General features: G+C 45.4%; 3 protein-coding genes across 8 annotated transcripts; 1 reads left to right on the top strand and 2 right to left on the bottom strand.

Moving 5' to 3' along the window:
* Positions 1-246: 246 nt before the first annotated feature.
* Positions 247-65,184, bottom strand: FZD3 (frizzled class receptor 3). Of its 2 annotated transcripts, none has more exons than XM_037526526.1 (7): positions 65,141-65,184; positions 56,410-56,962; positions 44,324-44,520; positions 39,661-40,678; positions 11,160-11,308; positions 6,366-6,599; positions 247-460 (listed from the first exon to the last, which is right to left on the bottom strand). In XM_037526526.1, exons 2-7 carry the CDS (start codon positions 56,596-56,598, stop codon positions 247-249), a joined length of 2,001 nt encoding a protein of 666 aa, XP_037382423.1. In that variant the 5' UTR covers positions 56,599-56,962; positions 65,141-65,184. The 2 variants fall into 2 exon arrangements, with proteins under 2 accessions (XP_037382423.1, XP_037382424.1); XM_037526527.1 differs by lacking the exon at positions 65,141-65,184 and adding an exon at positions 63,872-64,134.
* A 3,434-nt stretch (positions 65,185-68,618) lies between these two features.
* On the top strand, positions 68,619-105,822 carry FBXO16 (F-box protein 16). 5 transcript variants are annotated; one of them, XM_037526521.2, is made up of 9 exons: positions 68,619-68,694; positions 69,002-69,041; positions 71,640-71,757; positions 78,620-78,655; positions 84,051-84,257; positions 87,496-87,660; positions 92,328-92,557; positions 94,827-94,920; positions 104,357-105,822. In XM_037526521.2, the coding sequence occupies exons 3-9, from the start codon at positions 71,662-71,664 to the stop codon at positions 104,537-104,539; spliced, it is 1,011 nt and encodes a 336-aa protein (XP_037382418.1). In that variant the 5' UTR covers positions 68,619-68,694; positions 69,002-69,041; positions 71,640-71,661; the 3' UTR covers positions 104,540-105,822. The 5 variants fall into 5 exon arrangements, with proteins under 5 accessions (XP_037382418.1, XP_037382417.1, XP_037382416.1 ...); XM_037526520.2 differs by lacking the exon at positions 69,002-69,041 and having other exon boundaries at positions 71,643-71,757; XM_037526519.2 differs by lacking the exon at positions 69,002-69,041.
* LOC119258025 (40S ribosomal protein S3a-like) lies at positions 81,527-82,372 on the bottom strand. The gene has a single exon (XM_037526524.2). It carries the CDS (start codon positions 82,334-82,336, stop codon positions 81,542-81,544), a length of 795 nt encoding a protein of 264 aa, XP_037382421.1. The 5' UTR covers positions 82,337-82,372; the 3' UTR covers positions 81,527-81,541.
* Positions 105,823-118,747: the final 12,925 nt, after the last annotated feature.

Here is a 118,747-nt window from a genome sequence, read left to right as displayed (position 1 = left end):
CGCACTCTGAGGAGCTCTCTAGATACAAAATAAGTATTGAATAGATTTATAAAAATGCTTACCAGACAAATAATTATCTCTTCGTAGCCTAGAAATAAGGATTATTTACGTGATGACACAATTCGCAGCACTGTGGACGCCTGGACGCTGGAGTCTGACGGGCAGCCTGACCGGGCCGCGGCCTGCTGGCCCCCCCGGCCCCTCGGCCCCCTTGTCCCCCGGCCCCCCTGGCCCGGTCCCGCCCGCCTAGGCGCTGGTGCCGTCCTCCTCGATGACCCGGTTCATGCTGGTGCCGTGCGTGATGTGGGTCAGCGGGTTGCCGCTCAGGTCGCGCGCGCTGCTGTGCCGGGACTGCTCGTTGAGCCGGTGCGAGCTGCTGTGGCGCGAGTGGTCGGTGAGCCGGGACATGCTGCCGTGAGGTAGTCGCTCCTCCACGCCGCGGTAGCTGCAGGGGGTGTACCTGCGGGCGCAACAGGCGAGAGACGGTGATGGCTCTGGCGCCAGGGCGCCAGCGAGGGGCTTGGTCTCGGCGCTATCAAGCTCAGCGGATCCGCCTGTTCTGCTCCCCACTCTGTCTTGGTGAATCCTCTCACCCCGCACCTCTGGCCTGCACCCCAGCTCTTGTGTGCATGAATAAATAAATCTTTAAAAAAGAAAAGAAAGTAAGAAAGGGAAGAGCCGGCTGGTGATGCGCGGGGGCCTCGCCATGCGCAAGGGCGCATTGGATGCGGCGGCAGAACTGGCTGCCCAAAAGGGGGCGAGACCACCCCACCCAGGTGCAGAGTGAGGGCCCCTCCTCGCAGCAGGCCCCTCGCAGGTGAGGGGATGGGGCTGGCTGGAGGGAGCCACGCTAAGTGTGGACACGTGCCTTGTTCAGGTGCGTCCGGACCAGGGGCGGGTTCAGGGGGGAGAGGAAGGAATGGAGACGGGCTATAATCGCAGCCATCTGCTTCCTCAAGGGCTGGGAAGAGAAGAGGCCTGTGAAATTAGTGGAGAAATTGGTGTAACCTACAAAAGAAAAAGGTGAATGAACTGGCAGGGGTGATGACGGGGTATGCCAACAGCTTCCTTCCAGACGGCCCAGTTAACAGCTGAGTTAACTACCTGTAAATGGTCTTAATTACTTTTCACTAGGGCTGGAGGCTGTGAAGATCCCATTTCAAAGAAGCTGCATCTATTTGAGCAGACTGGCAAACACGCTCTAATACTTTGTAACCTATATTCCTGCTAAAGCAAATTCTCTGTATTCCTGGCCCAAGACCCAGCCTTCCAGTCAGTCAGTTCCCGGCTCTGATCCGCAGGCAATCTTCCTGCATCACTGTACTTCACCTTGCAAGACAGCTGTGCAGTTTCCTTCTGTTGGAATCCTGACTCACTGCGTCCCCATCAAGGGTAAGAAAACCCACACTCACATACACTCCTTTTATGTGCATGTGTGAATAGATGCATGCATATACATATACAATATGTACATACACATACATAGATGTGGTATTTAATTTAACATTACAAAGCTCAAAGAAAACTGAATATAATCTATCACTTTAATATACTGTTAAGTGACATTTCTAAAAATAAAAAGGATGTAGCAGAACTCTCCTTTTAAAAATAGTCATCAAAAGAATGAATCATAAGCAGCTGAAGACCTACTTACTGTCAAAAAGCATTCATTTGTCATAAAAACAAATTTCATGACTCAATGTGAGTCATTTGTAAAAGTTAAGGACTTTAAAGGTGGTTCATTCACTTAGCAAGGTAACTAATCTTATAACGGAGCTTAAAAATTGAGTAGTCCTTTAACAATTTGTAGGGTAAGGAAAAATGTCAGGTTTTTCTGCCCTCCCGCCATCAGGATAGATGATGGATCCCTGCGGTCCTGAATGCATGCCTGATGGCGGTACCTGGAGTAGGGTGTGGGCTTAGGTAGATGGGATTCAGCTGGGCTGAGACTGCTTTTTAAGGGCGGCGTCACGGGGACGCCAATAGAAGCCGAGGAGAAGCCGAAAGAGAAGCCAAGAAGCCGAAAACGAACAGAAGCCGAGAGAGAAGCAGAAAACGCCGGAGAGCCCAGATAGAGTGAAGACTTGCTGGGGGCCGGGAGGCCTGCCAGCCTCCTGGCCCCCCAGCACTCCTGCCTGCCATGTACCTGGTAATCCCAATAAAAGACCTGCAAAAAACCACTGAGGACTCTGACTCCTCCTTTACCCGGTCTGCTGGATCCTAGAAAACCTGCACTGTGTCCATTCCTGCCTCTACACAATTACAAATGAAAGCATATCTTTTGTTTTCAATTTGAATAAAGTAGAAAAGAAAATTTAAGAATGAAAAGATACTTTTTAAATACTTAACAAATGTCTCATGATAATGGGTAAGAAGTATTTAATTCTAATTTATTAAAAGGCAGTCCATGTTCAGGACCTAAACAGTTTTAATTTGGTTTACATATTTTGGTAAAATAATGACAATATTTTCAAATAAAAATATTTCAGAATGTGCTTGTTCTAGTTGGTAATCATTATTTTACATAACAACTACTGCCCTAAACAAAGATTTTCCTCTCGATGACTTCACGTTTCTAGTTCAAAAAAATATGGCAAATGAAAAAAAGCAAAATAGACTCAGTGTCCTAAGATATCAAATCAAGAACAGACCGTACTTTACAATTTAAATTGGGTATTTTCTTAAATGAAACCTAAATCTTTAAGTTAAAAATAAGATTAAAAAAAATTTACAGGAAAAATCACCATATTGAGTACTTATTTAAGTGAAATGTATGACTAGCCACAAAATTCTAGCATATGAACAAGGTACTCATGGATAATTAGAAATCAACTACGTAGAAAAACTAAATTATAGTACTTAACTCAATTGCATATGAGGTAATTATCAAATTTACTTATCTTTTGATAACCATTTAAACCACTGTGACCACATACTTTAATATACACTATGAAAAGGCACAGTGATTTTAATCTAAGTTTAAGCGAAACAACCATGAGAATGGCTAATTTGCTGGAAAGATGATATGGTACATTCCAAAGGCAAAGTGAAAGAATTTTGAAGATGATGTGTGTTTTTTTTTTTTTTTTTTTTGCTTCTCTACACTATGGCGTTCACTGTAGCTACACCAGGGACTCAGTATTCATTCCCTAGCTTTTCCTCGTCATGTCATTTCCTTACTAACGTAATCAACCACTCCAAGCCGCTGTCCACGGACTCGCCCAATTCCTGTCCTGCCACCCTCTCTCTCTGGAGTTGACACACGTGTGTAGGTGCCTTTACCTCAGCCTGTGTTATTCTGCATGGCGCTGAGATCAAGTTACCTCTCGAGGAGTCTAGAGGGAGACTTGAGAAGCAGGTGTGTGTGCAAGTGCAACCTCGGGGCCAGGAGATAGTGCTGATTTGCAAACCAAAAATCGACTGATGCTCTTGGAATCATGAAAACCCTTGTTTAGGCGCCATGTGGTTTGGGCAACTTTCAGACCTGCCCCTACGTCCTGCGGTGGCAAAGGGCCTACAGCGAGGAGAGCTCCTATCTGGCGTCTCGGAACACCCTAACCAGACAGACCCCGAGTTTCTGGGAAATGCCCACATTTCCAAAGTCATTAGTCAGACTCATCTACAAAGTAGATGTATTTGTCCCCTAACCCATTCACGCCTGACACTGCCAGATACCGCAGGGGGACAGCGGGACCTGCCACCCTGTTCCCATTCTGGCAGCCGCAAAACTACGTGAGGAAAGATAGTGGTAGTAAAAATAGACCACACCAAAAAACTATAAAAAGTAATTAACTGCCATAGATAGGGGAATTAAGCAGGCCTTAAAGGATGGGCTTGACTTTGATTAAACAGAGGAGAGGCCATCACAGGAAGCCAGCAGGCAGCATCCACCCCGGGGTCCCTACGGCTCCACCTCCGAGTCCTGGGGGCCCACAGCCCAGGCTCTGATCAAAGGCTGCTGCCCGCTGCCTGTATTATTTTTACTGTAAGTATTTACCAGGTGTTGTTCTTGATCTTTTTTTTTTTTTAATGATTCGAGGAATTCTCACAATTTGATTGTCCAAATACCTTATACTAATGATTCAAACTTTCTTCTCTGAGCTCCATTTCCATTCAAGATATCAGAGGCTGAAAAGCCCTGCATTTAACAGGCTCTTCTGTAAATGTTTCCTCTTTCCTACAAGGCTGCCCATGCCTACAATGCACAAATCATGCTTACCTTTCTTCTATATGTCTCTTCATACACAGAACGCCACAAGCATAGGATGTGTACTAAGATATTTGTTCATTCTGCGTGGAAAAGAATGAGGCTAACTCTTAAATAAGGCTGAGAGCTAGCTCACAGAGAGCAGTGTTGAGAAAACCTATTTTTAAAAACTCTCTGGCTCCCTCTTTATGGGGAGTTTAAGTTAGGAACCCTCATATTCTGTAGAAACATCTCAAATGGGCTTTTTGTACAATCTTCTTCTCCCTCATGCTGTTGCTAAGTGATCTTTTTAAAACACAAATCTGACTTTATCAGTGCCCAAGGGCCTTTGATGGTTTCTCATTGCTGTCGGGGAACCCATGCTCCTCAGCAAGTCTCAGCTCTTGTAATGACCCAAAGACAGGGGACTCTGCGCCAGGCACACCGGGGCTCTCCCGCCTGCCCCCCTCGCCTCTGCATGCGTTACCTCCTTGTCTTTAATTCCCAGCTCCGCCTCTGAATCTTATTCACACAAAAATGTGCTATTCGTTGGCGAGGTTTTCTCTGCCTTCCTGTGATGAGTTACGTGGTTTTCTGCCCCAGGACCTAGTGTCTCATCTCATTAAAGCCATGCTGTGCACTGTGCTGTTTTCTCTCTTCCACCCCACGTCCCCAGCGCTGAGAATAACGCTTCGCACAGGCCGCCGGGTGAAAGAAAGGCTCTTTGAATGGAACCATAATATAGATCACCGGCGAAGGTGCAGTCCAGGTGGCAAAGGGGAAAAAAGGGAGCTAGGCAAGAAATGAAGAATGGAGTGGGAAGAAAGGAAATCTTCAAGAGTCATTTCAAAAGTCTAGTAAGGAGAAAGAAATGAATAAAAGATAGAAAATGTCTCATAGTCAAAGAGACTGCTGCTTTTTAAAACACAGAGTAGCTGACCAAGTGAGAAGGCAAAAGACAGCGAGTGGGGAGGTCTGAGAAGAGAGCTCAGCACCACCGGGGGCCCCACCTGCCCTGGGAGGCAGAGAGGAGCGAGAGGCAGGCAGGATGGGGCTGGAAGGCACAATACAGTTGTAGAGACACACGTTTTAAACGAGGAGAAAAGGCTTTCCTTTTTAGGCATCAGATTTTTCATTCCTCCAGTTTCCCAGAAATATGGGAAAAAAATCTTTGGCGCATGCCTTCCTCTAGTTGCCACTATTAACCCATAACCCACCCGACTCCTCATTTCTCTTTCTGAGTATCTGCTGGAGAGCGCCTCCTCTCCTCCACGCCCTTGCTCGTCCACGAGCCCTCACCGTCTCTCAAGCTCCTAGAGAAGTTTCTAATTCTTTCACATTTACCTCAAACATTCTCCCTGTGGAACTTTCTCTGATCCCGCACCCCAGCCAGAATTAGGCCCCCCTCCTCTCCGCGCAGGGGGGACACCTGCCCACTTAGCAGGGCGAGACACCTGAGTGGCTCCTCCTGCTGTGAACCAGCAGGACCTGAGCATAGCAGGGGGCTCAGACCAGCATCCTCTGGGGCTGCAGAGATGAACAGCTGTGCCAGAGACCCCGTCCCTCAAAGCCTCAAAGATGTGACCTTTTATGGGAAAAGTTGCCAGCCTCTGGACTACCCTATCATGCTTACTACTTTAATTGCTCACTTACAATGATAATAGAAGGCATTTATTGAGCCTGATGCTGGGCCCAAAAATATATTATCTAACTTTGACACTGTTCTTGCAGGGGAAGATATTATTACTATTTCTACTTTATAGATAAGGAAACAGACTTATCATGACAAATGCCATTTTTTTCATCTTTAGCAGATTATGCAAAAAGTTTATGAAGAACAAAGATCATACTTAAATCATCTTTGGGTTCCCAGAGGCCAGCACAGTGCTGGACACAGTAGGTTTTCCATAGATGCCGTAAGTTAATCTCACCAGAAGCACTGCTGTCACCCTGCCTCTCCTTGCCAGTGCCCCTCATGACCCCACCTCACTGCATCTCCTCTAACCACTGAACGCTCCTGACCGCCTTTGAATCTGACCGTGACCTGGTCAGCTGTACCTAGCCAAGTTGAAAAAGCTTAGTAACATTCACCTTCTATCTCAGAACTGACTGCTGCTCCTCCTCAGGGGCGCAGCCACAGCCTGGCACGCGCAGTGGGCCTGGCTGCCAGGACTCGTACCTGCCATCCCGTGACCTGTGGAGGCTGCCATGGTAGCTGCTCACTTTGCTGTGGACACTCCCAGCTTTGCTCCTCTGATCATCCACCATGGCCAGCTGAGTGGAAGAGGCATGCGTCGATGTTCCTTGGGTGGAAGTTCCTCTTGATTTTCTTATAATAGGAGTATTGGGATCCCGCAGGAGGGACTGAGCAAAATCCGGTTCCTGGAGCACCTGTCGACTCTCATTCACTATCCTGGACAACAGAACAATAAGTTCAGTGTACAGGCTGACATCCCCACAGGCCAATAAATAATGTTTTTGCGACACACTGGCATCATTCTTGAAATTAACTGCTCTCCAAATAATGCCTTTAGGACAGACATATGGTAGCATTGTTGGCCAAGAAAAGAATACAACAAAATCCATGCCAACCTGTCCCCTACAGTGGTGTGGTGGAAAGAGGCCTGTAGTGAAATAAGGAAATTGTGATTTTAGTTCCAACTCTATAAATAAACACGGGCTCTTAGGCCTAAGACTACAAGTCACTTCACTCACCTTCCTCACCTATAACTTGGGCATCTATAAAATGTGTCTTTCGGGTAGAGACATTTATGATTCTTAAGGACACAGACATTACAAAGATATTAGTATATTTTCTCGCATGGTTTCTGGAAGTAGTGGTGGCCTTGGTGTAGCACAGATACATTTTTTGAACTTGTAAGAGCAGTTATTTTAAACTATAAGTTGAGCTTTATGGCAGAAGTAGTTGTCCAGCGCTGGAGTAAACATGCATAGTCATAGTTAGAATGAAACATGAAAACTTAATTTAAGCAAACATACAATTAAGTCCCAGACATATTAGAGACATATTAAGGGGGATGAAAATTAAGAGGATGATACTGTCGAGCAAAAGTTTTTAACTACTGTGAATGGGAAAAGCAGACAGCCATTTATCATGATGAACAAAGCAGTCATTAAATTAATAAAAGAGCCATTTAAGTAGTGGCAAAGCCCACGCCTCAGTTCAGGTAAGTGACAACTCTGGGAACCAAAGTCAAAGTGAAGTTAGGTGAGCAATGTTACTGAAAAACAAAACTCCAGAATAAAAATGGATCCTACGTTGAGAAAGAGCATGTCCTGTTTTCAGACCACAGACGGGTCTGGTGTGGCTGGATTAGTGCTGGGTGGAGGGAGGGTCATGTGCCCGCATTGAGCGAGCTGTTTACATACATTCTCCTTGATCCTCTTAGTTTCATTATGGAGATCAATGTCCTAAGGGGAAACTTCTAAGAAGATATTAGATATATGCACTAATAACAAGAAGTGCGGTCCCCATTTTATAGACAAAGAAGCGAAGGTCCTAAGGTTAAAAAGCTTTCCTAGTCACTCAACAAAGCCGACAGTTGGGTATCAAACTTTAGTTTAAATGGCTTAAAAGTCAATCACAAAGTAGTGATGAATCATAATTTTATGTAGATCCTGAAAACAAAGTGTCAAAAACCAGCTAGAATAAAGAACAGTCCAAAATCATTTAAAAAACCCAGTTTTTGTTCCTCTGTCCTCAGTGACCCTATTCACATATAGGGTCGTGGTTACTAACGTTGTTTTCTAAACTTGGTTCAAACTGACTTCTAGTCTTTTCAAAAATTTAATCTACCTTCAGATGGTGAAGGCTTGTCCCCTCATTTTACAGAACAAAGGTTCGGAGACATTAAGTGAGGTGACCCAGATAATTCCAAAAGAGGACTTCTAAAAATATTTCAGGGTCAGAATTATTAGCATAAACATAGTCTTAAACGTGGCTTCACAGAGGGGGAGAATTTTAAATTTGATTAGCACAATTCTAGAAGCCAGTCTCTTTATAGCACAGTAGATAGAGTGGTTAGGAGCAAAGCTCAAGTCTTGAGTCAGGCTGCTGGGGCTTGAGTTCTAGCATTCACGAGTGATGAAAACCTTGGTCTTGTGCCTCAGTTTCCTTATCCATAAACTGATGATCTTCCCTCCTTCCCTCACAAGGTTGTTTAGAGGATTAAATCATTTAATAACACATAAAATACTTAGAACAGTGCTTGGCATATTAAATACGCTTACCTATTTGGTAACTGTTCTTAGGATTACTTTATAATCCTATCTCAAAGGTAAAACCAGACAAATGCTGGAAATAGTTTTAGGATGCTCACAATCTGTTAGTCTAGATTTTTGTCTATATTTTGCTAAGTGACAGATTCGAAAAATCTGGATTCAAAATCTAGGTTCTAGGGCCTCCCCGGTGGCGCAGTGGTTGAGCGCTGGGTTGCAAACCTCTGCAGCGCCGGTTCGATTCCCGGCTGCTCCCCGGCCACCGGAGGAGGGTCCCACATGGCGCACAGACCTCTCCTGCCGCCCGCTGCTCCCCTCAGCAGTGTACTTCGGTCCTTTTGCTTGCTCTGCTTCCCGCTCTGGCTCTGGTGAATTCTCTCACCCTCCTGTGCTTCTGACTGTACCCAGTGTTTGTATAAATAAATAAATATATATTAAAAAAAAAAACAAACAAACAAAATCTAGGTTCTATCTAGAATAAGGGGCTGCCAGCCCACACCACAGTCCTGGCCTGGCGGATCAAAATGACTGTTGGATGGGGATCCATGACTACAGAAAACCCCAAATTGGAGGGTCCTTGGGAGTCCTAACCAATTCCAAAAGAATTCTGGCTTCCAAGCAAGATCCCCCAAATAACCAGGATGATTCTCCATAAGGGTATTTTGGGTTTAACTCTATTAGGCATTTTTAATACAACCCTACTACAAAAATTGTTCACGTATGGTCTAGAGGGGGCCAGGGATGCTTAATTCAAACCCTTTCCCCAACACCCTATCATAATGTGATTAAAATATATTAAAAAAATTTCCAAGAGTACACAGATAAATCACAGTGTATCCCACCAGAAAGGAAGGTCTATGACAACTGGGAGTTGGCCTGTTTTGTTTGCTATTGAATCCTTGGTACCCAGACAGTTCAAACCCCATAGGAAGCCTTCAGTTAATTTCTTAAAGGATGAATAAATGACTAGGAAGTACATTTTCGTAGACATTAATTGAATCTCTTTCCTTCTCTGACATTTAAACTGTATTTAAAGAAGAAACACAGTCCCTGATCTTACTAGCAGCAGTCTCAGATAGGATAATAAATATATATTTTAAAACTGGTTATTTTTATCTTAGTCTAATCTTACTAACAGAAACTGCTAATTAATGGCATTTCAGAAAATACAAATTCTGTTGAAGAGGTACTTTAAGCTGTATCAGAGAAGGCAGAACATTTAAAACAAAATCTTAAGGGCTTTTCAAAGCACATATTCATGATCATCAAGTAAAATCTGAAGAATATGGACTCTACCAACTTAGAATTTTTTTTTAAGATTTATTTATTGATTAATTGATACAAGCACTGGGTACAGTCAGAAGCGCGGGAGGGTGAGAGAATTCACCAGAGCCAGAGCGGGGAGCAGAGCAGGCAGAAGGACCGAAGTACACTGCTGAGGGGAGCAGCGGGCGGCAGGAGAGGTCTGCGCGCCATGTGGGACCCTCCTCAGGTGGCCGGGGAGCAGCCGGGAATGGAACAGGCGCCGCAGAGGCTGCAGGCAGCTTCGCAACCCAGAGCTCAAACGCTGCGCCACCGGAGGGGGCCCAACTTAGAATCTGTGGTAGTTCATATATAGCACACACATAAGACATGAGATAAGTAAAAGGTTTGAAATCATTTGCCTTTTTGTGACTTCTGCGGGTGATGTTTTGTCTTATTTTATAAACTAAGTATCAAGATTCCTTAAATAGGCCCTCAAAATTGGCTTTAGCTTGTGTCATGACCATATAATACACAGTGTGGTCAGCTAGGAATTAAAATAATTTCTTTAACATATTTCACTTTATGTACAAATGTTTGTCTATTTTGGCTTTTTTTTTTTTTTTTCTTTCATTTGGCTTTAACACATACGGCATCAGAATGGAATAACATTTGTCATTTATGGTACACTTTGGGGAATGACAGCAAGTGGAAATGGAAATCTAACCTTAACACCTCTGTGCCTCTGGCCAGGACACTAAAGCTCTCTGTGTGCAGTTTCTCATCTGCAACACAGAGGTGATAACATACACCCACATGCACAGGAACAACAAGAGGGTCAAATATGGATGCATATGAAAAGTGTTAGTTTGATTTTAATTTTAAGAAAACATGGCCTCCCTGGTGACACAGGGGTTAAAGTCTCAGCGCTATCAAGCTGTGTATCAGCATTATCAAGCTATGGCCAGCCACTGTGGCCTGAGTTCGATCCCCGGCCAGGGAGTTGACCCACATGGTGCAGCAGACCTCTCCTGTCTCCCCGCTGCCCCCCTCAGCAGTGTATTTCAGTAGATCTGCTTATTCTGCTCCCCACTCTGTGAATCCTCTCACACCCCTCCCCCTATACCTCTGGCCTATACCCTAGTTCTGGTATGCATAAACAAATAAAAATAAATCTTTAAAAAAAAAAGAAAAGTATCATTCAGAATTTTAAAAATAAAGATTGGCCTTCCCCCAGGTAATGTGAATTTGTAAGGAATACCCCTTCAGCCTGGTTCCGCTTGCCTACCTTTTCAGAATTAGTTTGCAGTTTTTAATTAAGATGAGCTACTATACTAATCGTAACTAACACAGCGGAGGTTGCAGTTTTACTGGAAGATTTCTACCATACCCAAATTGTTTTTTTTTTTTCCCAAATTGTTTTAATATAAACAACACACAAAAAATTACATGAATATGAGATTTGTGAACATCACGATTTATTTCAACTTACTCTTTTTTCCTACGACCATGGAAAAAACTGGCCCATTCAAAGCATGTCTTTTTGCTTCCAACCCAAAATATGGATGGAATCCCGACGATGAGAGCCATCAGGTACTTCATCAGAAAGAGAATCAGGTCTGGACGGCTCATCTGAGTGACCTATAAGAAGGAAGGAAGAGTGTCTTAGACATACCGACATACCGAGGGAACTTCCTATTAAAGACCATTTAAATAAACAATAATAAAATAACTACAAATTTGATGTTTTCACTTATACAGTTTTGAGGTTTTCTTGTTATATGGAAGAGGTACTCCTGAAAATGACAACAAATTTATACTCTACATTTTGAGTCCTATGTTCTTATTAGCTTGCTTTGGATATCTTCTAAAGAAAAAGATTATTAATGTAGAAAATAAATTATAAATAGGAATAGAGATGCAAACAATAGCTGCATTCTTCTCGGTCAGTTTTGCTGCTTCTACCATTCGCCCTAACAGTATTAGGAAAGTATTAACCCCCCCCATCTTATTGTTTCTTTTCCTACCTTTTATCCACCCTCCCTTTCCTTCTACCGACTTCATGTTTATGCTGCTGGCTGTTTTCAAGCTTCCTCTTTAGCCTATGAATTATTTATAAATGCATTTTCTAGTCTGTAATCAGATGAGTTTTTTTTTTTCTTTTTCATTGCTGGCTTCCAGTTTAATTACTATGGTCAGGGAACGTGGTCTATATGATTCTGGTTAGCTTAAATTGTGGAGACCTGGTGACTTAAGTCAGTCAAATTTTTAAAATAATCCTTACGGGCTCGAAAAATAGTGCCTATTCTCCATTTGTTGGGTAAAAAAATCTTCTATAGGTATTAGATCAACTTTTTATTAAAAGTGCTGTTCAAAACTTCTACATTCTTGACTAATTTTCTGATTGCCCCTGTGCGTTTCAGCAGAGTTACAGGAACACCTCTCATGTAACTGGACCCATCAGTTTCCTTCCAGCCCTGTCATTTTTCATATTCCAGCCTGTTAGATGTGCGCAAGTTCAATAACGCCCCAGCAGCTCGATGTACTTTACTAATGCCCTTCCTCTAGACTGCACTTCACCTGACACCAACATTCACACATCCGCTCTCCACCCCAGCATACTTTCCAGGGATATTTTTTCCAATTACCAATATATTTCTTTCAAATCTGTCTGTCTGGGTTACACAAGTTTCTTTTAAGCAGTGTATAGTTTACTCCTACTAAAGTGTAAACGCCACGAAAAAGTCTCCTCTCCTCCCCTCTCCCCCCACTGTTTCATTTCCAGAACCTGGGCCAGTACCTGGCACATATTAAGTGCTCAGTAAATACAAGCACTTAAATATATATGTGGATACTTGATTTTTAATAGAAAGAACTTGCAGCTAAAAATTATTCAGTACTTCCTTCTTGAACAAGCCAGTGCTCATTCTAGCTACATTTCTTGTTATTTTCCAGCGACTCATAACAAGTTTTACAAAATAATTGCTTTTGTTTTATCATTGCTAATTAACTTTGCAAAAAAGCACACCCACGCCTACCTTTGCATTCCCTCCTCTTCTTTCTAAAGATGCCTTTTAGACACTCCTACAGATAGGTATGCCAAATAGAGACCACTCGAGCCTTTGCCTGAAATTGCCCTTATTTTGCCCTCAGTGGTGAATGGTGGTTTAGATGGATAAAGTTATCATTTCCCAGCTACTCCAAGACATTACTTCATTGTCTCCTAAATCTTACTGTCACTGTTGAGAAGTCTATTTAATTGGCATTCTTTCATTTTTTTCTGGTAGCTTTCAAGTTTCTCTTTGTCCTTTTGTTTATGTTTCTCATTGTGCTAATTTTTATCTTGCTTAGTATGCAGAGTACACTTTTAACCTGAGGACTCAAGTTTCAGCGCTGGAAAATTATCAGACATTAGCTCTTTGTCTATTGCTTCTTATTCATTCTCCTACTCTATTGTTCTAGAACTCCTATTAGATGTATATTGAAGTCTCTTGATCTATTTTTTAGGTCTCCTAACTGAAAAATTACAATTTTGAGCATTTATATCTTTCTATATTCTATATTCTCAGTGAACTCTTCAGAATAATCTTTAGTTTCGCTATTTTAGAGTTTATTCTATCTACTGATTTATTTCTATAAATTCATTTCTAAGCTGTTCTTATACTTTATTCTTATATCATTCCTGCTAGTTTACCATAAATTTTTATTCTGTTAATTTCTTTTTAATTTACCTTTTGGGTCATCCTAAACATCCTTATTTTTAAATAAGTCATAAAAAATTAGTTTACTACTTTTATTTCACCTGGAAGTGAATCCATCTTCCGATTGTTGATCTTGTTGCATGCCTTTCTAGGGTTTAGCTTTTTGCTTTTAATTGTGCTTTGAAATTTCACTTTGCAGATCTTAAATTAAAGTTCTCCCTCTCTCTCTCTCTTTCCCTCCCTCCTTCCTTACACTTTCTCAACCTGTCTCATATTTGTGGTTGGGGCTGCAGACATGCTTGGCTGTCACTGATTCAGCTCTTGTCACTGCAGTTTGGCTTTGGTATTGGTCCCAAAGCTGCATTAGGACCTCCTGGCTATCTCCATAAGTATTTTTATGTTAACTACAGCTTCAGGAAACAGCAGGTAGCATTTTTATATAAACTTCCTTTCAGGAGCCAGGGAGTTCCCATTTCCAGTTCCCAATTAACAGTGAGTCTCAGCCCTCCCTGGTGAAACAAGGGGTTAAGTCTCAGCACCATGAAGCTATCCACAGCAACTGCAGCACAAGTTTCATCTCCAGCCAGGAAGCTGACCCACATGGCGCAGCACACCTCTCCTGTCTCCCCGCTGCTCCCCTCAGCAGTGTATTTCAGTCAGTCTGCCTGTTCTGCTCCCCACTCTGTCTCTGATGGATCCTCTCACCCCCCAACCTCTGGCCTGTACCCCAGTTCTTCTATGCATAAGTAAATAAATTTTAATGAAACAACAAAAAACAATGAGTCTAGTCCTGGTCCTGCCTTGCATGTGACACTTTTACTTCTTAATACCTGTAGAAACCAAATGCCCAGCTGCCTCCAGCCACTTCAGACATGAAGTTCAACAGGTCCATGTGTTGCTCTCTGCTCATCTTCTTGCATTTCTAATCTACTAAGTAGTTTATCTTGCCTTTTAGATTTACTGTGCTTAGAATTTTTCTTATGGTATTTTATAACTGGCACATGATTGGTCAGTTTCAAAAGCTTAAAACATGGAATTGAAATTACATCGTACCCTGAAATGAAGGTGTAATTCCTCTAGAATGTACATCAAAGTCAACCAATAAGTATTCATGGATCATCTATTACTCTAAAATTAATACTGTTGAGACCCAAGCGAGACTTATTAACAGAAGTAAGGTTTGATTAGTGTTCCCATCCAGCTGATAATCTAGATGAAGATACAAATGAAAGAAACCACATAATAGTTAAGAACTATAATTAAGAAGCAGATAAAGAGGAACTAAGACAGATCATAAATAAGCTCCATATTAACAATTACAATAGCTTCTTGGTGGCTAGCTTTTTTTTTTTTAATCTACTTAGCATCAGCAGTCATTCTGATGACCATCTTATATTTCATGAATTTTTCATCTCCCCTGTCTTCTAAACTACTGCATTGCTCTGCTTATTCTCCCGATTAGGCATGACATTTTCTTCTTCAGTTCTTACTCTTGCTCTTTCTTCTACCCTGTCCCACCCCCAGTACCATCAATATATTTCTTAAAGTCACTCCTTATTTTCTCTCATTATAACCTCAACAAATCATTTAAGCTTATAAGCAATCTATTCTTACTCTTTATCTATCAAATTAATTTTCTTTCAGTTTATTGTTCTACCAAATATAATTGGTACAGAGGTACTGATAAAATGCAAAGTTGTCTCTTCCATGTTCAAATATCTCTAGCTGTTTTCCCATCCATCTAGTTCTATCCTCTGAGGCTATAAAGAATATGGTCACCACTTCAGAAGTTCTTGTAGATTCAATAAAAGATTGAGACAAAAAAGAATAAACTCCAAAGTTAGTTATGGGCAGGGGGAAGCACCTTCTCACCCGATCAAAGAATAAAGGGAAGAAAACAGCAACAAAGAGAAGATTAAAAATAAGCTTTGCAGATTACTTTGCTCAATTCCATGCAAATAAAATTGAGAATTAGTGAAAACAAATGATAGGAAAATATAAACAAAATTGACTCCAGAAGCAAGCATAAAATTGTTCCTAACTCAACAGCCTCCATAAAACAAAAAGATACATTCTCACTAATTTTTATGGAAAGAGAACTCAAAAGCAAATTCAAAGAATATTCCACAACAAAAATAGAAATGCAAGGATGGTTCAATATTAAGACACTGATTTATAAAGCTAACATATTATTGGATCAAAGGAAAAATAATCATTTTCATGTATGTTAAAAGGCATTTGATAAGATTAAATATCTATCCCAGCTTTTGAAATACTGTAATAAAACCTAAGTAGATGATACTAAGCCCTTAAAGGGACAGGATAAATCTTTCTCAATCCAAAATCCAGTAACATGCTTAATGGAAACACAAGAAGCCACTTAAATATCCTCATTAGTCATGAATATGAGAAGAGTATCTATTACCATCACTCTTAATCAACCTTTTTCAACAGTTCTAACAGATCACAATGAGACAAAAGAAACAAATGAAGGCTATAAAGATGATAAAAAATGAGATAAAATGATTACTTACAAAAATACTATTTTTACCTGATACTAAGAGAATAAAGTAAAAAAAAAAACATATAAATCATAAACAAGGCAGCTAAATACAAAATAAAATACAGAAATCACTTTCATGTATATAAATTACCATCCATAGATAAAAGTCATCATTTGCCATTGTTATGGGCTGAACTGTGTCCACCTTTTAAAATTCATGTTGAAGCCCAACTCCCTTCACCTCAGATTGTGACTTAATTGGAAGCAGATTCTTTGAAGAGGTAATTAAAGTTAAATGAGGTCATATGAGTGGGTCTTAAACCAGTCTGACTGGTGTCATTATAGGAAGAGGAAATCTGGACACATAGACAAGAGGGTTGAGTGTCTACAGAGAAAAGACCACATAAGTAAAGAGCAAGTAGCCATCTGCAAGCCAAGGAGAGGAGCCTCAGAGGGAATCAACCCTATCAGAATCTTGATCTTGGACACCCAGACTCCATGACTGTGAGAAAATAAATTTCTGTTGTTTCAGCCACTGGCCTGTGGTGTTTTGATATGGCAGCTCTAGCACACAAATATAGCCATAGTAACATAAAACACCTAGAACTAAATTTATTAAGAAAAGTTACTGACGTGTTTGAAAAAGCTTTAAAACATACCCTCCTTAAAACATGGCTAGGAAGAATTGCTGTCATAAAAATACCAATTCTCCTTGATTTAGTCATTAAATTTCACACAATTCTGGCAGAAATCCAACAGAGTTACCAGGAATTAAAAAAGGTTCTAAAATTCATATAGAAAAGCAAATAAGGGCCTCCCTGTTGGCACAGGTGGTTGAGCGCAGTGCTGTGAAGCTGTCCTCAGCCTCTGCAGTGCCAGTTCGATCCCCGCCAGCCTTGGAGCAACCCACATGGCACAGCAGACCTCTCCTGTTTCGCCCGCTGCTCCCCTCAGCAGTGTATTTTGCCAGTCTGCCTGTTCTGTTCCCCACTCTGTCTATGGTGAATCCTCTCACCCTCCCACGCATCTGGCCTGTGACCCGGTTCTTGTATAAATAAATAAATCTTAAAAAAAAAAAAAGAAAAGAAAACAAGCAAAGACTAAGTGGAAAAAAGCTGAATGGGAAGAGAACTATAACATAAGGCTGTAATAAAATTGTTGAATACTGAGGTGTAGACAGATTTGGAATATACATAATATTTCAAACCATTCAGAAAAATATGAATTATTCAATAAATGGATTCTAAATGGCATCTAGAAATAGTGCTGAAGTCATGGCAGATTTTGTACCAAGATGAATTCCTAGATAAGACTTTCAAATGTAAAAAACAAAATTTAAGAATAACGAAAAAGACAAAGTTCAAGATGAAAATTTTTATACCCTCAGGGTAGAGAACGGATTTCTCGCTATTACAAGAACTCTAGAAGCCAAAGACGACGGATAAATCTGACTACATTAAACCCTGACACTCTGCATTGCCAGAACTTCCACAATGACCAAAAGATGATATAAAAGTTGGCATAAAATAGATGCAAATGTAGCATATAAAATGGGTCATTTTGTTAATTAAAAAAAAAAACACAACTACAAATAAATGGCTATTGCCTAAGGAAACACATGCAAAAGAATGGATAGTTTACAGAAAATGAAATACAAACATAAAAGCTCAGACTCGTTCACAGTCAAAAACAATTCTCAATGACATGCTGATTCTATTTTCTAACCTACTGGGTAAGAGCCAAAGTCTGACAGTGCATTCGTATTAGCAAATATGAGGATAAATGGATACTTCACATATTGGAGATGGAAATTCGTACAACCCTTATAAGAGAAAATTTGGCAATATTTGTCAAAATTATACCCTTTTGCTACAAATATTTTCACATATGTGTAAGACGGTAGCAGAACAGGGGCTGTTGGCCATAGTGAAAATATTACAATCAATGTGGTTTATCCAATCAATGAAAGACTAGGAAGATAAAAATACTGAGGAAGCATTTGTGTTTTAGGTATTGATTTCCAAAATATATTGCTAAATGACAAAAGCAAGGTGGAAAGTTTGGTGTAAACAAGAGAGAAAAGTAATGCGCCTGCCTGTACATGCGTCCACACCTCTGAAAGGACTTGCACAGTCCTTGAAACATTCAAGCTACCCTCAGAGAGAGAGCAGTGGGAGCTGGGAAACCTGGGAAACACAGGCCAGTGGGAGGGAGACCTTTTCCTACATACTTTTGTAGCTTGGGGTTTTGAGATATGTGAATATACTATCTTTTCTAAAATATTAAGAATAAAACAGAGAACTTACATCTTTAAAGTATGACTATTCCAATAAATTAAGAGCAGGAAGACTGTCCTCGTTGTTGAAGAGAAACATAAACTGGTATAATCAGGTAGGTGACCTATTCATACTTACCAAAAATGTAAATATGTATGCTACTTGATCCAGTAATTCTTTTTCAAGGAATATATCTTACAACCAACATTTAGGTAAAACCTGAAACCATGACATATAGGGGAAAACACCAGTGATGCCCACCTTGATGCTGGCCTTACAGATGTCTTTGGTAACTCAATTCCAAAACAAAAGCACAAATAAACAAATGGGACTATCTCAAAATAAAAAGCTGCTGCATAGCAAGAAAAACTATCACCAAAATGAAAACACATCCTACTAAGTGGGAGAAGATATTTGCACATCATACAACTGACAAGATAAATATAAAGAATTCATAAAATTCGCCAACAAAATCAAAAATCCCAATTGAAAAATGGGCTGGGGTTCCAAATAGACACTTCTCAAAGAAGACACAGAGATGGCCAACAGGCCCATGAAAAAGTATGCACCGTCTTTGATCAGGGAATCACAAATCCAAACAGTAAGATACTGTGAGAATGGCTGTCATCCAAAAGACAAGGAGCCATAGGCATCGGCGACTACATGGAAAGAAGGGAGTCTTGTGCACTGTGGACGGTACCTTGGTGTAGCCATTCTAGAAAGCAGTCTGGAGATTCCTCCAAAAATTAAAACTAGAAATTCCTAAAGATCCAATTATCCCCTTTCTGGGTATTTATCCAAAGAATAAAAAAATACTAGTTCACAGAGAGCTATATTGATTGTTGTATTATTTACAAAAGCCAGGAGTTGGAAACAACTTAAGCGCCCCTTGGCAGATGGCTGGATAAAGATGATGTGGTGTAGACACACAAGGAATACTACTCAGCTGTCTCGAAAAAGAAATTCTGCCATTCGCAACAACATGGGTGGACTTAGAGAGTATTATGTTTAGTGAAATAAGTCATATAGATAAACACAATGATTTTTCTCATATGTGGGAGATAAAGAAACAAAACAGGGCCTCTCCTGGTGGCGCAGCGGTTGAGCGCTGGGCTGAGAGGCTGCCCAGAGCCTCTGCAGCACCGGTTCGTTCCCCAGCCGCCGGCGAGGGTCCAACAAAAAACAAACAAACAAAGATAAAAAACAAAAAACAAAAAGCAAAAAAACAAAAACAAAAAAAGGGCAACAAAACAAATGAATTAAATGAAACAAAAACAAAACATTAGCCCACACTGGTGGTTATAGGAGGGAGGGGGGATGGGGGCGGACGACCAGGTATGAAGGACAGAAGGGACTTCAGAGGGGAACTCAGCGCAGTCCACACGGACGCCGCTTGTAACGATGCACACCGGAAACATGTTATGATGCAACGTGACTTCAATAATTGTTTAAAGAAATATAATGACTTTAAACAAGAATTTACGATCACCTCTGACAGTCCTGTGAGATGACTGGGTTCGGCGGGTGACGGCCGCTTGTGCTGTCACATGCAGCGCAATTAGAAGACCCCAGGCTGGAATCATCTGAATGTGAGACTGAGCTGGACACTCCTAAGGGGGCTCCACTCAAGCACCTGCCGTCTCAGGGCTGCTGGAGAAGGTGGGAGCTGGCTGGCAGCCTCTCTCCCTCTCCCGCCCTTCATGCAGCCTCCCCACATCCCGAGGACTAGCATGGTTTTCCATACATCTGGTGGCCGCAGCGCAGAGGGACTTCTGACTGCAGCCTGGCTTCTCCCAGAGTCATTCCAAGGGGCCTTGGCAAAAGCTGCAGACTTCTGATGCCTTAGCCCGGGGGCGAGCGGAGTCACACCTGCTGCATTCTACCCACGCAAAGGGAGTCACAAGAAAGAATCACAGAGAGCAAGAACCCGTCTCACTGGCTGGAGGCGGGTAGGGGCACATCTCTAAAGGGGAATTACCAAAATGTTAGGAAAATACAGAGAACAATGTAAACAGGGGTTATCTTGATATGGAGGTGGAATTTCCCTCAGAACACATTTTACAGTAATTTTTTTCTATTTTGAATTTTTTTTTAAGTGGACTAAACTATATCAACTCCACATTACAAATATGAGTCAGGAGGGCCTCCCTGGTGGCGCAAGGTGTTAAGCACCACACTATGAAGCAATCTGCACCCTCTGCAGCATGAGTTCGATCCCCGGCTGGCCAGGGAACTACCCACATGGCGAGGCAGACCTCTCCTGTCTCGCCTGCTGCTCCCCTCAGCAGTGTATTTCAGTCATTCTGCCTGCTCTGCTCCCCACTCTGTCTCTGGTAAATCCTCTCACCCCCTGCATCTCTGGCCTGTACCCCAGCTCTTGTATGCATAAATAAGTCTTTAAAAAAATTATTAAAAAAAAAAATTAAAAAAACAAATGTGGGTCAGGAAACATTTGCCATATTAACGGAATGCCAAAAGCTCATGAAGGACCATGTATGGTAGATATCTCTAAATGTTCTACAAATGAATTGCTCTAAGAAATTATCAAAAATTATAATGTACTCAATATAGAATACATGAATATCCATAAATACTTAATCTATGTAAAAGATCAGAGATTACTAGAAAGAAAACAAGAATTATAACTGAATCAGTACCCAGGATTTATATTCTGAACTTGTATGTGAGTGTGCGCACACACACACAACCTTCTTGTGACTTCCTTGCATTCACTGACACAACACTTCTCAAAGATAGGCGTTCACATAACATTAAGAATGAATGAATAGGGCCTCCCCGGTGGCGCAGTGGTTCAGCGCTGGGTTGCGAAGCTGCCCGCAGCCTCTGCAGCACCGGTTTGATCCCCGGCTGCTCCCCGGCCACCGAAGGAGGGTCCCACATGGCGCGCAGACCTCTCCTGCCGCCCGCTGCTCCCCTCAGCAGTGTCCTTCGGTCCTTCTGCCTGCTCTGCTCCCCGCTCTGACTCTGGTGAATTCTCTCACCCTCCCGCGCTTCTGACTGTACCCAGTGCTTGTATAAATAAATAAAAATAAATCTTTAAAAAAAAAAAAAAAGAATGAATGAATAATTGTAGTATACAAAATGAATGGAAACGTAATGTACTTAGAACTGCGTCTGATACCTAATAAATGCTAAAATGGGGTACCTGGAACAATACCACCCTAGAAAATACTAACGGTGATCCATGACAGAGGTTCCGTGATGGAATGAAACCCGGCCGTCACCATGCCTCCCTGGAGGTCGACATGCATATTCATCACGTTAAGGAGGCGGAGAAGTCCTTTCCCTTGTTTATCTGTGTTTCTATGCTGCTTTCTATCTGGTTAATCGTTGGTCTGTTTATGAATTTCCCCATCTAAAAATTAAGGATTTGAACAGGTAAATTCCAAGGCTTATCCTAGTAGTTTATGACTCTGGTAATCTTGACAATTTTTCTAGTGGAATCAGAGATAAGTTATTAGGTTTAACTTTGTTCCAAAAGTTATTTTCCTCTTCCATGACTTAAAAACCTATCATCCTAGTTGACAAGCACATGGTAAAAATGACTGCAAACCTTCTCCGGGTTCACGTAACAAAGTCTCGGTGACAGTGGGGGTTTGGGGGATGCAGGGGGCCAATGTGGCAGATGAGAAGCATGCTCCAAATCACATGGTGAGAAGACATGGAAGAAAAGCAATTATTTGTAAGGATGTGGCTACATAAAGACTATCATGAAGGGAAAGCAGGCCAAGAACCTAAGAGTTAAAACTAGTAAAACCATAATCAAAGAAATATAGAGGGAGATGCAATCCCAGCTGAGCGGATGAGAGCTGCTGGGCCGAGAGAGAAGGGCGGCCCTGTGCAGTGTGACCCAGGTCAAGTTGCTTGTAAAGCAGGGGCTTGGGTTTAATGACCTTGAGGCTGCCTTCCAGCCACAGGCTGTTCATCTGTAGCCTACAATTCTCTTCTTCAAAGATCTTACAGATGCCGTCTAATCCCTTTCCATAGTTGTGTAATTAAGGTCTAGGGAGGTGAACCGATCTGCTCAAGGTCACATAGCTAATTAATTCGGTCACTTAAACACCGAGTGTCTACTGTGTGCTGATACAAAAGATACAGCAGTGTGTGCGTCAGAACATTCCCTGTCCTCTTGCGCTTACATTCCAGGGAGGGAGGGGGGCCAGGGAAGGGTGACCTACTGCCAGTAAGCAAGGAAATGAAAAGAGGCTATCATTTCTGGTAGTCACAAGCTCCGAATGAGAGCACTTGGGATGTGATGTGTTGGAGGGGAGGTGCAGGATGCAACATTAAGCAGGGATTGGAATATATTCTGCAGTAAGAGTAATTCAAGCAGAAAGAACAGTGATAAGAATGTTGAGAGAATAAATGTGCCGTGTCTGAAGGACGACATTGAAGACATCAGTGTGGCTAGAGCTGAGCATACCAGGAGGAGGGCAGGAAGGAAGTGACAGCAGCAGGCAGGGGCCGAGTGACTTAGGGCTCTGCAGGCAGTGGTAAGACTTAGGGATCATACTGCAAGAGCAACAGGACCTCACTGCAGGGTTCTGTTTGAATGTGCAACATGATCTCATTAATATTTTTAAAAGATCCCGATGGCTACCATGTTGGAACTAAACTGTAAAGGAATAAGAATAAAAGCAAGAAGAGAAATTAGAAGATCTTTGCATTAGTGTGAGATAGCTTGGATCAAGGTAGAAGAGGTGGGTTGGATGTGATGAGGTATGTGAAAAGGAGGGGCTCAAAGGTAGCCCCTAACTGGAGTGCGAGCACCTTGTGAATGAAGATCCCACTTACCCGATGGGGAAGAGCAGGGGAGGGGATGCAGAAAGCAGGTTTACGGAGAAAAATTAAGAGTTCTATTTTAGACATGTCAAGTTGACATTTCCAGGTGGAAATGTCATATAGATAGACATATGTCCAGACCTCAGGAGTAAAAACCTATACAGTTCTGGGTAAGATCCCTTAGGAAAGAGGGGAATAAGAGTCTAGGCAGGGGACCCAGCCTTCTAAGCTGCACTGCAGTCTTTCATGAATTGTAAACACTGCCCACATAATAGAAACCCTGGAATTTAGGGGGAAGGATTGTGAGGAACAAAATGAGTAATAACAGCAACAGCCCAATCCTCCCATTAGGCAACAGCAGAGGAGACCCGGGGGACGGAAGGGAAGCAGCATGGGATGCTGTGAATTCCAGGGAGAGCCAGTGAGCACCTGCCGCTGGGGAGCCAGCAGCGAGAAGGCGTGTCCAGCTACACCTGCTTGTGACCTCACCACAGGCAAACAGCAGTGCAGCCAGGGGCCAGGCACTGGAGAAGAATGTCCAGGCGCCTGCTTATAAATGAGGGAGAAGTGAAGGAGAACGTGCTGTCACCTGGTGACAGATCACACCGGGGACAGAAAAATAATTCAGGCAGTTAGTATGCAAAACAGGACCTATGCTGGCTAGAGAGGTGAAGTCCACTAAAGAAAAATGTTTAAATAAAGAAAAGGAGCACAATGTGCAGTTTTTCTTTCAAAATAGTCCTGCAATGAACTGAAAGCCTCTAAAAATTTTTGAGCAAAAAACCCACAAAATTCTCTCAGGTTCTTGTATAATTAAAAAGGGCAAATTAGATACTTCATTCTTTTATAATTGCCCTTTGAAAACACATTCCGAGTTTTGAGAAAACATTACGTTCCTGATGATGCCAGAATCCATCACCTTCACAGCCGAAGCAGCGCACCTGAGGTATCATCGGTCTGTTTCCTGGTAATAGAACAAGAATGGCGGCCGAGAGGGAGGTGTCGGCGCTGCCGAAGGCCTCTCTCTTAGGTCTTTTTTCTCACCAGCCAGGCTGGCTACGAACAGCCCGTGTTCACTATCTCCTGAACAACTGATCTCCATTAACATCACTCCAATTTTAATCAATAAAATTTTGCAATATGACTTTATCCAACCGTCATATGGAAAATATGTTCCCATATTTTGTTTTTCCTATTTAAATCTATAATCCACCAAAGACCCTGAGGCTTAAATTCTTTTTAATTAAATAGAACAAATTATCATGGAGGGGGGCAGCTAAAGCCGAGCAAAAGAAGAAAAGCACTGAGGGCTGTTTATGGTAATTGTGGCGGCTAACTTGAACTCTTGCTTCTAAGACATTGGCTCTGGATCGGGCTGGCAGAATTCTTGGCCTCTTTCCCTATCGATGGAATCTATACTTTACTAATGGAGTCATATATTGCATTAGGTTTGCTTTCATTAAAGAAAAAATAGACTCATTATAAAATGTTGGCTTGTATTCAGCCTGTGGTCAGCCAGAGCCCACATAAAAACCAACTACTGCTCGGCGGGGCAGAGTCTGTTGTAGTTGATGACAGTTCCAGAAAGGAGCGAGGCCTTTTGTGTCCAAATTTTGTGCACTTATTACACCAAACTTCTTTATCTACCTTCACTTTTATTCTACTTTGAAAGTCACCTACTTCTCGTATCAGATAGAAAGACCTGCTGGAATGCTCTAGTAATTAAGAGAGGAATAGAAGATTAAGGCTGGGGCAGGGACAGCCGTGGGATAGAAGAGCAAAATAAGTCTCACGTATGGAAACATGCTAACGACACAGGCAGCATTTCAGATCAGCGGAAAGAGGAAGGGCTGGTCAGAAATTGATGCTAACTGGATACCTAAGTATTTAAAAGATGCTACCTACCCCTCATATCACACGTAAAAACAAACCCTATAGATTAAAAATCCAAATCTGAAAAGCAAAACTTGAAAACTGTTAGAAGAAAACACAGAAGAATATGTTTTATGACCTTGGGATACAGATTTCTTAAATGAGATACAGAGGGAGGAAGGCAAGCAGGAAGGGAGAAAACATACAACAAACTTTTAAACCTCTGCTCATCAACGGATAGCATGACAAAATGAAAAGTCAAGCCAGGTTATATCTGGAATGCATACACTGACAAAGAATCATAACCCAGAATATATGTGTGTATCTTTGTGCGTATAAACAAGCAATTCGCAGAAGAGGAAACCTAAATAGCTAATTAACATAGAAAAGCAGCTCAATCTTACTAACAATTAGGTAAATACAAACTAAAATAGCAATGAGGGTTACCAGTAAGACTGGTAAAAGTTTCAAAGTCTGAAGATACCAAACCAGGCTATAAAACAACAGAACTCTCCCCAACTTCCCACGGGTTTCTCCATGGGTACAATCACTTTGGAGAGAAGTTTGGCAACATCGTGTCAAGTTGAAGATTCACAAACCTTATGAACCAGCAATTCCATGCTAAGTATGTATATGCTAGAGAAACTCACACGGATGTACAGGCAGCATTATGTGTAAGAAAGAAAAAAATAAGAAATAGCCTATAAATATCCATTAAGAGTCAAACAGATAAATACAAGAGGATGTTGAACAGCAGAGGAAACAAATTAGCGCATACATATCACCACTGACAACTCTAACTTGACAAAAATGCAAAAAATACCTACAGTTTTGACACTATGAAATTTTAAAATGTTTAAACTAATACTAAATATTGTTTCAGGAAAAAAAATATATATGTAAGAATATAATAAACAAATACCGGGCCTCCCCTGGTGGCGCAGCAGTTGAGCGCTGGGTTGCAAAGCCTCTGCAGCATGAGTTTGATCCCCAGCCGCCGGGCGAGGATCCCACATGGCACGCAGACCTCTCCTGCCGCCCGCTGCTCCCCTCAGCAGTGTATTGCGTCAGTCTGCCTGTTCTGTTCCCAGCTCTGGCTCTGGTGAATTTTCTCACCCTCCCGCACTTCTGACTGTACCCAGTGCTTGTATAAATAAATAAATAAATCTTTTAAAAAAAAAAAAAAAAAAAGAATCCTTTTAAAAAACAAACAAATACCAAATATACAAAACACATGTGCGCACACACAGTACATACTCCAGGTGATGACCATTAGAACTGGGACTTCATCAGTGAGGGCAACTGGTGCTTTTGTTAGTGGTTATTAAGAGGCTCCACTGGTGTTCACTATATTATTTTTTATACAAAAACATTTGTTAATACCTTTTTTAAAAGGATAAAAAAAAATCAGGCTCCAATAATTACAATATTCTCTGTTCCTATCAGGAAGACAATGGTTTCAAATTGAAGCTGCAGTGAGCAAAGCAAAGAAAACAGTGAGCAAGCTGAGTGATCCACCCCTGTAACTATGTCCCTACGTATCTTCTTGCCTTTACTCTCTGAATTCATCTTCTGCCCAGCAAGCTCTTTGTAACCCTGTGAAAAATAAGAATAGTAAGCTGGGATGCAATTCCCAAGTTTTCCTTCCATCATTACAGGAAATCATAAAATACAAATATTTCAAATATTTTGCAAATTTTTTTTCTTTTCCAAACACAAAGACTACCTTCTTAAAAGAATTCTTTCTTCTAAGTTCAAGAACGGCTATTGGCAATGGGGAAAACTAAGCAAATGAGCGAGTGCTGTAAAACTCAGGGGGATGGCCACTTCCAGGTAAATAAAAAAAGGTAAAGATTAAGAAACAGATGTCTGTGCCACTATTGAAGGGACACGCAACTTCCCAAGCAAAGGTTGGCTAGACAGGCAGAGAGATGAGAAAATGACTTGATGAGCAGACAGACAGGAAATCTAGCAGAACTCGCTAGAGGAGGAAGGAGCTGACGGGCATCCAGCATCAAGTGCTCAGAGAGAAAAGCATTATCTCAAAGACTTATCATGACATCTGGATGTACTGTGCCCATTATTCAATTAACCTCATCGAAAACTCACAAATGAGGTAAGGAATGGCTGAAAGCCAAAATTCACTCATGAACTTGGAACAAAAACAGAAACGACAGCTATCTCAATTCTATTCTGTTCCTTTGCTTTGATGGCATTATGGAATAGAAGTTCTCACTCCTTCAGAAGTTTCATTTGATGAATCAAAGGAGAACCTTGAACCTTCCTCCAAATTATACCTGGGGGGTGGGGTGGGGGGAAGCCATCTGTCTGATGTCACTTTAGTCTTAGGAACTAGAAATGGGAAGACACCCCTCACATGCCCTTCCACCAAGAGGTGCAGTCACACGCTGGAGACGCGAGGTTAGAACCTGTAGAGCTCATGCTCAGCCTCGATGACATCACGACTCTAGCCTTCATCCACAGGATGATGAGGCTCACTCATCACGGGAAAAGCGCAATTTTCCTTTTTGGACTAAAACAATAAACTACTGAGTTTTTCACCAAAGCGAATCAAATGAAAGGTAAATCACTTTGAAAAGTTCTATTCTCTAAGTATGAACTGAAGAACAGTCCAAAAAAAAAAAAAAATAAGTGAGTTTGTTATGAAGTATTAACGCATGAGACAGAAAACATGGTCTGGGTCTGGCCCTGGCGAGGCATCACCAGAGCACACCGGCTTCCCCTGCTCTGTGAAGCTCCTTAGGACACAGGCCACGATTCAGAAATATTTCTGAACTCCTCAAAACTGTTCTGTGATCTCATTATTTACAAGTTAAAATTAAAAAACTGAGCTTCCATTTTTATAAAACTTGAAATGGTAAGGCCTTTTATTCTGAAAAAGACAGGTACGGCCAAGCTCTGATTTCACGAATATCACATTCTGAAACACCAACACCACTCAGTATTTCCAAGACATCCTGTGTTCTGGGTTCATGGTTGTGGAGAACCCTCCTGCCATTCCACTTGTCTTTTGAGGCGATCTGCCCTTGTTTTGAGACAGCTTCAAGACTTTTGCCTTTGGTGTTCGCAGTTTCAAAGTGTGAAATAATCTTATTTATCTGCCTTCGTGAGCAAATTCACATTTAGCAGTTCTGGAAAAATTATGCCCATTCTTTCTCTGAATATTGTGTTTCTATATTCCCTCCTCCTGGGGGCTGACAAGCTCCTCACCTTCCCACCCTCTCTTTCTCTCAACATGTCTTCCGTATTTCCTTTGTCTCTTTTACTGCGTTCCGGGAAATTTTAATTTCACTTACAAGTACTGGTTCACTAAATTTCTCTTCAAACAGCAACCCACACTGCTACTGTACATTTCAAAATTTCATCAAGATTCTATTTCAAAAATTGTTTTCAGAAGTCTATTTTTTTTTTGTCTACATTTTATTCTCTCTCACTCAAAAGAACAGAATTTTTGCAATTCAAAGTCAGGATGAGGGCCTCCCTGGTGGCACAAGGGGTTAAGACAAAACCTATGAAGCTGTCTGCAGCCATTACAGCACGAGTTTGATCCCCAGGCTGGCTGGGAGTAACCCACGTGGTGCTGCAGACCTCTCCTGTCTCCCCTGCTGCTCCCCTCAGCAGTGTACTTCGGTCAGTCTGCCTGTTCTTTTCCCCACTCCGTCTCTGGTGAATTCTCTCACCCCCCACACCTCTGGCCTGTACCCCCAGTTCTTGTATGCATAAATAAATAAATCATAAAATAAAAAGTCAGGATGAGGTGGCATCACCTGGGGAGGGGCCTGGCCCAGGTGCAGAAACAGAAGAGGGGACAGGCCTGACCCTGCTCTGCCCCCACACATATGGGACCCTCCCTGGGTTCTCCTCAATAGCTCAGAAACATGCAGCTAGCCCTCGCCAGGCCCAGAACCATGGCCAGGTGTCATCCTGGCATAGAGGCAGGGCTGCTGCAGCACAGCTTCTCTTGACCATGGGCCAGGCCTGAGGGTTCTGCAGCCTGTGCCCGGTGGGCAAGATAGGGGCTGCTGCCCCTGGGTCCCAGGTCACTTCCTGTAATGACCGGGGCTCCTGTGAAGGTGAACTTCAGGAGATAGGTGAGCAGCAGGCCACAACTTCATCACTCGGGCGGCCGTGGCAGATCCTAGAGGAAAGCAGTAGCTCCTGAAAAATCTTTTCTTCTTGAATCTAATTTCCCAAAAACCCATTATTCATTCCAAGAAATCTATTGCAGATTGTCGCTGCATCTGTCAGCTCCTTACAGATCACACACTTCACGCTGTTATCCGTGTCTGCAGTCTCAGTGACTGCAGCTCCGATCTGCTGCTGGGTGTCATCCCACCCCGTGACTCTGTCACAGGAACTTGCTTTCTCGCGTGCTTGCTGGCATCGTCGCGTAAGCCATTTGGTTCATCCCTCAGTGGGAATCCCGCGGAAAGGATCTGCTTCTGCTGAGTGCCAGGAGTACAACTGGCACTGCACACACTTCGGCCTCTGACCTGGCGGCACAGGCTCAGGGACTTCCAGGCTCCCTCCCCCACTTCCCCTCTCAGCCAAGGCTCCATTTCTGCCAATAACAGCCAGAGGGCCTTCTTGTGCTGGCCCCGAGTCACTATTTCTGAAATGGGGAACATTATGGAGCTTTCCCTGATGTCACGTAAGATCCGTGATCTCTCAAATGGTGTGTTCTTTCCAGATTTTATTGGCTCAGACTTTGCTGAAGCTCCACTTCAGATAAATTGTCAGAAGTCAAATGTCAGAAGGAACTTGAGTATATTCTCTGACTTTCCTAACATTCTATTTTGAGAGAAGTAGTAGCTCTTTCTTTCTTTCTTTTTTTTTTTTTTAATAACTGATGGGGAGGTCACCATGATTGGTGAGATCTTTTTGCAGATAGTAGCTCTTTCTTAAGCTAACTTACAAAATATTAGTGAAGTCACTGAACTTAACAGTCTATAAAGCCACTGACAGAATGTCTGTGATTCACCAAAGGAAATGCAAGATGTCATATTTGACATGATCAGCACATGGCTAGCATTTTTTTTTAAGTCAGGTAAAGCGAAAAAACAAAACCAAAAACACAGAACACTGATTCATTTTAACTTAGAATAGTTAATCATCTGATGTGAAGCTGAGGCCTTTCCTCTGACTACTGATCTGTAATTAGTATTCCAGTTTTTCTTACATGCTAAAACTTTACTCATCATTATTTCCGGTGTCTATTTCTTTAAAATGAACAGAGAACTCAAATATTTATAAAGCAATCAAAGTGCAAAATCCAAGATTTTTTCAATCTCCTCAACCCAATCATTGGCAGTTCATCTTACTCATACTAACTGAAACCATTTTGTAAAAGCAAAACAACTTGCCTTTACCAAGTCCTTCTGGAGTAGTTTTCCTGCAAACAATACTTTCTTTTTCAATCCATACATCACTGGTTTGCCTAATATTTAATTCAATTGTATACTGAAAGTAACAGTCACAAACAAGCTTTAAAATGAACATAATACATTTAGAGTAGACACAACATCATTAACATCTAACTCTATTGGTAAGAAAGAAATATGCAGATTCCAGAAAAACGCCTTAGCAGCCAGGCATGGGTACCGTTCACCTTACAGCAGCTCTGCGAGGCATCTATGGTCTAGCAAGTCAGCTAAGGTGAAAAGTCAGTGATTTCAGGTATCTGTTTATGACTCTCGAATCTTGAAACCAACTCTCCTGGTTCTACCCAACAGGTGTTTTCACGTGGGCTGGGAACAAAATGAGTCTGCTGAGAGGCCCAATAAGCCCCTGCACGAGAGTTGGCCATTTTGTAGGAGGATGAGGAGAAAGGAATGGGACTTGGAGACCCGACCCCCGCTCCCTCTCTTCCCAGGAGGACACATGCCTTCCACTAGGGCACTCTCAGAATCAGAGACGGACCTGGAGGAGGCCGGCATGGGGCACCTGGGCCATGTGGCTCAGCGTCAGGCCAGGTGAGAAGAGATGTTTCCAGACTTGGCTGGCTGCCTCCCATTAGGGCAGGTGGCGCATCTTTGAGGGTCAAGACCAGGAGCAGACCCAAGACAAAGACCCACAAAGCAGAAAGTTGGCCTTTCTTTTGTGAAAGCGAGCAAAGGAAGTCCACTAGACAGACATACAGACTCATACACGAATTCCTGTCAAAGACCAACATAAGCCATCAGACAAGGATTCAGACATCAAAATGACAGTCGCCATTCTCTTTCCATGGAGCAGCAAAACACACCCTGATGTTCACGCAGGAATATAGTTTTGTACACATAGCGCTGTATTGGCGGCATTCTTAAGACATCACTTCCTGTTTCTTTTTTCATAGTTACCCTTTGGAATTAAAGTACAATATTTTATTTGAGAATAAAAACATGGATCTGAGAAACTATAAAAGTGATCACGTGGTCACTTTTAAAATAGTTAACTCAGGGAAGTTTTTCTTAATTTCAAGATGTGTATTTTAACATGGCTATGAAGAACTCTCACTGGGAGTGCTAAAAATAAATGGCCTCTTCCAGGTTAATCTTGGTAAACTTACCAAATGACTTTACTAAAATGACTTACTAAAACTGTTTTATGGAAGAATAGTTTCGAGAGTCATTTAATGTTAGACTGTGATGAACCTCAGCAGTTATTCAAGGCAATCCCCTAATTTTTAGAAGGGAAGAAATTATACCTTAAGTGACTGGTCTAAAGTCACACGGGGTTTTAGACAGGTGGCGGGAAGGGGCCTGTAGGGAAGGAAATAGGTCCATGTGAAAGTCAGTGTTTAGAAGGAAAAACTGATGAGTCAAGGGCTCGGAAATCCTTTCTCCAACCTCAAGAATTATGTGCTTGTGCCAACACAAGTGAGTACTGAAATTTTTCTTGGTAAAAGAAATTTATCTCGTGATCTTCATAGTCACCAATGAGGCAGCTATTACATCTTTAACATTACTTCCTGCAGCTTACATGAGAAAACTGAGACTCAGAATGGCAGAGGCGGGACATAAACCAGCTTGTTTGACTTTAAAGTCCATGCTTTTAACCAGTAAGTTATATTCCTACACTTTTCTAGAAATACAACAACCTTTAAGACTTGTAACTCCTAAGATGCTGAAGCCTCTTAGAAGGCGCTAAATAAACTGGAGATACTTTTAAGGAAAAAACCCCAAGCACATGGAAAATTATTAATATGTTATTTGAATAAAACATAAGATGGAAACATATTATAGGAATAAATTTTACTGACTTTAAACTGTAAAATAAACATCATTCTGACAGACAATTCAGGCTCTATTTCATAATTAATTCTAGATTCAGGCATTAAATATTACTTTCTCAAGCATTGCTTAACACATTGCTAAAGACAGTATAAAGTATTTTAAAATCTACGCAGTACATTTGTGGTTTTGGCAAGCACACTCATTTAAAATACTTTAAACAGACCTATTTTGTTCAAATTATGAACTTAAATACATCAATTTGCATTAAATATAATTGGCACTTTGACACAAATCAATTTCACAACGTATTTTTCAAATGTTTGAAAGATTCAATAATATGAGAAATGACAATAAAACCACCTCACTGCTTATTAAGAAAATATGCAAGTATCAAGTTTTCTTTTCTAACCTGAAGAGACTATTCCAAGGATATCATTGCTTAATACATTTAAAAACTTCTCATTTATGAATTATCATCCTAGTCTTCTAAGTGTTCTTTTAGGTATGCTCAGGATTGCAAATCATGTTCAATTATATTTGGATATTACTTTAAATAGGAATTTAACATCCCTGGTGCGCAATTCACAGACCTATAGAAGATTCCGCTAAAGCAAAATTCAGAATGTAAACTATATTAAAATCCTAATATTTAAATAATAAAAAATATTTAAAATAGGACATAAAATAGGACAAGTAGTGTATGACTTCACTGTGTGAGGCATGGAGAAGTCAAATTCAGAGACAAGTAGGACAAGCAGGTGGTTGCAGGGGCTGGGGACAGTGAGGAACAGGGGTCAGTCACAGAGGCAGTTTCCGTTCGGGAAGATGAAGGTTCTGGAGGTGGGTAGTGGTGATGGCTGCACACTGATGAGATGTACCAAATGGCAAAGAACTGGACAATTAAAAAGGTTAAAATGGGGGCTTCCCTGGTGGCACAGGGGTCAAAGACACAACGCTATCAAGCTATTGCCAGTCACTGCAGCATGAGTTCCATCCCCGGCCAGGAAGTTGACCCACATAGTGCAGCAGACCTCTCCTGTCTCGCCCGCTGCTCCCCTCAGCAGTGCATTTCAGTGGATCTGCCTGTTCTGCTCCCCACTCTGTCTCTGGTGAATCCTCTCACCCCCGACACCTCTGGCCTGCTCCCAGTTCTTGTATGCATAAACAAATAAATCTTTAAAAAAAAAAAAACAGTTAAAATGGTAAACCTTGTGTTACCATTTATTTTATCACAATTTTAAAAGCCTGCTAACTTGTCAGTGGCTGTAGTTCGGGAGGCTGTGGTGTGCCGGCGCCTGAGCTACAGTGGCCATGCAGCCAATTCATTTCCTCGTGTTCCACTGTCCTCCCTTTGAAACGGCAGGAGTGAAGTCATCCTGCCTACTCCGTAAGGCTGCTGTGGATATCAAATAAGATCAAAGATTTTACCCACAATGAAGTTCATACAAACATAAGAGTTCTTAACAAGCCAGGTTCAGTTCAGTATCTATTACATAAGCTTGAATTACATAAGGTTGAAAAGCAAAAGAGTCAGAAAGGAATCCATGGGATCGACACACAGAATGAAGTTTTAATCACCCCTGCACTTACAGAAAAGTCACTGGGGTATTATGCAGAAGAAAAGGGTAAATGCTAATTCTGGGGGAAGCTCACACTGCAGGGAATGAAGATGCCTGTATGTGAGTGCTGTTAATTTAAGAGGTGTTGCTGTGAAAAAGGTCTCCTCCTATGAGGCTGGTGAAACTTTTATATGAAGAAAAAAGGTCAAAGATTCCCCAATGGGAACTAATAAAAAAAAAAAAACCTCTCCCCAGAGCCTCCCTCGTGGCGCAAGGGGTTAAGATGCAACCTATGAAGCTACCCACAGCCACTGCAGCTCGAGTTCGATCCACGGCCAGCTAGGGAACAACCCACATGGCGCAGCAGACCTCTCCTGACTTGCCCGCTGCTCCCCTCAGCAGTGTATTTCAGTCAATCTGCCTGTTCTGCTCCCCACTCTGTCTCTGGTGAATCCTCTCACCCCCCCCCACATCTCTGGCCTGTACCCCAGTTCTTGTATGCATATATAAATAAATCTTAAAAAAAAAATCCTCTCCCCTAACATCATAGTGTGAATCATGTATGAGAAGCAGAATGAATGGCCAATCCGGTTAATAATAGTAATTTGGGTTAAATTTTAAATTACTCTTAAAGGCATTTAAAAAAATTAAAATATATTAATAATACATTCATTAAGTCTTCAAGTCAAGATTCTAAAAAATTAAGTAATTCTAAAGAAATGCAGTAGGAAGATAAGGTGAGAAATAACTGAATTAAAAAATATAATCCTCTGACAAAATTAAGACTGGTTAAAGGGAAATAAGAACATACACTGAGAAGTATAAAAGAAAACAGTAATAATTTTTCAAATAAAAAAATATGAAAGACCTACCTCAATGTACTTTAAAAGTTACATGGCATAATTTTCTAGAAAAACATAAATTACCAGAAACACCTCCAGGAGAAAATAGAATAGGATAAAACAATAAATACTAAAGAAAGTAAAATGATAATTTAAAAAAACCTGGTGTCTGACACAACTTCTCTCTCCTTATGTCAACGATACAAGGACAGAATTTTTACGGAACGATACACACCAGCCTTTTCCAAGAGTAGACAGTCCTAATTTATTATAAAAACTGTTTCAGAGAATAGGAAAAAAAAACTGTATAAAGCTATTGTAGCCTTGACTACCAAACAGAACAAAGACAGTACAAGAAAAGAAAAAATTATCGTACTCTATCTCACTCATGAAAATGGGGTAAAAATTTTAAATTAAACATAAGAAAGCAAGAGACAATTTGGCCTTATTCACAGACAACAGGATTTCCACAATCTCTAAGGATCTCTAAGACAATCTACACATAATCAGAACTAGTAAGAGTTCAGCAGGGATGTTCAATATAAGACTAATTAAAAAAATGTTCTTATAAAAAAATCACAAAGAAAAAAGATCCTGCTCACCACTGTAAGAAAAATTTTAAGAACAAATGAACTAAGAACAAAAGGAACAAAAGAATGGTAAAACACATACATAAACACAAAGATATGAAAATTCTGCACTACAAAGATGGCCATTTCTCCAGCTTCATTTAAAATAAAAACCAATTTCAGTAAAAACCCAACAGTGTTTTTTATGGGCAAATTGATTTTAAAATTCACATAGAAAAGTATCATGAATAACTAAATTATTTTGAAGGACAAGAAAAGGGAAATGTGGAATTAACCTTGGGTTGTACAAATAGAACAAAAGCAAGAGCCTAAAAGCAGGACTTGCATATGACAGAGTCTGCATTACAACTTAGATGGGCTACCAGAGAAATGATGCAGAAAGCATACTGCTTATTCATATGAAACAATAAAATTATGTTCCTCACAAAATAGACAAAAATTAATTTTAAAGGATTAGCGATAAGAATCAAAAAATCAAATTTTTAAAAACTACTAGAAAACACATTCTATGCCTTTCTAGGCAGGGGAAGATTTCTTAAAATACACAAAGCAAAGAAACACAAGAAGTCTGCAATGCAAATAACCGTTAGAGAATTAATACCCAAGAATATATAAACAACAACAATGGAAGGCAAATAACCTAACAGAGAATGAACAAAGGTAACAAACAAGGCAAATCACAGAAGAGAATGCCAGTCAATAAACATGTTCAACCTTACAAGTAATAGAAATAAAGAAATAAATAGAAATAAAATAAAAATCACTGTCTCGAAAGTTGGCAGACACCTGTAAGCCTGAGGACATCAAGGTGGGGAGAATCAGCAAATGCACCCTCCACTGTGAGTGCAAAGTAACCGCTGGCGTTGAAGATGCCTTGTTGTGGCATAATTTCATTATCCATGGAGACCCCCGGACATGTGCAAGACAAGAATGTTCACTGCAAATGGTGTATAACAGCATAAAAGACAACGCTGACAGCTACACAGCCATCACCAGAGCGGGAGGAAGGGCAGGTGCCGACCTAGCACCAACTCCTGTGGCCGCACGAGCACACTGGTGCCGTCCCTGGCACCACTTATATATTTTCTCGAGAACATGAAAGAAAAGTGAGGGGGAAAAGTAAGCTATGACATGATGTCACTTACATGGACTTTTAAAATTTAGAATACAGAAATTTTATAGAGACATCAATATTCACCCATAGTATAGAAACACTGGGAAGAATGAGAAATAGCATATTTTCAAGAAGGGCTACCTCCAGGGAGGAGGGAAAGGGAATGAGAACATGGGAGGGAACAGCGGGGCATCAACTGTGTGTTCAGTGACAGCCAGACAGACAGCCAGACAGCCAGCCGGACAGATAAGAAGATAGGCAGGTAGACAGCAGATAGACGCACAGGTAGACGTGACATAACGTTAGGATTTCAAGACAGTTGCGTTGTGCCACATGAGTGCTTGTTAATGTTATTCTTTTCCTGTGAAAGGAAGACATTTTTTAAAATGAACTAGAGCTAAAGCATTAAGACAAATACACCTCAAAAGCTAAATGCTAAATTTAAAACATAGGTCATTTACATATTACATAAAACAAATTTTTTCACAGCTACATACAAATTGCTAACTTCGTGGGAATGACAGTTCCACATGCAGGTGATATGCCTTTGGGGTAGGGGACCATACGTAGGGAGCTTCAGACGAATCTGGAACGTGAATTTTTTTTACAGGTCTGAAGCAAACATGGCATTTGCTACAGTTTAGTTAGTATTGGGCAGTTAAAAAAAAACACATTACGTGCATGTGTATAAAACACCAGCAGCCACAGCAACAAATCATAGAGCCAACCCTGGAGAACTTTCTATGTAGAACACACTCTTCTTTTTTTTTTTTTTTTATTAATATTTTCTAGCACCATCTATTTTTTTTTTAAGATTTATTTATTTATTTATACAAGCACTGGGTACAGTCAGAAGCATGGGAGCGTGAGAGAATTCACCAGAGCCAGAGCGGGGAGCAGAGCAGGCAGAAGGACCGAAGGACACTGCTGAGGGAAGCAGCGGGCGGCAGGAGAGGTCTGCGTGCCATGTGGGACCCTCCTTCGATGGCCGGGGAGCAGCCGGGGATCGAACCAGCGCTGCAGAGGCTGTGGGCAGCTTCGCAACCCAGCACTCAACTGCTGCGCCATCGGGGAGGCCCTGTAGAACACACTCTTCTAAGTGTGTGTGTTTGTGTGTATAATCCTACACCCTAGGAGGTCAATTCTAATACGATCTGTATCTGACACTATCTAACACTATTCCCATTCTGTTGCAATTAGATTTTATTACTCATTTTACAAAAGAGGAACTGAAGTAGGATAGAGAGCTGTGAAGTGGTCCAAGATTATAAAAGTAGTAAATAATTAAAGTAAGAGATAAGTCCAGGATTCCTACTGCCTAGTTTACAGCCTAGTAACTAGTATTGTTATATCACTCCCTAGTCTTCTCAGTATGTCGGAAATATTTCACAAATATTTCATTTCCAACATGATTTCTGAATGTTGGACATAAAAATCACTTTCAATCTATGGGTACAAAGAGATGCACGCACACACACACACACGCACGCACACACTTGTGCATACCTCACAATGGTTCTGAAGATGCTGGGAGAATTCCATTGATGTGTTTAAACACAGCGCTGCAACCACCCTCACTGGCTCGCCTGCATGAGCGCTGGCATTCTTAGGTCATTATTTCATAGCTGGACATTAATTTTTCAATAGCCCTAAGATAATACATACAGTAAGCCTTCATGTAACACTGCAGCGCTTCTTGGACAGTGGCTTTAAGCAAAATGATATGGAATGAAAGCAGTTCCTTGAATAATTAATTCCATGAGGGTTGGGACTGTTTTTTCTCCACTACTTTATAATGAAAGAACACTGAGCAAACGGTGTTATTTGAGGACTCACCCCTGTGTTATTTGGAATCCAAGATAATTTATATAGGGAAGCATATGATGTAACTCAATCACTTCCTTCCTCACTAGAGGCAAAATTTGATTACTTAGCTTCAGGTCTGAAAACTCATTATGAAGAGTTTTTAATAAGTAACTCTGTTGAGAGATTTAAATCAATTTCAATTATTCATTTTTCTGGTCTGTTAATCATGAGCTGATTCATTTTTTAGAAGTCAGTAGCTAATATTTATGTAATAAAATATCACCTTGTATAGGACTATTTATACCACAAAATAAAAGGGGGCTTTGCATTCTTAGTCATCAAATATTTATGAGCACTGAGTATGTGGTGATCCCCACATTCCTTGTCCCCAGTGACACTGTCACTATTTCTCAAAAACGTCTTTTCAATCTACTGCTCACACTCTCAATGCTATTACTTATGAGTCAACATAATATACCTCAGAAATTAAGAAAAGGAAATCCCTGCTTCCAAAGAGTTGACTTTTGGAGAGAGGAGACAAGTATACAAGTTATCTATAATACACAAGTACTTTAATAAAGGTGTATGAAAGGCACAGAGGAACACAGGTTGGGGGAGCCGAAAGGGCAGCTGGAAACCGCGAACAGGACACACGTCAGACGCCAGGTAGAAACAGCTCTTCCAGGGCCTCCCTGGTGGCACAGCAGGTTGAGCGCCATGCTGTGAAGCTGTCCTCAGTCTCTGCAGTGCCGGTTCGATTCCCGGCCAGGCAGGGAGATACCCACATGGTGCGGCAACCTCTCCTGCCTCGCCCACTGCTCCCCTCAGCAGTGTCTTCAGTCCATCTGCCTGTTCTGCTCCCCGCTCTGTCTCTGGTGAATTCTCTCACCCTCCCACGCCTCTGACTGTACCCCAGCTCTTGTATAAATAAATAAATCTTTAAAAAAAAGAGAAAGGAACAGCTCTTCCAATGACCGCATCTTAGGAAGAGACAGTCAGAGCGGGATGCCCCATAGAGAGGGCTCTATGGTAACAAAGAGTTAGCACCAGCTCCTCTCAACTGCTTTCCTGGTCCCCTCCTCTCCGAGGACTAAATCCTGGCTGAGGGAGAGCCAGCGACTTAACATTTCTGAGCCTCAAGTGAAGTAGATGTTTAAGAATTCCAAGTAACAGAGGGAATCTCAATACATGATCTCTAAAGTTCTTTCTAGATCCAAAATTCTCTTCAAACTCAAAGGTAAATCACAAAAGTCAGTAAGCCAAAAAGAAAAAAACACCACCAATTAAGAAATGCACCAGTCTGTACAAATGCATTTTATCATTTTTGCAATTCCTGTTCTGACCACCAATAAAATTTCCACAAAGACAATGTCTTTTCACCAGAGTTGGTAGAGTGCTCCCCACCCCCAAACCTGCAGACTTTTAAAGACTCACCAAGTGACCGTTTTGTGATAACAGACGTAGACTGCTTACAAGTCTGCCATTTAGACTTGTAAAAGTCATCTCCTTTAAGGAAAGCATTTGTGTATGACGAATACAACATAGTCATCATTATTTTTGCTCTAAAATTTTCATGTACAGTTGCAGGTTCATGAAGTTTCTTTAAAAACCCAGCCATGACGGGGTCTTTCCCGTAACATGCTCTCTTTTCACGGTTACACATTGTGAACTGTAAAACAAGCTTTTCCTTACCTGATATGGACACGGAATGTGATACTCCCGGCAGCGTTCTTGTATCCACGTGGTCTCCCAGATGCCCCGGTAAGCTTGCTCATAAAAGTAGCATCCAATTACAACCAAGAGCGGCACGAGATACAGAATGCTGAAAACACCGATTCGGATCATAAACTTCACCAGTTTATCTTGGTTCTCCTTTTCTAATGGAATCTCAATGCGAACTCTGTTTAGGGATATAATGCCCGCTAAGAGGAGAGAAACCCCAACTACCACATACAGGCAGAGGGGTGCGAGAACAAAATATCTCAATGCATCAACGTCGTAGAGGCCAACAAAACACACGCCACTGATATTGTCACCTTCAATTTTATTCATCGCTAAAAGGATGATAGTTAGTGTTCCGGGGATGCCCCATGCACTGGCGTGAAATAGCAATGCCTTCTTCTCAATGGCTTCACTACCCCACTTTGGCACAGCCGCCAAGAACCACGTGATGGTAAGAATCACCCACCAAACGCTGCCAGCCATAGTAAAAAAATAGAGTACCATGAAAAGCATGGTGCAGGCTTTATTGTGAGATCCTTGCGTCACCGTGGAAGCCTTATATTGCGCGGGGCTAGATGCATTGCAGGCCACTCGGTCCTCAAGCAAAAACCCAATGAAGAAGATCAACGAAACCATCATGTAGCAGACTGCGTAAAATATAATGGGTCTTTCCGGATAACGGAATCTTGTCACATCGATCAGAAAAGTTAAAAAAGTAAACAAGGTGGCAGAAAGGCAAATGATTGAAATCAATCCTATGAAATATCGAGCAAATGAAAGTTCTTCTCTCCTAAAGTACATGTTTGGACAAGGAGGCGAACAATCACGCACGTGCAAAAAGGAATAACCAAGGTCAGGATCAATTTTCAGCTCTCGGGGACACCAAAAACCATAGTCCCTTTGCACTGCCACTGGGGCGCCTTCGGTAGGATCTCCAGCTAGGTCCAGATCCACGAGGCGAGGGTACGGCTCATCACAATCTGGGAACCTACAAAATACAAGACGAGGCGGCTTTTACTTAGTGGGAAATCTACTGGCCATGACCATATTTACTCGAATGTCCTTGGAGCACAATTATAGTAAGTAGAGTAAATGGTGCGATTGCGTTTGGAAACTACACAACTAGATTTTCCACAGCTGAGCAAAAGAATAATATGGTTTTATGCCCAATTCTGTTTGGCTTCAAAAACAGTCGTCTTTATAAAAATATTGAAGCACAGTCATCAATAAATAACAGTGTACATTTAAGACTATTTATTCAAGACACACAGTTTAGAATATATATAACAAAACAAATACATAAATGCATATAGACCCAACAGAGCTAGAGTTCAAAGTAACGTTTTTTCTACCCTTTAAATACAGAATAGTTCTCAATTTACTCTAAGCACCAACAGAACTTACGTATGAGTTCAAAACACCCTTCATCCATGGCCCAGCAAGTCAAGTTAGAGTAGCATTAAAAATTCTTACAAGTGGCTTAGTTTTCAGATGTTTTCTTCTCTTCTAACTTACATTCATTCTGTTTATCATATTGTTTTTCCCCCAAAATAAAATTATGTTTACTGAAGTAAAGCTGGCTTACATCACTGTACCTGCTCCGGGGTTATAGGTTTCAACCTCTACACATGTACATTTTCATGCCCACCACCAGCCCCAACAGCTCTCCAGCAGCTGCACTGGGCCCCTCCCTCTGCACTTCTACCCCACTCCACTCTGGTGCCCCAGTTTTGCGGTCAGTCATCCAGGGTTTGTTACTGGTTTGGTTCCAACTGCTGCTTTGTTTGTTTCTCCATATTCCACATATTAACAAGAACTATGTTATGTAAACTAGGCTATGTAAAGGCCTTCAAAGGCGTCTGGTGTCACCGAGTTCTTCCCTACCATCCTGAATTTCTAGCCAATCCATGGCATTCTCTTATCTGGTTATGCTCAGGCTTTGGAATGTGCAAGCAAAAGTCAGGACCTTTTTTGATTTTTTTTTTTGTGTGGGACCCTCGCCAGTGGCAGGGGAATGAACCAGCGCTGCAGAGAGGCTGCAGGCAGCCTCGCAGCCCAGTGCTCAACTGCTGCACCACCAGGGGAGGCCCCGCAGGACCATTTTAAGAATGCAAATTCTTGGTCCCCACCCCCTCAAATCCTATTTCAGTCTGCCTGTGTTAGGGCCCAGAAATCTTCATCTTAGCAGTTTCCAGAGGGATGTGACCTACAGAACTAGAGAGTGTTAGACCCCCAGGACAAAGAAAACGGGGCATTTTGTAGGCACACTCACATGACCAAAGGCACAATTTCATGAACTTCCTGTGTCTTCAATTTCTCAATGTATCGGTTCCTAAGCCTTCAGACTCCACTAACTAAATATTTACTAGTTTATAGACATCAAATAGTTTCCAAGAACTATCACTGATACTAAGCTTGCCAAACACATGCATACCCTTATGCTACATCTGATTAATCTTTTATTTTCCAACAATCCATTTTCTTCAAAGGGCTTGGAATTATAAAGGCAAATGACACAAATATATTGCGCTCAACGATTTATTGGAATCCTCATTATGCAAGGGTTAAACAAAGTACCCCCCAAAAAAGCAAAAACAAAAATGGATCTCTATTCTTCAATCTAAAAAGAGAAACTTGGAAACACAAAATTCTGTAGTGTGATACCAAGGCCATCAAAATTTATGTAAAATATAAAAATGATAGAGAAGGATTAGTTACTTCAGGGGAAGAGGTTATGAAAGACTTCACAGTGTAAGCCCTCGGTACGACACAGGATTTTGAATCAGAATTTGGCAGTATTGTCATTATGTCAATCATTATTTTAGCAAGAAATGCAAGCAAAGGCATAGAGCTGTGAACAGGTGAGTATGTTATCACTTCACCTTACCCTGTCTTCCTCATCAGCATTCATTACTACCTGACATTGTCTATTTTTATCTCCTACCAACACAAGTCACTAGAACTTCAGCTCTGTAAGAAGCTGACTCGTTTCATTCACCTTCAGCATCTAGCCTGGTGCCTGGCACACAGGACACATGCAATTAGTATTTGCTGAATTAATGACTGTTGAATAAATATAAATCACATAGCCCTAAACCAACTAATTAGAAAGATGACTTGTGTAGAAGACAGACTTGAAATGGGGTCAGAGATATCAGCTAAGCCAGAACTCACACCGGATAAGGCAATGAGAATGACAAAGACAGGAAATTAAACAAAAACAATAGGAATTGTAACTGATTGGATATGGAATCTACTGTCAAAGAAGGAGCAATAGTCGATGACTTCCAGGAGGGGAGAATGAGCAACAGAATAAAATTAATCAGATGACAAACAAAACTAATTCTAAACATGAATGAAAAAAGAATGTTTTTAAGTATTACTTACGAGCAAGAACTTGGAAATAACCTAAATGGCCATCAGTATGAAACAGCTAAATAACTTCAGAATAATAACACATTTATTCTACATTTACATTATATAGTTCTTAAGAGGAATTAACCAGAACTAAAGATATAAATACATGTGTGAAGAAAAACATAATGCTGTTGGGTGGGGATACATGTAGTAAGAAAATAAAAACAAAAAACAGGAATGATTAACAACAAAGTCAACACGATTACTTGATCTTTGCGGAGGAAAGCAGGAAGGGAAATCACGATGAACCAAGAAGGAACCTTCAACTCTGTCTCAATTATTAAAAAAAAAAAAAAAACCCTGCAAATTGTTAGGATTAGATAAAGCTAGATAATAGGTTATGCATCTATTCACCGTACTTTGTGCCCTTGACATATTTCAGAATACAAAAAGGCACACTATTAAAGAAGAAATAGAGTCCTGCTGCATGTTATTACTCAGGATAATGCTCTCTCTTAAAAACCTAAGACAATTTCTAATAAAATCCTCAAGCCCTTAGGAAACGCTCCCATCGGAAGCAGCCGGCATTTCCTGGGTCTGCTGTGTTAGTACAGAACAGAAAGCAGTGACCAAACCATTTTATTAATGAACACATTTAAATCATAAAGATATTTAAATCCCACGACATCATCATTAGAGCTATCTAGCAATGAAGGAACACATGATTATTTTCTTTTCTGTATTTTCTAATTTTTCATAAATGCCATAAACTTTATAACCAAAACCAAAAACTTTCAGGGGGCTAAAACCAACGAAACATCTTGATTATGTTTTCCTATACTTAAAAAAAAATTTTTTCTTCCTAGAAATATGTTTCTTTTTTGGGCCTCCCCGGTGGCGCAGCGGGTTGAGTGCTGCGCTGTGAAGCTGTCCGCAGCCTCTGCAGCGCGGGTTCCATTCCCGGCAGGCCAGGGAGCTACCCACATGGCGCGGCAGACCTCTCCTGTCTCCCCGCTGCTCCCCTCAGCAGTGTTTCAGTAGATCCGCCTGTTCTGTTCCCCGCTCTGTCTCTGGGGAGTCCTCTCACCCTCCCGCGTCTCTGCCCTGTACCCCAGCTCTTGTATAAATAAATAAATCTTTAAAAAAAAAAGGGTTTCTTTTTTAGTGTTTCCAACCCCTAAGGAAACGCGCAACGTGAGCTGACACTGCGGCTTCCGCGCATTTCCAAGCACGCGCTAGTTTTAACCCAAAGCCCCGGGAGCGCACGCGCGGGCACCTGCTGCACTCCATGTCCTCGGGCCAGGGCACCCCGAACATCTCCATGAGCTTGGCGCACTCGCTGTGGGCGCGCTGGCACAGGCGGCGGCAGGGCAGCGTCACGCGGCCGTACTCCATGCAGATGGGCGCGTAGAGCGCGCAGAGGAATGGCCGGAAGTCGCGCGAGCAGTCCAGGTTGACCATGGGGTGGAACGGCTGCGGAGAGGCAGAAGGCACGTCAGACACGGGCGCGTCACACACAAGGCGCGTCACACACGGGCGCGTCACACACGGGCACGTCACACACAAGGCGCATCACACACAAGGCGCATCACACACGGGCGCGTCACACACGAGGCACGTCACACACGGGCGCGTCACACACAAGGCGCGTCACACACAGGGCGCGTCACACACAAGGCGCGTCACACACGGGCGCGTCACACACGGGCGCGTCACACACAAGACGCGTCACACACGGGCGCGTCACACACGGGCGCGACACACACAAGGCGCGTCACACACAAGGCGCGACACACACGGGCGCGTCACACACACAGCACGTCAGAGCTCTCCACAGGAAACACCGGCGTTTCCAGCGTTTTCCCATTCAAAAAACCAGTGGGAAGGTTAACACGAAGTCCGGAGGGGCACGGACAGGGACGTGTGCCTGAAGCAGCGCCCTCGCGCCCCTGCCCCGCGGGCGGCCCGACCGCTGCTCCTCCGGCCTGCGGGCGCTGCTGGACAGGGGGGCTGGGGCCACGCAAGGCTTCCCACAGGGACCCGCCTGGGCCGAGAGGGGTTTCGGGGGGGTGATGAGGTCACAGAGTGTGGGTTTTTTTTTTTCTTAATGTATTTCAATGTTCACATTTTCTTCAAGTAATGTAACAGGAGAGAGTGGGTAAAAAGTGAAAGGCGGGCAGGAGCGCTGCAAAGACTTCTCCACAGCAGCGTGCTTCTGAGGGCGCAGCCCTCCAGGGGGCAGATCTCCCCGCCTTTGTCTCCTATTTTCTGGTTCTTGTTACATTAAAAAGCTGTTTTTTAAAACAGAGCTCTTTAATCTTTGGAGGCCCTTGATGTACACATCTAACACTGCAAGCTGATATGAAGGACACACAGAGAAAGAACAGTGGCCCCAACATAAAATGATGCTAAAATAATCATTAAACAACAGAATAGATCAAGTATCTCCAGAAAAGTGCATGTGGGCTCTGACTACAGATCATTTTTTTCCCACTTGTTTATATAATAGTTTCAGAGCTGTGGGCTGATTTTGAACTGATAAAGGTTCAGAATCATTCACTATTTCCACCTTACCGTGTGCTGGTTTCCAGAGGCCGCCTATGCAGAATGGAATCAGAAAAGCAAGAGCCACGTAAAGCAACTGGTGTCTGACAGTGGACTGTCTATGGAGGTGACAGCAAACTATGATGAACCACGCGTGACCCACGTCCCCGTGCAAAGGAGCTGTTTGTGTTCAAGCAAAGCTTCCACCAAGACCAGCTCCAACCCAGAGGAGGAAACTTTTTAAACACATGAAGTTGCTGGACAACCCCTAAAGCGAAGGAACCATGCAGGAGAGCCTGGGGAGCGCAGCCACTGCTCCAGGGAGCCGTTTGCTGGATCCGGGCCTAAGAGAAGAAAAGCGAGTTCTGCCACGGCTGGTGCTAGAGAAGCAAGAAACCGGCAGAATGTTGGCGGTCTGTGACGCTACCAACAAGACTCTAAATCAGAGGACCTAGGTGAGAAGGGCCATGCCAAGAACTGGACCTGGTACAGAGTCCGTTTTCTCTTCAAGATATTTGAGAGATATTTGAAAATTCTGCTGCTGCCCAGTGGAGGAGGCTAAGACACTGAGCAGAAGCTTCTGAAAGCAGCATGGCGATTTGGGCAGTTTTACAAGCTGAGGAAATATGCCTTAGCGTTCAAAATCTGCCAGGAGAAATGAACATAGAAGACTCTTGGCAGGCAGCCCCTAAATGACTGTACCCCAGTAGCAGGACAAGTCAAAGGGAGACGGAAGCCTATCACAGCTGCAACCCAGTTTCTACTCAGCTCAGTAACTGGCTGAATTAAGGGGATCTTCCCCCATTTACATGCTAAGCGGAACAAAGGGGGAGCTTTCTGGAGTAATGTAACATAGCCTGGAGCCTAACCTATATTCTCTAATCCAATATTCAATAAAACATGACTGGGCATTCCAAGAGACAGGACTATGTGGCTGAAAAACTTGGAAAAAATTACATTTTGATATAGTTATTACAATAATAGAGAAGACTGTATATAACTACACAAATGTGTTTGAGAAAATAAAGAATTTCACCAGAAAACTGGAATCTATCATGAGAAGAATCAAACAAATGGACAGACATAACACTTGTATTAGCTTGCTAGGCCTGCCATCTGAAAGGACCACAGGCTGAGTTGCTTTAACAATGGAAATTCACGGTCTCACATTTCTGGAAGTCTAGGATCTATGTGGTAGTAGAGTCAAGCTCCACTGAATGCACCGGGGAGGATCTGTTCTAGGCCTCTCTCCTGGATTCTGGTGGCTCCTTGGATTGTGGAAGCATAAATCTTGTCTTCACATCCCATTCTCCTAGGCCTATTTGCATCATCTTCCTCGTGCATGTCCGTGTGTCCAACTTTCCCTTTTATAAGGACATGTCATATTGGATTAGGGCCCCTCCTTACTCTAGTTTGACCTCAACTTAATTACATTTGGAATGATTCTATTTCCAAATAAGATCACATTCTCAATGCTGGGAGCTAGAACTTCAACACAGACATTTTAGAGGGGACTCAATTCAGCCTGCAACGATACTGTCCATAGACTGGAATTACAACATAAGAAGATGTCAATTTTCCCACACAAATTAGACAAACTACAGTGGGCTAATTCCTCAAAAACTTACCCAAGATGAAACTAAAAATCTAGAAATCTAGATCTGTAGATAATGATCTCTACATTTAATGAAATTCCTATGAAAATCCAGCACTTTTAGTAAAGACAAACTTATTCTAAAATGTGTATGAACAAGCAAAGGAAATGGGAAGAAGTTGAAAAGGAAGGAGAGAGACACTATCCAATGTTCAGACTTACTAAGCAGAAGCTAGCAAGACAATGAGGAGACAGTGAAGAAAGTCACAAAGGTCAACAGAACAGGACAGAGAGGCCAGAAATGAGGCCGCACAAGCACAGCCCAGTGAGTTTTGCCAAACCAACAAAAAAGCAATTCAATGGGAGAGAGTTTCAACAAGTGTGCTCAGGCTAGTGAAGTTCACAGGCAAAAAAACCGAACCACACCTTATGTAAATTCACTCAAAACTGATCCCGGAAATGGAAAACATGAAAAATAAGATTCTTTTTTTAAAAAATGAGAAAATCTTCCATGCCCAGAATTAAGGGGAGGGGTCTTAAAAATAACACCCAAGGGAAAAATCAACAAACTGGGATTCATTAAAATCTAAAATTCTGTTCTCCTAAAGACTTTGTGGAGGGGATGAAAAGACACACTACAGAAAGACAAACTGTTTGCAGATCACAGATCTAACAACCGATTTGTATCTAGAATATATAAAGAACTACGAAAACTCAGAAGTAAGGAACAAGTCAATTGGAAAATGAACAAAGGATATGAACAGACATTTTACCAAAGAGGACATAAGAATGGCAAATAAGCACATGAAAGGCCGTTCGATATCATGAGCCATGAGGGAAACGCAAATCCAAGCCTCTCGAGGGCTCACTGCATGTATGACAGAAGAGCTGAACTACAAATCAGTGACACACGGCAGTGAGGATGCAGAGAAAGCAGAGCTCTTATCCATGGGCTTGCTAGTCGGAATCTAAGATGTATAAGACCATGGAAGATTGCTTAGCCGTTTTCTTAAGCACCGCACTAGAAGCAATCTGCAGCCTCTGCAGCACGAGTTCAATCCCCGGATGGCCAGGGAGTTACCCACCTGGTGCAGCAGACCTCTCTTGTCTCGCCCGCAGCTCGCCTCAGCAGTGTATTTCAGTCATTCTGCCTGTTCTGTCCCCCACTCTGTCTCTGGTTCACCCCCCCCCACCCTGCCCCGCATCTCTGGCCTGTGCCCCAGCTCTTGTATGCATAAATAAATAAATCTTTAAAAAAAAAAAATCCAAACTTAGAAGCTCATCATCGGAACCAGCAATCACACACCTGGGGCACTTACCTGCCCAGAAGAAAATGTGTGTCTGCTGCAGCTTTATTTGTAACAGCAAAGAGCTGGAAACAAGCCAGTGTCCTCCAGTGAGTGGCTGGCTGCATAATCACGGTAGTGCCGAAACAGACTAGCGCTCAGCTTTTGGAAACAGTGACTATTGCTACACGGACAACTCAGAGGGATCTGGAGAGCACTGTGAAAAGTCAGCCTCAGAAGACCACACACGGTACGACTGCACTCACACAACAGTCTTGCAATGGCAAAATCAGAGACACAAACTTAGACAAATTAGTGGTTGCTTGGGGTCAGGAAAGGAAAGGAAGGAGAAAGGCAGCACCAGGGAGCTCCTTGGTGGGGGGAAGGGATGACAGGGTTCTGATGACAGGATGGGGCTCACTGAATGGGGGCCGTGGGTCCCTCGGAGAAAAGTTTCAGCAGAGTTCCCCTTTAGTGGCACACAGTGTGGTTGCCAAGGAGATGAAAACATTCGCACAGGCACAGGCCAGCAAAGGTTACACCCACAAGCACAGGTTTACTAGAAAAAAAGGAAGGGGAAGAAGCCCTCACACTGCCGCTGGCCAGCCAAGAGCCGCGTCTGAAAGGGACGGGCCTGTTAAGAGCCGCCTGCCTGCACTCAGGGGGCTTCTTGGGACCAGAGCTGGCTTTGCCAGGCCAGGAGTTGTTCTGATATAGTGCTGCTTTTTGGGGTGAGGGGTTCATTCCCTTGTGAAATTTTTAATCTATTGTTAAATTAATCACGTCTAGGTGTGACTGCGTTAATCAGTAAGGGCCGGTGATTCTTGGCAACCACCCTCCATCTCCGTCTCCCACCTCCGGTCTGCACCTACTGGTAATTTCCTAGCAGTCCTTTGTCATGACTCACAACTCCCAAACCCCAGCTCCCAGCCACACTTAAGGGTGTTTCATTTCTACCCCCAATTTCAGTTTCTGGTCTTGTGACATCTCCATCCAGGTTAAAACACTCCTGTGTCTTCACTGTAGCAGTGACTACACCAACCTACACGTGCGATAATGCTGCAGAGCACACACATGTAAAGACACACAGGACAGTGCACACATGTGCAAAGAGGGAAAAAAGATAAGGTCTATAGCTGCTACCAATGTCGATGTCCTGGTTTTGAGACTGGATAATAGTTGGATGAGATAGTAAGACTGCGGAAAAACTAAGTAGAAAACACAGACTCTCCCTGTGAATCTATAATAATGACCTTAAGATTAAAAGTCAGATGCTGATGTATGTACACACAGTGTACATATATGAATATGTTTTAAGCAAGTCTCACACTTGGCTGATAATGAACAATGCATAAAACACCAATATGTTACTCTATTAATAAAACCTCATCTGTGAGGCCTACTGTGAATCATAAAAGTAACTTGAGTGACTATTTTTTGTGCTGCTTACACTGAGCCTAAAGCTGTAAATTTATCTTCAATTAATTTATTTAATTGCATTATTGCCTGTTTTTATTATGATTTTGAGGTAGCATTTGGTGACAGTATTATAAATGTTTTGGGTAAAGCTGTAAGTTTATGCTTCAGCCACTGCATGCTTTCAGCAGTGTGTGGGGTGTCCCTGAGCACTGAACAACCCACGCCGGGCCAGGCAGTGCTGGGTGCCTTACGCTCATCATCTACTTCAGCCCTGTCAATCCTGTAAGGTGGTGCTACTATTATTAAGCCCATTTTATAATACTTGTGAAGAAAATGGGACATGTAAAGTTAAGTAACTTGCCCAAAGTCACACAGCTGTAAAGATAGAGACCCAGGAGCCCAAGGCTGGCTGTCTTAGCAACCCCAAACTTAGTCCATCAGTTCCCCTTAACCTCTCTAAACCATCACTTTTCTCTTCCGTAAAACAGTCTTAGCAGCACGTAATAATAGCAACATATAAAACAAGGTACAGGCCCAGTAAGTGAAAGTCAACTGGGATGATGTTTTAAAAAGGAAAACTAAACATGCAAAAATCTCAAAATCATCAGAAACCAGATGTGAAAAAAAAGACACTGTAAGATTACATTTATGTAAAATTCTAGAAAATAAATCTAACCCACAATAATAGATCAGAGGTTGCTTGAAGAAGGGAGTCAAAGGACCACAAGAAGCTTTGGGGCACCTGTTCTAGATCCCGGTTGTGGCGATGGTCCCAGGGGTGTAAATACAACTGTGTTCAAACTCATTGAGCCGAATACTTTAAATGGTGCAGTTTACAGTATACAAATCACACACCAATGAAGCTGCTACACAGAAACAAAAATATTAATATTTTTCCAATAAGCAAATTGCCTTGATTTTAACCCTAACAATTTTTAATGAAGGCACCCAGATATAGTAAAGCTGAGGAAAAATGTGAAAGATGCAGAATTTCTGTGAAGGAGCAAAAGGGAACTTCAGCTGACGAGATTTTTAAAGACACTTACCAAATACTTCCTCGGACAGGATACTTTTGTTCACTAAATCAAGACCAGGGTATAGAAGTTTACAAACTGGAAAGTAACTTTCTAAAAATTAAATTTCTGGTTTCTACAACAAAGGTGCACTACATGGAACCTTCCATTCTTTGTTCGAATTCAAATCAACCAAGCCTTTGTGCGTGCATTCTCTTTCTTCTTTCAAATTTCCATTCCTGTTACCATAGGAACCTGCAGGCTGACAGGCCTTCAAGCATAGCAACAGCCCCAGCTTAGCAAGGGGTGTGAAAAGGGAACAGAGTCAAAGGCCAAAATTTGACTCATGAGAATCAGAATTCCAATCTTTGTCCCCCTACAAAGGATTTGGTAACCATAGAAACTGTATCCTACTGAGTTTGGGAATATGAGGACTAAATTCACTAAGTGTGAAGCCATACATGGAATGCCCTTGAAAATTCAAAAGTGATATTCTATTTCAGATCTACACTAGAAGTAGAAGTTATTACAAAACAACTTTTTAGGATAATTGCAAGTGATTAAAATCAAGGTCTTTTAAAAATCCTCTTCTGTAATAAAAACACTCCGAATGAGGAAGTCTAAAGCTTCAGGAATTATTTTGTAGACCCAAAAAACTAGGCTTGTTAAACAACTTTTAATCCCATAGATGTGTTTTCCTTTTACAAATCTTAATTTAAAAAAAAATGTTTTGTGATGGCATATTAAATACTTTCCAACAGTCTTTTAGTAAGTTTATTTGCAAAAATTTGCTTTCATCACAGGGGCATATTTATCGGAAGTCAAAGGGGAGTTCCCTGAGCAGCCCATAAAATCTGACTCTTTAGGAAGTAAACTTTTAATATTTCAAACATTATGAACAGTTCTGAATTACGGTCTGTCTCAAACTATAAAACTGTACAAGCCAAAATCTACCCCACTTAATAATTTAATTGAGAACAAGTGTTTTCACTCCTTTAAAGTGATTTGTTTACAGAGTTGGGCAACTCTACAGGACAAGCATTACAAGAAAAAGAGGGAGGAACTATCAGCTAAAAGACACTTTAAAAGAGAGACGCCAAGCAGACATGCTTGAGTGCAATTCATGGATCCTCACTTGAGTTGTGAAACACTCAGAGTAAGTTGAATGTTAACTGGCTATTTGATGATACTGAGAAAGTGATAAAGGTATTGTGTTTATGTATTTGGAAGAATCCTTACTTGTCATAGAGATATACAGAAATATTGACGGGTGACATTGTGGTGTTTGGGATTTGCTTTAAAGTAACCCAGCTGGTCAAAGCATTCATAAATGAAACAAAACTAGCTACCAGTTGGCAAATTCTGAAGCTGGATGATGGTCTATGGCATTCATTTGTACTTCATCTACATGGAATATATGTGGCATCTATTTCTATATAACTGAATTTTTCCATAATAAAAAGTTCTTTAAAAATAAAAAGTAGCCAAAATTTGAGTTCGGATTACTGGGAGGCTGGTTCAAACATGCTTCATTCTTCATGAACCGACGGGCCCCAGGGATGTTCAGGCCTTTAGACCGTGTTCCCACTAGAATGTAGCCCGCTGCCAGTTCCCCGTGCGATAGAAAATCGTGAATGAGAATGGCAAGAGAAAACAGGAAACAGAAGTAAACAGAGTCATGCCAAGAGTTTTTCCTCTGAATATCCTATAGCTAATCTAGTTTCTTAAAAAAAAAAATAGACAAGCAGTCAACCTTCCACAGAGATTAAAACTGCTTATTCTACACACCAACTGATATCAAACAGGGTGACAGCAAACAAAGAAGAATGCTCTGCGTTCATACAGCATGTAACTTTCCTGAGTTCTTTGTATACATGACACTTATATCATTTGATCTTAACAAAAACCTTGTAAAATAGACAGGGAAAATTCACTATCTGGAGCAAACCGATGCACACAGAAGTCACAAAACTCATTAATGTCAGAATACAAACCTCCTATCTCTGTTTTCTCTGTTTCAGTGCTTTTTCCTCTAACCTGTCCTCTTCCAACTTTGGGGAGGGGAGGTTTTACTTATTCAGTGTAGGGGGAAAGATTGCTCAGATCATTTTCCTTACCACCAAGGTCACAGACACCTGATAATATAAAGATATTATATTATCTTGTTAAAGATAACCCGACAACTGTTGTCTGTGCTGGACAGCTCCCCAAAACAATTTGGACAGTTCAGAATGGTTTGGGAAACTCGGGAATGAGAATATTTTCATTTCTATCAAAAGTCTCTAATAAGGGGAAAAGACATCCAGTTAAAAACCTACAAAAATTTAGTATGTGGATTTGTACAGATGTGCATGTTCTGAAAGGTGGGTTTAGAGAAATAAAACATATTAGCAAGGAACTTCTTTTCCAACATAATGACTTGACATGTATCTCATTTATTTAAACATGTTTCCAATTTCAAAGAAAGTCTGGACTAGGAATCCTCTCTGTAGCGTGTAAGACCACCCTTCTTGCCGATGGTGAAGAAGCAAATCTGTAATCGCCCAGACTACATGTCCCCTCACCTGTGGCTTCCCAGACCCACTTCCAGGTACTATTCTGTCTCGGGCACCCATTCTGGCACCCAACATCAGTATAGGAATAACCCCAGGGAGACCTGAAACTGGGCCTGCTGAACAACACCATACCTAGGAAATTCACCCAGTCCCACAGAGAACACTCCAGAATGTGCTAGAATGTCTGCTCCAATTCCTTGCTCTCAGTGAAAACACATTCCTTGCTCTGGCAGACACACACCCAGAGCTCCTGGATCAGAGGTGGAGGGGGTCATCAGCAGCTCTAAGTCTTGTAAGGTTCCAAAGACCTTCACTTCCACCTGAAGCTGTGCTGACTGCCAGCTGTCTGTGTCCTTTGCTACTAGGGAAACGACAACCACACTCACACTATCTGATGATTGTGTCAGTGGCATCACCGTTGTGAAGAGGACAACCATGTAACAAACATCAATCCCAACAGTCTTACTCCAAATCCCTTGGGCCTCTTAAAAAGTGCTGCCTGAGCAAGTGCTCCCTAGAAATGTGCTGTGCAGACAGCAGCAACCACAGCCAGGCAACTCCAGACCACTCGGGCAGGTTTGAGAGAGGGCGGCAGCAGTATACGAGGCCATCACTGCGAAAGCCCCAGAGCCCACAACTGGGGATGCACATTCGTTCAGAGCAAATACATCATCTTTCTAGTACTTTCTCTCAAGGGTTATTTAGAAATAGAACTTGGGGTTTTTTGGTGGGGTTCTTTTTTTTTCAAATTGAAGTTGCCTGGCATAACATTACTGAAGCCTCAACTGCACATCACCAAGGATCAGCACGTGCGTGTACCCCATCCAGTTCACCACTGGAAGTCCAGTTCTCTGCTTCACCCTACAGTGGTCCCCTTTGTCCCGACCTCCTCAGCCCCTTCCTCCTTTCCCTCGGGTATTTGGAATAGAATTAACATTTGCAGATTACCTCCCGTGTGCCATGCATCAGACTAGCTACTGCATCAGTCTTTCACTTACCCTAACTGCCCTGCCAGGGAGCTTTATTATTATTGCCTTTTCACAAATGAAGAAACCAAGGGTCAGGGGTGGTAAGTGATGTGTCCAAAGTCTTAAAGTCTTTCCAGGTTGCACCGAAAGCTGAGCCTGAACCCATGCAAGTAGCTTCTGACTTGCTTCTAACCACCCCATTTGCTTTCTAGAGGAGTTTTAAGACTGATGATACGAGAAACAGTGGTATTCATACTTTAGCTCTCTGTGAGGAAATAAATGACTTTAATACACAGCTGGGAGACTATGCCTGGAACCAAATTCCTGAATTAAACCAACAGTCATTTCCATCCGGCCCAACCTGCCAGTCTACCCCAAGCCCTTTATGGTCGGGCCTCATATACTCACCCAGAGGAAGAGCAAAAGTTTTGTTCCACCTCTACAGTATTTTCAAATATTTGGGGTACATAAACTATCCTCCACATTTCAAAATCTGTGAGTAATAGAACTTCTACCGATTTTCCCAGAGAGATGTGTGTTAGTCTATTTGGAAGTAACGAATCTTTGAGTTTTACTATAAAACGAAGATTCCAGAATGTACAGACTTCAATTTGCGGAAAACACTGTCATAAGGGATTAAAGACGAAAGCACAAAACAGTCTCTGTGGTCTGAGTGTGCTCCGTAGCCCATTCACAGGACATGGATATATGGAAAAACCTGCCACCTTTGGAGTATGCTTGTATGTGCCAAGGATTGTATACACATTTTCATTTGTACTTTACAAGAGCATGGAAGCTCCACTGCACAAGCGAAGAAACTAAAGAAACACAAAGTTCACGTAATTTGCCCAAAGTACAACAGCAAGAAAGTGGCAGAGCTAGAACCAAGCAGGTTTACGCAAGTCTAACGCCATGTTCCTCACTGCACGATTTACTGCCTTCTCGTGCATACCTGATATGCCTCTCCTTGTCCACAATTCCACTACAGAAACATGTATATACTAATTTAACCCGAATTTTAACCGTACCCATGAATTTGTCATAAATTCTAAAGTCGTTAAAAAGAGTCTGAAGAATTACCATTCCAAAAATTAAAGTAAGGCAGCAAATTTTCATAAAATCCTGAAAGGTCAAGAAAAGATAACTCGGGCCTCCCCTGGTGGCACAGGCAGTTGAGCGCCGTGCTGTGAAGCTGTCCGCAGCCTCTGCAGCACAGGTTCGATTCCCGGCCGGCCGGTGAGGGTCCCACATGGCGCGGCAGACCTCTCCTGTCTCGCCCGTTGCTCCCCTCAGCAGTATACTTTGGTCGTTCTGCCTGTTCTGCTCCCCACTCTGTGGTGAATCCTCTCACCCTCCCGCGCCTCTGGCCTGTACCCCAGCTCTTGTATAAAAATAAATAAATCTTTTTAAAAAATCATCCTTAAAAAAAAAAAAAAAAGAAAAGATAACTCACAGAACAAAAACATTTTTGTTGTTTGGGAGTTAGGATTCTTAAACTGACTGAAAGTAATAAAACCAGGAAATCACTTTACGCATTTAAGAAAATTCAATTACTGTGAACCATTGGCCTAAAAGTTGAATAAAATAACGCATTTTTCAAAATCACGTTACTCTCTATACTTAATGATGATCATGATGATTCTTATATTCTGCTCTGAATCTAAAACTTTATTATCAGCCAAATGACAGAAAAGATACAATCATATCAAAACGCTAACAATGTCAAACTCCTGATGGCTATTCTCCCTCATGGTCCAAGTTTCTTTACCTAACTATATGCTCTAAAAAATAAGTCAAGATCACATTCCCTATGCAAGAATTCTTCAATCTATTAGAATTTGACCTTCAGGACAGAACTCTTAGTACAAGAGGTAGTTAAAAATAACACTGTTTCCAGGTTGCTTATCAGAAACGTTCATTAGCATAGTAACGTGACAACAGAATCACTTTCTAAGACACATCAAAGAATAAATCAAGTCTTACCTCCATTGCTAACGCTGCCGTCTGTTGGTCATAGTGATTCAGAAGGTTAGGCATGAAGGTAGTATTATAAGGCAAATCCTGGCACATCCTCAAGGTGATAGGTTCACAAGAAAACAAACTGTGCCCACCTACCGGCCCCGCGAACATGGTCAAGGGCCAAAGAGAGAAGACGAGCCAGTTCGTGGCCATCCTTCCTGGATCTGGTTGGGATTCAGACGATCAGGCCTCTTGCTGTGTACTGCACACCTGTGCACACCTGTGCACACCTCTCCACACCTGTGGCTCTCAGCCTGAAGGAAGTGCTTCTTCTCTAGCTCAGTGCTAAGTTCTGCAAACAGTTCGATACTCTGCGCCGTCAGAGGTTGGTTAGCTTGGCCTCACAAAAGGCGTTTGTTGTTTGTTTCACAATATGGGAAAATGACATCATCTTGTCTCCTCTCTTCAGTTTATTACACAGGGCACATCTGGCCGACCTATCAGGTTGATCAGCCACATTCCCAAACAACAGATTCCATCTTAGGAGAAGAGTGATTTCTTCCTTTGATTGAAATATCTGAAAAGCATTTTTTTAGAAATGAGAGACATTAGTCATTTCCTCTCGAATATTCTGAACTTGATATTAAAATCATTGATGAGCTTCAGAAAAACTGAAGGATGCAAAATCAATACACAGACACCAGTTGCATTTCTATCCACTGGCTCTATGGTATTTCATGATTTAGCGACACTAAAGGCAAATCCTCCCTAAGATGTCTAATAACACATGGGTTAATTTCTGGTCTACAACTCAATATTAAATTTGTCACATGGTATAACTGATACATTTTGAGCTATTGTCCTAAAGTTCATCTGAACATCTTATATTTATAACCTAAGTTAGGGGATTTAAGGATTTATTGTATGTGCTTTAACATTAATCATAGATTTTTTACATTAACGATTAGGCAGGTGAAATACAACTAAATCAAAAGATACGAGTACACACTTCTCTGTAGCTTTGTGAATGCAAACACGTGTCACTTAACCTCTCTCACTTCAGGATTTTTCTTCCTGAAAACAGCACGTCTCATGACAATATGAGTGACTTGGGGGATAATACATGTAAAAGCACATGAAGTGGTTTAATTACTGAAATACAATTGATACAGAGGTTACGTCTATCAACCATTACAGAACTGGCAAATAGAAAGTTCTAAAAGTAAACTCAGTACATTTCCCCAGCATTACTACATCTCTTTGGATAGCGTTTGTTTATTACCAGAGACATAGAAAACCTGACCAACAGATGTTTCACCGTGTAGCCAGGCTGCAGAGAACTGAAGTCACCTCTAAAAAGTCACAGCAGCCATGCGAGGTATCACCAATAATTGTTTCCACTCAGCCTTAGAATCTCTGCCCTTTTCAGGGGTAAAAATACACCTCGTATGTGGGGCTGGGCGAGTGCTGGTGGAGCAGAAGGTAGGTCTGCCAGGAAAATAGTATATTCTAAGCTATTGTACTTTCAGTAATTTTGGTTCAGTAATTCTATTAAATCTGTTTTTATTTTGTTTTGTTTCGTACGCACTGGATAGTTCTGTGTTTGTCAGAGAAAGCCTAAGTTGGGAGAACATCAGAAGTTTGGGTCGGAAGTTCTCAGGGTAATGCCAGGACCCACACAGCCTCCCCTGGCCTGGCCTCAGCAGAGCAAGACGCGTCCTTCCCTCACTGACTGTCAGTGACACGATGTCTGCACTCTACTATTTACTCACTCGACAGAAAGAACTTCTTGGAGAAATTAAAGCAGTTGCTGAATTTCCTCAATATCCCCCTCTAGTAGATGGTCTAGAGGCCTCTAGAGGAGGCCTGAGAGATCAGCAACCCCGAGATTACCAGCAACCCCAAGATTACCAGCACCCCGAGATTACCAGCAACCCCTCCCCCAAATGCCTGATCTCTCTAGACTGAGATCTCTAGGTTGGAGACATTACTGACAGCTTCTTGGTCTGCCATGTTTGTTTCCTCCTTGAAACTAGACCCATAATGTAAGATCTAGCAATAGAAAACTAATATTAAGCACAGTCATTTATATTTAAGCTTAATTACATGTAGCACAGTAACAATTATGCATATCATTAAATATGTCAAATAACTGCTGAACGTTTTATTTGGTTGCAGTATTGAAATGCCCCATTAAGTGAAGTCTTTGTAGTTTGTTGCTTATACAACATGTTCATCTGCTTGCAACTAAATAAATAAAGGGAACACACCTTCCTATTGAAAATGTGTAATAGCAAGAATTTTTAAAATTTCATTTATTTTGTTTTTCATATGGTTATGGGCTCCAGGTTTATGATCCAAAGAAGACTACTATTTAAAACTAAGGAAAAAACTGAGCAATAACTTCATTGGGTTTGTAAAACAAGATGGGACACTCCCTTATAAATCCACCTGCACCATCTAATTTATCTAATTTCCTGTTAGTTATTCCTTTTGCCTTGTTTCCAAGTGAAATTTCCCACCATCATACAAACACGCTTCCTTTATGCGCTACGGCATTCAAATCACCTTACGTCAAAACACTTCTGTACAATCTAGTATGTGAGGCTGGGCAGGCTGAGAAACTTCACACAGCAAGGCTGCAGTTTATGATTAGTAAAACAGGTAAGAAAACATTAGGATACATGCGACAGGAACACAGGAACAGCAGAAGCCTTAAGCAATGTCTGCTTCCCCGCATCAGAGGTTCTCCGATTCTAGCTTGTTCAGATTCCTGGTCCCCGTGGTCTGGGATGCCTGAGTCTCCGGTGAGTGAGCCCCATTCCAGCCATCACCTCAGACCCTGTTATAAGGGTCCACGACTGTGTTTTTTTTTTTTTTTTTTTTTTTTAATTTTTATTTTTATTTTTTATAGAGGCATGTTTATTTATTTATTTATTTATTTGCTTGTTTTGTTTATACATGCACTGGGTACAGTCAGAAGCGCGGGAGGGTGAGAGAATTCACCAGAGCCAGAGCAGGGAGCAGAGCAGGCAGAAGGACCGAAGTACACTGCTGAGGGGAGCAGCGGGCGGCAGGAGAGGTCTGCGCGCCATGTGGGACCCTCCTCTGGTGGCTGGGGAGCAGCCGGGGATTGAACCGGTGCCGCAGAGGCTGCGGGCAGGTTCGCAACCCAGCGCTCAACCGCTGCGCCACCGGGGAGGCCCCCTCCACGACTGTGTTTTGAGAAACATTATCGTACAGTAATTTAAAAAAGCATAGGTCCATTTTCTATGTAATTATATGTTTAAGAAAGTAATTAATAAAAGGAATTTTAAAAATAAAAACAGATGAAGAATGAACACTTTAGTAGAAAAATGAGAAAAGGGCATAAATTTGCAAAAGATATACAAACAGCCAACAAACACAAGGAAAGATATGCAACTTTAACTGCTCACAAAAAGATGCCAATATGACTAACATCTTTGCCAATCAGATAAAACCCAGCATAAGAGAAGGTGCAAGGAAAAGCATCTTCTTAACATTCCAGTGTTTTCAAATGTGGCTGGTGGGAAGATAAATTAGCTGGTATTTAAAAGAAGAGTTTTTGGGACTCCCTGGTGGCGTAAGCGGTTCAGCGTAGAGCTGTGAAGTTGTCTGCAGCCTCTGCAGTGCGGGTTCGATCACCGCCGGCTGAGGGGATACCCACATGGCAGGGCAGACCTCTCCTGTCTCGCCCACCGCTCCCCTCAGCAATGTATTTCAGTCATTCCGCCCATTCTGTTCCCTGCTCTGCCTTGGGTGAATCCTCTCACCCTCCCGCACATCTGGCCTGTACCCTGGTTCTTGTATAAAAGTAAAAATAAATCTTTAAAAAAAATAAAAGAACTTTTGACATCAAAAATCTTTAAAATGTGCCCAATTTAATCCAGCAAATCTACTCTATCACATAAAAAGTAAATACACAAATAGACATGATGTGTAACCAAAATATAACACCGATGTTGTTTACAAAATTAAAAAAACTGGAAAAAAACTAAGTCTATCAATAAGGAATTGATATCAATTAAAAAATATGGTATAACCACAAATCAAATATTACATAGTCACTAAAAATGATGAGCAAGATCTGGATTTATTGACACAAAACAGCAATAATACAAAGCAAAAAATAAAACGAAAAAAAGTTACAGAAGAGCATATATCCCTTTTTTGTGAAAAAATATATGTAATAGAATAGACTAAATTATTTAAATATAAAATATAATGCTCTGAGATTTTATGAAAGAACCCATGGCATATTATTTTGTGTATGAGCCAATAAACTGCGAAATCTACTAGCATGAGCTGTCTGGTTGATAAGAATCTAGGTGAATCACTGATTTAGTGGCTGCTAATTAGGCACCAAGCCAAGAGACATACTACTGTAGGTGGTAGGAGATGCAAATCAGCGAGGGTCAATTTAGGATCATCAAACTGATTTTTAATAATAAAAAAGTCACACCACCTATTTGCTGAATCACATGGTAGGCAAAACTTGCCAAAAAACTTTGGGTATCTATTCAAAATCACTCTCCAATGACAAAATGAAATATTTACTTCTGAACAGCGTCATGTAAATCTAGGTAGCAAAAGTCATTTTTCCTAAGGTAGGGTCATCCATGAGAAAGCTCTCAACTGAAGTTCTGAACTCTCAAGGACATAGAGAAGATTCTGGACCCAAGAGATCCCACCAGAACACAGCAGCTCCTTAAAGGTTAACAGTCCTTTTGGCATTCTCAGTGATATTTTTTTCCTACAGGAATCCAAAGCATCTCAACTGAATAAAGGAGCCTGCAGGGTCAATATAACTAGACTGAGCAGCTTCAGGGGCCAGGGCCCAGCAAAAAGTGAATGACAAGACCAGAGCTGATGGCCAGCCTCTGGGAGAAGAGGGACATTCATGTCTCTGTCTGGCAATCAGCATAAGATTTGGAAAACTGATTTCAGATTAAGTTACCTAATTACCATTCCATGGGAAACAAGAACTTGATACGTTTAAACCTACATTTTCACTTTTATGAATGTGTGACATCAGAAATCCGATATCCCCCAATTATGTTTTCTTTAAATAAAATAAGCCAAGCATTTCCCCTCCCAAGGAGAAATAAAGGAGGAGGATGAGATCTTAGAAGACTGTCTTTCCCCAACTGACTGCAAAGACAGACCCACAGAATCAGGTAGGCAAAGCAGGAGGTGGCACTGAAGAGAAAAGCAGGCTGCATCCCAGAAGAAATGAGGACCAAAGTGATGGGGGTGGGTGGCTTGTCAACAGGGTCCTGCACCAGAGGTTATGTTCAACGATTCTGCTCCACTGAATGTGCCACTGCAGCACTCTCTGCCGAGATTTGATTTTCTTGACTCCCCATTAAATGTAGACAGTGATTTGCATTTCCAATTCAGATACACCGACTCACACCTGGGCTACAGTGGGTATAGCAGGGAGAGTTTCTGTCTTCTTGCAGAGTTTTTCAAGAATGCCCTGAAGGCCTGGCAGAGAGCACCCCTAAACAACAGCTTCTTCTCTCCAGGAAATGACTGTGTTGTTAAGTGTCAAATGCACATCAGTATATCCACTGCTCTGAGAGAGACTTTCCTTTCCTGCCTTTAGCCTTTTGTTTTCCATCTTCTATTCTAAAAATCATCTTCTATTTTAAAAATGCATATTTTATAGATTTTATAAATATTCTATTTTTAAAATCTTCTATTTTAAAAATAAATTCTTCAAAATATTGTCTCCTGGTTTTTAAAAGAAAGTTTATGTAGCTGTACATTTAAGCCACAGGGCCTAGATTCCTACTCATCTGAGTGCCTCCTTTCTGATCTTTCCTACTTTAGCTCTAAATTTTAGAGCTCTAATGATCACAGCAAATAATCTAACCTTCCAATGTGCTGAGTGACAGGGCATTAAAAGAATAAAAACCAAGAAAAACGAACACATTCCAGTTCAAAATTAAAGTAACAGGCATCAGAATCCAGTCCATTTGACAATTAAAATATTTTTGTAGACTGCAATAAAACAGATCTTTTAAAATGAGCCTGAAAACAAAACTGGAGAGTTAAAAGAACGCTAGATTCTAGACTAAAAAAAAAATCAAGTTGAATTCCAGCCCAGCTTTCCTTTCCAATTAAAATCTGTTCATCAGAAAACAGTCAGACCCTGATTTTTTCCCCCTTAGCAAGTTTGTAAGGTTTGTATGCTTTGACTTCAGTGACAGAAAGTCTGGGGACCAGGATTTTTTTTAAGTTCACTAGGCTAGTTATATTCATCTCCAACTTTATCTGTAATACATTCCTTGGATCCACCAAAAATGTGAGCAGTTCTCAGCATAAGGAATTGGAAAGTAATGAGAGAAAATTAATTTCTGACAACAGTTAAAACTTTCCTCACCAGAGAGAAGTTGTTACTTTTCAAATATTTATTCCAGCCTTATGGAAATGCCACTATCAAAAACGTTCATTTCTTGCCCCCGTCCCTGCTACACATCTTTTTCCAAATCTAAAATGGAATAATTTCTCCAAGCCACTCTTTATTTACATTATTGCTCTTTCTGTGGAGAGCTGCAGCTCTAAGCATCCAGAATGCTAGCATTTTAGGAGTAAAGAAAAAAATAACATTGCTCTCCTCTGTGAAAGAAGGTAAAGAGATATAAGACCATTTTTTTTTAGGAGCCGGCATGAAGTCAACAGCAGCCTGGCCTCAACAAACTCATATGCTCAGAGTAAGTTCTGAATATAAAATCTTACAGCTTACTAACAAAGGAGTATGAAATTTAAGTTGGGTAGATATTCTTCCTTATGTCAAGTGGAACAGAGGGCTACTGGGAGTTGACTCCTCTCTCCTTCCCAGTGATAAAGACCTTTCACATTGTGCTATGCAAAGAAAGACTGTGCACTTTGCTATGCGATCCACCCCCCCACCCTCGACTGCAAATATCTCCACCAGGGAACGGCCCAGAAAAATCTGCCTAAAATACTCAGAGGAAAAAATAAATCTCCAAGGAATATAGTAGCTAAGACGAGGAAAGGGATGGAAAGGCCTGGAGCTCTTTCTTCTCCTTCTATTAATGAGACACATAGATTGAGGAGAGAGGCAGAGCTGGAGAATATCTCCAGTGGGTGGGAAAAAGCAGGAGTGGAGAGGTGGTGGGGTGTGAGGCTTTGCAAATAACTTATTTCAAATACTTTCAAAGTATGCGGGTGGAGCAGTGCATGTTATTTCGCTGAATAAAAGGAAGCACGCGTCTTAGACACATTTGATCCCCAGCTCTATCCTTCCAAGTCTCTCTTCCCCCAGGAAAACGGTTCCATCTCTTTCCTGTTCTAACTCTGAATCTTTTTACCTTTACATTGGGGTTTGCTAGAGGCTTTTTCCCCTGGAGGAACAAGATAGTACTGATTCTCGGAAAAGGAGGGATGGCAAGCATTATCTTAGTGACCCTGTTTAGCAACAGAGCTAAGGATTTACCTATTCCTCAGCTGGTCACCACTGCACCAGGGGCTAAAAGGTTGGGGACGGAGGAAGCACCCCCAGTGTCATCAGCCGCGTCTTTGTTCCCTGGCTCGAGTGGAACTGGCTTTGCAAAGTAGCCCATTTTCCGAGCAGAAACACCACAGGTCCATCCAAAGCACTTCTCCAGCGTGAAGATTTTGCGTGGATGCTTTTCCTTGGCAGCATTTACAGCAGGGCTGGCTGGCGGGGCTGCACCTGCCTCCATTCAGCAGGGACCCCACAAGCATGCGGACCGCGGGCCTCTTTTAGAGGAGCAGATATTTATCAAGTTAACTCTGCTCCGAAGCCCAAATCAATGGCACACGCTTTGTTCTCAAAGAAAAAAAAAAATCCCTTTCTTTCTCTTCCAAAGGAAGCGCCTAAACCCAAGACTCCGGAGACTGAAGACGCCTCCAGGAAGGGGTTTAAGCGTCTGGAAAGATGCGAAGAACCCCTTTATTTCCGAGGCCTCTAGGAATTACTAGCAGGACGGGGGCCCACGGGCCGAGGCGAAGAGGGCGCCTCGCCGGGGAGCCACCACTTTGCAAAACTGATGGGGCGCAGGGGACAACTTCCAGGGGCCGGGCGGCGAGAGGTCCTGCGGGGCCGCCTGAGGCCCGCAGAGGGGGTGCCGGCTCCCGCGGGCCCCGGGCGCGCCCAGCCCCATCTCCGCCCGGGGCGCCCGGGGAGCGCCCCCCACCCGAGGCGCAGCCCCCGAGCGCGCAGCCGCCGCGGTCCCCGGGGCCAGGCGCCCCGGCCAGGGCGCCGCGCGCCCCACGCGCCCCACTCGCACAGGTTGCCCGGCGCCGGCGGGGGCCGCCGGGGCTCCCCCTGGGCTCCCGCTGGGATTCCTCTGGACTCCCCACTAGACTCCTCTGGGCGCCCCCCGAGCGCTCCCTGGTCTCCCTCCGGCGCCCCCGATCTCCCTGAGCACCCCGGGCTCCCGCGGAGGGCCACCTGAGCGCCGCCGTACTCCGCGGGTCTCCCCTGGGCGCCCCCGGGCAGCGGGCATCGGCCCCGCCGCCCCCGGCCCCCCCCCGGCCGCCCCCGGCCCGCCGCCCGCGCCCCCACCCCGGCGCCCCGCCGCCGCCCGGCGCCCCAGGCTTTTGTTTTGGCCGCGACGCGAGGAACGATCCCGGAGGAGGGGTGCGGGCGGCCGGGGGCTCCTCGGCAGCCGCGCGGGGGGCCGCCCCGCGCCCCCGGGCCCCCCTCCCCGCGCCCCGGGCGGGCCCCCGCCGGGCTCACCTCCGCCGCGGGCCGGGCTCCGGGCAGCAGCGCCGACGCGGGCGGCCGCGGGTCCCTCGGGTCCGCGGGGCGAGCAGGACCGCCGGCGCGCGCCTCCGAGACCGCGCGCCCCGCGAGCCCCGGCGCGGCCCCGACAGCGCGCGCACGCACGGCGCAGGCGCCATCGCCGCACCCCCGCCCGCCGCCCCGGGGACCCCGCGCCGCACCCCGCCCGCCCGCGCGCGGCGCCTCCCGCCGCGCCTGGCCGAGACCCGGGGACCCACGCCCGGCGCGCTGATGCCAAGACGCCCCCAAACCGCTCTGAAGACGAGTCCGCCGGCCCCGGGGCCTGGGTTTGGCGGGGCCTGGACGCGGGTCACCGGGCGCCCCGGTGCAGCCGCCCGGCGCGCGCTCGGGGCTGAAATGACAGCGCAGGAGGACACTGCCCGGGCCAGCGCGCCCTCGGCCACGGCCCTCTGGGCAGGTGGGGCTGGTGCTCATGGCTGGCGTCTCCGGCTTTTGCGCCCTGGGAAATGTTGCCCCCCCTTTTTCTACCTACACAATCTCTGGAACAGTTGGACCAGGTCTTAGAGATCATCTAAGGCCACGCTCTCCCTCGGGAGAAGAAAGTGTCCATCACGTCCCCACGCCGCGCGCGCGTGGTTACAGGACAGCGCCGCGGCCCTTCTGGACACGCTGCTTCTCCTACCTTCCTTCTGCTCCGCCTCCTTCTCTTCTAAACTTAGGCTTCGCAGGTATCATTCTGTTCTGTGGCACAACGATGTGACTGTACTTAACACTTAAAAATGGTAAAGATGGTAAATTTTGTTATGTGTATTTTACCACGATTTTAAAAGGCCTCAATAAACCTTCAGCAAATACTGCGTGTTGCGTCTGGAGAGCCGCAGATACACTTTCATGTCAGAAGGTGAGCCATGGGGAAAAGCGTCATGAGATGTGAAGAGGCATTTTCAGTTTTCTTCAATAACGACCTGTGCGGTCAGATTGTTTTTGTAAGTAACATTGACCCTCAGGATGACTCTCAGCAAACCTCCACGTCCTGTGCTGGACGGCTGCTGTGTGTGGGCCTCGGCGCACAGGAGTCGCTGTGAGCACAGAAGTTGCTTTGTGGATGTTTCCATCCCTTAAAAGTGGAACCTCTGGAGATGTGCCTCCAGGAGCATTTGTATGCACACCATCCTCAAAACTGTCAGACACAGAACATACAGCCCACGTGGGGAAGTGGGAACACCACAGAATTGATCCCCTGGGGGAGCCACATGAAATCCCAGAAATATCCAAGAGGGGCAGGAGCTAACCACAAGAGATGTAAATGGCAACAGCTCTTTAAAACCACTGAGCCATAGTACATACGGTGAAGAGGGCAAACATGTATGCAATATAGAATAAACATGTATGCAATATAGAATAAACATTAAAAATGTACCAGTAAGGGGCCTCCTCGGTGGCGCAGCGGTTGAGCGCTGGGTTGCGAAGCTGCTCGCAGCCTCTGAAGCACCGGTTCAATCCCCGGCTGCCGGGTCAGGGTCCCACATGGTGCGCAGACCTCTCCTGCCACCCAGACCTCTCCTGCCACCCGCTGCTCCTCTCAGCAGTGTACTTCCTCACTCTGCCTGTTCTGCTTCCCGCTCTGGCTCTGGTGAATTCTCTCGCCCTCCCGCGCTTCTGACTGTACTCAGTGCTTGTATGAATAAATAAATAAATAAATCTTTAAAAAAAAAATGTACCAGTAGGCTACACACCAGGTTCAGGACGACACCTCGAGGCTGCTTGCCTCGAGGTGTCGTCCTGAACCTGGTGTGTAGCTAGATTTGGGAAATGTGCAAGAGCTTCTACTGTTACCACACACGAAGCAGGACGTTGATGCTCTTAAAATTCTCCGGGATACAGTGGTGTTCCTTAAGCAATTCTCTAAACTTCTCCTTAGGTTTGGAAGTTTTCAGTTAAAAATAACGCTGAAGTCCTGTGGACACCAACTGGTGTGCCCACTAGGAATTACTTGCATGGTGGCGGGGAGAGAGGCGGTCAAGGGAAGGCCTAGAGGGTGCTGGCCCAGAGGACAGACACCAGGAACCTTATTTTCAAGGATGAGAATATTCACATCCCACAGGGATGGAGTGAGATGCTCTTTTACCAGGTTCTCTTTCATTCCGTGTTGCAACCACCAATAGAGTCTTTAATGAGCAGGAACTTCACAGAGCGCAGAGGCACCCCCCACCCCTTGTTAAAACTGGTCTCTTTCTGGATGAACCCGTTTTGAAAGCACAAATGTTAGCTGGTCATGCCCGCTAATTTACTATTACATCTAGCAGCTCCCCGAGGTGCCACCCCCGCCCCTGTGTTGATTCATTTACCTACAACCTGATCGTCTGGGAAAACACTAGGTTGGCTCTGACAACCTTGGTTCCAATTTCAGCTTGGCCAGGCCGACAGCCCTTTGTTAACACAAAGAAAGCAACAATCTCCACTAACTTCACTTTTCTTTCTAGACTGGAGATACACAAATGCTGCCTATTTCAAAAAGTCTGCAGACACAGGGCTTCCCTTTGTTGGATGGAGGGATATTCCTACCGATTTTAAGAAACACAGGGGGCAGCCTGGGTTGTTTGTTATTTGTTGATGGTGTCGCCCAAAAGAACTGCTTTGCCTTTACCAAGGAAGCTGCATTCTGGAATTTCGAATTGTTTGGTCCTCTCCAGCACGGGTTTGGAGTCTATCACGCAGTGGCGCGGAGGGCCCTCCTTTCAAATTCCATCCTATTTCCCCCTCTTTTTTATCAAACTTCGTTTTTATCCTCGGATTCTCACTCCGACCCTTGCTACCTCGGGGACCACCAGAGAGGGGACAGTACAGGTCTAAATTAATTAAATCAGGCTGGACTGTAAAGTCTCCCCAAGCTGGAGTTCTTCTTATTAATGCATGCCACCTGCTGGCTCGCGGCTGTACCTGTCAGTCAGCCCGAAAGCCTCGATCCATAAATTAAAATCCACGTTGAGGCATTTGTGAGCTTGTGTGTTGGGCAATTTCCCTCGTCCTCCCACTTCCTGCCCAGGTGCCTTCTCTCTCCCACCTGGGCGTCCAACCCTTCCCTCCGGGCCTTTTACCTGTCGGCCACTCTTAAAACCTGGAAAAGTGGAGCTGGCACTTCGGAGCCCCGGAGTGACCAGCGTGCGGAGCTCGGGCCTGCTCGTAGCTGAGGCTGAGCTGAAACACGGAGGTGTCTGCCTGGGAGGGTTCGTGCTGCTCGCTGTGGGGTGGACGCCCTTCACCCCAGCCTTGTGTTGGGGGGCTGCGGCCCTCCCACCGCCTGGGCGCGCACACCGCTTAGATCTCTCCGTGTGCCCAATTTTGGAGCCAGCCCTCCTGGCTCTGTCCTGGCCAATCAAGAGACCACACATTGTTGCCTGAGAGACCCCGGATGCCAGGGGGAGGATTTATACGTGATGATTGGGCCTCTGCGCTCGGGGTGGGGGCTGGACCGAGTCAGAGAAAGAGCATCTATGGCAACACCGGCGCGCGAGGCTGGAGCAGAGGAACAGGACGAGCAGAAAGAGGTGAGGGCAGTGGGAGGGCATGAGGACCAGGGCAGTCCTTTTTGGACAGCTCCCCCACAGGGCTTCTTGGGCTGCTCACCAGCCGTCAGTGCTTTGGGGGTGACCTTTTGCTCTCCCCTTCCAGATGCAGTTGAAGCTCCTGAAGCTTCATGTTTATGGAATTCCCAGCCAACACTTCATTGTCTGAGCAGGCCAGGGCTCTTCGCTTTGTATTATGGTGTTTGCTTTCTTTCCAAGTAGCTGGGTACAAGACGAATTCGTGTGTAAATCTAACCATATTCAATTTCCTGATCATTTCTGATAACAGCTGAGGTGGTCTTGTCTGAGGACGCTGCAGTGACCCATGGGTGAGTTGTGTGTTATCAGAGAAGCAAAATCCTATTCTCCTCTGTAAACGTCCAGTAAAAGTTCCATAAGCCTGAGTATGATCCCAGTGCCCCATCCATAGTGTTCTGAGTTTCACGCTACGTTTCTGCATTTTAAATTTTAACCCCCCCCACCCCGTTGTATTCATTCATTCACTCAGTTGATATAATATTTATTGAGTGTCTATTATGTACCACTGAGATGGAGGACTGGCAGCAGACTCAGACTCAGAAAAACATCTCGGCAAAGAAGCTACAGCATCGTGTACCTTGTTTATTAAGTGATGGGAAGTTCTGCGTGTCTGGGCAGAGAGAGGAAGAAAAGAGGGGGGGCTGCAAGGGTGGGTGGAGGTAAATTCATGTGAACCTCGACTTGCAGGAAGGAGGTTGGATTCTGTAGCCATTAGGGAGTTTCTGAAGATTTTTGAACTGAAAGGGACACTATTAACTGTTCCTTTAAAAATACTCCCCAGGGCCTCCCCGGTGGCGCAGCGGTTGAGCGCTGGGTTGCGAAGCTGCCCATAGCCTCTGCGGCGCCGGTTCGATCCCCGGCTGCTCCCCGGCCACTGGAGGAGGGTCCCACATGGTGCACAGACCTCCCCTGCCGCCCGCTGCTGCCCTCAGCAGTGTATTTCGGTCCTTCTGCCTGCTCTGCTCCCCGCTCTGGCTCTGGTGAATTCTCTCACCTCCCGCATTTCTGACTGTGCCCAGTGCTTGTATAAATAGATAGATAAATAAATCTTTAAAAAAAAAAAAAATAAAAAAAAAATAAAAATACTCCCCAAGTAGGGGGATGGGGGGTGGGGAGGGGAGGGATTGGGGTCAAAATAAGGGGGCTGCAATTGTATGGGGAATATAAAAATAAAATTTATTTTTTAAAAAGACTAAAAATAAAATAAAATAAAATAAAATAAAAATACTCCCCAAGTAGATGGGTGGCTACCTGGGGTTGGGTGTGGGTGGAAGGGGAGATAGTAGTCAAGGGTTATGTACCAATTTTCATTTGCCAGATGACTACATTCTGGAGAACTGATGTTCAGCATGGGATGCGGACTTCATAATAATGTATTACATACTTGAAATTTGCAAAAAGAGTGGATCTCAAGTGTTCTCTCCGGACACACCAAAAAAATGGCAACTATGGGAGATGATGACTGTATTAAATAGTTGAATTATGGTAATAATTTCACAATGTATACATACATCAAAACCATGTGTGCCTTAAATATGTACTATTTTGATTTGTCAACAAAAAAATCCCTCTCGCAACAAAAAATAGTAAACAGTAGATTTAAGCTCCACAAAAGCAGAGTCTCCTGCTTTGTACCTTGGATGCGGGCCCTGTGGGTCCTTGGGAACCTGAGTCATGGGCACAGTGTGAAGAATGGCTTGAGGGTAGGCTTGGAGGTTTGAGGGTCCCTGGAACTTTACCAGAGACCCCATCCTTACTATTGCACATGGAACTGGAGCCATGCATTGAGGACGAGGACCCCAGAGACTTTTATCCCAAAAAACGTTAACGATGAGCATTCAAAGACAGCCATTCAGGGGACACCAGAAAGCACAGGCAAGTCTCCTCTGTGGAAGGAGGGAGACCATGTGCTCTGCCTTATTGGTGGAGCGAGGACAATTGTTTTCTCTGCGTGTTAGGTAGGAGTGACAGGCCTGTCTTTGTACCAGCTGCGAGTGGTCTGCACCACGAGCGTGAGTGCGCCCCCAGACGCCCACTGCCCATCTTCCGGAATGGAGGAGCGAGGGGAATTGCGCGGGGATGATGACAAAAGACAGGGCAGGGCGCCATCACATGCTTGGCAGGACTGTGCTACCAAGAGGGCTATTCTCCAGGCTGGCATCATCTCCCGAAAGCCAAACTTTCCTCAAGGTGATTTGGAAAAAGCCTAATTCAAATAATGTCTAGCTCAAAGGAGCCAGGAGAAAGGAAACCATCAGGGCAGGCCTCGGGGAGTCCCCTCGAAAAGCTGCGTTGTCCTAATTTAGAAATTTTGCCTAGAATCAGATTGTTTCCTATGCAAAGTGGGGTGGGGAAGAGCTTTTCAGCTTACAGCAGGAATTTTTAACCTGGAGTATGCAAAATTTTATGTGTATGTGCATTTTTCTAGGGAGAAGATGCGTAGCTTTCATTGTCTTTGCAAGGAGCTTTGTGACCCTAAAAAAGAGAAAAGATTAAAATCAACTGGTTGAGAGAAGAAAGGTCAACTGTAAACAAACAATAAAAAAAAGAGAAATATCTACTTTTAAGCTGCGCTGGTCTAGACTCAAGTGACCCTGCTTTGAATTTCTAATTTGCCTGCGCACATGTGTTATAGCTGCCGGTTCATCATACTGCGCTGAAATCATCTCTTTCCTTAAAAAAAAGTTTTTGCTGAAGTCCCATTGCATGATAACATTATATATGAGCTTTAATAGAGCATTTACAGAAAGTGCCTGGCGTATAAAATTTCTTGCAAACTGCTGCCTCCCCCACCCACACCCTCTCCCAAAAGATTCCGCCATATTCATATTTGTCATATTCTGAAGACTGTATCATTCATTTCTTCTGATCGGTAGTTTCTCTTTTAGAAGAATATCCAGTTATTTCGCAATGGCATTTGCACCTCCAAAAAGCATAGATGGCCCCAAAATGCAGACGAAGATGAGTACCTGGACACCCCTCAACCATCAGCTTTTGAATGACCAGGTAAGTGACCAGAGCTATTTTATTTTATTTTTTTAAAGATTAATTTTGTTTATTTGTGCATGAAAGAGCTGGGGTATAGGCCAGAAGTTTGCATAAGCGAGGAACTTAGCCTGCTGCTTGCGGCATGGAGACACTGCTGTTTACAGTAAAAACCCGAGATTCCAGGCCTCCGTGGTGGTGCAAGGGGTTAAGATGCATCACTGTGAGGCTGTCCACAGCCACTGCACCACGAGTTTGATCCCCAGCCAGGGAGCTACCCACAGGGCACAGCAGACCTCTCCTGTCTCCCCGCTGCTCCCCTCAGCAGTGTATTTCAGTCAATCTGTCTGTTCTGCTCCCCGCCCTGTCTCTGGTGAATCCTCTCACCACCCCCACCTCTGGCCTGTGCCCCAGTTCTTGTATGCATAAATAAATACATCTTTAAAAAAAAATCACACGAGATTCCTGGGTCAGAGGCAAAGCCCTGTGTTACTCGCGTGCAGCAGCTACAGGGGCGTCTGGTTTGGTGGGTTCTCCTGGCCTGTTTCCTCCCGCAGGAGGGGTGCCCAGATAAACAGACCACACAGAGAGGGTTCGCCTCACATCCGAGGAGGCACGAACCCGCAGCGCCACTGCCTCTACAGTCAGCGTCAACAAGCCAGCTCCGGGCCCAAAGCCGGGCTGACCTTGCCCCTCATGGTGCTTTGCTGCAAATGCAGCCCAAGCAAGAGCAGGGAGAGCCTTGAAGCCACAGCCTCGGTGTTCTGAGACTTTTAGGTGTGTGAGAGGCCCAGGGAGGAGCGGCTGCCAGCCCTCCGTCACCACCGTGCCCAGTCTGCTTCCCAGTTCTCTCAGCCTTCCTCGACCTCGTCCCCAGACCCCTTCCCACTCACCTGTCTGCCTCCCAGGGTCTCCCCTCTCCACCCTGTGCCTGAGGATGCGCTGCAGTAACCCTAGCTGGCTTCCCCACCCCATCCCTACCCATCTGCCCTCTATTCTGGTTCCAGAATGATCTTTTCAAAATAAAAATGCAATCCTATTAACAGAAAAGTGAGTGTTTCACTTATAGGCGGAATAGAGGGAAACCGAACAAAGGGTACGGAAAAAGACAAAACTCTCAGGAAAACCGTTGCTCTGGGGCACACAGCAGGGGAGGGGGAGGGAGGGGGGTCGAAACAGGGACGGGAAGAGCACAAGGGACTGTGGTGATGGTCATGGGGCTGTGGTGGTGGGAGAACCGTGGGGACAACACCTAAGCAGAGAAATCAAATAGTGTGCAAAAGTGAACAGTGATGTAAGGAAATAAAAATAAACAACCAATCAAGCAATAAAATAAAATTGGTTATGGACTTCACACCAAAGGGTGAATTCCAGACCCCCATGCACAGCATCGAAGACCTTCTGTGAGCTGAGGGCTCCAGTTCCAACCCTCGCCCCTGCTTTCTCTCACCCTGTGTCCAGGGGGAGCCATGCAGCCCCCAGCTGAGCCATCCCCCACCCCCCCCCCCCCCCCACCCCCCCCCCCTCCGCCCACCCAATGGCTTTGCAGCTTCTCCCAGTGCCTCCTGCAAGAGTCTCTGAGAAACACCCCACCGCTTCCTTTTCTTTGCTCTCGGGGCCCTCTGCCCACTTTTCCACAACTCAGAGTGTGGGAAGCTGAGATTCTGCCCTTTCACTCTGCATCCCCAGGGCCTGACATGGCTCCTGAAGTGGGAGAAATGGACCTAGATTCTGCTCTGCCCCTGGGCCTCCCCCACCGACCTTGTCCTTCCAGCCTCCTACTGCAGCCTGATTTGACCCTTTTCCTCTCTAACTGGAGCCCAGGGCTGATGCCCTGGCAAGCCCGGAGCACCCATCCCGTCCCTCCTGCTCCCAGGATCGCTGCTCCTCTGGTGTGAAACCTGGAGCGCCCTGGGAGGAGACAGAGAGGACAGCGGAGCAGGCAGAACAGAGACCGGTAGGGAGGAGGCTGGGAAGGAAAGAGGCAAAGGAAGTGAAGGAAGAAGAGAGCCAGGAAAGAAAGGAGGGGCCTGGAAGGATAAAGGAAGGGCCGAGAGGAGAGGCCACCCTGCCTTGCCCTGACCCAGCCTGGACGCAGCGCCTAAGGCCAGTCTTCCTGTGCTGCAGCAGCTCCTCACGCGCACCTGTTGGCGCCAACAGTTTATGTAACAGCTTCTCTGCTTTATCTCCCCCCACCCCCCAAACTTCGGTGTTTGGTTTTGAAATCTGTTTTCCTCTAAAATTGTGAAGGTTTTATACACGTGTGAGAAAGTGACTTGAATTGAAATGCGTATTCATTGGATGCCATGGTTTTCAGGAATTTTCTTTGAAAATTCGAGTCTTAGTTAATTTAGCAGCTATGGAGAAAACTGGGTCTTAGTAGCCACGAGTTGCCCATGTGGCTTGGGCGACGGGAGAAGCAGACTCTGAGATGAGCTTGCAGATGCTGGTGGGGGCTAAGGTGGAAAGGACAGGCCTGAGGCAGAGGGGGCGACTGGCTGTGTGACGGTCTCCATAAGGCCTGCACCAACCCCCAGGGCACCCTAAAAAACCTTCAGAGTCTTCCATTGCATCACAGGGGCCTGGCCCTGGATTGTCCACAGTGACCATTTAGCGGCTGGGGCCGTGCATGGTTCTGTGCGTCATGGCTGCCAGCCAGCAGCACTGCCACCGACAGGGGGGATAAACCCTTCCATCCTGGAGGGAGATCTGGGCTCTGCATCACAGCAAGGGTGACATGGCTGATCTATTGAATGGCTTTTGTTAAAAGTTAGTGATAGGGCCTCCCTAGCACTAGGGGTTAAGTCTTAGTGCTACCACCACGATGGCCCACCACAGCGGCTTGAGTTCAAATCCTAGCCAGCGACCTGACCCACGGGGTGCAGCAGACCTCTCCTGTCTCCCCGCTGCTCCCCTCAGCAATGGATTTCAGTAGATCCACATGTTCTGCTCCCCACTCTGTCTCTGGTAGATCCTCTCACCCCCACACCTCTGGCCTAGACCTCAGTTCTTCTATGCAAAATGAATAAAAATCTTATAGTAAAGGAATACTTCTTTAAAAAATTTTTGTGATAATTTCTGGAGATGATATTTATGTTGTTATTCTGAATTCCCATTTTAGTTTCCCAAATAGTTTTTTGGTTTAATTAGCTTCTGGTTTGGAGTAAATGATTTTTAAAAATCTTCACATGTGTGTTTACACATTTGTGTGTATATAGACATACATAGACACACACATAGAATTTGTATATGCAAACAGATTAATTGTGGTTTCCTGGAGGAGTTAGATGGCAGTGGGGGTTGGGGGGGTGGATCTGGTAGAAGAGAGGGCTTTTTTTTTCCCTTAACTTTATACAGTGCAATAAAATTTCACATTTTAAAACCATTTCTAAAGTGACTGTTGATAGAAGTAAACAAAGACCAATAATTCTGGGAGTTGAAAATGTTCATTCCCCGTCTGCTGTGCTAGTAATTCCCTGCATGAGTAAGTACCTCACCTCTGCCTTGTCCTCCTCTGTAAAATGAGCGAGGTCGGCTCAGACGACCTCCATGTTCCCTCCCAGATCTAACATTTTTGACTGTCAGAGATTGAAAATGAACAGCCAGGATGCCAACCACTGGCCTTAGGTGTCTGCACGTACAGTAACTTCAGGGGGGTTTCTGCACTGGACAGACGTTTGTCCCCAGTGATCAGTGTCATTTTGGTCCTACTTTTTTGGCTTTGTTTGAAATATGCTTTTCTTCTATTTTGTAGTAAAATGTGAAATCTGGAACTATTTTAGACTAAAATAGGAATCAGGATTTTAACTTCACAGGAGGCATATTGAATTCAAATTCAAAGGCCTAAGAAAATAACATCACCTGAGCACAGGCATAGGTAACAGCTTCTCAAGTCACTATGTTGAATTTTGAGAGGAGGAATATTTTAAAAGAATGTGTTTCTTTGCCATCCTGTGTTTTAATTGCAAGTAACCCACATCTCTTTTCGAATATGGTTTATGCTAAAAGGATGTTCTGAAGAAAAGCACCTACTTGCTATCAATCAGTCATAACGAAGGGGCCCCTCAATGTCTTGCTCCTGCATGTGATGATGTCACATGGCGAGATATGTAACCGCAGTGTCACCAGACTAAAATAACCACCGGAGGATTTTGACTTAACAGCAGGCTCCAAGTAAACTGTGATGTAAACAGACTGCAGCATTCTGCAAGGAAAGAAGATCCATTTTAATATTTCCATTCCAAATCCATACTGTCTCCCAGCGTCTTAGGATGATGAACCTGATTGCACATCCTTAGGATGAAACCTTGCTCCAAACCAGGGACTGAGGACCTGCCAATTAAATAACGTGTCCCAAATTCCTTTCCTTCTCAGGAGACGTGTGGGAACCAGGTCTGAGATTGCTGGGGTTCCTCCTCCTCACTCCCTCAGTTTCCACTTGGGCCTGGATGCCTTTTGGTAAAGAGCAGGATGTGTGTGGACATCCAGCTTTGGGTGTTGGCTCTGGAGAGACTATTGTTTTAGCCCAAAAAACGCCACACCCCCTCCCACTCCACTCCCACCTGCTACCGTGTTGCTGACTCTCTTCTCTTTAGGTCAGGATCCCTTGGTTTCCTGCGCCCCCACTTTCCTTGGTCACTGTCACCCCAGTCACCTCTGAAAAGAAGATGGTGGTCGAGGAACCTAATCTTTTCTTGCTTCCATAAGGCCAAGGCATGAGCCACAGTTCACGGAGGCTGTGCCTAGAAACCAGGCGGGGGGACACCAGGGTTCTAGGGAAGACACAAGGACAGAGCAGAGCTGAATAGTCTCGAACCAGTGACTGGTTGATGAGGTGCTTTTCTCTTTTGTTTCTTAAAAATATACCATTTACTTATTTTAACTTGGGGTTACATTTTTGCTCTTCCAAGGTGCACATGCTCCACTCAGCCTCCATGAAACCGCCATGACGACGCTGTCCCCCCAGGTCCCTCTGGTCACCATGAAATTCTTTCGCTAAGTCCCAGATTTATTCCTGCTGGCTTTTGCCTGAGTATGGTTTTTTTTTTTTTTTTTTTTTTTTTGAACAAGTGCTAAAAAAAACACTCTAGTTATGACCCCTTTGGCCTCTGCTTGCCTGCTCTAAAGTAGTGGAACTGAACAAAAAGATCTTTAGTTTTCCTTTTAGCTGGAAAGTCCTGTGACCCGGAGCTGTTGAGGTTGTGTCTGCAGGTGTTGGTTGGGGACGCGCCATGGGCCCCGGGAGTGGGGAAAGAAAGTGGCTGTCATCAAATTAACAGAAACACCTAGAGACACTCACCAGCCTGGCGAGTCCACCAGAGCCTGGGCGAGGAAGGACTGGAGGAGCAGTTGGAGGAGCAGAGCAGGGCCGGGAAGCTGCAGGATGCAGGCAGAGAGAGAGGGATAGGAGTTGCTGAGAGCGAGAGTGCAGGTAATAGTCGGGTCTTGATTTGTGGATCTTCTTCTGTACCCTGTAGTCTGTCTTTTCTTTAGACTCTTGTCTGTTTTCATCCAGGCACTCTGAGTTTATCTGTTGCACTATTTGAGGGCCCTCCTCTCCCAGGGAGCAATTAATTAAGGAGACGAGAGGAATATTTTCTTCTTTTCTAATGTGCAAAGAGGCTGGTTAGGAGCAAAGCTGCTGTTCCTCTGGCCTTGAGGTTGTTGTTGAACCAATTCTTCCTGTCTGGTCTCCTTGGTGTATTCCCTTTGACACTAGAATTTGAGGCTCTAAAAAGAGGAAGGAAAGCATTATCTGTGGGAATCAGCTGCACCTCCTCCCCCACAGAGAGGGAAGAAAGGCCTGGAGCCGCTTCTTGCCTTGCTTCTGCCTCGCTGGAGGATGCAGCCAGGATGCCGGGACAGCGCGGCTCCTGAGAGCGACAGCCGGCGCGTGGGAGAGAGAGACACTCGCGTCTGTTTGTGACTGGCTTCGCCTCCTCTCTCCAGAGCGCCCTCCTCTGCCAGGCTTTCCCTTTCTCCCGCCTTCAAAGGCACGTGTGATGGATGCTCAGCAATCCCCTGTGCACCGGCTGGGAACACACACCGAGGGGTTCCGTTTCCACACTGCGTCCTGCCACCGCGCCCAGCACTCTCCACGGCGGGTGTGGACAAGGAGGGGACTGGGTTTCTGTCCTGGATAGTGTGTAACAGCAAACCGCTGCTGGTCACCCCGGAGGCGCAAGCCTGGAGGTGCACATGTGCCAAACTCTGCTCCTCCGAACACCCGAGGACGGGCGCCCACGGCGTGTGTGGGCCTGGGAGACAAACACAGCTGCCCGCGGGAGTCACAAGGCCTCAGGCTGGATGCTGAAATACTGGGGTTGGGGAGAGGATCTCCATCTTTCTATTTTTCTAGGTCAGTTTTTAAATCTCTTTTCAAGGGCCACCGTAACACGGGCTCGATCCCCAGCCAGGGAGCTACCCACATGGTGCAGCAGACTCTCCTGTCTCGCCCGCTGCTCCCCTCAGCAGTGGATTTCTTCGTTCTGCCTGTTCTGTTCCCCACTCTGTCTCTGGTGAATCCTCTCACCCCTGCTGCACCTCTGGCATGCACCCCAGCTCTTGTACGCATAAATAAATGAATCTTAAAAAAAAATAAATCTCTTTTCAATGTCTGAAAATGACTTCACTTACAATTCCATGATTTTCTTATTTCTTGCCTTTAAAAAAAATATTCCTTCTGGATGAGTTCATTCACATGGAGAAACAGAAAAAAAAAAAAAAAAAAACCTTGTCTAAGTTAAACATCAGAAATGAACTGTCTTTTTCCACTCGGTTGATGAAGACTGTCGATATTTACGGATTGATATTTTAGTAATGTCTTTCTGTGGTGGGTCTTTGCAACCATGAACTATGAACTCTTCTCTTTTATTTGTTGTAGGTATTTGAAGAAAGAAGAGCTCTGCTTGGAAAATGGGTAACCATTTAAAGTTTACATGCTCCTCTGTTACGTTATCACAGAGCCCAGAGAGGTCAGGGGCTGCTCCTTCCCGAGGGGCTGGGCTGGTGCTTTCTCTGTGCGTCTGTCTTTTTCTCTGCGTGTCTGTCCTTTTCTCTGCGCGTCTGTCCTTTTCTCTGCGCCTGCCCGTTATCGTCACACGCATACTTTAGTAAGTGGGGTTGGTTAAGTGACTACTGGAAGGTAGAAAAAGGGAATGTCAAGGTGGCACAGAGCTGCAGGAAGTAGCTCCTGCCAGACCTACCCACACCTCACCGCTCAGGAAGGATGGGGAGCTGGGAGCCCCGAGGAATAACACGGAGGGCACCACTGCCTGCTGATTCTGATGCAGCCGAGTGAGTGCTCTGGCTCCGGGAGTAGGAAGAATCTGGCTCACCTGCTGCTGAAGAGCCAGGACATCCCAAGCGGCCCAGTCTGGCAAGGAGATAGAAGCAGGAGCAAGACTAGTCTCCCTCCCTGCCTCTCTAGTGCGCCCGCCCACGGGCAGCCTGTAGCAGGGAGCCAGCTGTCAAGGAAGAAATGTGGTATGTGGGGCCCCAGCCTCCTACATCCACACAGCAGAGTACAGAAAGGTGGGTTTGAGTGATAGCAGCTTGGTGACCAGGATGCTACTTAGCATCCATACCCACCATGCTACATAGAATCCCAGAGGAAGCCACCAACAACCGCAGACTTTTACCTAAAGAGCTAGAACTGTCCTTCCTACAAAAGCAGACTTTCTCATGTGTTCCTCAGAAGAGACACAGCATCCCAGTGGTCATTGGCCGTCCCTGGGTCATGACCTGCATATCCTCTGGGCAATGTTTACTCCTGGTTAAATTCCCCTATGGTCTCACCTGTCTCTCCTGCCCAAGAGAACTGAAAAGATATGGTCGTGCAGAACTTGCACATGAATGTTCATAGCATGTATGTCAACTGATGAATGAATAAACAAAATGGGTGTGTGTTCATACCAGGGAATATTATGCAGCCTCAAAAAGGAAGGAAATTTTGATACATGTTTTAGGCGTCGTTGAACTTTGAAGACACAATGCAAAGTGAAATAGGTAGCATTTATTATATATTATATGTCACTATATTGTATAATTCCACTATAGATTTTCACAATTCATTTGGGTCAAGAAAACCTTATAATGAAGCACTGTAAAATAATTATAACATGTAATTGTATTATAATGTGATGTAGCTGAACCTATCCTATAAAATAAGAACTAAGTGTGAAGTGAGATACCATCTGTGATACCTTGACAGAAGAATCACATTCCCCTCCTCTCACACACTGGACCCCCGGCTACTGTGAAGTGGATATTTTTACTTGAGGGGTGATACAGGAGATGTGGGAGATTATCAAATTCTTGCACAGTTAACTCCACGGATTATTTACTTTTTGGATTATTCCTAGCACCTTTTCCATTCCAAAGGGATTTCCCCCAGCTGTGAAGCTTTCCTCTGAATCATCTACCCACCTTCCTTTAGTAGGAGGTCAAGGAATGCAAATTCATTTCTATTAACCCTGAACAAACACAATTAGAAAGGAAAATCCCCGGAGGCCAACAACACCTACCAAAGCCAAATATAAATTGCCTTTGACCATTGTAATGGGGAAACAAATGCGAAGCCCATGTAATTATCTTTTCATCTCTGGAGGAAAATGTTTTACTATTTGCTTTTATAGATTTCTTCAGCATTTAATAATCCTAATGTTCCTTTATTTGCATTTTAAATCACTCCGTCTTCAGTCTTGAGACCATTCTCTTCCTGTGGGCATCAATGAAAATAGATGCGCTAACCCCAGTCATTCTAAATGCACTTCTCATTCCTGTCGATGAACAACCATGATTATTTTATACTGTTTAATGTAATCGTTTGCATATATGTTCTTCTTACATTGATTTATCCCGCATACTTGTTATTTTTCACATCACTGTGATATTTTATAAGAGCTGTCACGTCTCCATGAGTCATGCATTCTAACAGGAATTGTATCCATGTCTTATTTATTCCTCACAAAACTACCCTACCGTGTAGATATAATTATCTTTAGTGTAAAAGTGAGGAAATTGAAGCTGAGAGAGGTTAGTGGTGGAGCTGAGATTTAGTGATGGATTTCTAAGTAGTAGAAATATTAGAATATTGGAAGTAGACTCTCGACGGCGACATTCCCACATCCCCATCAGTCCGTGGCAGCACGCTTTCCCTTACCGTGTTGCTGTATCGCTGCGTGCTTAGCTAGTCCCTGCTGTTAGGCATTTTGCATTATTTCTGATTTCTTGCAGTGATAATAATATCTCATGAAATTTTTTTGTGTAGCTTTCATCCTCCTGGGCCCCCACACAGCTCAGTTTCTACAGAAACTCAGAGCACTACCCGAGAGTAATTTGAAAATGAATTTCCATTTTCTTTTCGTCTCTCAGAGAAAAATCACAGCAGGAAGTTTTTTTTTGGTTGTGTTTCATTTTTGGAGAACTTCATTCACGTGAAAGTGGAGATAGAATGCAGGTGTGGTTTTCGTTCATTGTCATGCTGTTGTTTAGGTGATAAAAAGTAAATTGGCTTTGATTTTGTAATTTTTCCCTAAGTACCTGCTTGATCTCGTATCCTGCTAGTCAGTGTATTTTCAGGGTAATGTAAAAGTTCCTGTTCCCTTTGACCGGAACTAATTTCTTGAGAGCTTCTTGCTGGTCACTGGAATCCTGAAGTGGACATACGTCTGGTATAAGCAGGACTTGATCTCTAAGTGTGTAGACTGTCTCTTCATATTTTCAAGGTGTAATTTTAAATTTCTGCATTTTATTTATTTATTTTTTCAAATTTGACTTTTTATTTGTCATCAAGGTCTGATTTTTAAACGGATTCTTGAACTGGTGGTTCATAGCCATCAGCTCGTTCAACTTTAGCACCTGTCTCATCACTAGTAGCCTTTCCAGAACTACTGCCTTCACCATGAAGCTCTATGAGTTTTCCCAATTGAAACTTGGGCTTCTTCAGCATTTTTACTTTTCCAACAAAGATATCATGGAGTGGGTAGATAGACTGGCAAGCCTTTTCTATGTCTTTCCCAATGCTGTCTGGAATCAATTTATTGACCACCTCTTTCAAGTCATTTGTCTGCACCTCTTGGGTCATGATTTCCATCATCTTTTTCCGGATCTGGCGGACCTGTTGGTGCTGAGCATAAGAGGTCTTCCGAATCTGATTGTTGCGTTTTTTAGTAAAACCAACACAGAAGAGATGAAGCAAATAGCCGTCCGTAGTCTTGACATCAACATGAGCTTCAATCATGGTCTGCCATTTTTTGACCATGGAGCACATTTTATCTCGGGTAAGATCCATGCCATGAAAGTTAGTCAGGCAGTTCTTGCCCTGAACATCCTCAGTAATTAGCTTGAATTTTCTAAATGCAACTTCATCATTCTGCGGATCAGCAAGGCTCACTTCAAAAACTCGACCTTTGAGGCCATCAGAGGCGATTTTGGTTCCTTGCGTTCTCGTGACTAACGTTTTTCCAATATTTCTTATATTGACCATTGCTGGTGCTTTCACATCGTACCAATCTTTCTTAGAAAATGGATCAACCACTTTCTTCTTGGCTCCCTTTTTGCCACCTTTCATAAGGCGCTTGTTTTTGCCGACCGCCATGGTGCCGCTCGGAGAGCCAAAAGGACGGAAGTGTAATTTCTGCATTTTAAAAAGTTTGGCTGTAACCTAGACACACTCTTCTAATTCATGTACCTGCACATGTGATCTTTGTGAACGGAAATTTGCATATATTATCTGTGCTTGCTTTTGACTTTCTAGCTATATACTGCCTACATCTGTGGATTCAGGTCTCTGAGGTGAATGACTTTTTTTAACCTAAAAAAAAAAGAAAAGAAAGATCGATCACAGGGGATCCAGTTCAAAATGTTTGACAGTGTTTCTCAGACTTCCCTCCTTAATTTCCCTGGTCTCCAACCCTCTATAGCTGCTGTAGAGGCGATTACAGTCAGAACCCCAACTTCCAACAATCCAAAGCCCCACAGCTCTCCCATTCCCTCATCCCTCCACCCCACAGCCAGCTCTTTATTTTATAAATCCACTCAGCCTCCTGGACTCAGTCCCTGGCCTGCCTTAGACAGTCAGATCTGCCCTCTCTCTGCACAGCTAATATCTATGCCACCAGGAAAGACACCCCCTTCTGGAGAGTCGGAGACAGGGATTGTGCAGAAGCAGGAACACAAAAAACCAGGGAACACTCCAACACGAGTACACTCTTTTCATTTATTTGTAAGTTGAAATGGTTTTTTAAATTTCATTTTAGGGGTTTCCACCCTTGAATTATAGTCTTCAAAATGAGATTCATGGGCGATTCCCGAGACTTCTAATACTGAACAGTTTTCATCAAAAAGCATTCATATTAATATCTAAAATACATCATAGGACTACAGGGAAGTTGACTTGTCATTAAGCCTTGTAAAAAACACATTTTTGCTTTGTATGCCTTTTTATATCTTCAGCGTATTTTATGATGACAACTCCAGTTCATTACAAAATTCTGATTACTGATGATAAATATCTACATGTGAAATGCAATAGTATACAAAATGCAAAAGTAGCCCAAACATCCCAATTTTCTCTTCCCTGATGGGCTAAGGAAGAAAAGCAAGATTCAGACTCTGCAGAAGAGGGTCCTCACCGGCTAGGGCACCCACAGCCTCCCTTTTGGTTGTCACCTTTGATCAGTCACGGACCTGGGAGTGGGTTTATCCGGGGACGATGGTGAAGTGGCCAGAGCGCCTGTTCCCCCTCCCCCAGTACTCGGGCAGCGCTTCCTGGGCCTGCTGCTCCTTTTCCAGGCCCTCCGTCCCTTAGAGACGCGTCCTCTCCAATCCTGCTGGCCTTGTACACGTTAGTGGGATTTTTAACCCAATGGCTACCCCTTCTCGGGGATATTTGTATGTTAAACCTTGTGTCCTGCAAGCGTGTTTCAGGTCTAGAGCCCGAGTCAGCAGAGAGCTAACAGAGGGCCGGTGGGGACGAGAGGGCCGGCCGGCGCCTTGTCTTGGGGCTGTATCTGACCTGTCCATCGCTTCTCGGTGGGTCGGGATGGCGGCTCCCAGCGACGGATCCTGCCTAACTGCCGGTCCGGAGGGGCAGGTGCTGTTCCACGGGTGGGCGGCTCAGGGCCTGCACGGGCGCACCTGTGCCGGTGTGCGCCAGGCCCGGCAGGGGCGCACGGGGGCCTTGACTTACCGGGCAGAGAAATGCCCAACACTCGTAGGATCGCAGCCGCCCTCACCTCACAGGCCGCTCTTAGCTCCTCCTAATGAATCTGGCGTCAGACTAACCCGAGCTGCGCGGTGTCCTTTTCCAGTTCGACAAGTGGACGGACGCGCAGCGGCGGCGGGTGCTCGCGGGGCTGCTGGAGCGCTGCTCCGTGTCCCAGCAGAAGTTCTGCTGCCGCGCGCTGCAGGCGCGCCTCCCCGCAGAAGCGCTGGACTTCACCACCAGGCTCCCCAGGGTGCTGTCTCTGTACATCTTTTCCTTCCTGGACCCCCGAAGTCTTTGTCGGTGCGCACAGGTAACGGCGGAGAAGCGGCGCGTAACGTTGCGCGAGGACAGCCTCGAACAGCCTGACCGGGGGGTGACTTGGGGGGCAAGCGCATGCCGAGACCAAGACACAGGGGGTGTAGTCTGTAGCTGGGGGGCTCCTTCGTGGCCGGCTCTGTACTGAGGGGGACGTATGAGATGCCATTAGTGTCCCCAAAATGTGGGCTAGTTGAGGAGACAAGTGCACTTGTAAGAGGAGCAGCAGCATTTGCAAGAGGAGCTGCGTCAGCAGAGTCGCCTCTCTCTCTCTCTCTCTCTCTCTCTCTCTCTCTCTGTATTCCTGTAAGTTTTATTTACAAAGACGTATTCCCGCCACATCAAATCAAAAGAATTAGTTGAAAGTGTATGCCTTTACTCCACTGGACTTCATCTGTTTTTTTTCCCCCAATTTTTTTTGGTATTACTTTTTTATTGGTTGGCTTATAACACTGTGATTCAGGGGTTCAGGGTCACACCTCTTGGGATGTCCCTTTCCACACCCACCGCCAGGCACCCGTAGGCCCCACCCTAGTCCACAGGACCCCTCCCCTCTGGCCTCCACCAGAGGGAACCTCTCCGGGAACCTCAGCAGGATAGTCTTCTATTGCACAATAATAAAATAAAATCCTAAACCATAAATTTTTAGGTCATCCATAAATAGAAAAGTTTAAAATAAAACAAGGCACGAAGGAGAGAAGTACAAAAGAACATGAGAATCAAAGAGCTCAGGTGGCACAGGCCTGCAGAGGAGCTGACCTCTGTTCCAGCAAGAAAGTCCATGGTGTGTTAAAGTGGTTTTTTCTTTTTTAAAAAAATATTTTTGTGGTTTTTTTAAAGATTTATTTTTTATTTGTACAATAGCTGGTGTACAGGCCAGAGGCGCAGGAGAGTGAGAGGATTCACCAGGACAGAGCGGGGAGCAGAACAGGCAGACTGACTGAAGTAACACGGCTGAGGGGAGCAGCAGACGAGACAGGAGAGGTCTGCCGCGCCATGTGGGAATCTCCCTGGCCGGCAGGGAATCGAGCCCACGCAGCAGAGGCTGTGGACAGCTTCACAGTGTGGTGCTCAACCCGCTGCGCCACCGGGGAGGCCCCTAAAGTGGTTGTTTTTTTTTTAAATAGAAAGTTAAGTTCTTTAAGACATAAAGCTAGTGGTCATCCTGTTGTCTTTTCATTGGGTTTGCTAAGATCTGAAATGACTGCATCGATATGATCTATTCCAAAAACAAAATAATTTTAGGAGCAAAGGGCTCCAAATATCCAACAGGAGCCTTGTGATAAATTATTATGTAGTCACTAGAAAACATGTTTCGGAAGGACAGAGGTGCTGGTACTAAAATAAAATGAAGAAAGCATGATTTTGAATTGCATATATAGAGTTCCCCAGTTTTGATTCATACATGCCTAGAAAACAGACAGAGAAGTAAAGAACTGTACGCAGTTGTTAACGTGATCTCTGATTGCTGGGGTTATGGATATCGTTTTTCCTTAAACGTCTCTGAACTTTCCAAGTTTTCCACAATGAGAATGTTATCATTCAGGGCCTCCCCGGTGGCGCAACGGTTGAGCGCTGGGCTGCGAAGCTGCCCGCAGACTCTGCAGCGCCGGTTCCATCCCCGGCTGCTCCCCGGCCACTGGAGGAGGGTCCTGCATGGCGCGCAGACCTCTCCTGCCGCCCGCTGCTCCCCTCAGCAGTGTGCTTCGGTCCTTCTGCCTGCTCTGCTCCCCGCTCTGGCTCTGGTGGATTCTCTCACCCTCCCGCGCTTCCGACTGTGCCCAGTGCTTGTGTAAATAAACAAACAAAAAAAAAGAATGTTATCATTCAAGGGAAATGTTATTTGAAATAAGTAATCTGAGTGCACACATGTCAGTCTTGCAAGATCTCAGTTTTATATTTATTTTCAGTACTGACTGTGGGGAAGACATAGGGCACTGTTTCCAGCTGGATTTAAGATCAATCAGAATGTCGTGCCAAAGTGACAAAGAGCTTTTTAAAAAAGATTCTCCTTGCTCCTTAAAACAACAAAATCTCGAAAGCAAATACCCAGATCTAAATGAAATCTATGGAAAAAGAGTAAAAATTGAGAGACTTTTCTCCCCGTCCCCTCCGTCCAGAATCTCAGCTCTCCATTGACTTGGGAGTAAGTGAACTAACAAGGAGACTCCGGTCTGGGCTGAGCAAGCCAATGTGATTCCTCCTCTGCCTGCAGCCTCAGAGCAGATCCTCTGGCCTTCACACCCCACCCCCATTCCCTGAGCCCATTAGTTCTCCTAGCTGTGCCCTCCTCTCTTCTTCCTCTCTCAACTGCAGCACAAAAAAGCGACAATAACCTAGTAGGTCCTCCCCCGTGGTGCTGGAAGGAGGGACAGAGGGACAGAGAGATGGCTGTCTGGGCTGCAGAGCCCTCTGTGGTATTCTCCTTATTTCTTTGACCCTCAAGTGTGATCAGCTATTTAATTAATCTTCAAAAGAGGCCCATTTTTCCCGGGGTGAAGTTTGGGTTTGCAGGTTAGATGTCATCTTGCAATCCTTGAAGCTAAGCCACAGGATGCCTGGTCACAACTCTCTCTATAAACTAGACCCTACTTTCCAGTAGGGCTTATTCAAAACCCGGAGTGAATTGTTGTCAGGGCTGCCGGCCAGTCGTTCATCCACCTGTCCTGGGTGTGACCCGATGCTGTGGAAGTGGAAGGCACAGAGCCGACCGCTGGCACTACGGATCTCCAGGCCCACTGGGACACAGCACGTAGTGTTAGTGCTGAGTTCTCTTTAAACCCTTTATACTGAAGTAAATCCTAAGAGTGGAGGGGGAACGGAAGCAGAGAAGAAAAAACGACATGCAGAGCTGAGTTCAGCCTTCGGTGAGCTAGCGCTTAAGCTCCAGGGGCCTTTAGAAAGCTGGAAAACCTCTGCCTCGGTGTTCTCATTTGCTACCTGAGAGTAATTATACTTACCTTCTGAGATGGCTCTCAGGTTGGTTAATAAGTACTCAAGAAATACTAGTTGACTCTGATTCTAAGGCTGAACTGACATGAACATAATTGAGGGAAAATCCTCCCGTGGGGACAGGAGGTGCTTCAGGGAATGGTAACAGTTTAGGCTGTGATCTGGAGGAAGAGGACAAAGTTACCTCAGACCCCAGGTCACAGCCCCAAGCCTGGAGACAGCAGGAACATAAACCAAGTAGGTCCCCCCCCCCCCCCCCCCGCTGTCACTGCCTTTTCCAGGTGAGCTGGCACTGGAAGAACTTGACCGAGCTGGACCAGCTGTGGATGGTGAAGTGTCTGCGCTTTAGCTGGTACATCAATTTCTCTCCAACCCCCTTCGAGCAGGGCGTGTGGAAGAAGCACTATATTCAGATGGTGAAGGAACTTCACGTCACCAAGCCGAAGGTGAGTCTGGGCAAGCACCAGCTGTTTCTAGAACTCAGACTAAATGGTTGGCTCGGAGCTAGGGAAAGGAGTTAGTTCGAAGGAAATCGACTGTAGCTCAGCCTTCTTTTTCTAAGGACGCGTCCCCTTTCAAGCTAGCTGTGTTTGTGTCTCACCTGACACCCCAAGCCCTGTCCAGGGCCAGCATTTGTGTACCCCAACTCCCAGAGCAGCAATTCTTTTTTTTTAATTTTTGCATAGAAGAACCATGGTGTAGGCCAAAGGAGCAGGGGGTGAGAGGATTCACCGGAGACAGAGTGGGGAGCAGAACAGGTGGATTTACTGAAATACACTGCTGAGGGGAGCAGCAGGCAGACAGGAGAGGTCTGCTGTGCCATATGTGGGTCAGCTCCCTGGCCGGGGATCATACTCAGGCCATGGTAGTGCTAGCACTAAGACTTAACCCTTAGGCCACCAGGGAGGCCCCCATAGCAGACAGTTCTAACACCAGGACTCTGTGGCTTATAGCAGTCAGTATTGGTTCTCTATCCAATTTTATGTTACTAATTCAAATATTTTATAATTCTACCAGGTGAGCTAAAATTCATTTTTGTGTCATTTATAAAGAAGGTTTTCCAAGAAATCATATGGAAGGGGATATGGACACCTGAAAGCTCTTTTTAAGCTAGAAACTGCGCTAAAGAAAGCATTTACATATAATCATAAAAAATGAATAATGCAAGAATCATTTTTTTCCTGTGACTTTCCAGGCACTGTAACCAATGTGTATGTTCTCCTCACAGTCGGTTAATTAGGTAACTGATGGGAAATTTTTTTATGAGCTGTTTCTTTCTGTGCTACACATGCAGAATTGTGTAGCATTTTGTACAATGGATGATTCCTGAAAAATTATGTGTAAATTAAATGTTTAAATGATTTTTAAAACCACAGGGGTATCATATTCTATGAAAAAGCTGCAGTGAATCCTTTTAAAATTGAGAATCCTTTTTAAATATAAATAGCAACTCCTGACTTGCTCGTTCAGACTTAGTTTTATTGTCTTAAAGTAGAAGTCATCTACATTTACTATAGCAATAAACTGCATAATTAATATTGTTACAACCACAATGATAAAACTGGTCTCTCTGATTTCAGCTTTTGATGTACTCCATGCAGATTTCCTTCCCGATGAAATTTTAAACTGTAGAAGTGACTTTAAAAATCACCATAGCCCTGACTTTTTTTTCTCAAGGCTTTTCTTGACTCTCTAAGAGGCAGGGAGATGGCTGCAGTCTGGGCTGTTCTGGGGGAGTGAGAAGTGATTAACTTGGAGAAATGAAGGGAAGTTTTGAGTATTATATACATTACATGTATCTGAGATTAATGTTTTATCTCCAGTAATAATTCATCTTCCACAAAATATTCATGTATAACTATTTAAAAACAATGACTGGGGCCTCCCCGGTGGCGCAGCGGTTGAGTGCTGGGCTGCGAAGCTGCCCGCAGCCTCTGCAGCACCGGTTCGATCCCCGGCCGCTGGCGAGGGTCCCACATGGCGCGCAGACCTCTCCTGCCGCCCGCTGCTCCCCTCAGCAGTATATTTCGTCAGTTTGTCTGTTCTGCTCCCCGCTCTGGCTCTGGAGAATTCTCTCACCCTCCCGCGCTTCTGACTGTTCCCAGTGCTTGCATAAATAAACAAACAAACAAACAAACAAACAAATCTTTAAAAAAAAAAAAAAAAAACAATGACTGGGCCTCCCTGCTGGAGCAGCATAGCTCTGTGAAGCTGTCCGCAACTTCTGCAGTGCGGATTTGATCCCAGCTGGCATGGAGATACCCACATGGCGCGGCAGACCTCTCCTGTCTCACCTACTGCGCCCCTCAGCAGTGTATTTCAGTTAGTCTGTCTGTTCTGCTCCCCGCTCTGACTCTGGTGAATCCTCTCACCCTCCCCCACCTCTGGCTTACACCCCAGCTCTTGTATAAATAAAAAATAAATCTTAAAAAAAAATAAAAACAATGACTAGTTCTGGTGTAAGAAAATTCCAATGTCTTTGCTGAGTATTAAATTTCAGTAGGGAGTACTTTGTTATGCCAAACTTTATCTTTTCTGTTAAAGAAATAGACTGAAACCAGAAAAAAAGAGGTTAATAAAATCAACTCATGAACTTCGACTTATTGGTTAAAGAAATAGTCCGAAGTCAGAAGGACTGAGGTGAAGAAAGTCATCTGAGCGAGATTTATTTATTTATACAAGATCCGGGGTACAGGCCAGAATTGTGGGAGGGTGAGAGAATCCACCAGAGACAGAGCGGGGAGCAGAACAGGCAGACTGACGAAATACACTGCTGAGGGGAGCAGCGGGCTGCTGCTGGAGTGAGTAGGGGATTCAGCCATAATTTGTTTAATCCCTTGCCAATGGCATATACTTCCCTGGGCTGTTTGGGGTACTGTAAGGTAAGAGTCAGGCAAGGATTTGCTGTGACGTGGATTTAATGGTGCTGCTTTTAATCAGTTTGCTTCCAATGTGGCTTCCTACCAGAGGCCCTAAGACCATAGGAAACGAAAGCATTTCCAAAACCTTCTATTTTATCACCCCCTCCCTTGCCCCTCTCTCTGATTTATCAATATTTTATATCCTTGTTTTTTTTTTTTTTCACAATATAAGTTTTCCCCTCAGATACAGACAAAAGTCCTTTTAAAATATTAACAAATTAAATCCAGTGATATATAAAAAGAATACTAAATGGGATATTGATCAAATGGGATTTCTCTGAGGAAAGTAAGGTTGGCTTGATATTCAAAAGTCAATTGATGTAACTCACAGAAGAAAAAAATGCTTGATCATCCCAGTGTGTGCAAACAAATACACTTTAAAAACCCAGCATCCGGTCATGATTTTAAACATTCTTAAAAAATTAGGTGAACAAAAATTTTGTTTCCTTAATGCAGAAAAATTATCACAGTTTTCATTACCAATTTTGTTAAAGTATCACACATTTGGTATTTTTCAAAATTAATGATGTTTAATTACTAGCGTTTATGACAGATTTTTCCCTCTGAAGTTATTTTTATTATTTATCTTTTACTTCCAGTAACATTATTCAGACCATCTCCAAGCAAAAACACATAAATATGAATTCAGAGAAATGAAATTTCTACTCTAAAAGAGACCGGCACAAAATATTGAAACTAAGCCAATAACGAGCTGTCAATAACGAGCTGTATAAAGTGTCTCCTGAATAGTCTCATAGACTAGACTATGATCATTTATTGAATGAGTGAATATTTAGCAAACACAGTTCTGTGCTAGGTGCTAAGGGTACCCTGCCCCCCACCCCTGCTTTCCAGAGCCTTGCCTGGTGCCCAGGAAAGAGACAAATAACTGCAGCCTTGAGTGCCAAGTACTGTCCTCTCCTCTCGTGGAAGCCCCTACAAAGAACATTGAAACCCGGATAAGAGACTAAGCGATTCTGCTGGGAGGGACTGCGGAATGTCTTGATTTTCATGAACAATCCAAGCAAACCAATTTACTAAGCAAAGCTTCCCTAATCCCTTAAAGAACAAGAATTAAGCCTTTAATGGCTTCTCAACATACCAATTCCACTTCCCTCAGGCTACAACCACATAAAAACCTTATGAATGCAACACACGCAAAATAGACTTTCAATTTGGGAAACTAAAGCAAACGTATTTGGCAGGCATTGAGGGTTGAGAGCTGATGAAACGTATATTCTCTCCTCTAGAACTTGAAATTGTCTCCATGTGTGCTAGGTAATCAGGAGTGGAGGACTTCTTCATGAATCTGTATGATTAAGTGATAAGTAATTTAGAAATGATGAATAATGGCTATAAATTAGGAATCATTGATAGATGATGAAGAAGTGAACTGCGACTGTGTAAAAGCTACAGAACTATAGGCAGAAGAGGCACAGTGGGGTCCAGTTCTGACTGTCTTCTTCCTTATGGAGCAGTGGACAAATCAGCGGGTTTGCTGCAGCCTCAGTTTCCTCTGCTGCACAATAGTACAGAGTAGCGTTGTCCTGGGGGCCAAATGAAGTAATGCCTGGACACTGAGACAGAGCTGGCACAGAGCAAGTCCTCCTGGGCGGTGACCGCTGCCATCTCATCCATTCTTCTCTCCCTGTTATAGGGCAGCCCCGATATTGAACGGGTTCCTGGCTGTGGGTCCTCACCCGCGCGCTTACAAGGGACTTATGAATACTCCACTACAGGCACACACGAAAGGTTCATAAAAGGTTTATTTACAAGAGAAAAGGAAATAAGGAAAATGGACAACTCAGGGAGAAAATAGGGAAATAAAGTCTTTAATGCGTCCTACCCGATCCAACGACCTGGAAACCCAAAGGCACTCTCCGAGCTGGCCGGACGCTGCGAGCTGGCGGGGAGCCAACATGGGGGACCCCTCCAAAGCCCACTGTCTGGCTTTATACCCACCTGGCTGCTGAACCCCACCCTCAGGTCCCAGCCCCCTTCCCTTGGGTGGGATGGGATTTGGAGTTCCCAGTGTCTTTGGCTTTGGCCTGGGGTGGGGGTGGCGTCCACAAAGCCTGTATGGGATTAGCTTGAGGACAGCCTTTTCCCCCTAACATCCCCAGGGGAACGATGAGGTTCTTTGCTGCTGCTGTCGTATTGCTTTGAGAACACAAATGTTTAATTTCTTCTAGACGCCTCCGAAAGATGGGTTTGTGGTTGCTGATGTTCAACCAGTGACAAGCAGTTCCCTGGAGGACAAGCAGTCTCCATTGCCTTTCCGGTCCTTCTCCTCTTTAAGAAAGAAGAACCACCCAGGGGAGAAAGAACTTCCACCCTGGCGGTCCTCGGACAAGCACCCAACGGATATCATTCGCTTCAATTACCTGGACAACTGTGACCCCACGGAGCCAGCCTGGCAAGGGTAGGGCGCTGGCATCCCCGCCATTTCTTTGCTTTTAGAGTCAATTTCCTGGCACTTCAGTATATGAAGAGCTGAAAATTGGGCTTGCACAGAAATGCAAGTGCTTTTCAATGCATGCGAAAGGTAATTGAAAAGTAAATGAACCGTTATTGGTAAATGTGCGCTGCTCCTTGGGATTTGTTTGAGTTTCGTAGCTGCAATGACTTAACGTGACAGCTTCTTTTAGTGCTTGAATCCCTCAGATTCCAACGCTGCACCAGAGGATTCCTTCTCCACTTTTCCTTTTCCCTATTTGTAGTTCCCTCCTCTGACAGTCAACCTTGGCACTCGTTCTATCTATTGGAAGCATACATTTTGTATCACATAAACCCATAATTTTGTTTCTATTGTGTATTCTAGATGCACCTAATTTTGCATAAAAACAGAATTATATCTATAGTGTAGCCATGTGTAGAGTATACACTTACTTATAGATTCTGAAAGTAACTGGAAAGGGCAGGAGGAAGCAGGGAGTCCATGGTGAAGGGGGAGAGAAGCGGGGGAAAAAAATTCCAAAAGTAATTTCACCTCCCTGGTGGCACAAGGGGTTAAGTCTCAGCACTATGAAGCTCTGGGCAGCCACTGCAGCAGAGTTGGATCCCCAGCCAGGGAGCTACCCACATGGCGCAGCAGACCTCTCTGGACTCACCCGCTGCTCCCCTTGGCAGTGTATTTCAGTAGATCTGCCTGCTCTGCTCCCCACTCTGTCTCTGGTGGATCCTCTCACCCCCTGCACCTCTGGCCTTTACCCTACTTCTTGTATGCATAAATAAATCTTTTAAAAGCAAATGTAATTTCAGAATCACTCACCCATACCACCATAGACACAAATTAGAGCTCAGCATGTATCTGTGGCTCCTTTTGTGTTTGGTGTGAGGTGACATGTACACATAATGCTGGGTTCAGAAGTTATCTGGGGGCCTCCTGGTGGTGCAGCGGTTAAGCGCTGGGTTGCGAAGCTGCCCGCAGCCTCTGCAGCGCTGGTTCAATCCCCGGCTGCTCCCTGGCCACCGAAGGAGGGTCCCACATGGCGCGCAGACCTCTCCTGCCGCCCGCTGCTCCCCTCAGCGGTGTACTTGGGTCCTTCTGCCTGCTCTGCTCCCCGCTCTGGCTCTGGTGAATTCTCTCACCCTCCCGCGCTTCTGACTGTACCCAGTGCTTGTATAAATAAATAAATAAATCTTAAAAAAAAAAAAATGAACAAAGGAGAGAGCTGTGAACTGATGAGGAATGATACCAGGATGCATTGTTAAGTGAAAGAGCAAATTGTTAAAGAGTATCTGTAGTATGCCAGAGGCGGTATAGACGGAAGAAGAAATAAGAAAATGCACCTGCATCTGTATGTGCATACATAGCTGTGCGTTTAACATGCACACCAAGAATGAACAGGAACTTAAGGAACTACATTGTGGAATAGTTGAGGATGTTTTAACATATCTGCCATTTGTTGGAATTTATTTCAACAAATCAGTACCAAGGCAGCATAGGATAGTGCTCGGGTTCAAATCCAGCTTGTCACACATTCGGCTGTGTGACCCTAGGGAGTCCCTTAACCTCTCTGTGCCTTACTTTCCACTTCTGTAAAGTGGCAGTCATGGTAATAGCTCACCCTGAGGGTTTCATACGTGTAACATGTTTGTAACAGTGACAGACGCGTAGCGAGTCAGCACCTCTTTTGTGGGATGGCTTCTGAAGTTACATTATTTGGCTAATAAAGGAAGGACAGCTCCCGGAGGCTTGATGACTGGGGGATGTTCAGATTACCATGTGTCTTCAGGGCTCCTGGGGTCCCCGAGGTGAGATGAAATAAAGGACATCATGCAATCCACCTTTGTTTTTTCTTGTAACAATATATCCTGGAGATCACGCCTTAGCTACATATAAAAAGATTCTGCCTTCTTTTTCACAGTGCATAGTACTGCATTGTGTGTCCAGCAGTTCCTTATGGATAGACATTTCACTTGTTTCCAGTTGATGGAAAACAACATTTTCTTTTCTTTTCTTTTCTTTTTTTGTGGGACCCTCGCTGGCGGCCGGGGAACGAACCAGTGCTGCAGAGGATGCAGGCAGCCTCTCAGCCCAGCGGTCAACTGCTGCGCCACCAGGGGAGGCCCAGAAAACAACATTTTCATTTACAGAAACAGCAAAATCAAATCGACAGATAGTTCCACCAACCACCAAAGTTTTAAAGTCATCATTTTTAATTCTTGCATTGTTTTCCACTCTACAGAAGACGGAAAAGACATGAAATGACCTCAGAGAAGTCACAAGATAAGAAAAATAAGTTGCAGGACAAATCTAAGCTACGAAAAGCACAGTCACTGGTAAGTCTCGATTACAAAAGATGCTCCGCCCCAAGTGCATGGAAATCACTGCATCTCTAATCCTGTTTGTGAAATTGTATTTGCTTTTTTTAATGAGAATCAAGTGGTGATTTAATACCTGGTCTCTGACAATGAGCGACAAGGCTTCTCACTTGAAAGATGTCCTTATTTAGTCTCTGCGAGCCTCTGTTAGCGCATCTCTTTAAAAAAAAAAAAAGTCTGGATGCCCAGATGTGTGTGAATCTGCTTCAAAAACTACCCCCCACTCAGGGCGTTCTTACCAGGGGTCTCCCTTCTGCTGTGAGTCCTTGGGGCAGGGGGTGGGGTGAAGCCCTTCCCCCCTATAAGGTAGAGACCCCACTGAGCTTCTCTTAGCTCTCCTGCTGCCCCCCTGCTGTTCAGGGGGTCCTGAGCAGAAAAGCGCTTGAGAAAAAATAAATTAAGAACTTTTCTTTCCCTGATTAAGAAAGAGCTGACTGACTACCCATCAGCAACCGGGGAGCAGAACATGCCAGCACGGTAGCCAGCTCGTGGTTCTGTGCCCCCAGTGGCTTCCGTTCAGCACGTCTGGGGGTCTTTAGAGCCAGGTAGAAGCGAGTAAGGCCGGAATAAAAATTTCTCATTAGTAGTGAAGGTTTTGGAAACAGCTGAGATACACACTCAAGGAAAATTCATATGTAGGGGATGTCAATTGGGAGAGGAATAACTATATAGTTACGCACAAATCACTTTTATAGCTCTGCTGGAAAGCCCTATTACTCTGTTTAAATGTATTTTCAAGTGTTATGTTCAAAAGAGAGAGAGATGAGCTTTTAAAGATAGGGTAGTCTGTATTCTGAGAGGCTAATTTTGTTGGATTGCGTGAGGCTTATCACACATCTGTACAGATGCCCAGGGGAAGGGGAAGATTAAAGCAGAGCAGTAAAATTGTCAGTGAAAACCATTAATTGAGAAAAATAACTTTATGAGGCTTATCATACGGGCTATTCTGGCTGCTTCTGCCCAGCTTACCCTCCGCTCCTGTGCCAGGAGCAGGAGAGAAATTCAGGGGAGAACAGGGAATTGGAAAAGACAATAAAAGCTGATGTTGATGAATACTTACAAGTGATCAGCAGTGTCAGACAGTTCTCTGGCTCAAGAAACAAACTAAGTAACAAATCAAAGACGAAACAGAAGTCTTCCCTGTGGGCTTTTGATATTAAACATCTGTCACATGCTAGCTGGACTTACTTAAGTGAGATTATTCACTATAAATTTAAAAACTTAAAAAGTTGTGCTAATTAAATCTGAAAGGGAAATCAGGGCAAATGCAAGAACGAAAGAGAACAATTAAGCTATTAATAAACAGGGCATGTGATTGTATCCATCTACTTGTGGTGTTTATGTAAATATGTGAAACAGAATCACATAGGCCTCGTCGCTTTGATAAAGAGCACAAGGCATAATTAAAATGTCCCAAAGCACTCTGGGATCTCCAGCTGGGTAAGGAGACCTCCAGTCAGCCTGGCTGTTGGCTCCCCAAGACTGCAGGTGGCCAGGTCCCTCTGGGCCTGGTGGCACTTTGCCCTGGCTGTCAACCAGGTGCCCAGAGGAAATAAGCAACCTCCTAAGTGATGCCTGGTGGTGGGGCAAGATCAGAAACGCAGGTGTGGACCTGGTGCAGAGGACGTGGGCATTGAAATGCAATGAGCAGGGCACAGAAGCAGAGGAAGGGGGACACTCTGACCCCTGCATCTGTGAAGAGTGTGGTGGACATGGTCAGTAGCCATTGCACTCCAGAAAAAAGAGTTCAATTGATAGAAAGTTCTCGAATCCTTTAGGCAGGTGTAACTAGGAAGATTTCAGGAGGAACCAGAGAAACAGGAGGGCAAGCCTGACTTAGGGACAAGTTATAAGGTAAAAACAAGAGGACAGACCCCCCCCCCCCACAGCCCATCCAGAGCTACCTGAGCCCTGCCCTTGGGAGCCGTCTGCCTCATCAAGGAAAAGGGGCACGTGACCTTGGAGAGGGTAGAGCCTGGTGAGATGGTAAGGTTGGAAGAGAAAGAAAAGGTATAGGAGCTCACTGAGGACACTGCTCTCAGCGCTGGGCATCTTCTTTCCCTCTCATGGCGTAAAGGCTTCAAATATGGAGCTCATTCGACAAAAGACACATTCCAGGTGTGACGTCAACCCCACGCCTGCAGTAAGCGTGTGACGTTGTCTATCAGTTCACAGGTTTGCGTGCTCAAAGCCCGCCCCTCACGGAGGGCCCGATTTCCTCTTGGCCCTCAGACCTGGTGCTGCCTGGTCAGCGACGCCTCCTTTAGGCCGCCTCTGGTGTGAATGGTGTTGGCAGGTGGAAGGAAAGCCGAGCTCTCATCACCGCTGCTTTATCACCTTGAACATTGTTTATTAAAATTATATACATACCAAGAAGTGCCCATTACTTTTAGTGATGATAAAATTCCATGTAAAACAAAGCAGTTAAAACCACAATATGCCCAGGCACTATCTTAATTAAACTTCAGAGATTTTTTCCCATCTTGTTTAGACAGGGAACAAAACTCTTAAATCTTAGCAAACTGTTCCTGTAATTCTCTCTGCAGGAAGGCGAAGGTGGCAGCTGTCTCCTGGGGGAGGGGACAGCAGTGAGAAGCTTGCACTTTGCCTCCAGGGCTTGGCTGTTCAGGTTCTGGACTTGGGGTGGGGTGCTTGGGGGTGGAGTAGAGGAAGAGTTGGTGGTTTCTGCTCCTGCCAGGGGAGGGAGGCTGAGGGGAGAGGAGGGGCAAGGAGGAAGAAGGAGTTAAGAGGGCTATCAAGCTAAGCTATCTTGAGCCACTGTAGCACGAGTTCGATCCCCGGCCAGGGAGCTACCCACAGGCCGCAGCAGACCTCTCCTGTCTCCCCGCTGCTCCCCGCAGCAGTAGATCCACCTGTTCTGCTCCCCACTGTGCCTCTGGTGAATCCTCTCACCCCACACCTCTGGCCTGTACCCCAGTTCTTGTATGCATAAATAAATAAAAAATAAAGCCTTTAAAAAAAAAAAAAAGAGGAGCGAGAAGCTGAGAGGCGGGCAAGGGACCAGGACTGTGTTCTGTAGGAGACCACCCGTTCCAATCGAAACCCTCTACTAGGGATGAAAACCCACCTTCTACCAATTTACACATGGAAGCAAGTTCTCAGAAGTCTAAGAGGCCTAAAATATAAAAGCTGCTCAGGAGAGTAAACAAACCCCAGCGGGTCTCCCACCCTTGGCTCGGGTAAGAGGACCCCAGTGGACATTTTGTGTCATTTTTTTTCTTATTATATTTTCCTACCAAGTATAAAAATAAATGATTTGGTCTAACACTGAACTTTCACTTGGAGGTTGGAAATCCTCACTTTCCAGGTTCTGCAATGGCCACAGACTTCAGAAAGCTTGCTGTTCAGAGCAGACCCTGCAGTACAGGCGCCAAGGCCTTTGCTGGCCTGTTCTAAGAGCTTCCGATAAGACCTTCTCTGCCCCAGTGCTCTGCTCACTCCAGCCTCTGTAGCTCTCTTCTCCTCGTTCTAGGATGACTCCCCCCTGGTGTCCTGATTTTTTAAGTGCTTCTTCACCTTTTCTGGCTCTTTTCCCCTCTCTAGGTCAAAAGAAGAGGGAAAAGGAATACACAGGTTTCCCCCGCCACTCAAAACTAGGTTTGATTTGGTGAATTATTTTTTGGTTCTGGAAATTTATATGGAAAATTTTTAACCATTCTTCAACACCCCCAAATAAGCTCCGGATACCAACTTGTACTAAATAGGAGTGTCCCCGTTTTGGATAGCGGGGGCAACCTGTCTACTCCATCGAGCTAAAGTGTCCATGATGCATAGCATGAAAAGCACCAGGAAACCCAGGTTCCATTAACAAGCCAGTCCCTCCGTGCCCCTGTGAGTATTCATCTTGCCATTGACAAAATAAGTCTGCATGACAGTGTCCTTAAGCTCCGCTCCGGGCTAACGTGTAGATTCTCACACACCGTCGCTCCCCCCTGCAGGTCCCTTTCCTTCTTCACGCCCGAGAGATAAGGCTGTGCCCGAGGGACTTCACCTGGAACAGGAAAAGAACCCATCCTGTTCTCAGTCCTAATTATAAACCAATAACGGCTATTTCCTGCCTCCCTCCTTTCCTTAATAATGTGTCATTAATTACAACCAATGCAATTACCAATCCCAGTCGGTGCAGCGGCCTCTCGTGCCAGCACGTGTGTGCCCGCCCTGGGCTGCGCGGCGCCTGCCCCGGGCCCTGCTGCCAGCCTGCGCGGAGGGGTGTGTGCTGCCCTTGGTGACGTCTGTGCTGTGAGCGCCCCACGCCTGCTCGCTACAATTTGGCTTAGTAATTCTTGAAACCTAAGAGAAGAGCGGCCTGATGGCGGAGATTCCTGGGGGCAAAATGAACTCTCTAGAGGGACCCCAACCTGGAGTCTGCATTTCTCCTTTGCCTCCGAAAGAGCGGCTCTTTCTTGTTCTGTCTTGTTGCCTCTTGTCCGTGCGAGGCATACTAAGTTTCCCTGGCATTTCCAGCAGGAATCAGCCTGCGTGTCTCTTGCACCGAGTGTTTAGACTGGGGCTTACTGAGGTGACTTGATTCACAACACTGTATGTGTTTTAGAAGTTCAGGCTCACACCTCTTCAAATGCATGTAATCCCACCTCACCCACCACACAAAGCCCCCTAATCTTCCACCACTGTCCATTGTCACCCCCGAGAGCTGCATGTTTTTGTTTGACAGCTATGCTGAAAATCCTGGGCATAAGATGACTTTAGAATCTACTAGAAGAATGGTGTTTATGAGTTATATAATACTGGTTACATACATATCTGTTATGAAAAATGTTTAATCACTGCTCTCCTGAGTTTACAATGTGCCAGTGTGGATGTGGATAGCATGAAGTCTCCCACACTAGAAGCCACATTCCTAAGATATTGTGTTTTGAATATGAGCTCGTGAGCATTAGCAACAACCAACCTTTAGAACATTCTGGCCTGTTTTGCAGCACATCCTTACCTCATCTCCCCTGCTCGGAAGGCTGGATGGTGCAGCCACGCAGTTGCAGAATTAAATCTGAAAACCTTGGGTAAAGTTGCTGAGCCTCCCATGGCAGGGGGCAGCGTCACCCTTGTACTGAAATAAGCCCAGCACAGCTTCTTTCAAACTGTGTCGATTTTTCCTCCCTTACAGTCACCTCTGTTTCTCCCAGAGCAGAGCAAGCAAGAAGGGAACCCCCTCTCCATAGGTGTGGACCAGACCCCTCCAGCCCATGACTAGGTCCCAGCGGCCTTTGGGGCAGCAGGAGGGCAGGGCTCCTCCTCACAGAACTCTCAGATGGGCCGTTCATGGAACAGGTCCCTTCTGAAGGTGAAGCGTCTGTGCAGCTTACTGAAGCCAGGACGAGACTTTACCTGGGCTTAGACCCTCCTCCCAAGCATCCTCAGTCACCCACTCCCTAATCTGAGCCTTCCCTGCCCCACAGCCCTCCTCATTCAGCCCCAGGCCAGGCTTGGGCAGTTGGCGAGTGCGCTGAAGCTGTGTTTATATGACTAAAACAAAACCTCCAATTCTAGGATTTTCAAAGACAATAATCCACATCTGTACACGGCCTCACCACACCACTCCTGGACTGGGAGTCACAGTCATAAAATTTGAGAATAGATTAGAAAAAAGAGTAGGTTTCCCATGAACTGAAGATTTCACCCCCTGCAGCCTCCTGAGCCACATCACAGACTCGGGAAGATTAAAGGAAATAATAAACTTCTGACTCCTAGCTCAGTGCTCGGGGTGGTGTTTCTGCAAGAGGGACTGGCACTCTGCATATGGTCTTGCGCCTGTCTGCTTTCTGCAGCCTCTACTTCTCTACCTAATCGAGTCTCTTCAGTGGCCCATGGGCTGATCCAATGGGTGTTCACTGAGCCAAGAGGTGATCCAATAGGTGTTCGTCCAACAATTTGCAATGATTGCAAATTTCTACAAAAAACATAACAACATGTAGAGATGGGGGGAGGTAAAGAGCTCTAGAAACAGAATGTGGGTGCAACCAATAAGAAATACATATTTTTAAATTACCAGGTCCCGCCCCTCTTCATAAGAACAGGCAAAGGGAAGGAATACACTTCATAGTCCTGTCAGGAACCAGGAATGCTGGCTGGTGGCTCTAGTGCCAGCAGGCACAGGAAGGGTTCACCATCTATTTGGGCAGATCATAAAGGAGAGTCCCGGAGCCCTCAGGGGATTTTCCAGGCTTTCCTGCTCTCCCAGGGAACCGGGCGGGCACACGGGCACACAGGCAGGCAGGCACGGGCCAGGCAGGGGGGCTGGAAAGTGGCAGGCAACGAGCCTCCCAGCCCCCCACGAATCTTTGCTTTCTCTGGGCTCTCTCTGGCATCGCCTGGTAAGCTGACCTTTTTTTTTTTTTAAGATATATTTATTGATGCATACAAGAGCTGGGGTACAGGCCAGAGGTACGGGGGGGTGAGAGGATTCACCAGAGACAGAGTAGGGAACAGAACAGGTGGATCTACTGAAATACACTGCTGAGGGGAGCAGCGGGCACGTCCAAAGAGGTCTGCTGCACCATGTGGGTAGCTCCCTGGCTGGCTGGGGATTGAACTCATGCTGCAGTGGCTGCGGACAGCTTCATAAGTTGTGTCTTAAACCCTTGTGCCACCATGGAGGCCTGATCTCCCCTCTTCTGTAATACACGGATTGTCCTCTGCTTTTATCCTGCCTCTAGGCTCAGGTGCTCACACTTACACATGCGTGCACACCCCTACTCCAGGTTTCCACAGTCAGGCACGCGTGCCCTGCACCCACGCTCCCGAGCGCCTTCTGCATTAACACGATCGAGGTCGCAGGTGACAGCCACAGAGGCTCACGGCGTAAAAAGCCTGATTAATTCACTTACCCTGCAGTGGCATATCTGTGCCATTGGCCCATCCGCAAGCAGACGAGCAGAGCAGAGGCGGGGGGCCGGGTGGGGGGGGTCCTCTGCATCAGCATTGTTTCAAAGAGCAGAAGACTGCAAGCAGCTCACCTGCCTGTGGGTCTGGTCATCTGTCATGGCCTCTTGTACATTTCAACCATTGAAAGACTGAGGTGGCTCTTCAAGTATTGATCTGCAGCAACCACACACACACACACACGCACACACACACACACACGCGCGCACACACACACACGCACGCTCTCAGGTACAGTGAACTAAAGTAACTGTTTACAGTACAATGCCAGCGGTGTGAGAAAAGGAGGGGGGATGTGTTGCATTGCGTGTGCATCTGCTCACACTCGTGTAAAATCTCTGGGGAAGGACACACACCCCAGGGTGAGGCTGGGGAGGGGCAGGGGCGCCGGCATTGAGCTGGGGGAAAGATTTGTCTCTGTCCCCTTGACGCCTTTCCAGTTCTGCAGTGTGTAGAAAAGTGGCCTATTCGAGATGAGCAATGATTTACAAGAGAAAGAGGCGCTGCAGGGAGGGCGATGTCTGACGAGACTCCCGGGCAGGACAGAAGCAAATACGCCTGGGCCAGCCCTGCGGTGCTGCGCGAAGGGGAGAGGCCAGAGCTGTCAGCCGGGCTGCTGAGAGGGCCCCTGGGGTTACTCTGCGAGCTGGGAAGGGGCTTTCTGGGGGAATGAAAGGGAGGAGGGGATCACAATAAGCCAGCGGTCAGAATGAGCAGGAAGGAGACGGATGAAGCTCAGCGTTGGTATAAAAGAAATTTCCAGAAATGAGAAGCAGGTTGCCAGCTGCTCCAGGTTAAGGTGGGGACAGTGGGGGGTGGGGGGGTACACTTATATAAGTTCCCCACATTTCCCCCTTAAGCCTTGTCTCTGCTCTTCTAATGATGGATGTAGAGTCTTAAAAATGAAGAGGGTCTACAAGCAAACTTGTGTTCAGGGGCCAGGAGGAAGGGTGGGTGTGGGGAGACCACCTCCCCGAAACTGGCTTGGGAAGAAGCCCAACAGCCTAGATGCTGAGGATTTCCACGAAGCAAAGAGACGGGTGGGGGCCCCTGGGAGCTGCCACAGCCAGAAGAGAGGGCTGGAGAGGGGCCTGCCCGGGCCTGGGCCGCCCCGGGGCTGTGGGGAGCAGGGGCCCCGCCTGCTGACAGATCAGCTTTGCACAGTAACAGGATTAAATTGGAAACTGTTACAGGTGAGATGAGACTCGCCCATTCTTGTATCACAGAGAAAGAGGCTTTTTCTTCATCCAACAGCTATTATTTTATTTTCTTTGTTACTAAAATAGCACAAAGGGAAGCTCCCGTTTGTTCTCTTACCTTTACCTGTCTTAGAACCCTGAAGATGCTTCCTCTGCTGCACCCGAAAACCTCCCAGAGGGGAGGTTTGGTGCCCCCATTTTTCCCTTTGCTCTTAGATGACAACTGCTGGCTCCATTTAACCCCAGTTTTGCCTACTCTCCCCGCACCCCAGAAAAATCACCATGTCAGGAAGGGCAGTGGGCAGGCGCCCAGAGGCCTCTGGGGGGTCAGATTCCAGCTCTGCCCTCTGGGACCATGTGGCCTCAGCAGGAGACAAATCATTCTGTCCAGACGCCAAGGCCAGTGCCGGGAGCACATGCTCAGTGTTAAGGGTCATCCTTGGAGATTCCTGAGACCCTGTTAGCCGGAGAAGAGGCCCCCGGGCCACAGTCACTGGCTGACAAAAATCTGGATACGGGGAGCCCGGGGGGGGGGGCTGTCACCCAGATCTGACTGTCGGGACTTGCCAGCGAGGCCTGGAGTCATGGGGGAGGCGGTTCAGGGCAAGGTCACGGCATCTGCAGGACCAGCCCAGAATCTCAGGTCTCCCGTCACACGAGCGGGGTCAAGGTGAGGGTTAACTTCGATCTCCCTCCCTGGCCCGGCTCAACCGCTGTTGTTTCTTTCTCTTGCTGTCTCCATTCTCTCCTCTCCCTCTCCTGCTCACGCTCAGCCGTCGAGGAGAAATCCTTTCTCGCTGTGAGTTTGTCTGGAACATCCGTCAGCCCACCCCTCGGCCCTCCCGGGGGAAATGTGTGCATGCACAGTCCGGCAGCCCCAGCCCTCCGGCCCCAGAATCTCCAGTCCCCGAGCAAACTTGAACTGCTTTTCGCTCGTGAATTTGGCCTGGCATCAAAGTGCCTCTGCTTTGTTTCCAGTTTGCAAAACGGAGATGTTGATATCCCCCTCCCTGCCTCAAAGGCTTTTCTTGAGGTTCCAATAAAATGATGGTTGTGAAAGCACTTTGGAGATTAAGGAACTTATTATTAGTAGCTCAAGGTGAAGATTGCATGGGGGGCACGGGGCGGGGCAGGGAGGGGTAATTGGGAAGACTTAATAAATCCCATCCGGCCCTATGATTTTATAAAATTGTTTTGTATCGTGAAAATGTTGAATGCAGCAGCTTCCTCTGATGTTTGAACGACACTCACACTAATAGCATCTTTTTCCTCCCTAGACATCCTTAAGTGCAGAGCCCCAGCCCCTTCTAAAAGTTCGGGCCCGTCTCTCCTGGCATCCGGGTCAGCTGGCAGGGCGCCCTGCCTCAGCAGCAGCGGGGAGGATTCTCCACCAGCATCTGCAGAGACCCCCTGGGCTTCAGTCACTCTCCACCCAGGCCCCAGAGCCGAAGCTGGTGTAAGCCTGTGAGAGGACCTGCTGAGCCGGCGGACGCTCGGCTGCCCTGAGGTTCCTCTGCTGAGACTTTTGTCCCAGTCCCTGCTGTGCCCAAGAACTGCCGTGTTTTACGAGTGGTATTCATGCCATAAATGCGACCGTGTCCACAGTCTTAGGTAGGTTGCAGTGACCGACACTGCGGGTGGGTGGAGGGACACTCGCTAGCACCCCTGCGGCCCTGGGGGGGCCGCTCTCCGCTGGGTCTTGGCCTCAAGGGTGCGTCCTCACAGCCCTGCTGGCTTAGTGCATCCGGGCTGCCGCACAGAAATCCCGCAGCTGGGGTGTATTTCTCACGGTTCCATCTGGAAGGCCAAGATAAAGGTGTGAACCAGCTGCACTGGGGCAGCGTCCACCAACTGGCCCCACTGGACCTCAGGGACCTCTTTGAAGCCATGTCTCCAAATACAACTGCATGCCGAGGTCCCAGGGGTTAGGACTGCAGAGGAATTTGGGGGACACACCCAGGCCATGACACACACTCTGGGAGAGTTGGCAGAATCTGGGTGAAGCACCCGGGAAGTGGCAACAGCGGAAGTCTTCCTCCTCCATGGCCTGAAGAAGCAAAGGGAAAGAGCATGTTGGTGCTGGACCCCGTGAGGGCTGTCGCCGGGGAGAGGGACCAGACGGGACGGTGCCCTCACGTGGGGGACAGTGCGGCCACTCTGGAACCCGAGGGAGGAAGAGGGACAAGACCTGCCCTTTCTCCCCACCCCTGGACACTCCGACAGCCCTTCCCTCTGGTCACATTCATCTGGAAGGAAGAAGCCTCAGGGGTCCGGGGGCGGGGCGGGGGGACAGCACAATGAGGAGTCACCAGCGCCATGGGGACTGGACACGCAGACAGCGTGAATGGACTCGAAAGAGTGGAAAACAGAGAGTGTTACTTAGCTGCAGAAACATTAGTCACACATTCCACACTGAACCACCTCCTCCTGGAACCACCTCCAGGTCCCAGAAGTTACTATTCCTGGAAGCTTATTTATTTAAGTAAAGCTGAGTGATAGCAAAACAAACATGCCCATCGTGTCCTGTGGAAGGCCTTCTACTACGCGGTGTGATCACATTTCTGGGAGTGATTTACAGCGGTGGCTGCTGGGATGGCCCGGGGCGCAATGGTTTTGTTGCCATAGTGACAAACCTGGAAAATACGTTTGCACCACACTGGCGAAAGCCAAAGCTGGCTCTGAGAGGAGAGAAAACACCTGAGAGAGCCCTATGTTCCTCCCGTGGGCACGGTGGCTGTGGGGAAGTTCCCTCTTCCAGGGGTGGGTCCTCACGGCCAGCGCCCCAGAGCCAGGGGTAACGGTGCAGGCTGGGGTGACCTACAGTGCAGGATTCCCCCACCCTTGTCCCAGTGAGCCCCTGTCAGGAGCCAGATAGCTGGTGGGCGGCTGTCTGAATAGGCCGTTCCGGAGAGCATCCCCAGCTCTTTCTGGAATAAACCTGGGCCTTTTCAGGTAAGGACGTGCCAGGGAAGGAAGGCTCACCCAAGAGCAGCCCCTCCGTGTCCCCTCCACAGAGCGGCTGGGTTCTAAGAACAAGCAACCAGGAGAGAACCCGGTGAAATCTAAGTCACAGTTTATGGCTCAACCTGGGAAGTCTGGTGGTGTCCTTGATCGCCCCGCAGACCCAGAGGCTGGTCAAATTTCAAGCAGAAGGAATATGGAGGCTTCCAGGTTCTAGAACTTGGAAGCTGAGAAATATTACGATGGCCATCTTGGAATCGACCCGCCACAGACGGCTGCTTGTGTGGCCCTGCCCAACCTGGGTCACCACATACTCAAAGTGGGCGCACACCTTGTTGGTCCGCTCAGGCCGCCATGAAGAAACACTGCAGACTGGGGGAGCAGAAAGGCCTTAAACAACAGGATGTGTTGCCCCACAGTTCGGGGAACTGGAAGTCCCAAGGCCGGGGGGCAGCAGGACTGGTGTCTGGGGAGAGCTCCCACCTTGGGTCGCTCTCACACCGTCTTTCTTTAGTGCCTGTGCAAACACACACACATGCTCACACATGCACGCACATGCAGAGAGAGATCGATCTCTCTCTCCCACCCCTTCTAGATTGAGGACTCCTCAAAGAATCCCAGCTTCACGCACTAGGTTTTTCCCATTTTCCCTTATGCAGTAGGCACTTGACTGGCCCCTGATTGTCGTCACTGGAATTTCAGATCCATAGTGTGACTTTCTCTGCCAGCTTCTTTCACAGTGACACTGGCAGAGAAAGACCACAGGGGGGCGCGCCATACCCTCTTCTGAATCCCGGGAGCGGCCCCTTTTCAGCCTGTTTAGTTCTTTCTGGAAAACTCAAACATGACTGAAAACCTAATTTTCACCACTGCTGGGAGAGGCTTTAGGGAATCTCGAATATTTACACCAACACCCTTAGGGAAATATTTATTCCACTCAGGTCTTTGATTCCATTAGAACACATCAAACAAATATTCAGAGTGGTTTTGTTTTTGTTTTTGTTTTTTTGAAGAACTGATAGTGTAACAGTTATGGTAGAAACAGATATGGTAATCAACCACTTTAACCCATCAGGATTTTTTAAGTGTCAAGAATGTGGAGAAACTGGGAAGTCTGCGCTGCTGGCAACATAAAATGGCAGCTGCTATGGAAAACAGTGCTGGTTCCTCAAAAAATTAAATATACAATGATCACATGATCCAGCAAGTCCACTTCTGGGTATTCACCAGAGCATTGAAAACAGGGACTCCAGGAGGCATTTGCACACCCGGGTTCTCAGCAGAATTGTTCACAGCAGTCAAAACGTGGAAGCCACCCGGTGGGCCATCCACACGGTGAAATATTACTGGCTTTAAAGAGAAAAGACATTCTGAAGGCGTAGCTGGGGGTTTGCAAGGCTGCGGAGGGTGGAGGTTACAGTTTAGTGGGGACAGAGATCCAGTTTTGAAAGATGGACAGTGGGGAGATTTGTCCAACTGCACAAATGTACTTAATGCCTCTAAATTGCATAACTACAGTGGCCAGTTTTAGTGATGTGTATTTTACCACAATAAAAAAAAATTAAAGGGGGGAAAACAACCAAAAGGTAAAGTTATCAGCATGCAAATGGAGGCAAGTGCGGAGGAGGGAGCAGTTTTTTCTCCCTGGGTGTGGGGTGGAGGGAAACTGGTCAGGGGGAATCGGATCCAGGGGTTTAGGGATGAACAGTGGATGAAGCAAGATAAACTCTTAGGCTGTTCTTGATGCCATACAATTTACCCTCTCGGACACCCTACACTGTCTCTAAGCTTCTCCTGGAACATTCTTTTTTCTTTATTTTTTCTTTTTAACATATTCTATGCTCTCCGGCTGTTGTCCTGACTTTAGCAGAATCCAGACTCTTAAAAAGTACTTGATAGAGGACAGTGCCCTCTCTCTCACACGCTAACACTCGACCCTTCCCACGGCCCCATGAGCCGGACCTGGAAGAAACGATCGCCAGTTGACAGAAGGGGAGTCCAGGATTCAGAGACCGTCACGGACCTGCCCAAGGTGGCCCAGTCACCACGGGCCTCCCATAAAGCCGTCGCCTCTCGCTGGGTTCTGCTGCTGCCTGCGCACCTCCCAGGAGGGCCTTCTGCCCAGGCGTGGGGCAAATGAGTTCAAAATCACCCTTTTCCCAGGAACTCTCCTGCACTGCTGGTGGGAGTGCAAACTGGCCCAACCACTGTGGAGAGCTGTGTGGAGATTCCTCAAGCTGCTAAAGATGGAGCTTCCATAGGATCCAGCAATCCCACTCCTAGGTATTTACCCAAAGGACACAGAAACATTCATTCCAAAGAACACCTGCACCCCTATGTTTATAGCAGCACTGTTTACAATAGCTAAGCTTTGGAAACAACCCAAATGCCCAAAAATAGATGACTGGATCAAGAAGATGTGGTCCATATACACCATGGAATATTACTCAGCATTCAAAAAAGATAAACACATGCAATTTGCAGCAACATGGATGGCGAGGGAAGGGATCATGCTCAGCGAAATAAGCCAGAAAGAAAAAGAAAAATCCCGGATGGTCTCACTCATAGCAGGAATCTAGAAAACTTAAATAAGGGACCAGGAAAAAGACTAATTATAATGAAGTGAAAATCAAAATCAACAAGCAACTATGAACCAGAGACACTGGGGAGGAGGGGGAAGAGGAATTAGGGTCAAAATAAGGGGGTGGGAACTGTATGGGGACTATAACCAAGATGAAAATGCATGCATTGTGCAAAAATGAAAAAGGATGTAAACAACACATAAAATAAAAATGTATATGAGCGTCCGGGACCAGGTGGTCTTGCACACACACCTTAATTATGGACGCATGCGCCCGGAGAGCACGGGCGTGCTGGTGTGTAGAAGGGGACACCTGAGCCGCGGGGCGAGGGGCCATCGGGCGGCGTCACTCAGGGCCGGGACTACACAGGAGCAGACTGCCTGAGAAATACTAGGAGAGAAAGCGGGTCTGTCCCAGCTCAGCAGTAGGGCCTGTGAAAATCTACCAAAGGCTCCAAAATAATCTTTTTCCCTGCAGAACTAAGGATGACCCCTCAACACCCCCACACACACTTCCCACACCCCCTCCCCACCACCGCCTGGGATGGCTGCAAAACACCAGGGCTTGCCCTTCGCTGGCTTCATCCTCTCCTCTCACTTCACCTTTCTGTCCTCCCTCTTGGGTATCCCACACCCCCCACTCTTAAGAGCTCGGCAATGTTCCAGATTCTCCTGACTTAGTCTCATTTTTCTTTTTTTACATTTTATTGAGGTATAGTTAATATACAATAAACCTGCACATTGAGTGTTTCTAATTAGGTGCATTTGACATATGTCTGTTATGTGTTGGTCACAATTGTATTTTTTTAAGATTCATTTTTATTTATTTATGCATACAAGAGCTGGGGTGCAGGCCAGAGGTGTAGGGGGTGAGAGGATTCACCAGAGACAGAGTGGGGAACTGAACAGGCAGACTGACTGAAATCCACTGCTGAGGGGAGCAGCGGGCGAGACAGGAGAGGTCTGCTGCGCCATGTGGGTAGCTCCTTGGACGGGGATCAAACTCATGCTGCAGTGGCTGGCGATAACTTAATAGAGCTGAGACTTTAACCCCTGCGCCACCAGGGAGGCCTCTGGACACATTTGTAATAACCCATGACATCACCACCCCACTCAAGGCGCTAAACATATACCTCATCTCCAAAAGTTTCCTCGTGCTGCTTTGTGTGGGGGCTGGGGGGATGGTGAGAACTCTTTGCTGTTGTTTTTAATTGGAGTCACGTCACTTGGCAGCAGGAGGGACGTTCCAGGTGTGCATTGTTGAGAATTAACATGGGCATATAACTTGGTGACTAAAAGTCCAGTTATCTCCTTCACCCTTCCATGCACCCCCCCACCCCACCCCACCCCCCACCGCCTTCCCAATTTGCCCGTTCCCTTTCTCGGGCCCTTCTGATAGGCTCAGATTTCTATAGTAGAAATTAATCAATCACCTTGTTAAGTCCTAATTTTTGCAGAATCAAAAAATATTTGTGACAAAGTATTTAAGAGATATTTCTCTTGTACCCATGTTCATAGCTAAGAAAGCAAGCTGGTGTTTGCAACAGCCCAGGATGGAATCAGGCCAAGTGCCCATCAGTGGATGAGTGGACAAACACGTGGTCCATCCGCACAGTGGACTATCATTCAGCCTTAAAAAGGAAGGCAATTCTGACGCCTGCCACACATGGATGAAACTTGAGGACATTATAATAAGTGACATAAGCTGGACAGATATTGTATGATTCCACTTCTATAAAGCACCTAGAATAGTCAAATTTATAGAGACAGAAAAATGAGATTGCCAGCGGCTGGGGGTAAGGAGAGTAGGGAATTTAGGGTTTAATGGGCACAAAGTTTCAGTCTTGCACGATCAAGAGTCCTGGAGATTGATGTTGGGGCTGTATGTACAATGGAGGGTACTTAATGCCACTAAACTGTTAAAAAGTGGAAGAATAAAAAGAAAAAAGAGGGAGGCATAAGCCCAGATTCAGACACAAGCCTCATCTTTTACCAAGGAACTTTACACCAGGCCCTGAGTCTGGTGTCTGCAGGGGACAGTGGATGAAGTTTCTGAGAAAATGGTCCCTGCTAAAACTCCGGTCCAATGATCCAAAATATATAAAGAATCCTTACAATTCAATAGCAATAAAATAATCTGATTTTTAAATGAAGAGACATTTTTTTCAAAAGAAGACATACACATAGCCAACAGGGATGTGAAAAGTGCTCAACATCAGCAATCAGGGAAATGCAGACCACAGCCACCTTGAGAACACCCCACACCCGTCAGGAGGCTGTCCTCAGGACCGCCAGTGGGTGTCAGGTGGATGGGAGAACAGGGAACCCTTGCATACTGTTGATGAACTGTAATGTGGAAGCAGTGGGAAGTTCCCTCAAAAACTGAAAACCAGAACAACCTTACGGTGCAGGAATTCTACGTCCGGGCATCTGTCCAAAGGAAATGAAACAAGATCTCAAGAGATATCTGCAATCCATGTTGGTTACATCATTATTCATGATAGCCAAGACAGGGAGACAATTAAGTGTTCATCAACAGATGAATGGATACAGAAGACATGGAGGTATGTATGTACAGGCTGTGGAGGGTAGGAATTCTTTATATGTTTCGGGTGTTGGACAGTCGTTTCAGTGGGGGCCATGTTCTCAGAAACCTTGTCCCCTCTCCCCTAAAGACACAAGACACAGTGTGCTGGGCAACCATCCCAGGCCAGGCAGGCTCATGGTTGATTTGGGCTTATGGGAAAGGAATCCTGGAGCCTTAGGTATATCTGACATGCCTTTAGTGCTGAAGCAGGGGCCGGATCGACAGGCGGAGCAGCAGCAGGGAGGCAGGCAGGCAGCAGAGTTGCCTCCCAGCCCCTGTGATCTCGTGATCTCTGCGATCTCGATCTCGGTCCCTGGGAGGATCCCCCCAGGTGTCCCCATTTACTGTGCTCCAGCTCCTCAGCACTTTTTGCAATAACACTTGCCACGTGTGGGTAATGAGACCTGGAAGGAAAACGGAGTTGAGGATGGCGGCCACAGAGGCTTGTGGTAGGAGGCGAAGAAGAGCTTGATTTACCCCACGTTCCCGGAGAGTCTTCACTGGCATAAGGCACCAGGGTAAGAGACGAGGCTTGTATCTCAACCTGGGCGTCCACCTCCTTCTTTTCTTTTTATTCTTCCACTTTTTTTTTTAAGAATTTTTTGTTTGTTTATTTATGCATACAAGAGCTGGGGTACAGGCCAGAGGTGCAGAGAAGTGAGAGGATTCACCAGAGACAGAGTGGGGAGCAGAACAGGCGGATCTGCTGAAATACACTGCTGAGGGGAGCAGCAGGGAGACAGGAGAGGCCTGCTGCGCCATATGGGTAGCTCCCTGGCTGGGTATTGAACTCGTGCTGCAGTGGCTGCGGACAGCTTCATAGTGCTGAGACTTAACCCCTTGTGCCACCAGGGAGGCCCTCTTCCACTTTTTTTTTTTTTTTTTTTAAATAGAGAGCCATGAGTTTTATTTTATTTTTTTAATAGAGGCATGTTTTATTATTTGTTTGTTTGTTTGTTCGTTTGTTTGTTTTGTTTATACAAGCACTGGGTACAGTCAGAAGCGCGGGAGGGTGAGAGAATTCACCAGAGCCAGAGCGGGGAGCAGAGCAGGCAGAAGGACCGAAGTACACTGCTGAGGGGAGCAGCGGGCGGCAGGAGAGGTCTGCGCGCCATGTGGGACCCTCCTCCGGTGGCCGGGGAGCAGCTGGGGATCGAACCGGCGCCGCAGAGGCCACGGGCAGCTTTGCAACCCAGCACTCAACCGCTGCGCCACCGGGGAGGGCCTCTCTTCCACTTTTTAATAATACAGTCCAGTTGTGCATACATGTGAATATCATCCAGAAAGATGGCTAGAAAGGGCATTGTAGGGGCAGGACAGGCCACAGTGCAGGTTTTCTGATCCAGCAGACCGGGTAAAGGAGGAGTCAGAGTCCTCAGTGGGTTTTTGCGGGTCTTTTATTGGGATTTACCCGGTACACAGCAGGCAGGGGTGCTGGGGGGCCGGGAGGCTGGCAGGCCTCCGAGCCCCCAGCAAATCCTCACTCTATCTGGGCTCTCTCTGGCCTTCTCTCTGTTTCTCTGCTCTTCCATTCGTTCTGCTGCTTCTTGGCTTTTCTTTCAGCTTCTGCTGCTATTGGCGTCCATGTGATGCCGCCCTTAAAAGCCTAGTCTCAGCCCAGGTGAATCCCATCTACCTAGGCCCACACCCTACCCCAGGTGCCGCCATCAGGCATGCATTCAGGACCTCAAGGATCCATCATCTATCCTGATGGCAGGAGGGCAGAAAAACCTGACACTTTCCCTTACCCTACAGGCATCCTGCCATTTGCCACAGTATGGATGGACTTGAGGCCCTGTTAAGTGAAAGAAGGCAGGGAAGCACAAATCCAGCATGGCGTTACCTACATGTGGAACTAACAAAAAAGTCAAACTCAGGAAACAGTAGAGAAGTAGATGCCGGGAGGTACCGTAGGGCAAGCCGGGGAGGTGGGTCAAGGGGCACAAACTTTCAGATTCAAGCTGGAAAAAGCCTGAGCTTCTAATGTAAGACACAGAGACTGTCGTCAATCACACTCTATTATAGGATTAAATTTACTGAATTTTCTCTCCCAAACCCAAACCAAACCCAAAACAAAACGAAACAAAAAACCCCAAAGCTGCAAGTGAAAAGATTCTGGGGGTTTCTTACACCCTTGGGGATCTGGAGAACTCTGCTGTCTACCATCCTGGCCTCCCCCAAGCCCTTGCAAGGATAACACAGTGGTGCCAACTGTTCAAAAACTGAAGCTTCAAAGCATCTGAATGAGCACGTAAGGTGAATGCCTGACAAGCACGGCGGCCGTGTAATAAGCTTGTTTTCCTTCTGCGAAACAGGCGTCCGACAGTGACGCAGGTCACGCTCACCTGCGGGCACACCTATAGCCCAACCTGATCACCCCCCACTCTCTGAGCGCCTTGAACAGGCTGAAACATACTTTACAATGCAAAGAGTTTCTTTCATTTATGCGAAGACCCTAAAACTATTTCTTGGTATTGTTCAAGCAGAGATTATCTTAGTTCAAGACGAGATTATCTTAGTTCAAGACGGCGCTTTTTTAGAAACTCTGGACACGAAACTCGTCAGTGGTGGCTGTGCCACTTGTCAGAAGTCATGGCTGTGACCTTTCCTGAGAAGGATCTTTCCTTGTTAACATCACTTAAATGAGCGCTCGTCCTCCTTACAAATATGATGCCAATTCCCAGTTCTGAACTAGGACTAATAAAAATGACTAGTTCTATGCAATGCTCTATATTGTACTTTTGCTCTCTCCAAAAATGAAAATAGTTGAAATGGCATTTTTAATCCAGTTGTCTCTATTAGTAATATATTTTACTGGACGTAGAGATCAGTGAACTCTTGCTTGTACCTGCAGAGACATGTTTTACTAAAACTTTCAAATTGTAAGCTATGTAGCAGGGGTATTCAAGCTGTGCATTTTACATTTAAAAAATGGGCAAAATGCAAAGGGTATGGCTTCAGCGATACAAAAATCATTGTTGAAATGCTTTAAAATGTTGATGTAAATTTATCAATGGCACATTATAGTAGAACATATTTGTTAACTTCAGGGTATTGTAAGTAAAAATAAAATTAATTGCTTGCAAAAAAGAAAAAAGAAAACTCCAACCCCTAATTTAAATGAGAAAAATGTTGACTGACTACAATGGGGTGGGTTTGTAGAGAGGATCAAAGAAGAGAGTCCAGCATGATTGACAAGGTCTGCAGAGGGCACAGCCCTGACTTCTAGAAGCCTGTGCTCAGCTTGATACAGAGTATTCTTCTTCTCGCTGCCATGTCTCATCAAGCAGTAAATGAAATTGGACAGGTTTCAGACTATCATGAGTGACTGTGCATGTTTATAAAATCTTGAGGATTTTGTATTTGAGCATTTCTTTTCTAAGTTACTCCCCTATTTAGAGATAGAAATGAATTCTGACCACCTTGGTGACTGAGCGGCGATTCCTAGACCAAAAACATTCGCATTAGCTGCGAACACACTAGAAGGCAGAATCTTGTCACCCTAAGCCTCACAAATTCAAATCTGCATATTTAACAAGATCCCCAGGATTTGCTGGCACGTTAAAGTTTGTAAAATCAGACAGACTGTCCTGGAAAACCAAGTCTGACCCCCTCGCCCTGGCCATGGTATTCAGCCACTTTGCAATCTTATTTTTTCTTTCTTTTTTTTTTTTTAAGAACATGTTTCTTTTAAAGCAGCAACTCTTTCTTTTTTTTAAGATTTATTTGTTTATTCATACAAGCACTGGGTACAGTCAGAAGCGCGGGAGGGTGAGAGGATTCACCAGAGCCAGAGTGGGGAGCAGAGCAGGCAGAAGGACTGAAGTACACTGCTGAGGGGAGCAGCGGGCGCAGCAGGAGAGGTCTGCGCGCCATGTGGGACCCTCGCCGGTGGCTGGGGATCGAACCGGCGCTGCAGAGGCTGCGGGCAGCTTTGCAGCCCAGCCCTCAACTGCTGTGCCACCAAGGGAGGCCCCTGCAATCTCATTTTTTCTTACCCCAAAGCATGGACCCCACTTCTCATGTGCCTGGGGAGTGTGGGTAGCACTGCATTGACAAGTGATGGAAAATGAGTGAAGTATCATTCAACAGAACAAAATGAGGATCCACGAGGAAACACTTGAGAGGCAGAGACAACAGGTGTCCTGAGCTGGAGGGAAACATGGATTGTCAGGATTTCAGATGGTTCTGCCAGGTAGGGAGTTGATTTGGCTCTTTAATGCTGGATGTGTTTATAAACAGGACAGAGCCGGGACAGGGCTCCAGGGGGATGAAAAGGTTTATGCCAGGATAAAAAAAAAAAAAAGAGTAAAGGTGAACAACAATTAGACAACTTTGAAGTCCAGGATTCATGGGGGGTGGAGGAAGAGAAAAATGATAAGGCTGGGAAAACCGAGTAAGAGGCCAGGTGTTTATTTGGGAGTTGCAGTGTTTTCTCTCACTTGCTCAGGATGCAATTTTTATCTATTTCACTCCATCATCAAAAAGAGAAACAATTTTAAAGACAGAATGACTGTACTATTGACAGGCACTACACACATCACCAGTGCCAGCACATGCGCCCAGGGGAAATGAGGCTGTTGAAATAAATAAGATCTCTTGTTGCCAAATCCTTGCTAGCATTGATCAGCTGCTCGTTCATTCAGTCTGTCATCGGCTCACCCAGGCGGCTGAATGCTTGGGTCCTGACCACTCTGGGAGACAAGTGCGTGGCAAGGGAGCAGGGGCGCCTATAAGCTGAGGAAATTCTATCCAGTACATCTTTCCTCTACGAATTGAGGAAAGGTCGTGGTTATTTAATGTGAGGGCAGAGCACCAGGGTTAGCGCACAGACCATCAGCCTCCCTGGGGCATGTGGACGACGGCCCCTGGGGACCATGGGGAGCAGGGGACGTGGATGAGCACGGCTTTGGGGCAGAGGACACCAGTAACCCGATGCAGGGCAGGTGAATGGAGGGAAGACCAGCCAGGAGATACAGCGGCCACCAGCCGTCACCCAGGCCTGCGCTGCAGTGACAGGACCTCATGTTCACACAGCACCGTCTACACCCAGTTCTCTTCAGAGACACTTACAAGATGATGTCGGTGGAGGCATTTAAAAACAAAAAGTGGGGCCTCCCTGGTGGCGCAAGGGGTTGAGCAACATACAGTGAGGCAGTCCGCAGCCTCTGCCGCACAGGTTCAGTCCCCAGCGGGCCAGGGAGCGGCCTACATGGCGCAGCAGCCTCTCCTGACTCCCCTGCTGCTCTCCTCAGGGGTGTGTTTTGGTCAGTCTGCCTGTTCTGTTCCCCACTCTGTCTCTGGTGAATCCTCTCACCCCCCACATCTCCGGCCTGTACCCCAGCTCTTGTATGCATGGATAAATGAATCTTTAAAAAAAAAAAAAGTGGAACTTTCCTTGGGGAAGGTGGCATGTGAGAGAAGCTTTAGAAGAACTGACAAGATTTCGTGAGCTGAAGGGTGGTGGGCACCAGGCAGGGAGGGGTGACCGAGGAATCGAAACCCAAAGCTTTTGAATTTGGGTGACTGGGAGGAGGTCACTGCTCTGGACAGGAGCCTTTTCGGTTTGGGGAAGGACAGGAGGAAAGGCTTCTTTGGGGGCGCATTTGTGATGGTAAAAGCGTCTTTTTTTCAAGATAATTCAAACTTAGAGAAAAGTTAGCTGAAAGAACAGCACAAAATGGCTCCCGTTTTCCCTTGGCCAGACACTCCTGGATTTTCACCTCCTGTCTGCACAGGCCGCATGTGAACGCTGCCCCCCGGGGCTGTCTCCTCAAAGGCGGGACCTTCCTCACACCCCCTGTGCTTCCCCGGCCTTGACTCGTTTGCGGTTTGCAGGGCGCAGGCCGCCCTGAGGCTGCACCTGTCCTGTGCGGCCCACTCTTACCCCGGGAGCAGCCCCGGGCTGTGGGTCTTTGACTGGACCGGCAGGGGTGACCCCTCCCCAGGTGACCCCTCCCCAGGGAGAGGCACGCCCGGGGGCCCTGGCTCGGGCCCGCCTTGGAGAATCTTGGCTTGAGCAAGAGGCCCTGCATGTTCCCTTTGCAGTGGACCCTGCAAATTCCGTGGCCGGTCCTGGCGATGGCGCGAGTCACCTTGTCCTTCCCGTGGGCTATTTGTTGGTGACCGAGGACGGTGGCAACGGGGAGGTAAAGCTGAACTTAGCCGGGGGCACGTGCGTTGGCAGCGGCCGTGCCAGGCAGGTGGTTACAGAAACTGCCGAGACGAGACAGGGCGATCGCCGAGAGGCGAAGGGCAGGCTCAAGGCCTCTGTGCCTCTCCAGCCCGGGAAGGGCCTTGGGATGCGAGGGGAGCAGCGGGGACAGCCTGGGCACCGCAGGGGGGGCAGGGGCCCAAGACCAGCCAAGCGCCCCAGGAGACCCGACCTGCTGCAGCCCCCAACCCCCAGCAGTCCGGCCCTGAGGGGCCTGCGGAGCAAGCGCGGGGCGCGGGGCGAGGCCGGGCTGCCTCCAGCGCCCCAGGGACGTGAGGAGCGCACAGCTTGGCCGCGCCTCCGGGGCTCCGCGCGCGTCTGGGGACAAAAGGGCCCAACGCAGGGCGGCGCCGCGGGGCTGTGGACCGCCTCCTGCCCGCCCGCCCGCTGCTCGGCCCCGGCCGTGGGGGTGCGGGGTGCGGGGGAGCGCTCCGTGGGCCCCGGCACGTCCGCGCCGCCCCGCCCGCCCGCCTGGCCACGCGCGCCCGCGGGCTGAGCTGGCGGGGAGGGGCCTGGCTCTGCCGCCCTGGCTCTGCCCGGCTTTCGGGCTCGGCCCAGGGAGCGCGGGGGCGGGGGACGCCGGGCTGCAGCCGCGCGTGGCCTCCCGCCTCGGGGTGGGGCCGGGCCGGGCCGCCGCGCCCCAGCGCCGCCTCTCCAGGGGCCGCCCCGCCGGCCGGGGCGTCCAGGGCGCCGCGCCGGGGGGACGGGCCTGCGGGGCCGCCGGGCGGGCACCCGCGCCGGGCAGCGCCGCCCCGAGCCCGCCCCCCGCCGGCGGCGCCGCGCGACCTGCCTTCCAGCAGCTTCTGTGCGCGCGCAGGGCCCCGCGCAGCCTCCCAACTTTGCAGAGGGCTCCTGGCGTGGGCCAGTGTGGTCTGAAGAATTGGAAGGGAAACCTGAGGTCGGCTTCAAGCTTCTGCTGCCCGCGTAGCATCAAAACACTGTGTGCTCGCGGGTCCCCGGCCCCGAGACGAGGGTAAATAATTCCACCAAAACACGCGCTCCTGTGATTTCACTGCGCGCAGAAAGACGCCTCAGAGCTTGCGCTCTTCACATCATGTTGCTGTGGATGTTTTTCTTTACATAATGGATAATTCTCTTGCACGGTGCTTATTAGATCTTGCCTTTAGAGCTATTAAATAGCTCAGGAACATTTGCCATTCCCTTGAAGACACCATGCGTATTTCAAAGGTTCTATACTAACGTCGTGCCTCTGTGCCAAAATGGAACCATTTTCATTTTTTAAATTCAAAGGATACAAATATTTTTTAAAGTTCTTGATTTTTTTAAGGATTTATTTATTTATGCATACAAGAACCGGGGTACAG

The sequence above is a fragment of the Talpa occidentalis genome, unplaced genomic scaffold, assembly GCF_014898055.3.
Source record: "Talpa occidentalis isolate TD23 unplaced genomic scaffold, MPIMG_talOcc4v2.1 talOcc4.4, whole genome shotgun sequence".
Taxonomy (NCBI): Eukaryota; Metazoa; Chordata; class Mammalia; order Eulipotyphla; family Talpidae; genus Talpa; species Talpa occidentalis.
This window is presented reverse-complemented; position numbering and strand designations above follow the sequence as displayed.

Excerpts from the sequence above, each read along its gene's own strand:
- LOC119258025 (XM_037526524.2), bottom strand. The coding sequence starts at position 82,336 with ATGGCGGTCGGCAAAAACAAGCGCCTTATGAAAGGTGGCAAAAAGGGA.
- FBXO16 (XM_037526520.2), top strand. The coding sequence starts at position 71,662 with ATGGCATTTGCACCTCCAAAAAGCATAGATGGCCCCAAAATGCAGACG. Across the intron at positions 71,758-78,619 it reads ATCAGCTTTTGAATGACCAG|GTATTTGAAGAAAGAAGAGC; the intron begins GTAAGTGACCAG and ends TATTTGTTGTAG. Across the intron at positions 92,558-94,826 it reads ACGGAGCCAGCCTGGCAAGG|AAGACGGAAAAGACATGAAA; the intron begins GTAGGGCGCTGG and ends TCCACTCTACAG.
- FZD3 (XM_037526526.1), bottom strand. The coding sequence starts at position 56,598 with ATGGCCACGAACTGGCTCGTCTTCTCTCTTTGGCCCTTGACCATGTTC. Across the intron at positions 40,679-44,323 it reads GAGGACATGGAGTGCAGCAG|GTTCCCAGATTGTGATGAGC; the intron begins GTGCCCGCGCGT and ends TGTATTTTGTAG. Across the intron at positions 11,309-39,660 it reads ACATTCCGTGTCCATATCAG|GTCACTCAGATGAGCCGTCC; the intron begins GTAAGGAAAAGC and ends TCCTTCTTATAG.